General features: G+C 32.7%; 3 protein-coding genes across 3 annotated transcripts; 1 reads left to right on the top strand and 2 right to left on the bottom strand.

The window, feature by feature from the left end:
* Positions 1-4,376: 4,376 nt before the first annotated feature.
* On the bottom strand, positions 4,377-32,138 carry LOC124367606 (serine/threonine-protein kinase STK11). The gene is made up of 7 exons (XM_046824566.1): positions 31,667-32,138; positions 26,409-26,582; positions 22,598-22,730; positions 16,757-16,893; positions 15,880-16,065; positions 14,316-14,482; positions 4,377-10,132 (listed from the first exon to the last, which is right to left on the bottom strand). The coding sequence occupies exons 1-7, from the start codon at positions 32,014-32,016 to the stop codon at positions 9,987-9,989; spliced, it is 1,293 nt and encodes a 430-aa protein (XP_046680522.1). The 5' UTR covers positions 32,017-32,138; the 3' UTR covers positions 4,377-9,986.
* Positions 32,139-34,163: 2,025 nt separating this feature from the next.
* Positions 34,164-54,614, top strand: LOC124367605 (armadillo repeat-containing protein 5). Its single transcript, XM_046824565.1, is given in 10 exon segments — positions 34,164-34,855; positions 36,799-37,016; positions 39,053-39,218; positions 40,553-40,721; positions 42,278-42,456; positions 45,792-46,097; positions 46,294-46,484; positions 49,437-49,685; positions 51,941-52,004; positions 52,006-54,614. Coding segments are annotated over 10 exon segments (2,466 nt in total). The 5' UTR covers positions 34,164-34,594; the 3' UTR covers positions 52,669-54,614.
* A 14,077-nt stretch (positions 54,615-68,691) lies between these two features.
* On the bottom strand, positions 68,692-78,324 carry LOC124367604 (transcription elongation factor SPT4). Its single transcript, XM_046824563.1, has 4 exons — positions 78,045-78,324; positions 73,799-73,905; positions 70,110-70,165; positions 68,692-68,907 (listed from the first exon to the last, which is right to left on the bottom strand). Exons 1-4 carry the CDS (start codon positions 78,111-78,113, stop codon positions 68,789-68,791), a joined length of 351 nt encoding a protein of 116 aa, XP_046680519.1. The 5' UTR covers positions 78,114-78,324; the 3' UTR covers positions 68,692-68,788.
* Positions 78,325-121,896: the final 43,572 nt, after the last annotated feature.

Here is a 121,896-nt window from a genome sequence, read left to right as displayed (position 1 = left end):
CGCCCACGAAGCAGAATGAATGCATTTCTTACGATATGGTGCCTAAAAGAAGATAGTATGTTCTCTATATACTTCAGATATATTGGATTGGCATTGAATTAAGTTTTATAACAAAGTAATAAGCTCCTTTCTTATGATAACCGCTATGATGTAACGAGAATGACTGCTACAGTTATTGGGAAACTTACTAACATTTCCTCTAGGAAAAGTAAACAACCAAAAATTAAAATCCAATTAAAAAAATTTATTTATATGAATCTTTGGATTAGGTTAGATATTGGTCTTGTTTTTCTTATTCACATAGAACAAGACACTTAAGGATACTTAAGAAGTGATCGAATTTTCAGGATGAGTAAGGTCGGTGGAAGAGGTCGCCTCCTGTCGAAATTCCCATGAGAGGAGATAGCATTCTCTATATGTCAGTGATGTTACGTTGGAAGAATGGGAGACTAGCCTTGTTCCAGCCTCTTCTAGTTAAAAGAAAGGTTGGAGGGAGGTACGACATCATGTTTAGGCTAGCAACAGCCATTAACACTAAAGGGCTCCACCTAATCCAGCAGTCAACCTCCACAGTAGACTATGCCTGTAATCCACCCTCTTACCTCCAATATTTCAACATTTGCGCCTAATGACAGTACCTGGACATCCATAAGGTTGCCCATAATATATAAGTGGCATATCGGTTTTTGCTACACCCAGTGGTTTAATTTGAAGGTATAAGCCAGCCAGAAGTTACTTGGGGAATGTTGGCCTTACATAGACCTCCTTTAGTTAATCTGATTTTGATTCAACAGAATTTTCCATAAACCCACCCCATTTATCAACTGCAAAATATGCAAAGTCTTAGTAGACTCTTATATTATAATTATAAGTAGATAGCTGACGCTGAAATTACTTTGATAGCAAAACAGATGATTAATTTGCCACCCAAGTATGACCAATGTTCCTTCAATTTTAGATTTTGATCAATACCACACCCAAACTTTACCAATGACACTCTCTTACTGTTTTATCTTAGTCTATTGCAACATTAGGGCTTTGTACTATCGAGAAATGTATGACTTCATTTCATGTAATTAGAATGAGTTGGCTTCACCACATTATCACTGTTAATGATTGATCAGCTGTCATATTTATTTGTCATATAAATCTACATAAAATACATGTCAAATTATAAAGGTCTCTGGAATTGAAAGAGCTGATGCCCTGGCAAACTTGGGCTCAGCTCCAGCATAACAGGGCCTCAGCCGTTCTATGGTATTTCTAGATGTGAATCCTTTGGGGCTATCTCGAAATGGGTTCACGCTAAAAATGAGAAGGTAGAGACTGCATCCGGGTCTGAGGATCAGCAGATTGGTCCTAAGGTACCCTTTAGGCTTAATGAAAAGCAAAAGGCCGCCCCTAAAAAGAAGGTTACCAAAAAAGTACTCTTTTAAAAAACCTTACTGTTGTCACTTTTCAGCATATTTCCAATTTTTATAAATAGTTCAAATTTAGGATATTTTATACTTGTAAAACCTATCAATTACTTAAAAACTAAAATTTTTGTATTTAAAGTTTCGCTTTATCTTAGATGGTTGAGAAATGGTGCCAGAAATACTAATTTTCACAACGTTTTATTGCATTTAATATGCCTTTGTTCTCCTACCTTTGCATAAGAGTACTCAGGTGTTCTTGTGTATTATCCTTTCAAACCTTGCTGTGGTTGACAAAGTGCCCAGAAATAATGAAAAATCCTATTTATATTCAACTTTATTTTGTTGAAATAGAGGACTACGCTTCCTATTTGATATAGACAAGATTGTTGCTCTTAAATTCCCAAAACATTCCTCTGTGAGCCTTCATATTCCTTTATTTACTCAATATGACTGTTTTATTTCTAAAAGTTACCCATTAAAAAAGTACAAGAATTTCTTTTAAAAATCGTAATTACAACATAAATGAAACATTGTTACATGAACATCAGCCCTCCGCCACCCCTCAGTCTTGTTACTTACTTACTCGTTGACTTAGAATTTTAAAAGATCCAGCTTTACATAATATTTAAAAAATACTGGCAAAGTCCATGGTTTTTTTTACAGCACTGCGTAAGTGAGGTTGATTTTCTTACAACAAATTTCTTTACTACTGTTATCCATGGAGTCCGGAACCAGCAGAGTGTTGCACTGGAGAAAGATTTTCTCACTACAAATTTCTTCACTGCTGTTATCCATGGAGTCTGGAACCAGCAGAGTGTTATGCTAGAGAAAGATTCATTATCCTCCATCCTTCTACTGCACTCTCTAGCAAGGTACCACTCCATCACCTCTGGCTATCATGAACCAGAGGTGGCAAATTCTTCTTGGCCCTAAAATGTGGATATCTGTTCGACGTTCTATATCATCTCTGTAACTGATCATCATTCTTGTGGAAGGCAATTTAAAATAATTGGGGCACAGCTGGGGTTATGTATATCATCAAATCAGAGCTTAACATTGTAGCATGCAATTTTGAACTTTGAATAAAATTTTAATTTACTTAACCATGGAAACAATAAACAGTGTTTCATGATTGTTAGAATTCCGTTTACAAATTTTAATTTTTTCAAATTTACTAACTGACAGAACATTAACTAAAGAATTGAAATAATCAACAACAAACATATAAAAGTGTCATGTGTTTTAATTAATATATCGTACTTTATAAATACATGTAATCCTTTTATGTTAACACATTGGCTGCGGCAAAAAGCACAATTAGGGTTACTGGATGCTTGAAAAATTTTTTTGAAGAAAAAACTTTTGTTGTAAGGTAGAAAGGCAGGATTGAAGGTCTAAATGACGTTTCCGGCCAAGTTTCCTGGAACTGTGACATCACAATTTTCAGCCCCTACTGGGGCCGGCCGCATATTGTGCTGGTCCCGTACTGTCAAAAGTTGTTACGAGCGCTCTGCTGCTATCACTTACTTGTTTCATTGAAAGTCCATATACACTGAATAGCCTTGCCCCAAATAATCCTTCAAAAGGTGTAGGACAACCTTCTCCGTATGCCCTACACCACCTATGGTAGTATCTGATTTGCCCGTGTACATGAGGAATCTAAGAATAAATCCCTGATGCTCTGTCAAAGTGTACAATTTTGACACCAAACTTGTGCCTTTTGCCCTTGATGTACTGACAGAAGTGTAATCTTCCTCTCCACAGTGCCATAGCTTCATCGAGAGATAACTCTTTTTGAGGGTAGTAAACATTTCTCATTGAAGTAACTACAACGAACTGAATTTTTTCTATGGAGTTTGCAGTGCCGGGGTCAAGAGCATTGTCATTTGTTTTGCAAAAATGCAAACAACGCATAATGGACAAGAAAACCTGTTCCTCGACATAAAATTACTAAAACAATTGAAATTGAATAAATAATCTGTTTTCCAATAGTCTTGGATTCGATTCATTTGTATTTTGCCTGTGTGCAATAAAACGCCTAAAAATGTCTTCAGCTCGGGTACAGTGATGTCTTTCCACGCATTTATTCTTGATTTCAGTATCAAGGTGGTTTACTGTATACACAATTGAATGCATAAGAATTTTTAAATTTGCAAATATTTTCTAGGAAAACATTGTCAAGTAGGAGTGTGAAAAAATCTATTGGGGAACCAACCCCCGGGACTGATACTAACAAAGATTCGGTTCTGAAGAATTCAATAGGCCTCATACCTGTTGTTGTAATACTCCAAGTAGGAACCTCAATAACAGTAGCCTCGTCGTCACTTTCAGAACAAGCAGGTGAATTGTCTGAGGAAGAGTCGTCAACAACTCTTTGTATGATATCCACAGAACCATCTCTGTCGTAGTTTTGTTCATTGCTGGTGTGAAAGTTAGTCTTACCAGAGGTACCTGGCACTGTAGGATCCATTTTTATAAAAAAAAACACAAATAATGTAGAGAAAGAATTACACAGTTGATATACACAGAAACAACACACTCCACACTCAAAGATTACAACGGGCTCCTATTGAAAAAGAACCATAACGGGTAAAAGCGAACGAAACCGATCACCATAAAGCGTTGGACATAAACTAAAATGAAGCAAAGATTCAATAGTCTACAACGAAAGGCTGAATTACACTGAGGCTTTGTGTGTAGAGCAGCAAGGTGGCCCCTTCTGGGGACGTCCGTACTAACGCGCGCAGGTCCGCCGTCCCTATATGGGGCCGGCCGCAGTGAATGTGTTAAGCTATTAAAATTCATTAGAGTTCTACATTTAATGTTAAGGTGGACGGGAAGGAACTTTTAAACTCCTGAAACGTTTATACGACTATCTATATAATTATTATGCACATCTTTTCTCCCAATGGTGGGGAGCGGGGGGTGTTTGTTTGATAATGAAACACAGATATTTACAAACAAGACTATATTTAACAAATTTGTACAATTTAAAAGATTTTTACAAAACAATTCTTCTTGTTTAAAAAATATACTTTACAAGAAAAAAAAAACCAACGACAACGTTGTCTTATGTACAAGTCATTAATTGGTTTGTAAATGACTAAATTGAGGTAAATAAACACAGAACAAGGTTGTGTGCACCTTAACTTTGTTATGGCACATGGATTAAAATGACTAAGTAAATTAAGTAAGAAATACAATAGTGAGGTTAATGGCAGTAAAACATAACGGTTTAAGATAGAATTTATTTAAATTAAATATGTTTTTTACACTAAACATTAGAAATTTTCATGAGTGAAACATAGAATGTATAAACTACAGAATCTTATATATTTTATCTTATATAATAAAGTAATGAACACTTTTAAATAACAGGGAAAAACATTCACATAAACATAGTATTACTAAAAAGGGCTGTCTGTTCAAATGTTAATCAAGTATACTATAGAATCATTAATAAAACCATTAAGCATTCATGTTTTTAAATTTATTCAGTTTAATATTTTAATGTATTGTACTTCCAAGAATTTGCTGATTCAATTAAATATCAAGAAATAAACTTGCACAGCGCAATCAAAAGTAAACTTATTGCTTATTATTAAATAATAATTTTATTATTGAGTAATACAAGTTGTTTGTTCCTTTCAAATAAAGGTAGCATTTAAAACTATTTAACTCTAATCTTAGAATAACTGTTTAGCAGTCTAACTAAATCCAATCAAAGTTATTAAGTTGTTTTAAGAGATTTGACCAATGTACAGCACATGTTGTGGACAAACACTAAAGAAAAAGTTAAAATTATAAATTTAAATACAGTGCTGATCTACTGAACTTTATTATTGAAGGAATTTAGAAAAATCATCAACATTTCCTATGAAACATTAGGATACTTTATTCACTTGGATTACTTATAGGATAAATTTATTGCAATGTGATTGTCTTACTTTTCTGCACAGAATCCAAACTATCAGATTGCAAACTGTTAGTGATACAGTTTCACTGTTAAGTAGCCAAATTTATAATAAATACACAAACCGTAGGAAGTAATGGTTTATTTATACAAAATTTTCAACTATTTCTTTTTAGATTAAAGTTACTTGATTAATTACTCAAAAATAGAGATGTATATCATTTACTAAACCGAAATTCAACGTAATTTGTTTATATTAAAAATATGTAGTTTATACACTCCCATTTGTGCAATTAAAACAAATTAACTTGAACTGTGTTAAATTTTATAGTATAACGTTTACTTCAAACGACTATAAAAAAGATGAACTATTTAAACATTTTGTCTATTTAATAATACACTTTACTTACTAAAATTAAACCACAATTAAACAGTTTTTGTAGAGAAAATTAAACAGAAATACAACTAGTATTAGTGAAAACTTAAGTAACAACTAATGACATCTATGTACAACATATATCTAACTAACTACACATTAAATAAAACTGTAGATAAGCTTAACCCACGTAATTACACTGTCAGTAGAAGACGAATCACTACAAAATATGTTAGTCGTAAATATAAAGCATGGGGTATTTCTACCAATAATCTTCACAGTAGCATTACAATGGTACTAAAATATAAACGTTACATGGATTCATTGGAAAAGTGGTGTAAAAATAGGGGTGAGTATCAAATTTACGTTCGCAAGGCATTATGATGCTTAATATTACAGTACTCGATAAATACAGAAACTTATATGCAAAACAATTATTTGGCTAATAAATTTAATTAACTTTAATTTTAATAACTTTTTTAAAGATTTTCAATACATTCATTTACAACTAAAGGAATTGTTTTTATTCAAATTTTAGCACTGAATTGCAAATAGAGAGAAAATGACTGACTCATTTGTAAATAAACCTTTCTTCACAAAATCGCTAACACCCAAAATCTGATACATTCTTTGGTGGAAACTAAATAATAAATAAAACTGGCTTTATAGCATAGTATTTTTTCAGTCTAAATATTTCCATTCTAATTTACAGAATACTCGTATCTATTACGAACAAAAAATCAGTTTACTTAAAATAAACCAACTTAACAGAAGTTTTTATAGGTACTAATATATTTAGAAGTACTATGTCCATCAAGTCTTCATGTCATTTGTTTAGTGATCGGACAACTATGGTGGTCTTTGACCCTCTGACACAAAAATCAATGGAGCTCTTCCCTAGACCAAGAAGAACCTTCGTACTTTGTTTTAAGTGGCTGAGATTTTTCTCTTAGTATTTATCGTACAGACAACACAGTTTTAAGAAGAACCTGTCTGATCCTATATAATGTGTTAAACACTATATAGAATAATTTTAAAAACTATTTTTCGCTAATTAGCTAATATTATGATGCATTCCAGTGGTGTACACCAAAGCAGCCTGACTGTACAATGAAAGCTGCAGAAACTGTCCCAGAAAGTACAAAATGTTGTTATTATTGCAAAAAGTTTAAAAATTATTGGCAATAAGTAGTGATCTACATTAACTGCAAGTGTTGGTACTTGTCACAAACAAATTACTGGTTGAATCACTTTAAATTTTTTTAAATGAATAGTGAGAAAATGTCCAAATATTGAAGTGTCAAAATAAAACCAAAATTAGAAAGCAAATTTTTAAGTGCACTCATATATGCAAACAGAATGAGAAAACAGTTGTTCAGAACATTTCTATTTCAACTTTTTTTGTTGATTTTGATCCAAATATAAGTTCTAATCTCTAACTTCTGATAGAGAGATTGGAAATATCACACTTTTTGAGGTACGATTGTTCAGGGCTCATCAAACTTGTTGCTAGTTGACTGGTGTTGCTAACAGATTAAAATGACCAAGAATTGTAAACGAACAAAAAGTGAACATGGAACGCAGGAAGTGAGGTAATGATTAGAAGTTGAAAGGTGTGAGACCATTACTGTAGCAATAAATTATGCCTTTCTGATCCTCCCGCTTCAACTGAGATGACCCTATAACCACGACTTTAGGTGAGCGGTGAAAACTAAGAGCCAGGTGTAGTTACTAAATACCAACTGCCAAATAGGAGTTAATAATATAAACTTTCAGTTTAATTAAATTCCTTTTCACATAAATATCAACAAACGAACACCAGAAAAATCTTTGTAAGACATCAATCAGAAAAGATGCAGACGTTTTCAAACTCTATGTGTGACCAAGTAGATAATATTAATAAGATTCTAGCATCAACAGGACAGCAATCTCCTTCTTTTTTAAACTTAATAAATCCTCAAATAGCACAATTATAATAATTGTCTACACAACAGCAAATAAACTGATACTAGAACGCAAGGAAATTTGGGCATAGCAGTAGTTCGCAGCACTAACAAGCATTTACCAAAGAATTCCACAATTTTATTCAACCAATGAATTGGTAACATTGCATTTTTATCTTCATTTATCTCCATGTTTGATCCAGTGGAAAGAAAAGAACTCAGCAATTTATCGGTCCGTATCAGTTATGTCCATGGCACAGTACGATATTGTACTAAATCTGTCTGCCAATAGTATAAATTCTATCAAATATTTCAATCAAGTTTGTTTAACAGGGACTCTTTTACAATTTTATTTGTGGGAATATGATTTATATTCAATTTGTAATGCTTAGTTTTCAATAAAAACCAAAACCTCTTTTGTGTACTACAACAGTTATATTCAATTGTTTGTAATTTATTGGGATATTAAAAATATAATAAAATAATGTCACCCTTAGACAGCTCTAAAAGAAAATAACAAGCTATCGCTTACCCTACGTTAGTGATTCTGACAGCAGTGGTGTAAGCTACATTTGTATGCATTTTTACTCTTGTATTATCCATAGTTTAGGGTTATCCATGGCCAATTATGCCCTTTACTTACCCTGGTAATCAATATTGACTGTACTAGATTTGTACAGTCTTTTGAAATTTTTATTACTGCAGGATTGATTGATTAAGAATAAAGTTTGTCATGAATGAGTTTTTAGATCAGCCCTAATATGAATGAAAACTTTAAAATTTGCCTATGTAGTAGCCATTATATTTGAACCCACTTTTCACAAATCTTGAATTATTTTGAAAGTCCTTGCATTTTAAGGATGTCCAAATTTTTACCTTTTTAAAAGATTTCAGAGGACAAACCATTATATAACAACATTTTCAACAACATGTATAGTAGCACTTATTTATAGTCCAATAACATTTCACGGCTGTGACTGCATACAACATACATTCTTTCAAATGTACCAGAAATATCATTGAAATTTTTTTTTTACTTTGGCGATCACTGCACAAAAAACTAAAAAGAATCTGCCCGAATAAACCAACAACCTTCATTTGTGCTACATTCCTAAAAATTTACTTAAATAACTATCATTTTATTTTTTTTAACAACTCAACTTTTTTTGGGCAGTAATATTAGAATTTTTTTATAATCTAATACAACATCCTGAATTATAAAATCATTCTGTATTCTTTGCATTAAAACACATTCACTGAGAGAATGAAATATAATTCAAAGGTTATCAAAATCTAAAGGTTTTTAAAAACATATGTAAAGGTAAAAATTATTTTGATAAGTGATGATAATTTGTGATATTTACAATGCATAACTTTAACAAAAGAGGTAAGTGATATATAAAGATGAAAATCAAGAGGTTTTTGTATCACAACAATAAGTAGAACAGAAAATTTGTAAGTTGTATTTTAATACCAAATAAGTATATGACACTTTTGAAAAGGGTTCTGGGACAGAATTTACATAATAAATGACAATAAAATTAACATTTGTCATAACTTGATGAGGTTATTAACTGTACTGGTGTTCCATTTACATGAGTCAGCTAATCATTTATCTTCACTAAATACGTTTTAAGTAATTTTTGTTGTCTGAAGAATATTTTGCAACTGTTTTACATATTTATACTTACAAGGTAAGGTTTCAACTTCTTTGAAGATTGTACAGTTTTCAAGGCAATAATACGGTTACGACATGATTAACATGTATTATGTAAAACTTTAATAAGTAAAAAATAACAAATTAAGTAGCATAACGTTTTGACAAAGCTCTCTGCCTACTTTCTTAGAATATGACAGAGCTAGTTGTATAGCTATGGTAGTAAGTAATCCTTCTCAAATTATATACTTTTCTCAATGACAATCCTCAAAATCACAGTTTGACCATTATTTGTACAAATCCGACCCAAAATCCGAGAAAAACGTAAGTGTTATTGTGATCAAGTTTAAAACTTGAAGACTCAAATACATACTGTTTCTAGAAAATCAAAACTGACATACTCACAAATAACGCTTAGCGTAATGTATTTATTGAGCATAAACTCCAATTATCAATACATAAAAAAAAGTTCCATATTACATATAAACTAACGTACAACCAAATTCTGCCATGGAAAACATTAATGAAACTAAAGTCATGATTTTCTCCAAAAACCGCAGACAGCCAGGCTGAGTCTCAGTGAGCCAGACTCGTAGCAACCTTGCGGCAAGCGTCCGGGAGTGGTAACTCGGTGCGTTTAGACTTGTAGTGTTACGATTACCGGCCATCTCGTTGCGAGTCACGACGGGCGACAAGATGGCAGCTTCTTAACACTCAGACAAGATGTCGGCCGCCTCCAAGAGGGCTTATTTGATTTCCGCTCACTCTTTGCTCCGGCAGACTCCAGGTTTCCATTGCTGGCATAGTCAACGTACTTGTGGTTCTCTGAAAATTGTTTACTTATCAAGATTGATACTATTTTATAATTATTAGAAGAACAATATATCTAAATCTCTAATTAGTTTGCCTTTTTTGATACTTGTTCCTTTGGTAGGCTAAATGATGTAGATTTGATTTCAAAAATTCGTAGGCCCAAACAAAACGTTTAACCTAAAAATGATTAGTGGGCAACTTTTGAATTAAATAATATTTTTATTCAACATTATTATAGCATTTCATACAAAAGCAATCACGTAGGTTAAGATATGGTTGTGATAAACCTAAACTAGGAATTCTTCTACAAAGCCAGGTGTTAACAGTGATGCTATTCAACGCAGTGATATCTCTATGAGAGATGATAATTACTAAACATCATTAATTTTTTTATCATGGTTACATATATGGCAGAATGATAAAGTAAGATCATAAAATATATTTTCACTTATAAGCAACAACAAAGCTGAAATATATATATATATATATATATATATATATATATATATATATATATATATATATATATTATATATTTTGCTTCATGCAAGGAAATAGATGATTAGAGTCTCATATTTCCTATATTAGACAGGCAGGTTATTTTGCCTCGAATCCATCAAACTTACATTTTCTTAAACAAGATCAAATTTAGAATAATTTCTACATGTATACCAATTCTGCAAAAAAATAAAAACAAAAAACTAAGAAAACAGCTTTGTTACTTACTAGTAGCATCACATCTGTTGAACAACCCATTATTAAGTCATTTTTATTGAAGGAGAGTGTAGTTCTGCCGAAATTTTGTGTTGTCTTCATAGAGTTTACTGAATAAAAGCTTTCAAGAACCCAAGTATACGACTCGCACGAAAAGTTTTGCAATGATCGAGAATCAGTGGAAAGTGAGAGTCATGGATGCTGACCTCAGCATTTCTGCGGAAATGTTTTTTGTAAGCCTACAGCTCATTGATTTTGTTCATGAACAGAGTACACTTAACAATGCATACTACTGCCAATAGTTTGATGCCGTGAAAGTGACCTATCAGCAAAACACCCATACATGTCTCCAATTCAACTTCCTCTTAGTGCAGCATCAGAGATCTTAAGCTGTTACAAACTTGACTCCTGAAATCTGGAGTCATGTTCGTTTGAAGAGATCCATCCAAGAGATATTCTCATTGGCTCATCAATTGTATTTAATCAATGAGAATACCCCTTCAAATATATTAAACTATATCTTGTGGTCTAGGTGTCTCTGGAGTCAAAACAATGAAACAAGTTCATTTTGAGCTTTTTTTGGCACCAACCTCTTTTGGATCTCTTCAGACAAACATGACTCCAGATTTCAGCAGTCAAGACTGTAACAGCATCAGATCCCAGACTTGCACTAAGAGGAAGGTGAATTGGAGCTTAACTCAACATTCACATGGAATCAACCCTTCCCACCACAGCTACTTTATGTGATACATATTCCAGCTATCAGTCCCAATCTGTCACTGCTTGACTTACTCATGTTTGGACCACTTAAAGAAGAATTATGAAGTCACCATTTTTGACAATGATCAAGTGGAAATGTTTGTGTGCAATTGTTTACTGGTAGGTCCAGCATCATTCTTTAATAGAGGCATTAAAAAACTTCTAATTCAGTGAGAAAAATGTGTCAATAAAAGAGGCGATTATGTATAAAAAATAAGATGACTGACTGACCCAAACAAAAAGAAGACAGTTTAATGCAAGAACAGTGCAAGAATTGAAGCACAATCTGGAATCCCAAGACTGGACTAAAGTCACTCTCACCGAGAATGTGGAAACTGCTTATAAAGCATTTAGTGGAATTTTTCAAACTGCATTGAACATAGCATGTCCACTCAAGATAGTAAAGAAGAAAAGAAACCCCTACAAAAATATATGGGACAATGAAAGTCAGGCCCTAAAATTATCATACTTAGAAGCACTGAATAAACAAATCATTACTGGCCACCCTGATGACAAAAAAGAAACAGCTCGAAGGAAAAAATGTTATGATATAAAACTCAAAACTCTTCGTAAACAGTGCAACTCTTCATTCATAGAACAGTCGGACAACAAATCAAAAGCTGTGTGGAATGTAATAAATAATGAAAGAAAAGAAAAATCTTCAAAAAATCCACTAGAATGCCTAAAAAATAGAGGGAAGAAATCGTTGACTCTCCAATAACTATTGCCAATCATTTAAATTACTTCTTTGCTACAGTCGCTGACCGAACACTCCTTAGAAATGGAACAACGAACACCTGTAATAGCACCAAACAATAACAACCAAACACTTCAAACACCAAACCTAGCCTTCTTTGAAACCAACAAACAAGAAATTGGAAAAAATCATTGACTCTTTAAAAGCAAAAACATTCAGCAGGGGAGGATGAGATCTCATCAAAATTGATCAAACAGTGCAAACACGAAATAATCACCCCACTGACTCACATCATTAAATAAATCACTTTCACAAGGAATATTTCCAAAATGAACTAAATTCGCAAAAATCTATCCGAAATTCAAATGTGGAGCAACAAATGAAGCCACCAGCTACAGGCCAATTTCCCTAATCTCTACTTTTTCTAAAAATACTGGAGCGAGTAATACTAAATAGACTACTGAGCCACCTCAAGCAGCACGATCTTCTCACCCCTAGACAACACGGTTTTATAAAAGACAGATCAACTTCAAACCGCAATAGCTCAACTAATTGAAGAAATCATCGACAATCTGGAAAAAGGAAAAATTGCAACAAGCATATTTTTGGATTTTAGTAAAGCGTTTGACTGCCTTGACCATGAACTCATACTGAAAAAGTTACACTCTCTTGGAGTCATTGACAAGGAACTTGACTGGTTTAAAGAGCTACTTGAGCAACAGGGAACAAGTAGTAGAACTTACTTACTTGGAGAAAAACACTGTGACGAAAGTTAAAATCCAAGCCAATACCAGTAAGCAGAGGAGTACCTCAAGGCTCCGTGCTTGGACCCGTCTTGTACATTCCTCCTAACAAATGACTTCCCAAATTATCTCCAAAACCACTGTGAAATTGTAATGTATGCTGACGACACAGCTTTGATTTTAGCAAATAAGAACAAATCTCAGCTAGATATAGACTCTTTTTGTTGCATACAATGTGGCTAAGCAATACTGCCACCTCAATGATTTAGTCCTTAAATGACTCAAAGACCCAACAGCTAGTCTTTACACCTAACCCAAACCAATATGACGGGCTCCCAGAAATAACTACAATTAAATCAGGAAAGTACCTTGGTCTAACTGTTTGATCAAAACCTCTCATGGGAACCTCACATCAATCAACTCTGCCACAAACTTAATAGTAGCCTGTACGCAGTGAGAAGAATAAAACAAATCAGTAGCCCTCAAGTAGCTTTGACAGCATACCTTTCCCTATTTGAATGTCATCTCAGATATGGACTGATAGCCTGGGGAGGTACGACAATTGGAAATCTTAAAAGGGTGCTCGCTATACAAAAAAGGGCTGTCAGGACTCTAAGTGGATTAGGACCAATGGACTCATGCCGAGCAGCTTTCAGACATCTAGGAATACTGACGATCATAGGACTCTATATCCTAGAGACGATCTTATTTGCCACAAAAACAGGGCACGCAAGAACTGGCGACATCCACCCCTACAACACCAGACATAGAAACAACTTCCTCCTTGACCCTCATCATCTGACTCTGTTCGAGAAAAAACCATCGTATAAAGGAGTCCATGTTCTTTAAACAATCTACCTGACTACCTAAGAAAGCTTCCAGAGAAGAAACTTCAAGGCCTCCTTAAGAAGCTGGCTGCTGGAGCATCCATACTACAGTGTCCAGGGAGTACCCTTCAGTGGAGGACAAGCGCTTTGTAATTTACATACACTGACTCATACACTGATTGTGACATAAACACTGACCTTTGTTCTATTCTCTAAGAATATGTTCAATAAAGATATATTCTATTCTATTCTATTCTATTCTAAGATGTCCTCAAAATTATATTTACTCTACCAATAGACGTTTTAAAGAGTCCAATTAATATTTAACTCATCTTCACACATTCACTAAACTTGATATTTATAAATATTACAGACTAATGTCTATGTATGTCTCTTTCCACTTAAATCAACGATGACACATTCAACGTTCATCAAAATCAGTTTGAGCCACTCACCGTTGAGTTGCCGCTGGGTGATGTATTCCGCAGAGTACTGGCTGTCATCTTCTCCGTAGAAGTAGTTAATGAGATATGGTAGCACTGTCATGCGGTGCAGTTCATCCCCACGGAGAGGTGGCACGGGAACTTCCTCTAGCGTCCGACCTGGTTTACGGAGGAACCATCTGGGGAAATTGATTTTAATTAGTTTTAAAACATTGTTTTGACATACATTTCTGACATTTTCAAAGTTTACCATATGTGTGTTAACACTTTAAAGGTGGATAACGGATTGTCATCTTTTGTGCTCTAAGGGTCACAGCTTTAAATGATTATGTCTGTTTTCTAGACAGAACACAACAAATCTAGGCTACGTGGCAGAGCCAAATTAGTAATTATTACTCTCTCTACTTTACACGTGTCAAAAATATACAAATAAAATCCTAGTATCCTTTTATATAAATTTTAACAAAAAACAAAAAATTTCTTATATCATACAAAATATAATCACCTTTCACTGTAGTTAAACATATGCAAGTGAAAAATGGTTACAAAGAACTGTTTATCCTTCTGACATGTTCTGTACTTTTAGGACATAACTTGAAATGCACAAAATGTAAAACGTATGGTCAAGTGGTATAACAACTCAGTTTGTTTTATATATGCCAGTCAGATGTGAGTGATAAGAAACACATCAGTTTATTGTCAAAGGAGTATTGTAATGTTTTTTCTTCCTTCAAATAATAGGCCTATTTAGCTGACTCCCTCTAGTAAGTCATCATTTAGTGAAGCCAAACATATGTAAAAATAATGAACAAACTAATTATATTCAATTTCAAATTAATTCCTTTACTTTTTTTGTTTAGATCTGGCACTTGAAACTTACAGATTCTGAACCACCTGGCTCCTGACAGCCTCTAGAGTAAACAACCACTTATGGAACAACATAACCTCAGAAAATCCCACGGTCTATACGGGTTATCTTAATCACCAGATATTGCTAACTTATATACAAGAACCATCCAATGTTTAGGGATGCTTACGTATTGATTAACACGGTACGTTCCTGATCAGGAAATTCGGCCAGGTATACCAGTATTTGATCCACTGGACCTCTTGGGTCCTTTGCCTACAACATGGCATATCCTGCCTTGTGGGAGCTCGCAGAATCGGGGATTCTGACTTCTGAGATTCAAATTGTTGCATTACTCGCTAAACCAATCACTACCATCGGATTTATCGCATAGACTACAGAAAATGACCAATTGCCAAAATGGCCTTTCTCATATAGAAAATTGATGAAAATCAATTGTTTAAACAATTAGTGATGACCAATCATCACCAATATAGCTTCACATACCAAATTGCCAAGTAGTGACAATCGATAGGTACCATAACATTTCTCGCATAGAAAATCAATTCATGGACAAGTGGTGAGAGCCAATTGTTATAGTGGCATTCCTCGCATTGACAATTTGTAACAAAAGATCATTACTGTGGAAATTATCACATAAACAATTCATGACAAAACACTGTGACACAAGGGTTGGAAAGCAAAACTAAGAATGACAACAATACTGACGGGTGGTGCCGTATCTGGCTGAGTGTGAACCTCGGCCCGGGTTCCTTATGCAACATGCCACGCAGTAGACTGCTCAGGGGCTCCGTCACCTCCTCCGGTATCTCCACATCACCTCTACCGATGCTCTCGAACAGCCGATAGATGTTGTCGCCTTCAAACGGATATTTCCCCGTTGTTAGGTTGAACCTACAACAAATGATTAGCATTTTATGACTGAATAAACTATAAAAGCTCTTGTTTCTTTGTTTTAATAGCTTCTTTCATCTTAGAAATTGTTTTTTAAACTACGAGAAAATTGTAAAAATTTCTTTACAATTGGTATACCATATATTTGGTAACACTTATTCAGTAAGCACTTTTATATAACAATATTGTGTTATTAGATATCCCTGTCTGTTTCACTGTTACACTCAACTGTAATGCACATGCACTAACAGATGATTCTGTGTCTGCATACTTGTCACACCAGTTGTCACACACGTGTTTGTTATACCATCACACATACAGCACCATACTTCCTATCTGCTGTGATGACAAAACAGCTGAGTCTTTCTTATTTACCAACTTGTATATTTGGATTTATGATAGAGACAATGTGTACTCAAAGGCAGTAAAAGTTGTTATGGCTCCTTATGAACAAAACAATTAAATGTATTTTTTTTAATATAGTATAATTTTTAAAATGAAAAGTATTTTTGGAAGTATTTATAAAGTAGATGCTCAGATATTAGATGTGTTAGATATAAATGCTCACCAGACAATTATAAATTTCAGATAATATCCAAAAAAAATACTCCAAACAAGTTTTTTTACTACTTTAATTTTTGCCACAGTAAAATTAAAATTAAAAACTGCTAACATGGGTGGAAAAACTTACAAAGTGACTCCACTGCTCCATACGTCCACTTTAAAACCGGCAAACTTTTCCACGCCGTTGGCTATCTCGGGTGGTTGGAAAGCAGGGGAACCCTGACTGGTGAAGCATGTGTCATCGGGGGCAAACATGTCCAGTGCCTAGAACAAATATTACAGTTGTCAGAAAACCTTGAAACGTTAAATCCTTGATTTAAAAAGTTGGCATATATAATTTAAAATAAGATGGTATTTGATTGAACACTAATCTTAGATATGTTTAAAGTTTAGAATAACACTTTTTGCCCAATGAAGGTTTTTCCCAAATTGAGTCGGTCTCCCATATTCATTTTGATTACCAGCTACGCTATTTGATAAAATGGAACCAGAATTTTTATTTATTGCTAAATTTATTCATAGTCTTAAAAACTATATATAAAGTAAAATTATTATATTGTATGTCTTATACCAGGGGTCTCCAAACTTTTTTGTTGAAGGGCCAAAATGAATAATCTCTGGAGGCAGGCGGGCCAAGAAATTTCACATGTATATTATTTAAAGACAATGTGGTTATGGCATTTATACTACTATCAAGAACTGAAAGTTCTATTGCAACTAAGACTTTAAAAACAAAAAAACAGCAAAACAGCAAAAAAGATTAATCACGAATTCAATACAATTAATATTTTTTTACAGTTGATTAAAAACCATGTGTGTTACAATTTTCTAAGAACTGAAAGTTTTATTGCGACTAAAACTATAAAAACAAAAAACAGCAAAAAAGATTAATCTCGAATTTAATACAATTAATATTTTTTACAGTTGTTTAAAAAACGTCTATTACAATTTTCTATTCTCCATTCCTTCTCCATCAAGTGTATGTGAGAGATCTAAGCAGCTGTCTTTGGCCAACAATGTCAGTCTGTCTTTGCTTGAACTCTGACACTCATATTACAAAAACAGATTTTAGGTATTAATAAGAAACATTCCCTCTATAATTGGATTCCACAAAAGTCATTTTTGAGAAGTTGGTTCACATATATAATTATGTTAACCCAAGACATAAAAATATTCTACTTTAACCGTTAGCGCTTGCAGGGCATGGCCGGGCACGCTGATGTGTTGTTTTGCCGAGGCATTTTTTTTTTTCCTTCCTGCCGAGGCATTGCAATATGGGAATATTTCAGTGAAAACCGATTAGAAATTGATATAAACGTACTTTTTTTTTGAGGGAGAGGCAGGAAAAATGCAATCACGCACCCAGGTGGCCAGCCTGTAGTATGAGACTCCCCTAAAAACGGGTTTACCCACTAAAAAACCTCCTCTACTCTTTAGGATTCTAACCTGAGATTGTTTATCACATTACGTCAGGCTAGGCCTAAATTTGGCTTAAGCCCGTGGGGCTCGCTCCTTATCCAGCCGCTTGGTCAAGGGATCTGGGCCACTTCAGGTCCAGATCAGGTTTCTTTTCCAGGAGGATGCCCCAGACGAACTGTGACAAACAATCCCAGTTCCCCTCATCCTCCATAATCTTTTCGCAGATGAACATACACTTTGATACATCATACAATCAAAATAATTGACTTTTAGACAACTGGTTACATCCAAACATTTTGAAAAACGTAATTTTTGAGATCAGCTGTTGTGGTTTATTGCCGTGATCATCATGTGGATTGTAGTCTGATACGGGCCGGGTGTTTGTGTTTACTTCATTCAACACTTCCGTAACTGTGATGTATTTTCATTGTTTTTTTTGCAAACAGGCATTCCTTTGTTTCAATTAAGTGATATACTATTGTGTAAGTCATTTTCTTTACCATGCAACAGAATTATTTGGATTGCTACGTAATAGTTGTAGTCTTAGATGAATATTCAGATGACAATGTAAGTAGTTTTAGTGATTTTGATGGTGTTGAATATGATTTTTCTTCTTCTGAAATTTCATATTTCTTGTCAATTGCTTCAAAGGTTGTTTTCGGAATGAAATTCTGACTATCTTATGTTATGTTTCGGACATTTTCTAAGGTAGATTAGTACTTACATAAACGCTGAAATATAATACTGTGAAAATTTAGGGCTACTATTTAGACAATTTATTTACTATAAATGTAAAAAAACTGAAAATAATAAACAATGTTTACACAGAACAGTTAATTACATTTGACAGGCTCATTCAATTAATATTACACAACTTTAGAGACCAAGATGGGATTTTTCACTACTTTAACCCTCCATCAGGCGCTTAAAATTAGAAACACCATCAGGCGCTCACGGAGGTTTTCCTCCAGGTTAGCGAATAATGGATATCATAGTCGTTTAAACTGTTTTTATTTGTTTAAATATTCATACTGATTTAATTACAATGTAATATATTCATTTTTAGAAATTAAATAAAAATTACTCTCTTATGTAATGAATTTTCCAAATAAGAAATTCAAAATTAAAAAAAATGTTATTGCATAATAACAACGTGATTTTTTAAGGAATAATGCAATTTTATTAATTGTAAAAATGTTTAACCTACTGTAATAGTATATGGAAATTAACTTAGTTTTTAACTTCTTACAAAAACAACTTACTTCAATTCTTGAGATATTATAGAATTGTAAAGTCAATTATTACTCTAAAATCAAAATTTATTCTTTACTAAAAATTTTTTTAAACACTACACAAAGTTTCAAAACATTTTTTTTTCTGGTTCATATAACGACAATGTTCACTCCATAAACAGTACTGAAATGTTCACTAGCACACTGGTACTGTACTGACAAGTCTCTCGTCTTCATTCTTCATTTCACAAAATTCAAATAAAATATATTGTAAAACTTAAAAAGAAACCATCACAGGTCACACATTTAGGCGCACACGGACTATTACTCCATAAAAACTAAACACTATAAGGCGCTCACGGAGATTTCGTCCAACCACTACAAACACGACATCGGGCGCTCACGGAGGAATCGTCCAGTCTCGCACGGAAGTAGACCTCAAACTGACAGATTTTGACAAAGATAAGTGGGAGGCTATTGTTTCGCTTCCTCGAAAGATGCTCGTGAAGTACACTGCGGGAAACGACTGCCAACATCAGAAAAGTAGTACTATTTTTAATAATAAAAAATACACGGAGGAAAACTCCGTTTAGCGCCCGATGTAGGGTTAAAGACCAGTAGAGTATAACCTGGATGGATTTTCGAAATAAGAATAGGCCTATATATTTATTCCAGAAACCATAAGAATGCCCATGTAAAATTACAGTACAATTGGTTGAGTATTTTACATTTGAAAATAAAACAAACAAAGGCACTTTTGCATTTAATATATTATTAGGATAGTATACATAATCAATGTACTACTTCCTTTTCTTTTCTAAGGCTACGACTCCAATATCTCACCCTATCGCGGTGAACCAATGCTTGTTACAAAATAGTGAGAGAACCTAAGTTCCAAGGAAGCAAGGTTCGAGCATTTAGCCATTAGCCAATGTTTAAGTAAGATAAACTTTAATTGATTAATAATATAATAATGTATATAAGAAATTTTATTTAACGGATGAGCTCAAACTAATAGTTAAGTCAGCCTAGCTCGTGTGAATCCCTTACTAACAGTAATGAAATCCATCGTCACTTCGCTATTGACAAAAATTAACTTTTACTGATTGGCCACAGGCCGGATAAAATCCTCTCTGAACCGTAGTTTGGAGACCCATGCCTTATATTATATACCATTTGTAATATTCTTAAGTTTATATTCATAAAAACTATTAATCACTTTTTAAGTTTGTCTTATTGAAATAGGCAGTTTTCTATAGGTTCAAAAATCAATCTTAGATGTATCATTTTTGATGTCCAATATGTACAATAAGAGAAAAATATCTAGGATTGGGAAATACAGTTAACATTAAAACTCCTTAAAAAAAATGTATTACATAATTCTTACATATTTAATTAACTGGTAAACCACATTAAATTTTAGTATGGAAATAAATTGTTTTATACAAAATTCCTCATTTTTGTACATTTTCAAAAAATATTGTTTTTATAAGGAAAGCAACAGTTACAATAACCTAAAAATATTGATTACTTAAAATTTCATAAATCCATAAATCTAAATCACATAAAAATATGAGGGCTATCAAAAAGGTAGATTATTTTTCGCTTTGTCGTTAGGGGGGGCACTATCGTCTCTATTTTGATGTTAGGGCATTTCACCGTTCAGTGGCTATCCAGCCGTGCTAGTGAGAGATTACTGTCGCTCCTTGTTGTTTTACAATAGCAGTTTAAAATGTGTGACGCAATTGAAAATTTCGCGAGTTGTGAAGTGTGATTGGTAATAAGATTTTTTGTTGGCTAAGCACAATAAACAAATTGACATTTATCGCAAACTCTGAGAAGTTTATGGGAATTATGTGATTGATTACTGAAGATGGAGTGTGTCTGTGGTGCATTAGGTTTAAAAATGGCCTAACTAATGTGCATGATGACGAACAAAGTGGACGGCCAAGCATTGTGACCGAAGAAATTGTCTAAAGACTTACTGTTTTGTCAAAGAAAGTTTATAATAAGTTAAGTCACCTCATTAAAATGTACAATACTCAAATCTTTAAAAATAAGTTAGTAGTGTGGTTGTTGAAGAACCCATTTTATTCTTTGAACGAATTCTTTACATGTCAAAGTATATATTTTTAATTTTGTACAGTAGGGTATTTTTAACCTATACAATAAATTTTAATGTCAAATATTTTTAACTAGGCCTATTTGTTTATTTACAAATTTTATTTGTTATCTTGTTATCTATATAAAACTTTTATAAAACTTGTTAATTTCTCTAAATTATTTAATGAAACTTGTTATTTTTTATTGTTATTTAATTTTAATGTTGTGTGTTACATATATTGTTTTTAACGTAAACCTAAAAAAATGTAAAATTTTTTTGTTAGGCTATTTTATAATTATTGCTAAAATGTTTGAATTTTCAATTAGTTTGTAACCCAAACTAGAACTTATGCCAAGTTTGACTGCTACCAGTTTGTGATTGACAAAACCTGTTGGTAGATAATTTTGACGTTGTCAATGCATGTAACTGCCTTACGACAATAAAGAGAGATTTGATTTGATTAAAGTTGATGAGAAGATTAAAGAAGACTGCAGATTTACAATAACAGAACTCTCACTTAGTTTCCATTGAATTTCAAGGAGTTTGTAACATGAAATTGTTACGCAGAAGTTAGGTTTCTATAAATTTTGGTTTTGAACAACAACGCCCGACCACACATGGCAAATCGAACTCGAGAAGTCCTGTATGCTTTTAAATGCGAGTTGTTTCCACATCTGCCTTATAGTCCGGACCTTGCACCCAGTGACTACCGCCTGTTTCCAGCAATGAAGGCCTGGCTTGCGACACAGCTCTTTGATGACAACTTGGAACTGTAGGAAGGAGTTGGAGTTGGGGCAGCAGAATTTTATAAAGCTGGAATTTAAAAACTAGTTCACCGCTATGGTAAGTGTCTAAATTTGTATGGCAACTATATCGAAAAATAGTATTTTAGTGTCACTTTCACATGTCTCTTTCACATGTTTCAATTTCGTTCTTGTACTTCGTGTTTTGTTTATATCAGAAAGAACAGCCCTCGTAATTCCAAAACACATTTAACACATAAATTTAATTTTGTGTATGTTAAGCTGTCATGAATAAAAATATGAGAAACATGTAAAATGTATATGTCATATATGTACTATAAATGTATGATCTTGATGTTATTGTGAGTTTATTGAAATATACATAAATACTTTAGTACTAGGAAGGTATTAAGAGCCTCAATAAAAGTTGGCTTCTCCGTTAAATGTTAAACATTTGCTGATTGGCTCACCTCAGCCACTCCAAGGTCAGAGATCTTGAGGGTTCCGTTGAGCGTGAGCAGCAGATTGCTGGGTTTGATGTCTTTGTGTACGATGCCATGGCTGTGGAGGTACTCCAGTCCATCAACTAGTTGGCAGAAATACCTGCGGCATCGGAATTGATCAGCTGATGTACTTTAAGAAAGTTGACTAGTAAATTGTTCACAATAAATCAAATTCTAGATTGAACCTGAATCTCAAACTGAGTAGGCTACATTAAATTGTTCAAATCTAAGAGAGTGGTTCAATGGTTTAAACCTCTAGTGCTAGACACTATTCAACTGAGTATGTTCAATAAAATGATATGATGAATGATGATATTAGCCAATTCTAATGAGGTGAAAAAAACATGAAATCAAACACTGGCTTTGATGAAATAAAGTTGTACCTTAATCTACATCCAATGTGAGAATGAGACAACAATTATAACCTGAAATTAAAGCATTCAATCATAATTTCAACCAAATTAATAAAGTGTAATTTAGGATTGAGCAAGTTCATAACATTTAACTAGGTGAAGAGAAAGAGTAACATAACTCAGAGCCTCTAACAAAGGCAAAAGTAAGTGACTGCTGTTCTCTTTGTTCCATTTACAATTTCAGCAGAGTACGTTCATTCCATCGGAGAGTGAGATAAAGTCAACCGCCATTATTGATACTGTTAATACCAGTGTATTTGTAAGCTGGTATTAGCTGCAAGCAATGCTTCTGCTACTATGTTTTAGTTTTAGAAAACTTTCTGTTATTCTGGGTTTGTCAGTGTCAGATCCACACAGAGGGCCTTGAGAATTCTCTAAGTATTTTATCTAGACACAAATAAATCAACTGATGCAAACACATTTCCTTACACTTGAAACAATATTCTATTCACTAATTATTACTATACTGATTTCCAATGTTACACTGAGTGTGTCACCGCTAAAACTTGTGAAGTTTATATTATAATACAAATTTCTCCAGCTACACAACTTACCTACTTGGGTGCCATCGAGAATGATAAAGAAGAGTCAGCATCTTCTAGATTTTCAAATTGGAATTCTAACAAGAAATATAATATACACCAATTTACCTGATTAATTATAATTTATGCAAGTTAAATACCATCCAAAAATATTGAAAACAGATGAATAATAAAAAAAATTATGTTAATAAAGTATTTGTCATAAAATAATATGTATATTAGTTGAATAAATCCCAATAGTCACGAAGCGGGAACAAATTCACACTATATAAGGAAATAAAAGGGTTTTTCTTATAAATTATAGAAGAATTTTTCCCAAAAAAGAATTTAATCATGAACCGCACTAGTTTTGGTGGAGATCAAAATGGGTATCAAGAGGGTTAAAAATATAAAATGAAACTTTTTTCCTCAGATATTATTTTTCTTAGCTTGACATACTTAAAACCAGCCATCAGAAACTTAAATAAAGGGGACATCATCATCTGTTAACCATATAGAGACGCTTAAAGTGATGACATTCATATTCTATTTACTTGTCTGACGGTGATATAAGTATTATTTTTTGTCTGACAGTTGGTTTTGACCTCTGTGTATGTACCCTCCTATTTTGATCTCCACCATGATTAGTGTGACTGACAACCCATTTCCTTCTTTAAAAAACCAATATTCTTACACATACCAAACTGGCTGGCTCCTGGACAATTTAGAACTAAATGTATTTTTTAGATGAACTGGATACGTTTCAATGAAGCTGTTGTCTTGTTAAATAACTGTTTTACATATCTATATAGTATATGTTGTTCTATGTTAATGCAGTATATTCAAGTATTCAACAAGTTATTAAAAATGCAAACAATGGGTTTTCAAAGTTCAATGAAGACTTATCAGGCCTGCTGTCATATCAGAAAGGCAGTCATCACTTGTTATTGATAACGACCCGATTGCAGCTTGTCATTGATAATGTAAATTAACCGACTTCCACATTTACTTTTTAACAAGGACAACACAAGTATGGTGGTCTCCAAGTCAGAATTTAGAAGGCAACGCATTATGTAAATGTGATCTAACTAGCATATACAATACAGCATACAATATTATGAACTATGGTCTTGTATAAACAAAAAATTGTATTGGTGTTTTGTCACACCAAATTTATGAGATACTTATTCTTAGATGTAGTAGAAATGCTACTATTTATATAGATTTATAACCACTACAGTGTATAACAATGATTTGGTTCAAATTAAGTGCAGATTAGTATACCACCACAAAATTTGACAAAGTTTTCAAAAATAAAAAAGATTACCAGCAAGCTGTAAACTTGAGCCAAAACTTTCATATTATGAAAATTAAATCAATAAAAGTAAGAACTGCAAAAAAAGAAGTGCAAGGCAGATTTGAAAATAATTAACAACAATAATATAATTTATAATTTCAAACATAGTACATCTAGTATCAGTCCAGACATTTTCAGTCAGTATTTCATTGTCTCTATTACATAAGTAAAAGAGAATCAAGTCATCTAACAGCTTGAATAAGTTACTAAGGATAAATAAAGTTCAGCAATCATCCAGAACCTTTTGGTGGATTTAAATCATACCAGAAAGCATTCTTCATGCCTTAAAAAAATCTAAATTATACTGATAGTGTTATGACATCTATGACATATCTTAAAGTTTTATAAAAAGAATCCTCATATAAAATTGTCCCTCTTACTTACTATTATAATTTGCACCTAAAATATTGTTATTTCCGTAAGGAATTAAAAATCTTTTGTGTTTGCACTGTTTTCAAAAAAGGTTCAAGAAATAAACTAGAGAGTTATCGAACTATCTCCATTATTCCACTTTTTAGAAAATTATTAGAGGCTATGATCCATCAATAAATCTGTGCTTACCTTAAAACAAACAATCTTTTTAATTCCCTGTCATTTCACTTTCAGAGAAAGAAATTCAAGCCTTGGACACATTGTTGGTAAGGGAAATTTCTCAAGCTTTTGAGGAAAAGGCTTTTGTCCAGGCCACATTGCGTGACCTGAGCAGGGATTTTAATTGTGTGTGGATGTAGATGATCTCACTTTCAGATTATCTTTTTATGGTTTTGGCAATATATACATTTCATTTTTGAAATATTAGGAAACAAAAAGTATGCGTTGATGATATATGGCTGAGGAGGCTGCAGTGAAATATGGAGTACCTCAGGGGTCGATACTTGGCCCAGTACTGTTTCTCATATGTATTAATGACCTACACTTTTCAGTCTTAGGTACGACGATCATGTATGCTTATAACACAACTTTTTTAACTATAGGCAAAAATTTTAATGAGCTTAATTTAATTACACAATATATCATTTCAGAAGCCTCCAACTGGTTTAAGAACAATGGTTTTCTTTTAGATGAATAATACTCAAAATGTTCTATTCAGTTTAAGGTTGGCTGATGATATTTATGACTTTCACAGCTCTCTAACTGAAGGTCACGGTTCAATTCTCAGGAAGGCCAATAAATATTTGTAAACAGGTTTGGATTGTTTTTTTTTTTAAACAAATGTTGGTGCACTCAATTAAAAGATGTCATTAAAGTTGAAAACCCCCAACCCAATATAAAGAATTGTAAAGATGGGGAACACTCAAAAGTCTCACCATGTAAAGGCTATATAAGCTAATCTGATAATTCACAAGTAACTTATCATTAAACAGAGAAAGATACTGGAATCTCACCCATGTGCCTGCCACTCTATCATTAAACAGAGAAAGATACTGGAATCTCACCCTTGTGCCTGCCACCCTATCGTTAAACAGAGAAAGATATTGGAATCTCACCCGTGTGCCTGCCACTCTGGAAACTTCTTGTGAGGAGTGCTCTCCAGCATGTCTTGAAGGCCGCCCACGCAAAATTCCATCACTATGTACATCTTCTGCTTCTCGTCATTATACATTACGTCCACTAGTTGAATCACATTCTTGTGTTTTAACCTCTTCAACAGTTGAATTTCTCTATAAGTTAAAAAAAAATAGTCAATAACATTTTTTAAATGTTTACTATCTTAGTAAAAACGAGATAAAATGTGTGTATTTAGGCGATTATACTTAATTTTATAAAACAAAAACAAGAACTAGTAAAAATGTAGGGAAAGTTAGCTTAAACTATAATGTTACAGTACAGTAACCATAAATAACAAAGAAGTGTATATAAAGGAGTTAAGTTAGGACAAACATAAATACAACATCACAGTATAAGAGGTATGGCTATTAAATAACGGGACTGACACTGCAGTGGAACGAGTGCGCATGCGCCAACCAACAATGACCAACAGCTGTGTAGTTTGAGACTTCCTCTTCAGAATGCAGTTAGTCTCGTTTCTGTAAACAACATCGTTGTGTCATAACCTTCATTTATGTAAGTGTTGTTATTTTGTTTTGCCGGAAAAATGATTAGTGTAATAATAGAGCAACGAATTGTTATTAAATTTCACGTTAAACTTGGAAAAAACCGCTACCGAAACCTATAATTTACTAAAAAAACGTGTATGTCAGTGAATGTTTATCGCGGACTCGTGTTTTTGAATGGTTTAAGCGTTTTCAAGATGGTCGACAAGACGTGGAAGATGATTCGGGGCCAGGTCGTCCTTCAACATCAAAAACGGAAGACAATGTCGAAAAAGTTGCTAATTTGATTCGGTCTGACCGACGATTAAGCATTCGTGCAGTTGCTGAATCTGTAGGCATTGATAAAGAATGTGTACTGCAAATTTTACATGACAATTTGAACATGCGAAAAGTGTGTGCAAAAATGGTACCAAAAATTCTTACGATTGATCAACAAGCAGCTCATAAAAATGTTTGTACTGACACTTTGAATGCCATTGAAATAGACCCTAATTTATTGGAAAGAATAATAACATGTGATGAATCGTGGTTTTTTATTTATGATCCGGAAACGAAGCGCCAATCCATGCATTGAAAGACCTCAACTTCACCGAGAGCCAAAAAAGCAAGAATGAGCAAGTCAAAATTTAAAGCAATGATGATTGTTTTTTTCGACATTCGTGGGATTGTGTACCTTCACTGGGTTCCTGAAGGTCAAACAATTAATCAACATTACTATCTTGAGGTACTTAATAAACTACGTGAAAGAGTGAGAAAAAAACGACCCGATATGTGGAAGGACAAATCATGGATTTTGCACCAAGACAATGTGCCAGCTCATTCCGCGTTATCTGTCAAGCGGTTCCTGACCAAGTACAGCATCCCAGTGTTAGAACATCCACCTTACTCGCCAGACCTAGCACCATGCGACTTTTATCTTTTCCCTAAGGTGAAATCTGCATTGAAAGGTACGAGATTTGAATCCGTAGAAGCTGTTCAAGAAAAAGCGGCAAGACTCCTGAAAGAGTTGACAGAACATGACTTTCAGCATTGTTTCCAACAATGGAAAATTCGCATGGAGCGTTGCAGGGATAGAGAAGGGGTGTATATTGAAGGTGATAATAAGTAATTATGTTTAAAATGAAAATAAATTTTTTTACAATATCAGTCCCGTTATTTAATAGCCATACCTCGTAAATGAATCTTTAACACTTTGCCTTAGCTGTTACTATGCAGACTCCATAACATAATGTTAACTTACTTACATCTAGATTAATAACTACCATTCATATTTCAAAATTTTGGTTTAATAAATTCTATGGACAATTATAGATATTGTATTTTTACTTCCAGCAAGACTTCGTTTTTGTTGATTTTTAAACCATCTGCAAAGTGCATATATATTTTTTTCCTAAACTGTCACTCTTAGTCTTTTAAAACACAAACAATTACTGCACACTTATTAAGCAATAAAATAACACAACTGAGTATCAAAGGACCTGACAGAATGTAACAAGCATAGATAAGACTACCATTTTATTTTTAGGCCCCCAAAAAATATAGCTTTTACCTTGTATCAAGAGAAACCCATATACAACACGTCAACACATGTATACAAAACTATTTAGAAACATTTTACCAGTTATTGCACAGACAGATAGATGGGAGGACAAACAGACAGATGGTTTGCCCTTTGATATTATGACCTTAAAATCAATAGCGTTCTTCCTTGGACTAAGAAGAAGCTTAAGTTAGTGTCATGTAAAGAATGAATTGTGTGCTAAAACACCACACGCACACGCACCTGCGCACAAACTTGTACACTTGGCCACATTCAATAAAAGACACAAATACTTTGACATACCCGCATGCTTCAATTTCCATAATTATTGTTTTTATTTTACTTCCTGGTTTTATATTGCTATTTTTGATAATTTTTGTTATATTGTTTGTTTCAAAGTTATTGAAGTGACTACTACTTCTTTTGGCGGGCTATGGACGTATGATTTGCATGGGGAAAAAATTGTTTTTTCATGTCACGGATTTCATGCATCACGCATGCTCACTCTGTAGCCGCTAGGGGCGGGACTATCGTGGCCATTTTGATGTCAGTGAGTTTCTCCTTTCTGTTCACTGGCTGTCCAGCCGTGATATAAAAGGTTACTGTCATTTCTTGTTGAAGTAACTACTTTTTGCAGGCTCTGGACATATGTTTAGAAGATTAAAAATAAATTGATTAGATCTTTTCTAGCTAACAAAGCTGTGGTGTATTTTAATACTAGAAGAAAATAGGCTTTCTGCTGATTATAGTTATAACTTTTACTCAATTACATTGGGCTTATCTTACATTCACTTAAAAAATTAATTACGTTAAAACAGATTTTAAAACAAATTTTGCTGAAAAAACATCAAAACCATTATTGAATTTTTAAAAGATAAATTAAATTAAACAATGTTAAAAGTTAAAAACATAATAACAACGAGATATGGAACAAGAATAGATGCTGTGTTTACAAGATATTTAACAAAATGTTATTCCAGAATGTTTATTTCTTACTTCAGTTATCATAAACCCATACTTTTATTTTTTAAATATAATGATAATTAAAATGAAGTAATTTATTTTGAAAATACAAGATTGTAGTGAAAATGATATTGATAAAATTATAGAAACTAATATAAACAGTAACAGTAAAAAATGTATAAATATTTATTACTTTACTATTTAAAAGTCAGTGATTATTTTAATATATAACATATACAAAAATATTACAAAAATATGAATAAAATTAACAGAAAAAATAATATGTTTTTATGTTAAAGAATGCAGTGTCTCATATTATTTTAAAATATAAAAAATAACCATTTAATAACTAGGAAACCTTTTTTAAGATATATATTAACAGCCTGTTATAAGAAGAAGTCACTTCTGTCGATCAGTCCCACGACTGTCTTTCCATTTGTTAATGTTATTTGTAATTTCACATGTGTTAAAGTTTGTTAATTAATTATACTATTTGTGTCAATTATTGTAAAATTGCGTTTAAATATATTGTGGTTGATCAGTTTAGCCAAAAATACAACCTGATGATAGGTACTAATGATAGGTAGGAATGATACTAACTCTTGGCATAGTTGGTCCTAAAAGGAGTAATAGGCTATAACAAAATACATTTTGGTTAATTGAACCTTCGTGAATTAGCCTATACTATAATGTAAATAAATTGTAACCCTGCTACTAGCAAACGACCACCACCAAAATTGAATCAGGAAACCAAATTATTAATTCAAAATACCTAAACTATCGAAAACAAAATTCTAATCATAGATATTTATGGTTATAATTATTACAAACTCTTTTTTATGTATTGAATAACAATATTGTTCAATATTAATTCAAACAAAAAACCATTTGTACCTATATGGTAGGCTATATGAGTAATAGCCACGAGTACGATAACGATGAACATGCATTATTTGTGTCACAAATTGTCAAACATGTTTATTCTTTAGAAAAGTAAAAAGTACCTAAATGTTAAACTGTTTTGTTTGTTATTATACATAGCCTAGATAGTTTTTATTCATCTATACATTTTTACCTTTTTAGATATAGGTTTTTTATATCGAAGAATATAATCATCGATACCTAGTATTCGATACCTAATATTTGCATATCGAATCATAGACTATCAATCGATATAAAAGTAATAACAATCATATGTTTTAAATTAAAATGTGAATTTAATGATGTAACAAATAATAAATGAACATAACCAAAATCAGGGAAACTCATAACTTTAACTAAATGAAACAGAACGAAAACGTTTTTACTAAAGTTGTGTCCACCATTACCTTCTTTTTTGCATCTGAAGACGACCATGTTAGCTCCTCTGACAGTTACATTTGTTACCTTTCCACAAATATTACATAATGGATTCTTAGGGTACTAACCCAACATTCTGAAGCCATAAAAACATGTTTTATCGTCTTTTAAAGCAATTTTGTGAAGCTTCCTAAGATTGACAGCCATTTTTAATACACAATGTTACTTATGTGAAATTTAAAATATTACCTTAATTGTATTAAATTTGAAAGTGTTTACAGCTGTTCATATAGATTATTTGAGTTAATTGTTAAAAATAATTAATCAGTATCGATTGATTATATCGATGGTTATGATTAAGTAATATCGTTTGCCAATTTCGATATAAAAAATCGGGTCCGCTTATTGGACCCTACCCAGAGACTATACAGAAAAATGTTAAAACAGAAATAAGTATATAAGTTTATCAAATAGAGATTAAACATATTACTGTTTATATTTTATTTACACACTCATAATTTGTAATATACCTATAAAGTAATATGGTTCGACATTTTGGTTTTGGTAGTTTAGATAACCATAAATAAAGATGATTCAATTGTGATGGTGGCTGCTTATTATACTGCAGTCTGTATCGTAACAAGCAGCAAACAAACAACATTGAGCTACCCAAATGTTAATCCTAATCACAACGCTACCTCCAACTGATTTTAACCTAATAATTCTAGCTTATGCCTAATTCTGGGTGTAAAGGACTACCCAACCAACTCAGTATACTTAGTACGTGTAACAATTCCTCTGGATGTATAGGACTATCCAACTCCGTGTTGAATTCTAGCTTTTCAGTATATGCTACATAGTAGGCTGAACATTACAAACATCAAATTACCTTTTAACATTCTCTTCTCCATTTGGTATCCTCCTTAATTTCCTCTTCTTCAAAATTTTAACAGCACGTCTACATAAAGTTTCAGTGTCCAACATCTCTTTCACTTTAGCATAACTTCCCTCTCCTAACATATCGCCCATAACATATTTTCCTATCATTTTAAACCTCTTCTTTTTCGTTTGGTAAATAATTTGGTCAGAGTTAACTCTGTGGAAACCCAACTCAGTTTCATCATTGTCTTCATCATTAATCCAAGTTACTCCACTGACAGGTTTCAGATCACAAAATAACTCACTATTCAACTCGATTTCATCTGTTTCAAATTCATCAAATGTCATGTCACTGTCCATAACTAAGGATAACACATTTCAACTTAACCGATAGTTTCTTATCAATAATCTATTGTAGGGATTCCTTGCAGGATATCAAACTTAACCACTTAACCTCAAAATTTGATTTGTAAAAACACTACGCCCACTAGATCCACGGCTTTGTAAATAAGGAATGAACGAACAAATCTGATAAAAGCGGCAGTTCAATATTCAGTAAACTGAATTATATTTTATAATAAAATGGAACTGTGCAACAGTAATATTATTTTTAATCGATTGAAATAATCCGTCTTAATCAATTAATCCATAAATTGTTAAATTTGTATTTAACGAATAACTGCTTTGAAACTACTACTTCGTCATTATGACAGAAACAAACAGAATTACGATCGCTGTGATAGCGTCCTCCAATGGTACGAGAGTTTAACTAAAACTCTTGATAATATCAATGTTATAATAATAAGAAGTCCCAGAGTATTTGAATCTCCAATATTAAATTAGCTTATTTTCAAGGTTAATAGGGATGTTAAGGATTTGGTTTATGAATATTATTACGTCAGATTCGTATCACTTACGAATATTAGAAAACGATCGCTTCACATGGCATGGTTTGCATTTTACCGAATTAGGGGAGGGTAGGGTTATAGATGTGATAGTGGGTGGGATCATTTTTACTGAAGCTGTTAATTTCCCTCTTATATCAAAATATAAAAACTCCAAGTATAATTCGTCTAAATCTAATTTGCTCCAGGTCTTGTCTTTCTAAACAAATAATTCACCTACAGAACCTACATCAATCACAAAGTCTCATTTTTGTCTCGTATACTAGCTGGTCCACCGGTAGTTTATCCTGGAGTTTAGACAATTTCCTCACTAAAGCGAATTTTTTCAGAGGACGATTGAGCCAGATAACAAATGTATAACTGTGACTCCTTTTCTACAAGTACAGTTCTCAGTCCTTATAAAGATGATTCATTTACAGATTTTCATCAAATCATTCAAGGAATAAAAGCAAACTTTGGATTTAATCAGGGGCTTCTCGAAGGCGAAAATCCCCAATATGTGTATTTATCAGAAAAAAGTCTTATTACAGACCAGACGGAGTGTCTCTTTGAGCATGAATAAAAGGCTGTCTCTCTACGAATTGTCGTCAGAATAGACATGGAGAAGTGTGCATCTTAAAAATTTCGTTCATAGAATGTTGATTTTACACAGTTTTGCGTTGAGTGCGTCTGTCATAGAGTCAAGGACGTAGCCAGCGAGAGGATCGAAGTGGTCCGGATCCAGCCAAATTTTCAATTAATTTTGTATTAAACGATTATTATTATTTAAATAATTCAGTATCATCGACACGTTTGGGTGCGTTCCCAACGTTGGAAGGCATACAGCATGAAGATTACAGTACATTATGAAATAATGGTATACCCATTTTAACCTATGCAGTTGAAATGTGGGGTTGGAAATGTGTACAAACTAACTTCAAATTTAGACTCTAAAAAGAGCATTATCTACAGTTTTTAGTAAACTGCGTCTTTCTTCCTCCAAGCCACTTTCCCAACACCACAGTGTCTTAACCTTTTCATAAATACACGTCCTTTACCCAGTCAAATACGTCCGTAAAAATCTAAGTATATTGTGCCACAGAAAATTCATGGCTACTACATTCGTGAAAAAATAACATAACACTAACTTTTAGAACCACTTATCATATCTGTGTCAAGCTCTGCAATGAATGGAATGAACCGCCAGAGTGCATAAGCTTTAAATTAGTAATTTTTTTGAAGGAAATAAAAATGCATTTCTTTTAAGGTGGTACCATTACAGATTTTTTTGACACGTTCAGCAGATTGATAAATTACTATTCTCTTGTATAAAGTTGTATTAATATATACGTTTGTTTAATTAAATAAGTGGTCTCATTCGTTCTTGACTCTATTATGTGGTAAACCAATAAACATTTCCGATTTCAATTTTAATTTTACAAGAAGTATTTTCAATAAGATAAGTGATTCTGTTCTATGCATTCTGTTAATTTTAACCGTATGCCTTTTTAGAAGTCATTAATAATATAATTTAGGCCTGCTTTTTAATTACTATTTGTACCTTTTGTAATCTTATATTGGAAACTAAAGCTTTACACCAAAAACTGAAACCGGATATAGCATCAAGAAACCGGATATTGGATATATTTCGTTTCGTCTGCTGCTAATTTTAAGTACAAATTTCTACTTATTAATAAATTTCTACAGATACGGCAAATTAATGGTTTGAAAACTTTCAATAATTATAAATTTAGTTGCTATAAACTCATAATTACACGTCGTTCCCTAAATTTTGTTTCTTGTAAATCATAACCTCAAAACGCTTTGTTCACAAAAGTTCGTATATAGTGACATTTAAATATTTTTCTAACTTAATTTGTTAACGGCTATTATTTTAAATAATACAAATGTGTTTGTGTTTAGGGGGGGTTATAGCTTTCTTTGTGAAGATAATGTAGGCATTTGTTCATCAAGTGCAAGAAAATATTGGTTTCAAGGATAAGTAGGTTAGGCTATTCTTTTTCAGCAGTGAAAAGTGACATAGGTTAATTGAAATGTCAAAAACTGGACACTCAGTGGGTATAATAAAACTTATTAATCAATTAGAAAAATGTTCATCATCTCAGTCGATTTACAAGTTATTAGTCCAAATTAGAACAGATGTAATCAAAGAAGATGAAGGCATCAAGCTTTTACGAGACAAAGGAGGCTTGAAACGTATTGTTAAAATTCTAACCAAGCCAAATGAAAAAATACTTAATGTATCTTTAAGTATTTTAGCAAACTGTTGCTTGCAAGAAGAATGTCGAGAACAGGTAAGTTTAACTAGACCTACTGATCGCAAAATCTAGTTTTTAGTTTATCCTTCATAGTAACCAATATGCTAATGAAGTCAGCATAAGTATAATGCTTGTTTAATGATTTGCTTAATATCCTTTAACGAAAATTGATATGCAATGCATTTTACCCTGTAGCCTATATTTGTTAACGTAGCAATAGGCTCTAAAAACTGAATATAGAGAATAGCTTTACCATTATTTTTACAGAATCAACTAATTTATTTACACTACAAATTACAGAGATGTAACCTTGAAATTGGTTACATAACATAAAATTTAACCCTCCATCAACACTGGCCTGTACATTTAAATAAAACAGTTTTAATAGTTATACTGCATATGAATTTAATGTTGATATAAATAAATTTTTTATTTTAACCGTAAATAAAATACTGTAATGAATAGTAATCAAACAGGAGGAAATAGAATTCAGTGTGTTTGCTTTTTGTACAGTTGGAGGGTAGGGTCCTAATACTACTATTTCAACAAATAAACACTATCTGTGTGGTTGCGTTTACGTGCTAGCAGCTGAGATGAAGGCGCAACAATCTCTTTAAACTCACGATTTCGATTTGCAGAGTAGTATTGACAAATACGTTATTTTTAAAAACACGTTAAACAACACTATAACAACTGAAAAACAAGGGTAAGCCCTATTATTTGGTATTCTCTTATTATTTAATTCCACAAAAAATCAGTACTGTCACAAAACAGACTGATTGTAGTGAGTGTGATGAGTTATTTGGGTCAATACGATTCCTGAAAGGAGGGTTTTACCCATGAGTCATAGGAAATGTTTTCGGGACGCAGCGCATAATGCTACCCCGCCCCCTCCCGCCTATTACCACACACTCAAGGTCACGCGCGCAGCTAAAGTCTTCGAACTGTATCTACAGCTGTATTAAAAAAGAATAGTCAACATTTTGAAAATGTTCTTTAGTTTTTAGTAGAATTTAGATAAGAATAAATATAATGGTAAAAATATCATTCTCAGATTTGAATAAGCATAGGGTGGGTCGATTTGGAAGTTCCAAAAAATTAGTGTTCTTTTGTATTTAGGGGTACTAAAATACATAACTTGTTTATTTATTTATTTTTATTTAACATCTAGGGAGCACCATTTTACCATGGCCAATGAATACTAGTGATAAATATAAAACTACTATGATAAACCTGAAACAAATAAAGATAAAATTCATTAGTAAATAAATTAATTGTAGATGAATATTATAATAAGAGCCATATTTAAAATAGTCCATGTTGAAAGCAATAAACACACATAATATTTGTAATAATTATGTTTTAAACAGATTTTCATTTAAAATAGAAGATTACAGATAGCAGAATACAAATTAGAGTTTTGGCTTACTTAAACTTAGCAATGGAAATATCAATATCCTTTGTTTAAAGTTTATATTTGACAATGGAAGAATTTTGACAGAAACAGCATTATTTTAGAAATTTGACATTGTTCAAACAATATCAATGCACAAGAAATCAGTAACAATATGCTATGAGATCTACAATCTGGTTCTAATCACTGAATTCCTTTGTACCACTGAATGGTAGTAAAATTTCAGTAACTTTTTCAAATGTTCCCTCCATTTACAATGAACCAAAATAAAGAATCTAATCTGAAGAGGTTAAGTTAAAAACTTCTGTTTTTTAAAATGAGGATGTTTCATTCATACACAATAAATTAAACAAAATAAAGATAGACAAGAACGTGCACTAAAAGTCAATAAAAGTAAATAAACATGTTATTGAGGTAAAGTTGTTACTTTTTAGGATATCTTTTAGAATGTGCACTAACTTTCAAAAGCATAATGCACAAAAAAACAGTTGTTTTTATGTTTCATGTTACTATATAATAATTTTATACAAAAAAATAAAGTTTATAATACCAATTATGTTTTTAGGTTGTTGCTTATGGAGGGATTCCAATAATTATTGGAATTCTAAAAAACCTGAACCAGGAAAGTATCCAAAGTCGTGCATGCAGGCTGATTGGAAACTTAACGCAGAACTATAAAATAGCTGAAAAGTTCCATGAACATCACATTGTTCCAGTGTTGGTGTCCGTATTGAACAGTAGTTCTACCCCTAGCACCCAGCAGATGGCAATTCGAACTCTCAGGTAGTAGCACATTTTTTATTCGTAAGAATGGAATCATAGATTCATTTTCAGGTTAGGAAAAAATTATATAATTACTATTCCAATATCCAGGGGCTTGAAAACTTATCTAATGCTTATCTGCACATCAACACAAAACACAAAGATTGCTCTTTTTGCAGTTTGTGACTCATCTTCCAATAGACTCCACGAAGAATCTCTTGATAATCTAAAAAGGAACATATGTCAAATTTTATAGGTGACAATAATCTTATGAGACAAATATAAGGAAAAAATAAAATCTAAACAATAATAATAAGTGTGATTTTTGTACATCATATTTTAGTAGGTTTTATCATTTTATGAAATAAAGTTTATAAATATATTGTACTAAAATTAAAGTATATTAAAGAGATCTTTAATACACAGTTACAAGTTTGGAATCCCAGAAATATTTACAAGTTTTTCTTTCATAAACATCTCTTTAAAAAATGTGAGGTTTACAAGTTATTTGTTAAGAAATCTCATAAAAATACATAGTATTTGCTCTGTTTATTCTAAATTTGTTTTACAAGTCTTCCCTTAAATCCTGTATATAGAATTAAATCCATTTTTGTATTTAGGATTTATTTATTTATGGTTCTACAGTATTTTACACATTTATTACAAACAAGTAATACGACAAATCTGAGTAAAAAAAAAAAATACAAAGAAGTGTCCAAGATGATCCTGGCTTAAAAACTTCTTATATATATATATATATATATATATATATATATATATATATATATATATATATATAAATACTGTACATCATTGTACTTTATTTATATAACATAAAATGAATTATGAAACCCTAAAAACAATACTGCACTATCTACAAATAAACAAGCAAACAACAACAAATATTAAAAACTGTCAACAATGCAAGGCAACAAATAATATTATAAATTATGGTGACAAAAGACTAGACAACTGAAAATATCAACAAACTGAGTTACAAAACTTATTGAACAAGTAATAACTGTTGTGACCAATAAGTAAAAAATAGTTAACAACCATAAACTAAACAAACATAAGTAGAACAATGAAATCTACAATGTAACTGAATCACGAATAATTTAAATTATTTTTACAGTAATAAATAAAAAGAATATCAACTTGCAGAAAATAGACATATCTAAGGCTGTCTTCTTTAGCAGTAATTCAGACAAGGAGGAAATGTCTAGCAGAGTGTTACCAAGGGGGTGAATATGGGGAACATTGAAAAATTGAAGTGTCTGTTATTTTTTCGTGGTGATCAAATTTAGATAATTTTTTAAAACCATTTTTATACTTTTTAAACAGTTTTTTTTAATATAACGGCCAAGCCTTTAAGTATTCTGTCCTCTGGCATGTACAAGAATCTTATAAAGCAGAATAAGAGGGAGAGTCGATAAAGTATTAGGTAGATGGTACTGGTAAAAAGTTGAGTTTAGCTCCAGTTCACCTTCCTCTTACGTGCAGCATCTGAAATCCGATGCTGACACAGACTTGGCTCCTGGAATCTGGAGTCAATGTACATCTGAAGAGATCGAAAAAAGTCGGTGACAAATAAGTTTAAAACAAACTCTTTGCATCGTTTCGACATCAGAGACACCTAATCTATGAAATCAAGTGCAATGTAGACGAATAGGTATTGTTATAGTATCATCAGGTGCACAATTGAGTGCACTATCATGTTTTAGACATGAGCACGGTGGGACAACAGTTTTCTACACATAATGTAGCTATGGTGGGAAGATTTTATTGTTGAGTGAATGTTGAGGTCAGCTTCATTTTACCTTCCTTTTTAGTGCAGCGTCAGAAAGTTTTTGTTACTAACTTTTTTGGATCTCTTCAGACAGATGACTCCAAATTCCAGGAGCAGCCAAGTCTTGTGACAGCGTCAGATTTCCGACACTGACTAAGCAGACCAGGTGAAATGGAGTTGAACTCAATATTCGCACATCATAAACTTGAAACTTTAGACTATTCTCCTTGTTTTTGCAGTATGTCTAACATTTTTGTTAAACATTTAGGTTGCTCTGGGAGGTGCCAAAGTATCGGTTGGATATGCTGAAAGCAGAGGTAGTCAAAGCTGTCGCTGTCCACTTGTCTACAAATGATTGTGATGTAAAAAGCGCAGTTATAAAAGCTTTGGCCACCTTCACAAAATCATTGAAATCAAGTGGAATAGCTGTTCAGGTTGGTGTTTTAACATATTTTGATAGTAGTTTTATAATATGACTATAAGCTTTTAATTACCAACTAACAATAATGTTATTTCTGGCATAGCTCAAGGAGTTATCTCTTTTATAGTTTTATTTTGTTAATAAAGTAGAATTCTTTTAACGTGAATGTTACTAATCTGAAAATCTGATAGGTTCTCACATCATCAACGCAACAATACTGTTGGTTTAACATAAATTTAGGTTGAAGTTGAGGTTTTAACATCATCAATGCGACAATACTGTTGGTTTAACATACATTAAGGCTGAAGTTGATCAAATGTATTCAGAAAATTATTGAAATAAACTATTTGTTGCAGTCTATACGCTTATTAATTTATCTAAAAGAATGTTCCCGTGTGAACTGATAAAAAACTTAGTGGCCTCTTGCATAAAATAACACTTGAGCCATGTAATTTTGAAAATCCAAATCAATACTCTAAAGTTTGTTTCAACAAACTTCAAAATTCGCTCAACATTTGGAAGATTTTTAGTATTGAAAAACTAAACTTTTATTTTAGACTTAAAAATTATATGTAGTTAAGAATTGGTTATACAACCATAACAATAGGACAAGAAAACATAATTTTTTGACCCCACATTGTTTGCACCTTTTCCAATTAACAAGTTTGAATTCATAAATGTTCTGGAAGAATAAGAAGTTGCATTTATTTTTATTAGCTAATAATAACCCTGGATTCAGTGTTATTCTCATTCGTCAGATATACTAAACTCGAAATACGCACTTGAGATATGTCAACATCTCACAATAATTGTAATTTATAATTACTAAACATTGTTCTTTGTGCTGTAATATATCTATGTACAAAATGAACATGAAATTAATGTTTTAATGTCAAAGCAGTGGTTGAAATTATTTGTAACTAGAACTAAAAACTATTTTAAACATCATTGAAATAAACTATTTCATGGTTCAATCAACTGATTTTGACTACTGCATATGGAAGAATCGCATACCTGAGATTGTTAAAAAATAAAGACTGGTTTTTGTACAAGTAAGTTTACTATTTGATAGCCCTGTAACTGCAAATGAATGGCAATCTAATTATATGATCAAGTATTAATTAGCATGTAGATAGATTTGAATCTTGCCTTAAATCTCTCGCTGCTGGTACAAGAGGTGGGTGACCTCTGCTTATTCAGTCTCAGCTGCCTGGAAATCTTTTTTTCTACAGTTGATCAAGTATTAATCAGCATATAGATAGATTTGAATCTTGCCTTAGGTTTTCAAAAGTCCTAAAAGGTGAACCACAAATTTAGGTTCCTTATAATGTTTGTTGTTCTACCAAGGCTCAAGGAGGCCGAGCAGATCTCTCGCTGCTGGTACAAGAGGTGGGTGACCCCACTGCTAACCTCTGTCTATACAATCTCAGCTGCTTGGAAATCTCTCGTCTGCAGTTGGTCAAGGATGGGCTGGTGGAGCTTGTGGTGGCCAAACTCAACAATGGAGTTGATCACTGTAAGTGTGCATAGAACATGTGGCTTTTATAAAAGTGTTTGGCTTGAATATTTTGTTATCATTTCTCAGGAAAGTAACTGAGTTGCAGCGGCCACTTAATTGCCAATATTAAATTGGTAATTTTGATGTGTTGATTTTATTTTTAAACATCCTCAGTACCACCGTGTATAAATTAATCATTTTAATTTACCTTCATAAACCAATATTTATCTCAGTCCTTTTAACTGGCATATGTTTTCCCCATGCCATATAACCTCTATAATACAAAGTATGAAAGAATTAATGTTATATCATTTAAAATGTCCCAACCAGAGAACAAGAAGCTAAAACTTTAAAAATCAAAAGCTTTAATCCTGTAACTGCTCATCAACTCATATGTACAGTAATGAAACTGATTGTACGTCATTGGTACTGTTCGCTCTCATAGTTATTCTTGTAGACCTTGTTTCTATTAAGTTTTTAACAATCAAGCAAAATTTAAATGGCAATAAATATGTTATCTACGTATTCCTAATGAATAAATCTACTAAGTGAAATTCAAATAAATGATTGTGTTGACATAAGCAAAGTGTAAGTGTAATTGTGTGGTTTATGCAAGCCTTTCGTGTAATTAGGACTTTACTTTGTGATTGGGGGGTTATCTGGTTGAAGAGACATCACACTGGGAGGTGTAGAATAAATTTGAATAAAATTTAAATGAATTCGATAGACTTAATTCAAAGTAAAATATTTAACTGCTGTATCTCAAGCAAGTTTGATTGCTCCTCTTAGTTATGCTACTGATGCAAGTCATTGAGTAAGTTTGTAATACAACAATGTCAAGATTGCAGATAAACAACAACAAAGAAATGTAAAGCTTGGTGTACTCTATAAAAATAAATTGTAAGGTTTATAATGAAACTTAGAAATGGTATTTTAATACCCACATTTCTGCATACCATCAGAAACTTCCAGTATTTCTTTTTCAAACATTTGTTCATTTTAAAAGAATTTCAATTTGTAAAATAATTGTAGAATTTTTCAGTGCAAAGAAGTTGTTTTTCACATTTACCTTTCATAACATTATTTAAACAACTTTACTAATCCATTATGTATAACTGCTTAATTTTCATACTTCCATTCAATTTTAATGTATGGCCTCATATTATGGAGGAATTATAGAAGAATAAAATACATTTTAACTGAATAAAACAGTTATAAGAGTTATTTTAGAGTCAAAACCTCCTAGACCATTACAAGCCCTTTTTGTAGCTGCATATTTCTAAACCACAAAGTATCTACTCACAGTCAGTTAATAGTTTATAGTCTACTAGTAGTTACCAGTGGCTTCACACTGAATTATGTAGGCTTTGCACATGTATGAGCACTTCAAGTTTAAGTGAATTATATTTCCGGTGCCATTTTGAGTTTGCCTTATTGTCACCTACAAAAAGAAACCTTTATCAAGAACACATGTCAAAAAGAATGTATGGCCTCATATTATGGAGGAATTGTAGAAGAATAAATTACATTTTAACTTAATAAAACAGTGATAAGAACCGCTTCATGATTTGCAGGGCTTGCGATGATATTCTTCCTCCTGTGTCAAGATTCCATTGGTAGAGCCCATATCCGCAACTGCGAAAGAGGCTTAGAACTTCTAGTTCAACTTTTACAGATTACCAAGAGCAAGGTCATCAGGTCTAAGGCGTTTCAGGCCCTGACCTACTTCCTGTATGACAAGTCCAGTTTAGAGGTTAGTAAAGTTGCACTATAGAATGTTCCAGAATTGATGTTGCGGAATTCTACATGGTTATACTAAACTTTTATCTTGTATGAACCAGAAATGCAACCTTTGGGAGCTACAACAACCTATTAAAGTCAGGCTAAAAGTACAAATTTTTCCTCTAAAGGTGGTGTACTTATTACCACAAAGTTGATTTAAGTACGAGGCGTATTCAGAAAGTAAGTACAGTTTCATTCTACTGCCGCCGTAGTGCTGCAATTGGTGTACCGCGCATGCGCACTAGTCGTCCTTGTTCACTGGCTATCGACTCAAGCCATTTTAGTTGTTCTACGTTGTGTTTTCAGTTTTCTCTGAACGTTCAAAATGTTTTAAGACAATTAGTGATCCCGCCGATTATGAGATTCATTCTGTAACAATATTTTTGAATGCAAGGAATGTGAAACAGGCTGAAATTTATCGTCAACTTGGAGATGTTTACAGGGAAGACGTGATGAGTGAAGGAATGGTGAGGGTTAGAATGTTTAATGGCGGTCGAACAAATGTGCATGATGAGAATCGAAGCAATCGGCCTTCTCTCGTTACTGATGATCTGGTAAGGGAAGTTGACAAAAAAATCCAAGAGAACAGACGTTTCACTATGACAACGCTATCTGATAATTCAAACCAGTTTCACATACTGTTTTGTACGAAACTGTTACGTACCGCTTAGGTTATCGCAAACTGTGTTTCGGATAAGTTCCAAAAATGCTCACAGACGTGCACAAAACCAAGAGACTCGGAAGTGCTTTGACTTTTTCAAACAAAATTGTGACAGGTGGTGAAACTTGGGTTCTGCATGTCACACCAGAATCCAAACAGCAGTCAATGGAGTGGCGACACATGCAATCCCCGAAGAAACAAAAATTGAAGACGACAATGTCTGCGCAAAAAGTTTGTCTTTTGGGATCAGAAAGGTGTTTTGCTGATTGATTTCCTCCTGAGAGGTGAAACCATTAATGCGACAAGGTATTGTGAAACCTTAAGAAAACTAAGACGGGTAATTAAAAACAAACGGAGAGGAATGTTCAGTAACGGAATTGTGTTGCTCCATGACAATGCTCGGCCCCATACCGTTGGTGACACCCAAACATTGGTTCGACAATTTCTTTGGGAGTAGTTCAATCGCCCGCCCTACAGCCCGGATTTTGCACCGTCTGACTACCACTTACTTGTTCCAGTTGTTTTCAACTGACTCTTGCAAAATTTTCCTGTCACAAGGTTCTTAAAATGAATTTGAAATTTTATGTGTTCTACAGTGGACCAACAAGCAGTGGTAGTTGATGGTTGCTCATGGAGAGTTCTACATATGTACCCACCTTCACTTTAAGTAATTGTTTGTCTTATTTCTTTATCTTGAAATGGTTTAAATTCATTTTTCTATTCTGGAATAAAAATCAGAAAATCCTCAAAACCAACCAAACTTAATAACTTTTTTTTACTAATTTCTTACCTTACCTAACAAAATCCTGAATGACAAAATGTTGTCATTGTAAATGGATGATTTTGGACACTGTGGAAAAAATAACATTCTCTTCCTAACTTTGAGATACTGTTTTTTTTTCTTCTTTTTTTTCTAAAGTCAAAAGTCAAAAGATTCTTTATTCATAAAATGTACAAATAATACAGAGAATAGTGTCATGCGCATCATTTGCGTACAGCATACTATAAAATACAAATATAAAATATGTTCACATACACAAATATCTATCTAAACATTTTTTGTTTTTAAGAAATTAACAAATTCTTTGACATTGTATACACAATATCACATAAAATAGATCTAATTTCATTTTTTAAATGTTTTACATTGAGCGATTTAACATTGTATGGTAGCATATTATAAAGCCTCAGACCAAATTCACAAAAACTGTTTATAGTTGTTTGAAAATTGCACTGATTTACTCTAAGGAAATTGTTTTGTCTGGTAAAATGACTATGAATAGAATTATTTGTAGGAATTGTATCTAAATTAGTTTTGATATATAATAAACAGTCTAAAATGTATAGAGAAATAATAGTTAAAATACCAAGTTGCTTAAACAATGGCTTACAGTGCGTCCTACTACTAACATTAAACATTACTCTATCTGCTCTCTTCTGTAATAAAAATAGTCTTCTTACATTACCAAAATGCCCCCACACAATAATTCCGTAAGATAAATGACTTTGAATATGGGCAAAGTAAACAGCTTTCAACACATCTACGCTTACAAAAGATTTAAGTTTTCTAAGCATAAAAATACCTTTAGAAACCTTTTTACATAGAGTTTCAACATGAATGTTTCACTTAACATTAGATTGCACGAACAGGCCTAAAAACTTAACACTGTCCTCATTTCTTGTTTTAAAGCTGAATTCAATACTCTGAGTTTTGTTTTTTTTTTTCTCAGAGGATACATTTCTGAACACATGAATGAACTCAAAAAGTCTTATTTTGACCATAAGGATCTATCTTATTAAAAAATTTAACTTTATCTTGGCTTATTCCTATCAGTGCCAATTTCCAGTTTTCCAAATGTTTAAAACTTACACATCAACTGACAGCATTTGGTTTTATGGACATTTTCAAAAAATACAATTTATTAAAAGTACATGAGGAGGTATGTAAAGTGAGTGTCATATTTAGTTTTAAGCACTTTATTTGTAGATTTTGTTTTATAGAAAAGCACTAATAGAGTAAAAAGTGCAACCCACTTCACAGCTGCTAAATGTCTGGAAATCCGTTTGTAAAAATGTAAATAATCTTTAAATATACTACAATTTTAAGTGTTCTGATTAATTTTTACTGTTTTTGTACATTCCTATATCAATATGCCCGCAAAAATAATATTTATAATTTTTTTTATATTGGTTCCCTTGCTTGATCTCAAAATGTTGTAAGGGTCAAATAAAATCCAAGATAAGTTAAACTTATGATTAAACTGATGAAATGGAGTCCTTTGATTTATCTTTACAATATTACAGAAGCATTTATATTTTTAAGAATTGAAACTGCTTAACTGCACAGTACACAGTGCACAGTGTCTGATTCCAAGCAAGAATATTAATCTCTTCATATTTCTTAATGAGTGAGCGAACAGACTACTCACTGCCTCACATAACTTACTTCATATATGGAATGCATCTGTAGTTGATCTGGTATGAAGCTATACATGACTGCAAATGGAACCTACAACTGAGATCATCTGATTTTTTTGGGATTGCAATCAAATTTTAAAAATCTAAAGCTTTTACTGGGTCTTGCATTTCTTAAATTAAAATTAATTTTTTTTATGGTGTGTTTGTTAATTTATTCTATCTTTCAGATTCTTCTGGTAAACGGGCTAGTACCAGCTCTAATCAAGAGTTTGGCAGAGTACGTAATAAGGCATGGTCGAGCCCACGATAAGTGTTTGGCACTACCTGAGCCTCAGGCGGGCAGCGTATCCCCCTGCTACTCCGGGCTAAGTCCTCCTGGACGGGGGGCGGGGCAGTGGTCCCCCCTCTCCGACTGTTCACCCCCTGCCTCCCCCGCCAGTGTCTACTCGCCCCTGTGTCTCAGTGAAGACGAGCTCGAGTGTACACCCACTCAGCCAGACGACGATGTCAGTATGACTCAGGAGGAGATGAAGGTAATTTCCAATTCTTCAGATCCTTTCTTTGTTTTGAAATTTCTTGATCTCTGAGTGCTTTTAATTTCTCTACTGAAATAAAACATCTAATTTTGCGTGTTAGAGAATGACAGATTAAAGTTTAACATTTTTACTGTTGATATTGTATTTTGACAAGCATAATTTCAACAAGGAACAATAAAATAATATGTTGTAGATGGAGGAAGAGGTGAGTGATGTGAAGGAGGAAGAGATGATCCTCATATTCCTGCACCATATTACCTACTATGTTCACATCCCGATCACTGACCTGGTGGCCAAACTGACGATCTCTACACTGATCGACTACATCAGCCTTGTCAGAGAAGCTAACCCGAAAGCCGGCCTTCTGCTGTGTGCCATAGCAGGGTAAGTGTACAGTCTTCAACCTTTTTTTTGTTCTCTTAGATCAAGAGGCCTATAAATTGCACTTAGTGGGGAGGCCAGCTCTGAGCCAACCTCACCAGTCAAAGTAGTCGGGTGGCACACCCTTGTTGAGGTTAGCAAGAACCTCTGAGGTTAGAGAACAAACCCCACCAACTCCAACAGTCATCTCCCGCAGTAGAGTAGACCTATCGAATTGTCCTTAAACGCCATAATCTTGACAATTCTGCTGCTGACTCAACACTCAGATGATTGTCTTAGGACTTCCATACGTATAGCTGCAGATTATTTATATATAAACTAAAAAATAAATTGGTAAAATCTATTACAATGGAACTTTTAAAACATATTGGAATATAGATCCAAAAAGGCAGCCTCTACTAGTATCATCGCTAGAATTAGGTTAGGTTATTGCTACAGTTCTATAGTTATATAGTTACGGTTGCGGTCAGTAATTTAAGTTGTTGCAGTCGTTGCTCTGTTGGCTTCTGTATATTATAGTACAGTATAGTATGTTGAGTCACTGCACAGTGGTCTAATTCCGTGTAAAATGTAGAAAAATGTTTAAAAATTATATAAAAAACCTTTTTTACAATATTTTTATTTTATTTTCATACATTAATACAGGTATTCACTAATTACTTAATAATTTTATAGCGAGTGTCAGTCCATAGTAATTCTATTTACAAACATTAATTTGCTTAATCTAGATTTGGAATTGATAACTTCAATACTGGACAATAGAAGCTTCTAACTATTAATAGACTTTACTATGCTAGCAAACAAAAATTCAATAAGTATTATAAAATAACAAATATAAAATTGCAAAATGAATAACATAATATAAATAAGCTAAAGACTAAAGCAAGCAGCTACAATCTTTTTACATGACTGTTGCAGAAGTCCAGGAATTTGGCCTTAAAAGCCTGGAGTTGTTTTAAAGTGTCCATTAAGAATGCGCTCTGGACATAATATCCACAAATATGGGTCTATAAAACTATTGAAGGAGGCTTCCACTGTGATTAAGTATTAATGTGGTCCATAGTTCAATACCAATACCAGAATGGCAGTGGTCTCTGGACCAAATCTGATAAGATATTTTATCCTTGACAGGTACTGGTACTAGCTCCATTATTTTTTCCCTGTACAAAACATGGCTGTAATCTGACCATGCCTCCAGTTTTTAAGGTGGCTGGTGGCTTACTTGCTATGAACAAAGGTTTATTTTCTTTCAGGAAACCTGACTTGGTTGAAATTGGAATATTAAGAGGCAAGGATTTGTGCAATTCAGAAGTCTAAGTCAAAGTCAAATTATTTATTACGAAAACATGTTAACATGTATAGCAAATGTCTAGAAATTTAAATTAAAATAATTTTGCCATTTATACCACAATATCCATTCTTACATACAGTTTTTGCATTCTTTCAGTCTCATTCATACGCCAATTCTATCCACTTCCAACGTCGGGGTCAGTCTTGTAAATGATCGGTCTCCCAGTTGTGTGCCATAAATTCGCTGACATTATAAAATACCTTTGACACTAAAAGCATTTGAGGCAAATATTTAACCCTTTGGGCGTTGGGGCGCTTTGGATAGAATCTGGCAATCTGTTGATTAAATGAACACCAGCCTTTGAGGGCAAGTGCTCATAAGCAACCATTCTGTGTCTTTCAGTTCGGTAGCTGTCTCTGCCTTTGGTCTCATACTCATGTATGTCTCGGCCCCTTATCAGGGCACATCTTAACTTACAGAACAGAATTGTTTGCAAAATGTAGAGACTTGGCAGAGTCAACAGCTGCAATATTGTTTGAAAGCTTGTTTGCAGGATTCCCTGAAATTTATTTTTGTGATTATTCTAATTGCTTTCTTTTGCTACTTGAATGCTCTTAAAAATTGATTGTTTGCGCACATCCCCCACAAAATCAATCCGTAAGAAAGGTGTGGATAAATCAGGCCATAATACGCCATCAGTACTTGAGACGTATGTAGTATTTGGCTAGGGACCTCAAAACAGAAATGCCTGAAAACAATCTTACGCAAACCGAATCAATGTGTGTATTCCATATCAACCCTCGATCTAGGTATATACCGAGGAACTTCGAGGCATAGACTTCTTCTAGCATGAAATCTGCTAGCATGATGCCCGGGCCGTTTTCTGATTCTACAATTGCCTCTCCCATCAGCTTGTCGTAATGTCCTAAACACTTACACCTTGAAACTATGTAGAGGTAAATAGAATTCATAAAATATAATATTTTGATGATGGGTGACTTTAATGTTCTGAGTTATGACTGCTTCTTTGCTCCTGGGTGTAAATTTTATGGCAAGGCTAGTATAAGCTTTCTCAAGAGTCTTAGATTATTTAAATCTGTCTGACCTCCATCGAGGTCAAAATGTCCTGGATCTAATCCTTACAAGTCACGATTAAGTTGACTTGTCTTGATGTGTTGCATTGATCTAAGAAGATGGGGATCATCATTCTCTTGTGATCTGCATCCATGGCGTCACTTGGCATAACTGGATTGATATGCTTTTGCCTACATCAATTTATAATGCAGCTGATGCTTTTAACTAAGGGACTGTTGCATTTATAAGGGATAATTCACAAATGAAAAAACAGGAAATTTATCAGTTACCCTAAGTGGTTTTTAGCCAACTTGATCATTTTGCTTAAGTGAAAGTACTCTGTTCATAGAAAGTTTAGGTGTTCTGAAGTCACAGATGACTGCACAGGGTGTTCAATTCTGAGGAGAGTAGTAAAAATAGAGCTGGATCAAGACAGAAGATACAAAATATTTGAAAGGTAGAATGTGGTCTTCCTTATATTCAGTCTAGTTCTTAGAGAACTAGACTGAATAAAGAAATTTCAATGGTTTCCTGCATATTGTATTCCATTGCATATAGAATTTTTAGTGAAGCTTGATCTATGCTGACAGGAACAAGAACTACTACCGTCAGCTGTTGGATGACCAGTTTGTGCTGACAGTGCACTGTCGCTTGTGCCGGCCGAACCACGAGTGTTGTGCGGAGTGCGAACGTTTGCTGGACGAGGGAACACGAGTCCTATGCCGTGTGGCGGAGATATCACAAACCGGGCTCGGAGAGGGCGAGATGACGTACAGGTTGCTTAAGGCTGAGGATCCTGTCAAACTATCAGTATCACTGACAATACCTCACGTCATCAGGTGGGTCAACAGCTGTTTCAATTGGATTCTTACAAAGTAAAGTACATCTTTTCATTGGAAGATTTTTATACAGTTGTGATTTTTACAATTTGTAACCATTTAAAGGCTATGAGTAGTTTAACACGTTCACGGCGATGGCTTATTTCCAGACTTTTTTATTTGCCGTCGAATTTTTCAATTATAATAGCAAAAAACCGTAATGGTTTTTTTTACTTTCAGTCTAAGCATAACAAGAAGTGTATATAGGATTTGCAATTTTTCACAAAAAAATTATTTCAATATATTTTTTCTATGTACCTCAAGAGGCACCTAAAACATTAATTTACCTTAAAAATTAAACAATCATGTGCCCGATGGGGTTCACAGCACGCTTTATCAAAGTCCAATGTGTACCCAATCTTAAATTAGTTTTTTAACTCTCAAAGACATCACAACACCAACCTTTATGAGTGACATGTGTTAACAAAACATAACATTCTTCCATATTTACACAACTGATTTATTTTTTTCAAATTGTCGATCCTCTTAACTCCTGTCATTCCGTACAATCTAATTTTCTGTCGTTTTCAACTATCTTCCATTTGAATCCTAATTCTTTAAATTGATTTAATACCTATTACACTACCTTTGAAATTTAAATCTTGTTATTTAAAAATTTATTTTGTAGTAATTTATGGAAGGAAGTGTATGCTCGGTTTAATAAACATTGTAAATTGTTCTTCTTATGGCACATTTATCAAAAACTTCAATATGAAAATGTTATTTCTTTCAGTCTTTTTGGTGTATAGAATGTGTATATTGCTTCATCCAAGATGTCTAGATCTTTCTTTTCTTTACAAACTTTTGCTGCCGCTGTTTTTGCTATACTTATTTTTGTGGTTTAGAGTTTAGGTCAATAGCTTCATTAAGCTTAAACTTTCTCACTAGAGAGAAAGAAAAAATAATTTCTTTTGCTGGCTGTGAACTTTTTCCCTGGAGTTAACACAAGTGTTTCCATTATTCCATCTTTTGACTATGCCACTTAGGTGTATTTATGACTTTGTCAATGCATTTTGTACAATGACAATAAACATTATTCTATTCTATTCTTATACAGAAAACCACACTAACCAACAAATACGTACAGTAAATGAATAATTAAAATAAAAACAAAAATGATACAGTAGGCCTACTAAGTGACAAGCAATTTTCATGAAGCTGCAAAACAGCAGGGAACGACCAGCTATGTCTTGGCAGGTGACCTGGCTGACAGACAACAATAGACAATATAGCTCTGTGTAGCTGTGTAGCAATATAGCTCACAGTCAAAGACTTGTCCAGGTGTCCTCCTCTAACGAAAATTCACTCGCGCACTGAAATTTGCTTTGATGTGGAAACTTATTTTTTTACATGTTTTTTTTTTCATGTTTGGGCTTTGGAACTGTCATAGGCACTAGAATCTTTGAGATTTCTCTGGTAAGGCTGGTATTATTGTAAATTTCAGCTATACACAATTATCAATGGCTGTGTAGAACAGAATCAGAATGGGGCAAGATTGGGTAGGTATGTGGAGGGGGATCATTTTGAAGTTAAGAGGATGAAAGAGAAAAAGTTAGTAGAGACCTATTTGTTTCTGTGTTTGCTGTTTTATCTTAATATTTGTCATTAAAGTAGAAATGTATGTTGTAACAGATTAGATTTTGACCTATGTTGGGCTGTGATAACATGGACATTTTACTATGTATTTTAAATATTTAAGTGGTTTGAAACTTAATATTTGGTAAATAATAACATGATTCATTTCAATTAACCTGATCAGATAGCCTTCTAAAGTAAATATCATCCCTTCATCATGTAGATTTGGCAGTCATTGGTTTGCTTATTTGGATATTACCATAAGACTGTCAAAGCCATGCATTGCTTCATTCTCTTGATTTACATGTACATTTATGTGTCAGAGCATTACAAAATGTGTTCTAAATCAAAATCAAAATATGAAAACTAATCAAATTTATTATTACAATGTTAATAGTGTATTCTCTTTATCATTAAATCTTAAAAATATTCGCACAATGTTTTCTTTAAAGTAATTTTCCAAACTTGATCGGATTACATAGAGATGGAAAAATCACATTCTGATGTATTACCTGAATCTATATTATTATAATTGGAGAGTTTATTAGTTGTAGAATCTCACATAAATTATAGAATGATTTTTAAGGTATTGTATGAAATAAACATTTGTTACTAAATAACGTGGTGATTTTTGGTTGCAGTCAACGGGAACTGTTGTTAAGGTTGCTTTTCAAACAGAAAGCGATCAACTATTTAATGGATGCGTTTGGAAACAACAATAATGACGCCAGTGGCGAGTCTACACGCACTCTTCAAGACATTGGAAGTGGCTAACCCACAAAAAACCATGGAGATCTGCTCCCACTGCAATGTTGGGAGTTTGCGGAAAGAGGGAACAATCACATTTGTGCTTGATGACGGCTCAACAGTATCTGCAAACAAATCAACCCTCTGCAACAACTCACCAATGTTCGAGGCGATGTTTCGTGGTGGTTTTAAAGAATCAGAACAAACTGAGGTGAGGTTGACTGATATCTCTGCAGATTGCGTCACTTACTTTTCTCGAATCATTGATACCTACTGTGAGTGTATCTTGCCGAAGGACATAAGGACGTTACTGGAACTTATCGTGGCGTGTGATCGTTTCCTAGTGCCAGAACTGACCTCCAAGATCCTCTCTGTCGTGATGAACCACAGCCTGAACTATAAAACGTGTTGTGTCGTGTACGACTGGGCGCTGGATGTCGGATACAAATACCCAATCATCGGAAGTATCACTACGGACGTTGTAAAGTTTGTGCTTGTATCACAAATGACCCCTAAACAAAGGGTGGAAGCCGTCACACTTATGATGAGTGGTGGGCATAAGAAGGAACTTTTAGAAGATATACTGGACATAATTAAAAGTGAGTTGTTGTTTTGGAATTAGTATTCCAGGTAGGTTGGTCAGCAGTTGTATTCTGATAAAATGGTTACACTCTAAATAATTCTATTCAATCTGAAATGTTATTTAATTTTTAGGTTATGATCTTAGTCTAGATTTTACCATTTTTATCAAATTGGATAAAATGCAGTTGGATTAAAACCGTGTTTATTTGTTATGCAGTGCAATTTTAAAATTTATATAATTTGTTTTAGTGCGAGCTCACAAATCAGAAGCTATACGTTGGACTTATAGGTTAAAATTCTTGCTAGTTAGTTTTTGGTGGAAACCGAAAGAAAAAAATGGCTATTTAGTTAACCAGCTAGCTTATGAATTTGCATTAGTGAATATACTAACTTCAAAATAAGCAGTTTTATAACTTCGAATTTGAGAATCAGTTTTCCTTTATCATCTTGACATAAAGATGTCAGGGTGGTGACGTGATGCGTTTTTGGCATAAGAAATTGGACTTCAGCCTACTAATAAAACCAAGACTCGAACTACCATGATTACATCTAAAAGATTCTGTTCTAAACGGTTATTGGAACATTAATTACACCTGTCATAAACAGTAGATCTTAAATAGTAACATCACTGTACCTTATTCATATATTAATACTCTTATTTATTTAATATTCATCACGTAATACTTGGATGATTATATAATTACACTCCATCCCCATTGGTAGAAGAATTATAAAAAGCAATAAGAGAATTATAAAAAATATGTTGGCTTTTAATTACACACTTATTAATTTGGTGCCCTCTTAAGCATTGGGCATTACGTAGATACAATTGGTTTTAGGTCATCTCCGACTTGTCCAGTTCCTTCTATGTTGTATAAACTTGCTGTAGTGGTCATACTGAGCCACAGTTCATCTACCACTTGCACGTGGAACACTCCTCCTCCATTCCACAGCCATGATTTCCTTCGCAGAATAATCCTCACAAATACTTCAATGAAGGGAGTTTTTGTACCCCTCTGTCTCAATAACAGTATCCGGTCTTAAAAGAACATAAATCTATATGTTTAGAATTTAAACATAACATTCCATTACAATGTGCATTTTTCTGCAACCAAATTAATTTATATAATTCTCAATATCGTTACAAATACTGTTCGCAAACTTAGAGCTGTTCTTTACTAATTGGTAGTTTTGTTAGAGAATAGTAAAATTGATACAGTCTCTTTGAAAAAACCCTATTCAAACAAATACATTTAATATTGTGAACAAGTATAATTTGCTAAGGTCATGTTGAGAACATTAAAAAACCTCAACATTTTTGCATCACGCAGACTTAACATTCAGTACCAAAAATGTACAACAGAACCATTGTATGAATATGACCACTATGTGGATGATCAAAACGACTGTTTTTTCTTAATTATTTCCAAACAGTTGCTGATAACAAATTCAACTTCAGGAATATTGTTTTCCTAGTTAAATAAAAATCTACATCTTTCTACATCTAGTAAAGTATTGAAGGTCCATTAATATATAATATAATGTTTCAAAGAGCAAAACTAAGGGCATGGAAAACATTTTATTTCCTTAAAATTAGTTTTTGTGATCATGAAAATCAAAGGTGGAACTAAGGTCATGTAATACCTATCTAAGTAAAACATGGAAGAAAATGCTTCCCCAAGATGAGTACAATTAATGTACAAAATGCTCAGGTCTGCAAATATTTTAAATTAAACTTTTAAAGAGCTTCCAGAAGATTTTTTGTCAATTTTTAATGCATTGCAAACAGAATGTAATGTTACATGTTTTAACATCTTGTTAAAATTGTTAATGGTGGTTTGCTATGTATTCTTTATTTTTAAAAATGCTTTAAACATCTTCTGTTTATGATGCAATTTAAGTTCTTTTCTTTCCTTCAAACAATGTAAAAATTATTTTTATTACACCAAATAATAGTTTTTATTAAACTTCTTGTATAATATTTAATTTATTGTTTTCTCTCTTTAACACTGGAACTGATATGAATAGAATATCACTCACTCACACTCATCAGTGTGTATTACATCTAATAAATTCGTAATTTTCAATATATGATTTTTTAATAGTATTACTCAGCTACACCTCAATGTATTTCGTTCAGCATGTATCAGCTAATTCTTTAGGTTACTGTGCAAAAGGACTGTAATAACTAAATACATGAATTACAGTAGGGACCACTAGAGAGTGCAATTGACGAAGGAGCCTTTTTGGCATGTGCCCTTGGAACCCAGTCATCGATGACTGATCTAATCAATTAACTACCTTAGTTTGAGCTTTGTACAGTACAATACTGTAACTATGGTCTGTGTCATGCCGTGCCAGGTGCCAGTTGATGTGTTGTACCAACTGTACTCTTTTGTGGCCCCTACTGTAGTGTTGTAGCTACTGTATATCACCACTAGCCAGTTAATTGTTACAATTAAAAAAGTACATTTCACGTGTTGCACAGCTGTTTTAGTGTGGTTTTTAGTATTATTGTTACTTAATATGGCTGATCCGTGTCATTAAAGTTTAGTTAGAGATATTTTGCAGGAAGAAAGTTATTGTTCTGAAAATGATAAGTAATTTATCCAGTGACAAAATGCCACACAGTATTTTTCTGGCAAATTAAAAATATTCAAATATGAAGTGCTATTGATATCATTATGAACTGATAATGATTCAGATTTATTAAAAACTTTTTCCTTTAAATAGATTATCACATCTCAAATATGAACCAAATTGAATCAGGGAAAAAAGTTTATTGCAAGAAATACATCTAAATAAGTATGCATAGTTTTTATTTCAATGGTTTCAATGTAACCTTTTTATTATCTGAGTGTTAGCAAAGTCTATTACTCTAAGGTATTGCTATCTTGTTTGCACAATATCTTGAAAACGAAGTGACCTGTAAACTTTAAATTTTGATAGGCAAACAATCAAGTTCACTGATTGTACAAGTCACTTCGTGGAATTTGGCTCAGCGTTAGAAAACATTTTCGCGTTGATCTAATAGGATAACTGTGACGGCTATGAGAATATCGCAGAGTAAAAATATTTTTAAGCAGACTGAGTACAATCATATGACATTTTAACATGGGCCATAGGCGGTACATGTCACATTATAGACTTGAAAGTTTAGTGAAGCCCAAGTAAGTAATGCATAGTGTGACATACTCCTACTTTGTCTTTGCTGGCACATTTGAATTTCAAGCATTTTCTTCATAAAGAAACAGTAAATATTATTATATTTGCAATTTGTATTATCTTTTGTTCCATTGAAGAGAATAAAAACTTTATTTGAAAACTAAAATTTTGTTTATGAGGCGTTTTCAGAAAGTAAGGTTTCATTCTACTGCCTCTGTAGCGCTGCAATCGGTGTTGCGTGCATGCACACTAGTTGTCCTTGTTCATTGGCTATCGACTCATGTTATTTAATTTATTCTACGTTGTGTTTTCAGTTTTTTTTTTTTATGTTTAAGACAATTAATGGTCCTGCCGATTGCGAGATTTGGTCTGTAATAAGATTTTTGAATGCAAGTAGTGTGAAACCTGCTGAAATTTATCGTCAACTTTGAAATGTTTGCAGGGAAAACATGATGAGTAAAGGAATGGTGAGAAATTGGGTTAGAATGTTCAATGGCGGTCGAACAAATGTGCATAATGAGAATCGGAGCGGTTATCCTTCTCTCGTCACCGATGATCTGGTAAGGGCAGTTGACGAAAAATTCAAAGAGAACAGATGTTTCACTATGACAATGCTATCTGACGATTTCCAACAAATTTCACACATTTCATTGTACGGAATTGTTACGGATCGCTTAGGTTATCGCAAGATGTGTTCCTGATAGGTTCCAAAAATGCTCACTGACGTGCACAAAACCGAGACTCGGGAGTGCTTTGACTTTTCTAACATGGTACAGTGATGATGGTGAGGAATTTTTAAAAAAAATTGCGACAAGTGATTAAACTTGGGTCCATCATGTCACACCGGAATCCAAACAGCAGTCAATGGAGTTGTAACACACGCAATCTCTGAAGAAACAAAGATTTAAGACAACAATGTCTGCACACAAAAAAATCATCTGCACTGTCTTTTGGGATTGGAAAGGTGTTTTGCTGATTGGCTTTCTCCCAATAGGTGAAACAATTAATGAGGCAAGGTATTGCGAAACCCTACGAAAACTAAGGCGACAATTTGACAATTTTGTTGAGAGTAGTTCTATCACCCGTCCTACAGCTCGGACTCGGCACCGTCTGTCTACCACTTGTTCCTGCACATGAAGTGTGAGCTAGGCGGCCAATGTTTTGAAACCGATGATGAAATGAAAACTGCCGTGGTCGTGGCTACATTCATTGGCGGGAACCTTCTACGAAGAGGATACAAATAAATTGATCACCCGCCACGACAAGTGTTTGAACATCGGTGGAAACTATGTTAAATAGTTTAAGGTTGGGGCTTTCATGTAGAAATAAAATGTTAAGTTTGCAGAAACACGGAGTAAGTTCATTGTTATCTATTCCAGTAGCTAGTGTAAAGTGACGCTCTTTGCATCTGTTATTTGTTTGTGTTTGTTTTTAAAATGTTTACATCCTTCAGTTGTGCTGGAAACATAATAAAAATACTGCTATAATAATTGAAGAATTTAGTGGTAAATATCCAGGTGTCGCGATACCCACTCAACAGTATATGCAGAAGTTAAATAAGAAATTTGTAAACACAGGAATCTTTATAAATGCCCTGAAGTGGTTGTCCACGATCAATTTACAACAAAGAAAACCTGCAGTTGTCCACGACCAATTTACAACGAAGAAAACCTGCAGTTGTCCACGATCAACAGATACAGATACAGATACAGATATACTTTATTCATGATCATTAAGAACAGAATATGTGTCAAATCAAATGTACAGAGAATAAACATATAAAATACAAGTCAAGCATCGGTATTTTTGTCTTCTTGCAGCTTCAAAGTACTCCTTGAGGTTGTAGAAAGGATTTTGTTCAAGCCACTGTTGAAGCTGGTGTTTCAGGGTCCTTCCTCTAAGACCTTCGAATTGTCTTGGTAGGGAGTTGAATAGTTGACGTCCAATGTAAGATGGTTTTTTTTTGTATAGAATGTGGTGCGGTGGGTTGGCAGATAGTAGTTTCTTGCTTGTCGAGTACTGTAGCTATGGATGGCATCACATCTAGGTAGATCAAGGTTGTCAACATGAAGAGTAACAGCTTCAATGTATAATGCCACCACTGTCCCGTATTTTGAGAGAGCTTTAAATGCTTCACGGCAGCTCTCCCTTGGTTGTAGATTAGCCAGGATTCGTATGGCTCTTTTTTGTAATACTAAAACCCTTTTGAGGTTTCCTTCAGATGTGCCTCCCCATAGGACTAGACCATATCGAATGTGGGCTTCAACTAGTGCTTAGTAGGCTGTTCTAGCGATGTTCAGGGCCTCCCAACATTTGCATACGTCTGACTACGTATATCCCTGTCCCAATCTGGCTACAAAGTTTGTTGATGTGACTTGTCCAAGCTAGATCAGAGTCTATTGTCATTCCTAATAGTCGTGCTTCCTGTTCCAATTTTATGTTGGGTACATGTGGTACAGGTTCTGTCCTACGGCTAAAATTTAATTGTATGGACTTTTTAGGATTTATTTTTAGGTCATTTTTGTCAGCATATTCAATTGCTTTGTTAAGGGTTGTGTTTATGTCATCAGAAAGGTCTTGAGATAGTTTATTTTTCACTATTACAGTAGTATCGTCAGCATACATGACACATTTGTTCTCAGTGCTGTCATTTATGAATTTAGGAAAGTCATTAGTTAAAAGGATGAACAAGACTGGACCAAGAATTGATCCTTGAGGTACACCCCTTTTGACTGGCAGTGGCTTTGATGTAACTGAGCTTTTTATGTTGTTTTGAATTTGCTGTACTTCCACTCTTTGAGTCCGGCCTATTAAATAGGTCTTAAACCAATCCAATTCTCTGTGTGCCACTCCAAGAGATTCGAGCTTCTGTAGTATTAACTCATGTCCAAGGCAGTCAAATGCTTTCGAATAGTCGAGGAGAATTGCTGATACATAATTTGAGTCTTCTAGCTGGTCAATAATATATTCAGTTATATCTGTTAAGGCAGTGATTGTAGACCTACCCTCAAGGAAACCGTGCTGATTGTTGGTAATGAGACTGTGGTTTTTAAGATGAGACATCAGCTGAGAAAGTACTATTTTTTCAAATATTTTTGCAAAAGTTGAGATGTTTGATATTGGTCTGAAGTTGGCAATATCTGTCTTGGATCCTGATTTATGCTTAGGAAAGATTCTTGATTGTTTTAGGGATGAAGGGAATTTTCCCTGTACTAAAGATTTATTTATTAGGTAGGTCAGCGGCACAACAAGTTCCAGGGCACAGTGTTTTTTACAAATTTAGCTGGAATTTCATCTATTCCACAGGATAGTGATGGTTTCAAGGAATGTATTACATCTATAACTGTTGTAGGTGTGATTTCGGTAAAATGAAACATACAAGTATGTTGACTAGGAGGAGTTTTTAGGTGATATGAGGTTTTTTAGAGCTTTGAGGTTTTTGTAAGGTTTTGTCTGCTATTTCAGAAAAGAAGGTGTTGAAGTAGGATGCTAGTTTATCAGGTTGGTTTTCTGGTTTTCCGTTAATATCTATAGTCATCAATTTCCATATCTGTTGTCTTCTTATTTTTCCTTTCTGAATTGATAACTTCCCACAGAGCTCGGGACTTGTTATGTGCAGAGTCAATGTATTCTGTAGTAGAATTTTGTCTAAGTTTCCTTAAATGTAAGTCATAATTTTGCTTTCTTTGAATCATGTCAAGTTTGTCTTCTGGTTTCCCTGAAATCCTAAACTTGTTTAATGCTTCTAGGTAGCTCTGTTTTAGTCGGTTTGCTAACTGATCGAATATAGTTTTGGGCTTGTGATTTGCTTTTGATCTTGATTTTTTCTTTGGGCATATTTCTTCAAGAGTACCTCTGATTATTCTTTGGAAGTTGTTATAAGAAATGTCAATATCAGCACTGCTGTATACAGTAATCCAATCTTCTTGTTGAAGGATTCGCTTTAGGGAGTTTAAGTTGTCCTGAGAGTAATTTCTCTTATATATTGAGGGCAGAGTTATCTTGTTTTCTGATATGTAAGTTAAGGTAAGTGTTTTGCGCAGTATGGTCAGAGAGTCCTGTTTCAGAAACCGAGAATTGGATTAGCTGGTCATCTATATTAGTACAAATACAATCTATTGAAGTAGAAGTCATGGCCGTAATTCTAGTTGCAGGTAAGGGGAGTCTTCTTATATTATGGGTCAGTAATTCCTCTTCAAGTCTTCTGGTGTCCGCATGGTCTTCATCCAGTCTATCAATATTTATGTCCCCCATAACAATTACTGATTTTGATTGTGTTTGCGCATAGTCAAGAATATTAGATATTGATTCTATTGATGACTCTGCTGGACCTCCTGGTGATCTATAAATTCCTAGTAGGTAAAACAGGTGGTTACCACAATTTACAGAGATCATGGCTGCTTCACATACAAATTGTCTGCAGAGACTCGAAACATCTATCAATTTACAACGAAGAAAACCTGCAGGTAGATGCTTAAGCTTTTGTAGTCAGTCCCGGTAAATCGACTCGTAAGGCATCTGCTGAACTATAAATATTAAGAAGCATGCAAAGAATGTTAAAGCAATTGAAATTTAAGCATACCGTCCATCTTTATTCCAAGCGCTTCACAAGGATGATTCCGATAGGCGATTGAAATTCTGTGAGACAATTACTATCCGCTCACAGAGGCTGATCCAAATTTCTTGTGATCAATTTTGTGGTGTCATGAGGCATGTTTCAAACTAAATGGACGCGTTAATCTGCATAACTCCATGTACTGGTCGGATGTAATCCAAGTAGAACTCAATGTGCCTGGTGTTATGGTATGGGGAAGTATTTCGAGTACTGCACTGATTGGTCCTTATTATCTTCAAGGAAATGTTAACTCAGAAAGTTACTTACGGTTGCTGCCAGAAATAGTAGTTCCCGAGCTCAGAAACAATTCTGTTTTCAATATTCATTCGCTCATCTGGCAACTAGATAGTGCCCCAGCACATTTCGGTATCCGAGTTCAAGATTTTTTAAATAACACGTTTAATTAATGGATTGATCGCTGTGGTACAATCGATTGGCCTGCATGCTCGCCAGACCTGACCCCATGTGATTTTTCACTGTGAGGTAATAAAGGAGACTTTGTATGCTTCAAAACTGCAAAATCTTGAAGAACTCAGAAACCTAATTAGAAATGCATGTGAACTTGTTAATGACAATAAACCTTTATTGCTAAAAATTTGTGATTCTGTTCTCAGTCATTGTATGAAGTGTATACAAAATCAAGTTGGACATTTCGAACAAGTGCTATGGCATTGTATGATAATATGTAAGTAATTTCATATAATGAATTTGTTTTCTTGCCTAAAAGTGTTTTATACAATTATCTTATAATGCCTTTCAATTTCTCTTTTGGGGAAACATATGCGCCACCCTGTATACTACACGTTTTGTGTGCTTCATATATTTTTTAAGAATGTTTATGAACAAAACTGTAAAATCACTGTATTATTCTGAAAACTTAACCACATCAGTTCCAGAGTTAATGACCACCTTCAATCTTAATTCTCTGAACTCTTTAGATGATAATGCTTGCTGGAAATAGTGAAAGCATTCTAGCGACTCCTCTGGGGCTGGTATTTAAAATTGAGCTTTTATGCATTTTAGAATGATTTTTTTTCCTGCATAGTGAACTTCTTTTCACAATAAAGAGAACTCTCAAACATGTTTTTGTACATTAAAATTATTTTATAGTTTTCTAAGCAATGGGCTTTATTGTAGGTATTAAATGGCATTTAAATGGTTTTAAAAATTTTGTTCTGTAATTATGCAGTAATGAACTATTATTTATAGATGATTTTTGATAATTAGACTGTTTGGGTTTTCCTTATGGTGTACTATTCAATATTCTTGTATTGTATTGTGATAATTATACTTCCAAATTGCTTTTGTAAACATATAACTGCCCAATAATGTTCCATGGTGTGATGAAATTGTTTCTTAAGTTTAAAATTTTTCAGTTGAAGTTGTACATTTTGCTAGTAAACTTACCATAATTTTAGTATATCCTTATAAGTCTGTTTTGTGCTGCCTTATGTTTTAAACTGTAGTATTATTAATAAGTGTGTATAAGTGAGAAAAAATTAGTATTTTGAGTTATGTTAGTGAATGTTTAGAATATGTAGTAACAAGTTTAGTCCATATTTTTCTGTGTTCATTAACCGAGCATTTAGTTCGGCAACATTTGAGCAACAAATATGAGAGGTATAAGGAGGGTTTGCTGAAGGGAAAATTATGTATGTGTTCCTGTAGTTGGCAGCATTGCTGAAAAAGTGTTGAGCTATCTGAACTTTCTTCCAACATTGTTATCAAAAGCTACAGGTTGTTTCTGATAAATGCATGTACTTATTCATTGAATTTTGAGGGGCTGCCTTTTGGAAAGCATGACAATACCAAATTTTGCGTGTAGTTGTTTCACGGGGAACACTGAAATACTAAGGAAAACAGCGTAGAGTTGGCAGAAGTGTTTACACGAAAGTCATTCAGAATATACAAATAATCTTGATAAAGTATGATACAATCTAAACTTTTACCAGTGTAATTCTGCTCGCATAACTTTTGCACCTGGACAGTCAAAGCTTGAAATTAAATTTTATGTGAGAATATTCAAAGTATTCTTGATGACAATTTTATGGTACACTAGTATTTTTTATTCCAAAAATATCATCTTCTTGAAAATAAAAACAATTAGGAGTAAACATTTTCATTTTAATTACTGATGTGAGTGATGAAAATGCCAACTTCAAAAATATTGTGCCAATTTTTCTCTTTTCAGCTCTTAGGCAAAACATAGTCATTTATAAGATAACCAAACGGAACTGCAGCTTCTAAAAGTAATAATGAAAAGAGTGCCAAATAGATGGCTTAGCACTTTAACATGCAATAAGAGACATTTCCTCATCAATAAACCCCTCCATGAATATAGGTAACAATTTTGGGAACTTTTTTGAGTTTTGAAACTCAACCTCATGGTAAATTAAGTACAAATAATAAAGGAAATTCTTCATTACACAGGTTTGGATTGTGTTGAAGATAAAATGTGAATGATCAACAAAAAATGTCCTTTGAATTAAATATGAGACACAGTAAAAATGTGATAAAGGTCAAATTTAGGTACCAGAATTGGTAACAAAAGCTACATTTCCACCTCTCATCCATTTAATTATCTTATTGGTTTTAAATTTTTGTAACACCAATTTGTTGAAGGTGAGACTTGATTGTATCTAACGTCACTTTTCATTGGCAAGTCAAAAGAGTTTTTACATTAATTTGTTCCATTATCACTTTGTTCTGAGTTTGAGTAACGTTTGTTCGTTTTTAACACATTCCTTATGTTGAGCATTACTTCGGAACAAATCAGGTATTAAGATTGTTTAAATGAGCATACTACACTAAATCTCATTGTGAGTAATAACATTTATATTATTATAATAAAAATGTAAGTTCTTTGTTTAAAGCATTTTTGACTGAGGATGTTTTGAAAGGATAACAAGATTACGGTCATTAGCCATTGTTAATGTTACAAAACGCATTTTTATGAGAACTTGTATATGCTTTCTTCAGTTCATATCCAACAAGATAAGGTTAAGCATGAAAAAATGTAATGCTCCAGAAAAATTGTGGTAAAAACACCATAGTCAACAGTTGAAAACAAAAACACAAACATGCACCTGAAACCAGCATTTAAGACATGAGACAAAAACAACATGTTGCTGGAACACGTTATACGCATACCACAGCAAGTAAATTGAGTACGGAATTCCTTTACAGCGTCATCATGATTGCACGTAGTGCGTCATCGTGACAAAATGTATCGTATCATCATCACATCATGTACGTCATCATGACGGCCCAGTAAGTTGCTCTGAAAACCTGGCAAGTAGCATTGGCAAATTTCGTAATCCTGTCAACTTTTCTAATTTTAGGTGTTTTTATAGTTACGTTGTTTATAATTTGTGCAGCTCACTTCCTTGTTTCTGAGAGAAACAAATTTGTACAAAAACATTATGTTAATTCAAAACAGTAGTGGCGATGTATTTGATTAACAACACCTTCACAGCAGAACAACTCATGTACCAGTTTTAGGACAGTGGGAGTCAATGTGTTAATAATTAAACAATCATCAACATTTCAAGCCCAAGGTTATGTACATGGCAAAAGGCTTATAATAACATAATACTGTACAATAATTATTTCACAAATTATAAAAATATAATCTCTTACAAATTTCTCAAAGTGTGTTCAAGAGAAATTGAAATAATGTTATGAAGTTGTATTAATTTTAGCACACTGTGTTGTAATAATTATTATCCTTATCAGTATAAGTTTTGTTACATAAAGTTTGCCTTTTATTTGTATTTTTGTCCTAATTGATTACAAAAATATCATTTCAATAAAATGGTATTGCTTAGCCAGCGCTATAACAAGTCAGTTTTATTTATAATTCTAGCTAAAAGTTTTGTTTTAATAGCAGTGATTTGTGGTAATGTGCATGTTTCACATAATCGATCAACCATGGTTTTTTACCGTACCTCATGAAAATGGTAATAAATTAACTGTAGAACCCCAAAAAGTTTAAGGGGATTGTTCATAAAATCCTTAAGTTTAGTACAATAGTGGCGAATGTAAAACACAAAATAAGAGATACAATAAATAAATCGAGAAAAACCAAGAAAATCTGAACTATTACAAGTATAGTGAAAAAATGTTCAGCAATATTTTATTAAGCGTAAAGTTTATGTTAAAAATAATTAGAGTGCTAATGTTTCACATAATCTAAGTAGAACTATAGTTTTCCAAAAAGATTTTTTTAGCTTACAATGTTTAATTTTTAAGTTTAAAAAATCTGAAATTTTTACAGTTACATAGAACATTTTAAAATACCTGTTTGTTACCTATTTACTGTATATGTCAAAATAATTTTATGTACATTTTTTTATTATTTGTGTATAAATATCTGTGTGTAAAATATTTCTGGGTTTCTTTCTATCACTTTGGAAAAAATGTATAATTAATCAATAATTATATCACATGTTTTATAGATTTTAAAAAATCATGCAAGTTGAATTTTTCTCAATTTGCATACTATAATAAAATACGGCTGTGAGTTTATTTTAATATTTGAGATTATATTTGTTTGCTTGGTTGATATTTTCTTTTTTATATAATAATAGTGCATGTTGATTTTTAAATTGAAAATCATTTATAAATAAATTAATTTATTGTATCTTATGAAGAATTATAGTTTTTCTCCCTCATCCTTGTATGCAATTGATGTTTAGACTATAGAAAATAAACAAACACATCGTTAATTGACTTCATTTTACTTTTACTGCAAGAGATCTCTTTTTTGAGCAAACAACACTTTAGTTTGACTCATAAATGTTTCATCTGTATTTTAAAGATGTAGGAAACAACTATAAACACAACATTCTAGCACCAGTAAAACATGTTCACAATTGGCAGAAACATACAGATGAAGGTCAAGATAAATTTTTAATTATTTCAGTGCGTGTTTTGTACATAATTACCAAACACCCTTCTGACCTGATAATGGTACCATGTAAGCTGAAATTAAATTTATTGACTCAAAGAAGTGGTCACTTGCAGTAAAGATAAAACAGCCAACTTATTGTATGTGTGATTCAGAGGTTGTAATGAAAATTATGTATTTTTTAGTTAGTAAAAAGTGTTAAATACTATAATAATCAGCTTCAGAAATTTATCCTGGTTCCAATTATAAATTAATGTTCTACTTAATATTATTCATATGGAAGTTAGAAAGAATGGAATTGTTAGGACATTTGATATTAGTGTTTTTGTTGTGAAAAGCTACTGATCCAATAGAATTAAATTTTGTATCAGATTAGTTATACACAGAGACTTTGAAAAATGATGCCTGGATTTTGAATGGCTGTTACTTAGAAGCTATTCAAGATAATTAAACAATTTAAACGTCAAATTGAAGTTGAAAAAATTAAGTTTTGTTTTCCGTGTAGCAAGGGAGGAGACGTTGATCTCGGTATGCGCTGAACAGCTGTGCGATGGTAACCGCTATTATAACTGACACGCTTGGCGCCAGTAGTGTGTACGGCGTAAATGAAGACACAGTATGTTCTATGATACAAAGAATTGATTGTTAGTGTGCAACGTCAATTTCAAGTAACGTAACGAAGTCAAAATTTGCCAGATGTTAAAGCAATTCGTCGCTGGTTTAATAAAAAAAATGATAACAAAATTGAAGAAATCCAACAATATTGCATCGGAAGTATGAAAACATTGATTGTCCGACCAAGTCTTCAGTTAAACATACCCAACACGACAGTCCACCGATGTTATTCAGTGAGACTTAATGTCTATAAAGTTCAGATTAGACACAGTTGAAACCTGCTGATCGCCTAAAGCTTACAGACTGGCAGTCTTATGCTCAATGAAATTGATGACAATTCCAATTTTACTAAAATTGATCTAATTACAGACCCATTATACTTGCATCAGTAACTGATAAGCTAAATCAATGGGTATGTTATAAAACAGTGTCAAAATCTGTATATCTACTCTAATAAATTTTGTATTGATAGGCAATTTGGTTTCAGAACAGATAAAAATATAAACAACACGTTGTTTCATACCATGACTCATTGGGTCACAACAAAAAGTGCCTATTAGTATTCCACAAATTTAGCCAAAGCCTTTGATATTGTGGATAGATGTGGACTTAAAGTCTGTACACTTACTTCAAAAGAACTTTGTACCTTCCTTATTAATTCTCTCCTATATCTAGGATGACAAAATGGGGGGTTACCACTCCCGGAAAATCTGGAAATTTTCCACACCTCCCAGTGAAGCTAAGGCCTGGGATCAATCATCAAGAATATGTTTCAATGCTAATATTACAAATTTCAAGTTTGACAGCCTTGTTAGATCATAATATTCTTATATAATGCACCACAAAAACGGTTATAACTTAAGTCAAAATTTAACTTAGAGAGTACAAATAGAAAATCACTTTATTTTCAGATACATACGTATTGAAATGGTGTCAGGTAATTTAAACAAAAACAAAATTATTCAAGTAGTGGTTCATCGTCTTCTTTCATGGAACTCAGCTACTGAGTAGAATGGATTGCTGATTAACCAATCCATAAGGGCATTCTTCAATCTTCCTACAGAGAGACGTCTTATTTCCTCTGGTAGTAGGTTATGCACCTTCATGCCAATGTGAGCTGGGAGGTGGTATCTTGTGCTATATCGGATGTTGTCATGAAGATCTCTACCTTGTGTCAAAGATTGTCCAACAGCATACATTAGAACTTCTTTTATGTAGAAATTTACTTCAGTCATGATCTTCAGACTTATAAATGCATCTCTACAACTTTCCCTGAAGCCTAGCCCTGATAATGCTCTTATATCCCTCTTTTGCAACCTGAGGTTCCTCCCCACACCACTAGTCCATATCTAATGTGTGTTTTAAACAGAGACCACCCAATAACTCGTAAAATTAAAAAAGACACTATTTTAAAGGGATTCAAAGAGGCTCTGCATAATGGCTGTATCTTAAGAACTAGAAGTCAAATTCCTTACCTTTGTCCTTGAATCCATAAATAATAAAAATAGGCTTCCAGTATATATGCCTTTTACTTTAAGAATGGGCATGTATTTGTACAACTTAACCCTTAGCACGCTGTAGATGGAATAATCCGCCGATCGATAAAAATATATTTTATTACTGTTTTTGAAGTTTATAAGCTCAATATATAAGCCACAATATTAAGTAATGTACTGGCTTGACCAAATAATCCAGTTGCAGCTGTCAGCTGGCCGCAGTAGCTAAACAATAAATTGTTTTGTTGCTGGCAGCTGTTCTCCCACTCCTGTCTGTATGCCGATGACGATACTATCCTCTATTACCGACTGTCAGAGGAGCACGCATTGTGCCTTTGGAAAGTGTTCTTGCGTTGTCATTCCTTATACAAACAGTTGTAAAAAGTTATTGTTACCATGTTTTCTGTGTTATAATCAAGTTTTTATTGTTTCTTTTCTGTTGTGTAATAATTATGGCTCATCACCCAGACGATTCTGATTATGACGATTTTGTTGCTAAAGTTTTGAATGCTACATTTTCTAGTGCTTATAATGATGTGGATGAAGATGATATTCTTTTAAACAATTATACTGACAGTGACGATAATGATGATGTTTTCATATTTTTCATCACATGTATGATTACTCTGTAACCTGAATTTGATTTTTATTGATATATTCCATTGTTATGAAAAAATATAATTATTTTAATGCAAGTATTACATTATTGTAAAATTTATTTTTTGTGTCTGTTATTAGTCATTAGGAATGAATAAAAAAATTAGCTTTAAGGAATTTTCATTTGAATTTTTTCACCTTAAATGAGGGTAATCTAAAAAAATTCTAAATTTATATCGGCGTTCAAAGGGTTAAATAATTATGTATTGTACATTTAAATTTGTTTTATACCAAATTATGCCACCTATGATAAAAAACATTGGCATATAAACTGACATATAAAATAGAGCGGCAGGGGTCATCAATATCAATTTCAAAGAAAAAGTGAAGACCACCAGTTTAAGGTTAGTGTGTAACCAGAGGTCATTCATAGCAAAATCAGATGATAAACCCACATGTTCTGTAGTTTTACTGATTGTATAAAAGAACAAAATGCCAAGTTCAAATAAATATTTCATAGTTAGAATTCCCTTCCCACCACCTGAATAAAATATTTATTTTTAAAGCTTGTTATAAGTGTTTCCTACGTGTTTGTCTATGTGTATATATTTGTTTTTATTTCAAGTTGATAAGTAAAGATGGGTGAGAAAAACTCTGAACACAATGTTTACAAACAAACATATATTTAAGTAAATATTAAATCCCAATCATAAATATAACTCACGTAGCCTATACATCAGTAAAAGTTTGAACTGTTTAAAAGTTATCGAAGACTGGTGTCCCTGGGCTTGTAGATGATTCCACGGCTTTTCAGATCCCGAATAACTCCGTTAGGCAACTTCCCAGCCACCGAAATGGCATAGATCCCTTTTGTAAACCTGTCTGGAAAATTAAGCAAAATAAATTATTTTAGAACCTTAGAAAAGGCATAATGGTTAATGTATGGCCACTAGTAGAACAGAAGGAGGAAGAGGAAATAACCTTATAAGGAACTTGATCATATACAAGTGGCTTGTGATGATGCTCTTAATAATATGTATATATGCGTTCTGTGGTAAGTTTCAGTGATTACTGGACAGATTGTATTGAATGACAACAAAAGTAGGAGCAACTTATCAATACAATCTCTTTGTTCCAAATTCATCTCTGCAGAACTGATTGGAATGACCTATTGTCTACATGGTCATGTTCTTTTTATTTGTGCTGGAGATTGAATACTATACCGTTTATTTGTTTTACAACAAATTATAATTTCTATAAAAATGTAATTTTTTTTATTTTTATAAAATGTAATTAGATTTTTAGTTCAGAATGAAACAAAATTGGCAGATGATAACTTTTTTTACCTTTTGAAAATACACACATGTATGTTATGATCTGCTTAATTAATAGATATTGTAGTTGAACCATAAAATGTACAATATTAAGCAGAATAATAATTGTAATTACTTAAATTAAGTATTCTAGTACAAATTGGGATACAAATGTGAGCAAATGTACCAAGGCTATAATTAGTAGAGGAGATTGCTCTACATTTGTATAATAAGGACTACGAAAGTAAAGTATTGCCCAGACAAAAGAGATGGACTTCGGACTCTTGTTCATAACTTTGAATGATAACACACAACTGATAAAATTTGATTCAGGACTCTCAAAGCCCACATTCTTTTGAAGTGCGTTCAGTTGAAGACAGTGTGATAGAGGATTATTTTATTCAAGATGTTTCATAAAATTTGGAGCAATTGAAACCTATTAAGAAAATGCTCTTCTGTGTTGGCTGATAATAATGGAGACTACAGTAAAAATCAAATTAATACTATAACCTAAAAGCTTACAAATATCCTGTTTAATAGCTTTTTATGTCTAAAATAAATAAATAAAATTATGTCAAGACAACTAAAATGTTACTTTTAACATCTTTACTGTGGCTATATATGCATAAGATATAGACCGAGGAAAAATCAAACCTAATATGAGAATTTGTACTCATGGTTACAAAGCAGCAAATACAAGCACTGATACAATAATCAAAATTTGGTTCCAAATATGTCTTGCCAACAGTAAAACACAAAACATGAACTTACTGATTCGTTGCCACTTGGCCACCCAGCTGTCTTCTGGACTCATGAGTGCAATCATTCTGTAACAAACAGATGCAAGGTAAAGTACATTCACTATCTAAAATAGAATAAAATAGCTGGTTGCTGCACAGTCTAAGGCGTCAGACTTTGGATTTGAGATAGCGTAGTTTAAAATACAGCCTGAACCAGTGCTCTTATTTTCAGTAATGCTCACCTCATACTACACAGATACTCCTCATTCTACGAGGGCTGTTCGGAAAGTTGATTACGTTTTGCGCTGTGGCCGCCAGGGGCGGGACTATCGCGGCCATCTTGGTGTCAGGACGTCCCACCACTCAGTGGCTATCCAGCCGTGCTAGCGGGAAGTTCGTGTTGTAACGCGTCTAGTCACAGTGCCTTTTTGAAATGTCTGCCGCAATTAAAAATCCCGCCAACTGTGAGGTGCGCGCAGTAATTAGGTCTTTGACTGCCAAAAACTGTAAGCCTATAGAAATCTATCGGCAGTTGTGTGAAGTTTATGGGAACAACATTATCACTGAAGGTGGAGTGCGACAATGGGTCATTAAGTTTAAAAATGGTCGAACAAATTGTTCATGACGAAGAGCGAAGTGGAAGACCCAGCATAGTGACTGACGAACTTGTTGAGAAAGTTGACGCAAAGGTCCGAGAAAATCGACGGTTAACCATAACGGAACTCTCGCTTAGTTTCCCTCAAATTTCACGAACTTTGTTATACAAAATCGTCACTGATACGCTTGGCTTCCAAAGTTTTGTGTAAGATGGGTACCGAAAATCCTGACCGACGTCCACAAAAACCAGCGCATGGCTGCAGCGTTAACAATTTTGGATGCTTACGACAAAGAGGGTGAATCACTACTCGATCGCATCGTAACTGGCGATGAAACATGGGTGAAACATGTTAACTGCGAGACCAAATTGCAGTCAATGGAGTGGGGACACACAAGTTCACCTCACAAACCAAGAAAATGTTTGCAAACGATGTCGGCAAGAAAGGTTATGGCGACGGTTTTTTGGGACAAGAAAGGTGTAATTCTTGTTGATTTCCTGGAACGAGGCACTACAATCAACTCAGAAAGGTATTGCCAAACGTTAAACAACCTCAGAAGAGCGATCCAAAACAAGCGTAGGGGAAAGTTGAGCTCGAAAATTCTGTTGATTCACGATAACGCTCGACCTCACACGGCAAATCGCACACGTGAAGTTCTCGAATCATTCCAGTGGGAGTTGTTTCCTCATCCACCATACAGCCCGGATCTTGCACCAAGTGACTACCACTTGTTCCCAACAATGAAGAAGTGGCTGGCAACGCAGCGCTTTGACGACGACGCAGAGCTGCAGCAAGAAGTGACAAACTGGTTGAAGACACAGGCGGCAGAATTTTATGAGGAAGGCATTGTCAAGCTCATCCATCGATATGATAAGTGCCTAAATTTGAATGGCGACTATGTTGAAAAGTAGTATTTAAGTGTGGCTTTCATATGTATATAATAAAAATTGTTTCCTATACTTTGTTAATTTTTAATTCCAAAACGTAATCTACTTTCCGAATAGCCCTCGTATTTGATCATAGCCGTAGGATGTAATAGCCCAAGAGGACAAACAGAATAAGGCTACAAATGGACCTACAAATTATAAAGGAATCTTACTGGCAGCTATACTTATAACTATAACCCTGTCGCTTTTGCTCTTAACTTTCTACAGTTGTAAGTGCCAACAATAGTTAATGTTTTTATAACAATGTATCGTAAACTGCGAGACCTTGTTGACGATTTACCAAAATAACATAACATTTTTTGTGCTTTTACCATACAGTACAAATTTTACAGTTATACTGATAGATAGAAAATAAGGTGGGGAATAAAAACTTCAATCTTGACGAATGTTATAAAATTGTGCCATTATACATGTTCAATGCTGAAAAATACAATCTCCTATGGTTAAAAATATCCTATGTCAATGCAGTTTACTTCCTCTAAAGCCGATATTTGTTTGTAAGCTTCACTTGGCAGCATTGGTAACACCAACTAAAAGCAGTGCAAACAATCAACGTGTCAAAATGGCCAATGTTATAAAACAGAAATTAAAAAAGAGATTATTTTTTTTTAACTATCATTAATGTAAACAATTTAAATTCAATTGGTTTAACAAATGCTATTATACGTTTTAACTCTTGTAGAACTGAAGGTCATTTTTTAGTGTGTTGTACCGGTACTTTAAAGATTTTATAAAAACTACATTTTTATTATATACTTAAGTGTAGCCTAATACATTATTTTACCAGGAGAATGTGGAAATAATCATGATATAAAAACGGTACACATTAACCATAAAAAAGACTACACTAAAAAAAATGGTTTTTTTAAGTGGTAGACTGCACCTGGTAAAGTATGATAATATAATAAATATTACAATCTGAGGTAGGCAATTTAATATTCATTTTATCTACAGTAGTTTCGGAAAATATATATAATGATATCCAAGTTCTCTTGAAGAAAAATTAAATATTTTAAAAACTAAAAATAGTAAACGATAGGCTAAATTTCTTGCTATGGGTATGATTAGGCTACTTTAGAAAAATCTATAAACAATATAATTTGTACACTAAATGTTTCCAAAATATACCAAAATTTAAAGAATTATATACACTACAAAACAATAAATTAATTAATAATCATTACCTGATATCCTACAAAATGAAGATTAGAAGGTGTAAAAGTGATAAGAGCAACAGGTTTTCGAAAAATGAAAAGTTTCTTACGTAAATTTTTATATAGCAATATTTACTATATTAATTTTCGAGTAATAAATACTAATATTGAACTTTTGCTGAAATATTGGCTTAGTTTGTGATTCCAGAAAGCATAGAGGGAAATCTAGGTGTCACTGTCAGAGCCTAGGTTGTTTGAGTTTCACAAATTAACAAAGTTCCTTGTAACACAACCTATCAGTAAAGTTTTAGGACATGATTGGAATGAGAGCCTAAGCTAAGCTATAAAAACATAATAAACCATACCCATGATATATCACTAACTTCACCAAAAGCGCTCTGTGTTGACCTACACTATCAGACACCAAATTCCACAAGCTTCATAAGTCACCGTTGGCTAATACCACACAGATATAATACATCTTCATGAGTCACACTTGACCTCAAATTGCAATATGAGAAAGGTTACCAAGGAAGTGAACAAGTAAATTCACTCCAACGTCATGGCTTGAGAGCCAGCTGTAATGAAAAGAGTTTTACCTCATAAGAACAATGGGGGGGAGCTCAAATAGTTTTAAGCTCTTCATTTTAGTTTAGAATAATTGGTGTCTCACTTTAAAGATACGATTAATACATATTAAAAAGTGTTTTTCTTTTTGTAAAGTGTATACTTTTGTATTTCAATAATAAAGTACAAAAGTTTTTTTACAATAAAAATATTGAAGGTATATTCAACCTTACCAGAATTTCAAGAAAATCTTGTTTTATATGGTTGAACTGAAATCCCGGTGAAATCTATCCTAGCCGTAACGCTGACAAAGCATTTCCGTACCCAAGCGTACATAATATTTTCATTATTTTTACATGTAGAATAAGCTTCCACAGTTTCTGCATATCTTTGTGAATACCCTGTATTATTACAGAGCACTAATATTATTCCCTTGTAAGTCACAAACATACTTACCCATCAAAATTAGAGCTGGTACACTCATAAACATTGTCTCGGTTGTTTTTCATCCTCAAAAACGAATCGCAGTTGTCACATCCATCAAACTCGAATTGGTCGAATGTCTGCAAAAATTATTTAAAATGACCATAAGACTCAAGTTATGATCTCTTCTATGATCAGGTAAGCTTAGATTAACACAACTAAACACAAAATCACACTAATTAAACACATCATTTCACACAAAGGGTTTGATGTTCATTAAAGGGTTCCATTAAATAAAAAAAAAACCTTATGATTTAAAAAACATTGGAAATTTGAAAAAAGCAGCTGAATAAAATAATTTTTTATTTATTTCTTTACATTAATTCTGACAGTGACTGAAAACTATTGATGATCATTCGTGCAAATGCAACTAGTATATTGTTGTCGACAGCACTTGGTCTTGTTTTTGTAATTGGTTTGAGGTAAATTGGACATATAGGTTTGTAATTGGTCATATTGTGTTTATTGATTTATCTTTTTATATTTATATTATTATTGTTATTTTTACACATGACATAGGGAAGGGTTTATTTAGTAGCTCCACTTCACTTTCCATTTAGTGCAGCATCTGAATCTGACACTGTCAGACTTGAATCCTAAAATCCACATACATCAGAAGAAATCCAAAAAAAACTGTGACAAAGACGTTTAAAATAAACTCTTTGCATCATTTCAACATCAGAGATACTTTGACTACAAAAAAGCTCTACATGGCTCACTCAGCAGCCATCTAGATGAAGTTCTCATTGTCTCATCTGTGCACTTTTTTGTCTGGTTTGCAATTTATCTCTAATTCACTAACAGGGAAAAGCAATCTATATTCTTTTTGATGTTATGCAATATAGACGAAAATTGTTCCAAAACCAACTAATTTCTTCTGAGAGTTTTAATGCTAGAATCATTCTATAATCGTTCCTAATTTTATATATAGTTAGGCTCTATGTTTCAGAACAACTTTTATTTTGTGAATAAAAACAAATTATATCAGAACATTCAGAAATTGTTTCCATCTTTCTTATATAGTCCATACATTATTGACTTGGCACAGTATTATTACTGTAACATAGACCCATTTTAGGACCAAATATCTAATAATAGCCTATATCTGTGTTGTGTTTTAAGTTAAAAAAGTCATTAATATACCTTTTATTCAGGTAATGTTTGACCCCAGTCCTACTGATAGTTTTTATATATTTAAATGTCTTAGAAAATAGTAATGATTAATTCACCAGTATAAGATAGAAGTTACTATGCAGTGGGCATTGCTCACTTTCATGACATCTGGTAATGCTCGCTAACAATCAGTTTTAGTGAATGATCATGTAGTGATTAACATCAACATTGTGAGGAAACAGACACATTCACTTTTGTATTTGCAATGGTATACACCCAAAATCATGTTAAGTTTCTTTGCGTATTGTTTAATGTGTATACTTTGAATTATTCTGTTTCAAAATTATTAAAAGCCATTTGAAAATTAAGATAAAAAAGTTTTCCAATGCCCAGTACTTTATTTATTCACAATTTCAGATTTTTACTGTTATAGACAATAGACAAATATTTATTGTACAATACGTTTTCTGGTATCACAATGTAATAAAATCTGGTACATAGTCAATGATTAAAAACTACATAACTAAACTTATTCTAAAAACATTACTTTCATACTTATAAAAAATAACTTTTGACACATTGATCTATAAAACATAAAAAAAACATTGATTAAATCCAAAGCTAAACCCATTGTAGATATTTTTAAATATATATTTTTACTATTCGTTATCATCATAAACTATCTTCAAAGAATTCATTTATACTATAATATGTTTTTTGACAAAGTACTTCTTTTAATTTTTTTGTAAATGTAGATAAGGGAAGTTTTTTATATGCCTGTGGAATATTATTATATAATTTCAAACCTAGATAAAGAGGACTAGTTCCAAATTTTTTTAGTTTATGTGCCGGATATTGAAACAAATTACAATTTCTTGTGTGATATCTAAGATTAAATTTGTATTTTTCAAATTGATCAGGATTCTTATGTACTAATTTAAGCATTTCAAAAATGTATAAACATGGCAAAGTAAGGATTTATTTTAAATTTTTTAAATAGTGGTTTACATGTTGTTCTTGAGTTGCAATGACCTATTGTTCTAATAATTGACTTTTGACTAATAAAGAGTTTTTGCACATCTGAGCAGTTACCCCACAAAGTAATTCTATAACTCAACATCGAGTATACATGGGCATAATACACAGCTAAACCAACTTCCAAAGATGTTATTCGAACTAGTATACTCAAAGCATATCTGGTTGAATTAAGTTTCTTATTTAACATATTGATATGGTCGGAAAAATTTAATTTAGTGTCTAAATGTATGCCTAAAAATTTTACTACGTGTGTATTATTACTAAACCCTTTACAAAAATTATCATTTCTTAATTTAAAGCGTAATGTATTAGTCTTGTCTCGATTTAACAACAGACCGTGAGTAAGGAAAATGTTGTGAAGTTTGTCAATGACATCTTTAGTGTCAAGTTCTAAGTCACTTAACATTTTCCGTCTAATTAGAGCAGTTGTATCATCTGCATATAAAAAGAGGCTACAAACTTCTTTAGGGAGGTAATTTGGCAGATCATTGACATAGATAATGAATAACAATGGGCCTAATATTGACCCTTGGGGTACACCATGTTTTACATCTGCCCAATTAGAATAATATTTTCCTGATTTATTAGTAATAATTGTCCTCTGTTTACGGTTAAATAATTATTATTACACTAAATTTCTGTAAAAGCTGTTCGATAACTAAATTCCCAATAATAACCTGAAATATGTAAGCTATACAGTTGGACTAAAACACTTCATAAATATTTTCCAAATAAGCTATGTGAAAACAATAAATTATTATTTAAAAAACAAAAAAAAATACTTTTTGAGTCAGTAAAAATAGTTTCTCCTGTGCGAAGTGCAATATTTATTTTTTTAACTATACCCTTGTTTATGCAAGTAAAAATGTTTAGAAAAATCAATTGAATACCTATATTAGTGTTGATTTACAGTTTTTTTCACAGACTATTAAAGTTTGCTAAAAAATGGCAGGTCTTTGTGGCATGAAAATCTGAATTCATGGTCCTAAAATTACTGATAGAGCCTAAGCCTAAGCCTAAGAGACAATGGTGTACTAAAGAGTTATTTTAATAAGTAAATTCTTTATTGAAACACTTAAAAACTAGGATACAAATTTCTGTAGGCTAATATTTATATTTTATTTTGAATTAATTTTCGGTAAATGTTTACAAGTCCCACACCGCGTGATCTGTTGATTTTTTTTAGTGGAAACTGCTACAAACTGTTGAGCATAGCAGTATTAGAGAAAAGTGATGAAAGACCTAATAAGAAAGATTCCTACATGATTATACTGAAAACTATGTACTATTTTGGTTGACATCAAATAAAGTATGATGTTTAAAATTAATAAATGTAGTTTTGACCGTATCAGTGCTTGCAGAAATACAATTTCAGATTAATTAGAGTAATTATTACGCTACTAAAACATAATTGAAATAAAGTTTAGTTATTTTATACAGTCTGAAACAAATACATTTCTTTTACATAAAAAAGTAGCCTACAGCTTCACTATAATACGATTTTAAAAGCCTACAAGGTAATTCAGCTCTGAAAGTGTTTAGAAATAAATCCAAAATTAAAATCTTATGTTTCATTATTGACTAACGGCGGCAAGAACAGTGATGAGTCTTTCTTTGTTTCACAAGCAGTCACGTTTATTCTTAAAAATTAATAAAGTAAGTAAATGTTAATGTTTTGTTGTAATTATATTTACATGTTAATTTGTAAATTATATTAATATTTATACATTAATTACTAACATTTAAAACTAGCTGTAACAAAGGCTATTGTTTTTTAAAATATCTTTAAGTTATTTAGTCCAACATTTTACTTTCAGTCCTTTGGATAGTCATCAGATAAATGTCGTTAGATAATCATCAACCGATTGTGTTGGTTGCCGTTTATTATTCTGCAGCCCTTAATATTGCTAACCTATTTACTTTTTAAAGCACTTTCCATTTTGAAAATCAAAACATACAAGTTGAACTTATAATCAATAATCACTCATAAACTTTTAGGCATAGTGATTTTGTTGCAGTAATTACATAAAATTTAAGCTTTTCTTGCTAAACTTAAAAATACACTTACCTTAATAAGGGAACAAAACAAACAAGCCCTAGCTGTCCTTAAATCCTTAGGTACCATTTCCATCGTCATTTTGATTGTTTAAATAAAGTCCTATTAATAAAATAGTAAGTCTGCTCGTTGGTAATATACAATAAATCTCTTAGGCTACTAATACTTGAAATAATTTGAACACAATGAGATACAGATCACGAGTAAACACCAAAACAAGGTTAAAGATCCAAAGGACTACTGGCCAACACTGACAATGAACGCCTGGAAACTAGACTCAGACTGACTGACGTGACAAAGCCCGACCTGGCGGGACCCTGCTTTGTTGCTTTTCAGGCCAGTCACGACACTAGCGCTGAAAGCGGCCAGCTAGCACACCGCCTTTAAATTGTATTATTCTATTACTATATCAAATGGAGTTACCATGAATAATGGCACATATTTCGTAATGAGATTTTTTTCATGTCTAAAAAAAATTAAATATGATCCTCCATTGTTTGAGTTTTCGTATGCCAGCCTTTTTTAACAATACAATATTAGTAACTCTAAAACTGTTATAGGCCATAAGCAGACATTTTCTCTGAAAATTCTGTATTCATATTAAATTAAAGAAGAAACCATTATCAAATTTCGTCAGCCCATAAAAAGTAGCAGGCATTTAATATGTTTTTAAAAAAAAAGTTAAAAAAATACCTTGGATTTGGAATAAAAATGTCATTTCAATGAGTCTGCATGTCTCTTCTGTAATATTAGCTTTTATTCCAGACAGGACGTTTCGAAATATTTAGCATTGGTCTCGTAATTTAGCTCTTTAAATTATTAATTTGGTGTGTAATTTTGTTAACCACTGTTTAAAACATTTAATTTTAATACAATTTTAATTGAACAAGTTTAGTTAATTTACCGCGGCTGGCGCATGCCCATTTGAATGAGCAATCCGCTAGACTGCCGAGGAAAACTAATAATAATGATTAAAACTCATATAATAATGATAAGATGGAACTCATGTATTTTTATTGTTGTGATAAGAAGCACAAAATTAAGAAACCTTAACATATTGAATGACGTTTTTACCAAACCAGTTGGCCTCTAACAATCCAAACATGTCACTGTAAGTTTTCCTCGTATATTTTAGTTTTATCTATATACTCGCACATAAAAGCCAAAAACAACTGACTGGCTCATCACAGAATAGTATAGATGTGAACACACGTTCATCTCACCTCTTAAATACTCGCTAAGAAACAAATCAGCGATATTTTTAATGAGAATTTTAATTTCATTTATTTGCTTAAAACGGTAAAAATTTCCGTTTGGGCCTACATGATTTCTATTCCTTAAGAGAGTGTTTTTATGTTTGCATGGCAGAACTAATGAAACACTTGATAGTAGTCTATATAATATTGGGTGCTTGAAATTTGAAGAGTAGTTTAATACTTCCTCACTAGGAAAGTATTCAAAACGTTTCGTAAAATGATGGTGAAATTTGCAATAAACCGCGATATCATTAAGAGCAAAATTTCTATCACATTGAGATTTGTCAAAATATAAAATGGAATGAGAATTCCACTTGCATTCTAAATTATATTAGCGACGATTTTTGCCATGCCTTCATGATTAATCGCGAAAACTCGCGAAAAATTTCAATATATCCTATATTATATTATCCATTACAACATGAAATATCAGCCACTACTGTTGTTATTGTTGTATGTTTTGATCAGTTACAAAAATATCATATTTATGAGTATCAAATAGCTAATATATAATACAAACAAATAATTAATAATAATAATTATTATTATTTATTTTTATTGTAATTATGTTTATAATTTAATATTTTCTTTATAATCAACTAATATAATCGTGAAAACATAATATCCATATTTGAACTCTCGCCAGGTTCGGGCTTGGTGCAGTGGGGATAGTTGGATAGAGTTCGAAAGCGGAAACTTGTTCTAATAACATCACAGATTTTAGCGATATTTAGGAGACAGATTTATACCAATATGGTCACCAACTTTTCAATTCTACAGTTGGAATCGCAACGGACGAATCCTTAATGTGCATGATAATTTTACATATCAGATCGCATTCTAAATGTTAAATCATATTTAACAAGATTGATATGATTGGATTAAAAGCATACGAAGCAAAAAAGCGCAAGATTTCCACCATCCCGTTACTTATTATTATTATTATTACCAATTCTTATAGTATACCATACTGTATTTATTAAATTACTGTAATTTCCTGCTCTGCTATGTCAAATATTCCACAATCATTAGGCCTATAAACCAGAATAAACTACGTCAATTTGTTTAGAACTACACAACGTATGTATAAAATAGCTATTTACTTTAGTGGTTAAATCAAAATAAACCTACAAAAACGCTCATATTATAAAAAAATGTATTCAGAACCGTTAACTAGATGCAAGAGTCGATATGTTAACCGGCAAGCAGCATTGTCACGTAATTTTCCAAATTAGGACAGTCCCATACCACTATCAACTTTGTAGTCAATAAATTGATAACGAATCATGGTAGAAAATAAAGGGGCATTATATACATAACCAATGCCAGGTTATTTCTTTAACAGACTTTAAAACAAATTACACGTAAAGAATATTTTATAGTTTCTCTAGCGTTTGGGGAGGGTGTCTGAACCCCTTGTCTACGTCAATGGACAGGAAGTAAAGTAAAATATTATACTAGATATGCAAGGATCTCGTTTACTAACAAGTTGTTAATATTGTTTAACAATTTGTAGAACTGGTTCTACTGTATGCGGTGATGTTGTTATTATGCATGGATTTAGAATTGTACAGTTGGCAATTGGTGTTCTGGATAGTCATTTCTTTTGTATCGTAGGTTCTAGTTAGTGGTATATAGACTGAAGGCTCAAATCATAAATGTGTCAAAAAATCTTTTCTCCTACTTTTACGGAGTCAGACAGGAATTCACGGCTTGGTAAGGTACTGACAGGCAGTAAAACTTCGGTTTTACCTCCAGCTATTCCACGAAATTGTACAAACGTTCCCCAACCCTAAATAATACGGTTGAATGGGTCCATAGTCAAAGAAATTCCTAGCGGATTACCGCAGACCTTTGTAGGTCCTCGGTCGAGTGAGTCCCCTCGTTAATAGCCTAAGTAGGTAACTCATCCATTTAACATTCTGCACTTTGTTTTTATTTTGATATATTTTCAGTTCAAAATAATATTGAAATTATATTATAAAATCTTTATCTTTCACTTAAATTTACATTGAATTGTATTCTGATATGATGAGAAATTACCCTGAATGATACACTCATTAATAAGTGAATTAGAAATATATCAATGAAAAATAATAATAATAATATAAGCCTGTTTTTGTCTTGAATTATAAAAATGTGACTTTTTTCTATCTTTTTTCTGATACCTTAATTGCCTTTGCAGTTTGAGGGTTATGAAGATACGTAGGTATAGAGACGCCGGGCGTCTTAAAAGTCCCCCCCCCCTCATTAACTTTCTTATGAATAGGAATGAAGTGATTTACTTATTGGCATGTTTATATGACCAGCTGAAGAGTTTTTTATATACATTTTTCTGAAGGGTGGTTTATAACACTTTACTGAGAAAGTGAGATCAAAAGGATGCCGTTGTCCTGCACCAAGTACCTCCGCGCCGCGCCTTATGCTTTGAGCGCCGAAGTAATAAATCTGACCTGTCGGGCAAAGTGACAGGGTTATCCTGCGGCACAGTTTTCAACAGGTACTGGGTTCAAGAAAATATACCAAATATATTCCTTTTATTTTCTACATGAATAAATACCTAATAATTATTTAAACACAATGTTATTTACATTTGCAAGCAGCAGATTACAGTATAGTATAGTTTGTTGTTGCGACCCCCTCAATTTAGCACCCATCTTGCACTTCCTTCCAATCCACTATAATTAGCACTATATATTGTAAACTCAACATGAAACTTATATAACAAGAGAAAACATGTTGTATTATTAATTATTAAATAAGATTACAAATGAAAACTATAATATTGACAACCTACCTAGCGAATATAAACTTACCTTGGCAATTTTTCAGTTTAATATTTTTGTGTCTATACAACTGATGTGATTTTCAATCCCATATGAACAGCAATGATTCATAAGTTATGTTTTATTGGTATGTTGCCGTGCTTTCTTCGATTCTGGAAAATTTAAAGATTTGAACATTTTTGTATTATAAATATTTAAAAATTACTGTATACAAATCTTCCTGGGAAAATTTTTAAGCTGATTTTAAATACCTTGATACAAAATGTCGTTTTCTGACTCTCTTGAAAGCAAATTCACGAATAATTCCTTCTAAATATAGTTTTGATGGGGGGGGGGGGTGGGGGGGGGGGGGGGTGGGGGGGGGGGGGGGTGGGGGGGGGGGGGGGTGGGGGGGGGGGGGGGTGGGGGGGGGGGGGGGTGGGGGGATGTGTGGGGGTTTTTGGGCTGAAAGGGGCCCCCGCCCATTTGAAGGCGTTTGGCCCCTTTCCGGGAGGAGTGGCAAAGACTCCGAGCCGTGGTGTACAAGTTAGGAGTAGCTCCAGTTTAAAATTTTGTTTTAAATTAAGTGTTTTTGTTAGTTTTGTGAGCTGTTCTCCTTCTGACATGTGCGGCTAAGTTTACGGCCCCTCACGATGAGGTCCAAGAGATGAATTGTTTTCCTCCTGTCAATCTCTCCATTCATGCGTGTTCGCAGAGAACCTTCGCTTTTGCCGTCTGCTGAAGGAGGGCCACGCCATTGATGGAACATTTATTTATAGTCAACACCTGCTTTCTAGTCGTCTGTGGATACCATGCTTATATTCTTTATTTTTATTTGGTATTGTTATTGTTGCCATTTATTAGTTTATATTTTGTTATTTTAATTTTAAGTTAGTTTTAGATATATTTAAGTTATTTTCTTGGATTTCATTAGGAGCCCGCCATAGCCCGAAGGATACCGGGGTGAAATTTGGGCATTTCTTGTTTTCAAATTATGGCGTTTCTAATTTTTGTATGCAGGTGACCCTGACAAAGGTTTGTTTGGAGGTAATCTACTACTAGCTAGGCACTTTTTTATTTTTTTTATTTTTATAGTATTTATAAAAAATACATATATTATTTTCTATTGACTGGATAGGACTTTGTTTTGTCTTAGTGAATGAACCTGTAGTATACTGGACCACGGTGTTCTTATTTTACCTAGTTAGTTTTGATCCGGCTTTCCTCCGTTCGCCGCCATGGGCGCGCGCTTCCCCCTGATGTATTGCTGTGGGTGTGGCGAGCCGGCGACGTTGTAAACGGTTTCATATGGTGAGCAGAGCTCGGTGGTTAGGCTGCTCTTCTACAGCTGGTCTCCTCAGTTCTGGTTTTGTTTGTTGGGTGTAGGTTCAGTGTTAGGTAGGGGGGAGGTTAGAGTACAACAACTTTTTTTCATTAGGAGCTCGCCCTAGCCACAGGATACCGGGTGGATATTGGTTTTAGTGTCTTGCTTCCCTGCAGACTTACCCTTTGCAGGGGAGCCAAGGGAGACTTCTAAATTTGCTTTTAAAACCGCTAAATTTTATCTAACTGTACTCTACTTCTCTCCCGCTATCAATGTGTTGTTTTTGTTATATTTATTGCTTCTGTGTTTGTAGGTTGTGGTTTAGTGGTAGTATTTGCAGGGTATCCTTCTATTGGGTAGCAGGATGTTGAGTTCTTTCACTTGGACCTCGTCAGTGTATAGCCCTTTTGTGAGTTGATTGAGTCCACTTAGGTTACTAAAGTAATTGTTGCGTACTGCTTTGTTGTTTTATTGTTGTATTTATTTGTTCCTTTAATTGTTTGGTATGGGCGTTTTCCCTGCAGGTGCCTGAACATCTACGCAAGCCCGAGTTTTGGTTTTTGAGGTCCTGGCGAGGAGGAAACAGAAGTCCGCGAGGGAAGATGTGAGGGCATTTAAGAGCATCAATACGACGGGCTTGTATAGCGTTGGAACCGCAGACTGAATGCAGAAGTTCCAAATTAACACATGAATTTGAAGTTTTGTAAAACCCGAATGGAGGGGAATTAGAAGACGACTATTAAATTTTGGAGTCACTTCCCATGTCCGGTGGTCAGCAAAGGCTAGATTGGCATCTCAGCTTTTATATATTGGCCGTCGACAGAATAGGTTTTTTTACTTATCTAGTCAGCTCCTAGTTTAAACTCTACTGATATTAAAAGTTGGGCTTTTTCGGCCAGTAACAAATTAAAAACAATGCACTTAAGACTGGTTTGGAGTGAGGTGGCGCCTCGGTGAAAGGAAGAAGGGGGTAACTATTTAACCGCTGTCACCTCCAACGGAGGTTCCCACTACCATTTACCTATTTGCTAACCCATCCACCGGCTCTTTCTTTCGAGCCTCCCAGAGTTACTAATGTCTCCGATGGGTAAGTGGCCCTCCTGGAAGCCGGCTGGTGTGGTGAGGCAGTCATCTATAGTTGTTGCCTTCCTTTTCTAGGCTTTGGCAAAAACTGCCTCATCCTTTGGGGGAGTGGTTTTACAACACTTCCGCCAGAGTTGATGGACTTGACACTAATTTACTTATCCATTTCCTTCTGGTAAGTTTTTAAGCTAATAGAAAATTTGCCTGGTATGACCAGATGCCATGCTTAGTGCAGATTATTTAGGAATCGCACAGTTTTCCTTAAGGCCGCTTTTTGATAGCCTTCCTAGACTGAGCCTTAAGAGAGGTGCCACCTTTGACCGAGTTCCACGCCCGAGATCTTTTGGAGTTCTTTGTACCTGCTCGGGTTAGGGAGCGCTTGCGGTGGAACGCGTTTTACCGTCCTCAGGCACCTGACCGAGACGTTTGAGCCATTTTGTCGGGGAGATACGGGATTGTAGCCCTGGAGTGTGTGCGCTTTGAGCTTGAGCGAAACGGAGTTGGTGAGCCTTATTTTGGAGGGCATTAAACCTGAAGAACGCTCCCGTTTGATTTTTTGTAGCCGTCCCGCATCTTTTGCGGATTTGGACCGCCTCTCCATCATCTCTAGAGGGGTTCAGGATGCGGATGATCAAAGGGAGGCCATGTCGAGACATCTTCCTCACTTGCCTCCGGGGCCGGTCCATGCTCCGGTGCAGTCTGAGCCAGCAGCTGCTCCTTCCCGTAGGCAGCCTCCTACCTGTTATGGCTGCAAGCAAGTGGGACATATTAGACCGTTTTGTCCACTTAATAAAAAAAAAACTAGTAAGCTTGCGGACGAGTAAGCCCGACTCGTGCCGTAAAGGTAATTTTGAGGGCAAATATGTACCTAATTTTGATGGTAAAAGGGTAGCTGGTTTAATACAGAACAGAAAGAAAACAGAAAGAAATAGACTTGGGGACAGTTATCGTCGTTGGCCGAGAGGGGAGGTTAGCTGCTCTGGCTGCGCAGGGAGTAAGGGCTGCCCGCTCAACCTGCCCACAAACTGGATGTGCTTGTGGGGAATGTGGTGCAGAAGGCTCTGGTTGATTCTGGGTCAGCACCAGTCTGGTTTCTTTGTCGTTTTTTGAAGATCTAAAATCCTCTGGGCTAATTACGGCAGGTTGAGCCTAGTTCACTTATCTGCTGGACTGCTTCACGCACACCTTTACCTATTATCTGTAGTGCCCAGATTCACATTAAAATTAATTATTTCTCTTGGGATTGGAGCTTTTGGTGGCTAAGGACCTGACTTTTCCTTTCATCTTGGGAGCAGATTTTATCGGAAAAACTGGCATGATTTTGGATTTGGCCTCCAGTCATGTTTTCTTTGCTTTCGCCAGGCGTCTTACAGACACCCGTCCTGTACGTTCCCATCCATATAAACTTGCTCCGCCCAAGATGAAATTCTGAGAAATATGATTGATGATTTACTTAAGAGTGGGGTAATCGAGCCGTCTTGCTCAAATTTTTCCAGTCCAGCGTTTCTAGTGCCGAAACCTAATGGGAAGTCCAGATTGGTCCTGGATTATCGAAAGCTCAATGCTCAGATAGAAATTGACCTCCGTGCCTCTCCCCGATTTGCATTCTGCTTTCGACTGGTTTGGTAAGGCCAAAGTATTTCTCCATTTTTTGATCTTAATCAGGCATACCATCAGATTCCTCTAAAACACGAGTTCTCGACCTCTCACTGCCTTTTTGTGTGCCTTGGAATTTGTACCAGTTCACCGAGTGCCAATGGGCTTGGCTGTGGGGCCCAAACACTCACCAGACTCCTGGATTCTATCTTTCATGATGTCAAATTTAAGTTCGTGTTCAACTATCTGGATGACCTGCTTGTGTACAGTGAGAGTTATGAGGAGCACTTGACTCATCTAGAGGAAGTTCTAACTAGGCTGCGAGATCTGGCCTTACCGTCAATCCTGAAAAGGTGAGTTTTGCTCAGCCTGAAATATCGTTTCTGTGTCATCTTGTCTCTTCTCGAGGTTTTGTATTGATCCAGAGAGGAACCCAGGCAATCAGGGAGTTTCCTCCTCCAAAGGATGCCAAGGGGATTGCCCGTTTTGTGGAATGATAAATTTTTATCGTCGTTTCATCCCCAATGTTGCTGAAGTGGCGGCCCTCTGAACTCTAGGAACTCTGAACTAGGAAAAAGGGTGCCAAGTTTGAGTGGGGTGAAGCGCAACAGACTGCTTTTGAGCAGCTGAAAGAGGCAGTGATGCAGCCTCCAGTCTTGGCTATGCCTGATTTCAGTCGTAAGTTCGTCTTGCAAACTGATGCTTCCTCCTTAGCCGTTGCTGCTGTTTTATCGCAAGAAGTAGATGGTATCCGGCAGCCCATAGCTTATGCTTCACGCACGTTAACCCCTTGTGAGAAGAAGAGTTGTTCTGTTTATGAGCTGAGTGTTTGGCTGTCGTGTTTGGAATTAACAAGTTCAGGCGTTACCTAGAACATAAAGAATTTTTTGTTGGAAACCGACAACCAGGCTCTTTACTCTTACTTTAACAACTCATTCTATATTAATGCCACTCACCTCCGCCAACTTTCTAATTGAGCGTTGCCGCCTAATCAAGTTGTTGGGACGCATGGTCTTCGCTGTTAAAACTCGTACGACAAGCACAGTATCACTCCTCAAGAGAGACTGACCAAGTTCGGCGTGGTCATCTGAGGTCTCGCTGCCGTATGGTGGTGGTAAGAGGAGTGGGCGGGGCAATTACGTAGTGGGGAGCCTGGAGTGGAGGTTAACGTTACTATATTATCAGGAAATACAGAGCAGTAGAATAAGATTAGTAATTAGATTTGCCTAAAAATAAATATTATAAATCCTAGGACAATACCCAAATTTTTAAGTTCTTAGCGTAAAAAATTTAATTGGGTCAATAAACATATAAATAAAGGTATTTGCGATTTAATTTGTGCCTGTTATAATACGAACATTACATCATTAATTTATTCTTTTGGATTAAATTCATATTCGAGTGTTTAACACATTATTTATTTAATACTTGCAAATATTGCATTACTTTTTTCTACGAATTCAAGCAATCAATTTAAGTCAAGAAAGCTACATATTGTTTTGAATGATACATAAATCTGTTTAATATTTACGATGGCTAGAAACGTGTACATTAAGAAAATAGTACGTAACTAGCAATAATTTTTCCCATTAATTAAGCAACCTTTAAAATTATATAGGCTTCATTTATAATTAATATTATAATACATATAACTTGACACACTAAATTGGTATTACTGTGCTGAGGAAAAATTTACTATAAAGTTTCCAATGTCGGAGAGAGTCAGCTGTATGAGAGGTGGGTTGAAAATGATTAACTAAGATTATTGTAATATGTTAAAATCCTGTCTATAGGCAACTACAAAACTTAGGAAAGTTATTTTGGAAGATAACATTAGTTTACATTTCTCTATCTATATTTCTGCCTTATTATGAGGGTTTGCGCAATTACGATAGTTAGGTAATCATTAGATACGACATCTTTAACACATTGGTCTGATTGTACTGGTACTCATAAGGAACACTATAAAAGTTGCCCAGCTGCCTCTAAAGCATTTTTATAATTTCAATCTTACTATATATCATTGTAAAAGTTATTAAAGTTACCTTTTAACAGTTTAAACTTCTATATTGTGTAGTTGTAAGTAATAGGTATCTATTTTCCGGTTATTTACATTAGATTTGATAGAGAATTTATGATAATTTTAATTAGAATGATTCTCAAATGTCTTTAAATATATTTTCTATTGTATGGTTTTTTTGTTTTGTATTCAGTAAATAGTTCAAATTATTGAAATAGCTTCAATTATTATTTTCTGTTAGAGGAGACTATTTAAAAGCCATTTGAACCTTAAAAAGAATTATATTGACTCTAGGTACTACTAAACGAAAACATTATTTATCTATATATAAAAATGTTTTATGTACAAATTGTTTTATTTTTAAATAAACATTGATTAGCAAAAACATTACTTGATCCACTGTTATTGAACCCATACTCTCACTTTATGTATATTTTTAAATTTATATTTTTAAACCAAACTACTATGTAACTCTTTTGTCCTATGTATAATATGAACAATACTGAAAATCCTAAAACAAATGTATGTATTTCATATTTAAATGTATACGAAAATGTAGCTTAACAAATCTTTTGAAAATTCTTAACTTCCATTAACGCAAGGTTTTAAATACATAATATAATGAAACCAAATGATTTGAAAACACACAAATAACTAGAATTTACTTTTTTGACATTAAAAAAAAAATGTTCTTCCATCGTTTCCTCTCTTTATGTTCTCTTTAACATCCGTTTTAGTGTTTTAAAACATAGCAAAAACTAATTTGTGGATAATCGCGACTAAATGTAGGCAACAAATACAGTGAATTGTTTTATGATTTGTTGATTATAATAGAGAGCAAACACGCGAAATGTCTCGACATTCCTGTGTTGTATTTTCTAAATACAGTAATCATTGACAGTTTTATTTTTAAGATACGTTAAAATATTTAGTTATTTTGTGTTTGGACTCGGTTTTGCAAGAAAATAAAATGCAGATTTCATAGTTTTAAGAAATATTAACCAACATAACATAACAAATATAACAATATCAATGTTGCAGAGTAAGGCCAACTACTATGTGAGTCATCTCAGTCAGGGTAGGGTAGGGTGGGCTGCCCCTAATCACGGTGCGCGCGCATTTCGGGTGTAAAGGATCGCCTTGTAATCCTCTGGGGATAGCGGGCAAACTATACTTCCAAGAAGGTCGCCCGGTACCTGGCATGACCATGGTGTTACTGACCTCTTTAGGTTGGAAAAAATTCCAGAACCGAAAGTCTACTAACCCTTGCCGACATCATAAATTATAACTTTTGCGGTCTGTAAGAATGGCAGACTCTCCTTTTTATAATTCTTAGAAATAGTAATAGAACCGGGCACTCAACAAGTCTGTCAAACTGTTCACGTTGCAGACATTAAGTTACCAAATATGTGTCATACCCCTACCCAGGGAAAAGAAATGCTGATTTCAGAATCACTTAAAAGTTTCGGAGTAATTTACATATATAGTGAAAATTTATGATTCATCGATTTACGTTGTATTTGCAAATCCCGGTAATATCAAACCTATATTTACATATATCTCTTTATACGTGTTTTTATAACTCAGATATGAAGGTTTTTATGTTGTTTTATTAACATTTTCCAATTTTCTAGTGCAATGTACTATATCCAACAACTATTTATAAATTTCACGGGCCGCCTGTATTTGTAACTATTTATTGATGTGATTTTGTTAGGTTATATATTGTGTCTAACTAAAAATGTTACGGGTAAAACGTGTTGCGTAATTTGACAGTTAAAATTAGTTGTACAATTGTTCCTCCAACTGAATTTGTAATTATGGTTTAAACTTAATAAGACGTTACTCTCTTTACTAGTCTTCTTGGCTAGCCACAAAACGGAGGCACATTTATAAACTTAAATATGCTGTATTGGTGATTTATAACGTACATACATTAGGTGATTATACTTCCAATGAAAAGTATGTTTTTAAAGCAATCTATAGTATCCCATAACAAGCATTTTAGAATGCAGTGTTTGTTTACTTTGTTTTAAATTACGAAATGGAAATAAAGTTATTTAAAAATAGAAGATTGAATGTAAGAATGCCGTTAAGGATTTTTATATATGAAACCCCTCGATTTCCTCTGACTTGTTTTGTTTCTTGTACAATATGAGAGCTCTAGTGTAAATTTCAGAGACTAATTCATGAAGGTGCAAATTATAGATTATATTGCTTTGCAAAAACTGCACTGTACTGTCTTTTTAAATAAGTAGTTTAAAAAATTTAACACAATTCAGTCAATTTTTAAATTTCATTCATATAGCATACATTGCTTTAATTAAGTTGTTGTAGGTCAGATTTCGTTATATGCCCCCAATGCTTAAATTTTTTCAATGAAACTTAGAACGTTATAAAACGATTGTAGTTGAGTAACAGAACTAACACTATGCCCCCAACGCTAATGTTTTCATTTACGGATGATTATAATGAATTACAATTGGTTAACTAAAATAAATGGGCTCTTTAGGTCTGATTAAAAATGTAACTTAACCTCTGATCACACAATACACATTGAAATTTATTTGATATATATATTTCTAAATCCCTTTGAAAAATACCATACGGTCCCACCTAATATAGACCTTCATCATAAACACTATCATTAAGAAGAAAGCATTGTTAAAAAGTTAAATGTTAAAAAGAAATATCAATTTGAAATATTCCTTTATAAGGTAATAAAACATATGAACAGGCACAGTGTCTTTTCTCTAAGGAATATTGAGAATCAGACAACAAGTAAAGCGTGGTCTTTAAAGCGCAGGAAAATATTTTTATATAATTTTATTTTATTAAAACTTTATGGATGAAAAAACTCTTATTGATGTAAAAAACAATGAACTTAGAACGTTATAAAACGATGTAGTTGAGTGACAGAACACTATGCCCCCAACGCTAATGTGTCATTCACGGATGATTATAATGAATTACAATTGGTTACTAGCTAAGAAATTTCTCCAAACCCAAAAATTCAACAAAAACAAACATTACCAAACAAAAACAAAACTCTTTATTGAAAAAAAAACACACGACACTTGTTTTTTTATTCTTGATCACACTCCGCCACCCAAAATGCGAGTGCCTCCGGCCATCAGCGCGGGCAGCACCGAAGGTTGATTGAAAAATTAAATATTTAAATATGACTCTAGACTCTATAAGGCGAGTATATTAATATAATCAAATTAAATTCATTATTTGATATCTCTGTACTAGGAAAGAGATATCTGGTGTTTTATTCCAAATAATTTAATACATTTTAAATCTATAGACCATAATTCTCTACTAAACTGTTTTGAATCAGTTTTCAACTATTACTTATAGTTTAGTATGAATTATATATAAGCGTACAATTATTTCAACTTATTCCTATCTTACTGCAAATTGTCTAAACATTTTCTGTAAGACATAATTTAGAATATAGTTTCTCTTAATTGTTATAGTTTTTTTATCACATATGCATGAACATATCCAAGTGTAACTGATGTGTCAAATACCTGAGACTTTATAAATCTATTCTTTCTGTGCGCTTTTGGTTTAAGAGAACAATTAAAACAGACCCCTTTCATGTATTTTTCCAAAAGAGTACAAATGAATTGTTGTATTATGATAATCTCCATAAACAATCATTAAATTTAGAAAAATACAACATTAATATAAAAATATATGAATTATAAAAAAAAATAATACTGATTTCCAAGTACTGACTGTAAATTATATGCCCTCAGTATAAACTATGACTGAGAACAATTCTTAACTTTTCCACAACCCACAAAAGAGCTCTCAGGAGTAAGGTTTAGTAACTAACTGAAATGAGTACAAATATTATAGACTATCATTTTCTTGAAAAGCGTGTTCATGTACTGCATATAAAATTGATTATTTTTTAACAGTTATAACAAGAATTAGTAAGGCTATTGCTAATTTATTTAGTTAGCATTATCACTAATTTTCAATTACTTACAAAATATTTTAGCCTAATATAATCCCGCTAGAAAAGTTATTCAGACTTTTTTTGTTTTTTTCAGTTAAAGTTTGGAACAAATGCTTCTCGTAAACAGCATTTCATATGTTTTATCAACTAAGTAAAGGACAATTAACAAAAGTAAATTTGTTTTGTCTTTTTTATATGTGGTTTTTCTTATTTCCGAATATCATTAGGCCACCCGGACTCTCTCGCACGCTTTCGGTGTTTTTTTTTTTTTTTTTTATTAACAGAGAGGGTTTACACATTTTACATTGAATAATGTTCAAATTTCACATATTACATAAAATATTTACAAATTTTCACATTTTACACTGAAAAATTTCAAATTTTACATTTACATTGAAAATGTCAAATTTTCACATTTTCACATTGAAATTTGTCAAATTTCACCGTAAAAATTTTTCCCCCAAATTTTTTAAAATTTGTAATTTTTATTTCCATAAAAACAGAGCACCACAATCCGAAATAAATACAATCCAGCACGATATCTTAGAAATAAATAAAAATTACAAAAATAAATTAGAAAATTACAAATAAAATTTATATAACAAGAAAATATAATAAATCTTACGTGAAATGAATTTTGTTCCAAACATGTTACTAGAGCTGATGAAAACGGTTGTCAAAAGCCAAGGAATTAATCAAGTAAACATATAAATATCTAGGCCAAGTACACGTGCATATACGGGTTAAGAAACCTCTATAAGTAGCAACGAAAAAAACGTAACTTATTATGCTAGAAGATGGGGCATGATTCCTTCTATTTTAACCAAAAACTCGGTATTATGAAATCTAGAACTAATTAAAATGAACACAACTTTTTGCTGTTCACAGCCTTTTATCCTTTCGTGGGTACCTAGGACGCGCGAAAGATCACAAGTAACCACTAAGAGGAACCCAATTCCACTCAGCCAGTTGGGACCTGGGCAGCCTCCTAATTGAAATGTTTTAAACAAATGTTTTGACAACGCCCTCACATTATGAATAAATATTACTAATACACCTTCACACAATAATTAACTCCATTATATACCAAATGGTTGTTTTGTTTTTTTTTCTTTTACAATATTTTTTCTCGACAATATCCTGTTCGATGGTTTCATTTCGCTTGTTAACGGAACCAACTCCTTCCCACTCTCGCCCAATTGTTTGGATTACAAACAACACACAAGTATCGTAAGTTTGCCCACGACCTTCTGCTATCTTCGACCTTTATTTGTGTTTCGGGCAACTAATAAATACTCTTTATTTAGGGTTCTCCCATTTTTGGGCCGAAAGTGTAAAAGTTGACAAATAATTGGAGTTAATTAATGGGAAAACAAAAACCCCACTTCTTGGAAACTTGATGGCACTAGAATGAAAAAGGTAATATAAAAATAATTTTTTAAAACATAACCAAACGATTTCTAGCTAAGTTTGTCAGAATAGGTAGAAAAGGTTTTTGGGCAATTACTTTAAAAGTTAAATATTTTTACCATTTTATTAGAGAGCCTTTTAAACAAGGCCTTCAAAGTTATAAAATGAATATAAATAAGGAATATAGAAATATGTTCCGCCAACCGAAAATACGCGCACTTAAATTAGTTTGTTCCTAAGAAGTATAATAATAGGAGACGAGTATATGCCAAAACCCTGTTTTCACATGGTAGCCCTACGTCAAGGGTAGCAGATGTTATTTTGCTACGATGTTCGGGAGTACCGCATACTTTCATTCACTCTCGTCCCCTGCAATGTTTGCGCGAGGGTCACGACTTCCCATCGGCTTTTCTCATGAGGGCTTGGGACCTCCAACGGCAGCCTTAAAAATAGTGTTTTGGCGTATCCTTCTCAATGAAGGAGCCGGTCCATAGCCATTAACCTAAAAAAACATTAGTTTACATATTAAAAGCATAAAAAACAAATAACAAATAATAATAAACAAAATTAAACTATCTAATATAACATGCAAGATAAATAATCATAATTATATAAAAGTGTATATTATTAACCATCACCATAATAAACTATAACTAATGTATAACTTATTATAGACTATAACCTAAGTATGTATATAGACATGGTATTTGTATTACTGTATAATAAAGCTTCTATTTATCAATATAGATTTATTTAAAATTAAGAAGTAAACTACGTTTTAATAAACACGTCCAAAATTATTCACTACTGCACTACCTAATCATTCTAAACGTCACCAGGTCAAGAATATGGAAATAGGTTCAATTATCCCTAGTCCTAATAAATAATTAATAACTGTCTGAGGCAAGTCCAGCTCTTCTATCATTTCAAAGGGTCGTCCATCTCGATCAGTCTGCATGATGGACTTCTTTGCAAATCTCCATCAAGGAGCGGGGTTCCGCTGAAACACCAAACACGTTTCGATAGATATGTAATAACGCATAGAAATTGAAATTCACCTCAGCCAAATATCTCTCAGAAACCTCATGCACATTCCATATATTTTACTGTCTATTGTGGAAACATGAAAATAAATTACAACAGAAATGAAAGTTTTACTCACAGTCCCAGCCGCCGTTGTAAGTGATGGTGACCTGGCAGGGCCCTGAGCTGGTGCTAATGAAGGGAAATAGCACCTTCCCAAGACCGCATCCCAGATGGAAGCAGCACCAAGGTAACATCTTCGGTCCGCCAACTCGGATGGAGGAAAAACCCAGTGATCCCTTTATACATGTCCATGTACAACTAAAACCTACAGAAACTTATTAGAATGTGCTTGAAATATGAAATATTACGGACAAAAGTACCCATGAAATATACATGTTTATACTTTGGTTAAATTAAAAGCAATTTAGAAGTTTTAACCACCAAATACTGTCCGGGCACTTCCAAAATCATCGAATGGTGCTATAACAGAATATCGGCACTGTCCATGCTGCAGTCGTGACGTAGTCTCAGAGTGCTCAGGTTCCTTCCCCAGGACTGTAGGTCACTCCCCAACGATAGACTGAAACAAACAATGAGGTTTTATTCAACATTCAAAGGACATGAAAGCGTTGTAAAAAATTCTTATAAAAAACCTAGGAATTATGCACTGACAATATTTTGATTTAATTTTTTACCTTTGGAAAAATGTGAAAGGAAAAATAAGCAAAGGTGATATAATATTAGTTTATGCAATGAAACAACTTAAGGGGGGTGAACTATTTTGAAAAAGAAAATTTATCCACATAAATCTGTGTTGTAGACATTAGAAACAAAAAATTAACATTGGATTCCGTTGTGCCGTGGTAGATCAGCGGCTTTTGTACCCACACCCACCAAAGGGGTGCAAGCCACGGAGCTCAGCAGGCCAGTGATAGCCCACATGTGGATTCCCCCTGGCTGAAATCCAACTCTTCCCTCTCCCTCTTTCCCCTCCGGCATTCGGCTGCCCCTGTGGACGTTGACACGAAGCAATTAAGCGGGAAACTCCTCCTACAAATAAGGAGTACGATAATTAAAAATAAATGTTTCTATATTGTTAGTATGTCATAACTTTATTTCTTCTAAGTAAACATAATTATCTGTAAAGTAGCAATTTGCATTAAATAAAAATTAATTGTAAAAGAATTTAAATGAAAGGCGTAAAATAATCTGAAGTAGTTAAAAATTGTATATTAAAATCCTTACAGCACCAAACAGTTTCAAAATAAATATAGTTGAAGGTATTAATTATTCATACATAAACAATGCTATCATATAAAGATTGTCAAAAACAATTGTTTTATAATGAGTTTAGATTCCCATGCTATGTTTACAGTAAGATGTTTGATACAATTTGTATTATAGGTGGTATAATTACTAAATGATATAAAGCGAATATCAAAACCATATCTAGACGATTTATTACTCTGTTTAATATCAGAATTATTATTAAAATATCCAAGCCGACTATAGTTAACGATAATTATTTATCAAATATAACCATGCTTTATTTTCAAAGTGTAGTATATATCAGGCAATTATAATTTTTTTTTAAGAATCAAAACGTAGTTTTTAAAAAACTGGTATATTTAAATTGTTCGTTCAAAGTTGTTGAAAAGCTTGTATGAGAGTTAGGGTGTAGCATTGTTTTTTACCTACCCTTGAAATGGATGTTCCTTGAACAATCTTGCGGGGTTCCAGGCGTCTTTCTCCAGCTCTTGGAAGAACGAAAGGCTACTTTTCAGTCTCCACCAGCATCCTGTGACACGCTCTGGAGGTAGGAATACTTCCAATCCAGTCTGCAGCGGCAGCGGCTGCTCCAACATCTTCGTCCTCGGCCCCTGTATGCAATAAGTAACGTCACTAATAAATATTACTTAATTTTGCTAACATGTATAATAAAAATACATGTTTACATTTATCTCAAGCATGAATTAAAAAGATATTCCTGATATTCCATTTGTGACGATATGTATTTGATTAATTGTAACTTATATGATATATCTCAACATACGGCATGATGTTATACAGTAGAGAATAATAGTTATTTTTATATAAAGTATCAAAAAATAATAATAACAATTATATTAATTAACTATTACTTCTTACCCAAGTCGTAGTGTTCGTCGGGTAATGATATCATCAAGGTAACGTTCTGCACATAAGCCAACAGATGGGGAAAATTCCCTGGTTCATAGGCGAACCTGCCTTCTCATTTCCCCCCACAGCTCACCGCCAATCTTCTACTCCTGGACAGAAGAGCTGATCCTTTCAACGGGAGAATACACGAGTTTAAACATGCTTATCAACTCATTTAGGATCTAAAGTTAAAAAATGACTCCAATATATGTTGTTATTGTTTAAAAACTTTAAATACTACTTATTTTATCCATAACTGGAATTTTTTTATTTTCCGGACTTTTGGGACACTGTTTCTATTATCAATAATAATGTTTGTTTATAATAATATTTCTACACTAATTATTTATGTGACCCATTTATTTACCTCAGTATTTGAAATAGTACAAAATTAACACTTAAGCTTTATTTTTAAGGCGCTAATTTAAAATACAAAGCGTATATTAAATTATTACTTCATATCTGAAATATTATTATTTATACTTCAAACACTAAAACACACAGGTTTTTTAATTTATTCATGTCACAGACAATTTTCGTTCATAATATATTTAGTTTATTATTCTTTTTATTGTTTACATGTGAACGTCCAAGTTTTCAAAACAAAAAAATATTTTAAAAACATCTGTTGATTAAAATTTTTTATTCTGTAATTACATCAAGTCTGTTTTCAAACTTTCTCGCACATTTAACTATTTAACTGTATTACTATGAAATCAAGTAAAGTGCTAATTATATATTTAAAAAATAAAATTAATTTTCATTAAAATAACTTGTATAAATAACTTCAAATCTTTATTTTATATAAGAATTAAAATAATATATACATATGTCGGTTGCTTAAAGAGGTAACATCTAACAGTGAAAACAACTAAAATATTAGTATAACCGTTATTTTTTAACGCAGTAAAATGTTCGATATCATACTTTTTTAACTAGGGGTTTTACATAGAACAAACTAATAACAATAAACAGAAATCAGATAGAAAATTTGATATAACATACCAACCGTAAGTTTATTATTTTATAACAAGACAAGGAAAGTACAATAAAGCGTATTATTAACTTACTAGTTAATACTTTTCGGAACATTCAAGAACAATATTTTACAGCGATATAAAAAACTTATATTTTCCATACGCGAGTTTAATTATTTCACTTTTTATTTTTGTTAGGTATTACTTGATTTAATCATTTACGATTCACTAATCAGTAATAAAAAAGTTTAATTTACCACGCATTTATGAATAATATGAAATTTATAAACTTACTGTAAAAACTCATTCTATATTAATAAAAATACTCACCTCCGCCACTTTCTAATTGAGCGTTGCCGGCTTAATCAAGTTGTTGGGACGCATGGTCTATCGCTGTTAAAAACTCGTACGACAAGCACAGTATCACTCCTCAAGAGAGACCTGACCAAGTTCGGCGTGGTCTCCTGAGGTCTCGCTGCCGATGTTGGGTGTAAGAGGAGTGGGCGGGGCAATTATGTAGTGGGGAGCCTGGGAGTGGAGGTTAAACGTTACTATATTAAATCAGAAATACAGAGTCAGTAGAATAAGATTAGTAATTAGATTTGCCTAAAATAAATATAATAAATCCTAGGACAATACCCAGAAATTTTAAGTTCTTAGCTTAAAAAATTTAATTGGGACAATAAACATATAAATAAAAGGTATTTGCGATTTAATTTGTGCCTGTTATAATACGAACATTACATCATTAATTTATTCTTTTGGATTAAATTCATATTCGCAGCCGTTTAACACATATATTAATTATTTAATACTTGCAAATATGCATTACTTTTTTTCTAACGAATTCATAGCAATCATTATTAAGAAAGCTACATATTGTTTTGAAATGATCACATAAATCTGGTTTAATATTATACGATGGCAAGAAACGGGTACAATTAATAAATTAGTACGTACTAGCAATAATTTCCCATTAATTAGCAACCTTTAAAAATTATATTGGCTTCATTTATATATTAATATATATAATACATATAACTTGACACACTAAATTGGTATTACTGTGCTGAGGAAAGATTTACTATAATGTTTTCCAATGTCGGAGATAGAGTCAGCTGTAATGAGAGGTGGGTTGAAAATGATTAACTAAGATTATTGTAATATGTTTAAAAATCCTGTCTATAGGCAACTACAAAACTTAGGAAAGTTATTTTGGAAGATAACATTAGTTTAACATTTCTCTATCGATATTTCTGCCTTATTATTGAGGTTTGCGCAATTACGATAGGTTAGGTAATCATTAGATACGACCCATTCGTTACCACATTGGTCTGAATGTACTGGTACTCATAAGGAACACTATAAAAGTTCCCAGCTGCCTCTAAAGCATTTTATAAATTTCAATCTTACTATAATATCATGTAAAAGTTTTATATAAAGGTTACTTTGTTTACAGTTTAAACTTCTATATTGTGTAGTTGTAAGTATTCAGTTAATCTATCCGGGAGATATAGGTATTGAACCGGCTCAATCCTTCAATGTTACTAGCATCATTTTAATATTCTTAGAGGATCTCAAGATTCATGAGTTAAAGAATCTTGAAGAGTCATTACAGGAAATGATTAAAATCTGGAAAGTCATATTGTGATTTTGAATTGTTTTCAACCCCCCTCCACCACAAATTTAATACTAGGTATTGCAGTTGTATTTATAATAGTTTACAAAAAATTTTTAAGTTTATTTATAGTTTTGTTACTTATAGCATTCTATGTCTTCAGATTTAAATTTGTTCAATTTCTTTATAACCATAATATTGTAAATAAGGTATCGGTGCCACTACAAAAACACATTAGGATTAATATTTATAGGGATTTATCAGCTTAATAACAACTATTACACGTAGAAACTACTTACTGACACAGCTGGCGGGAATTTCTCTCGTGGCTGAGACAACCTAATTTATCGAATGCAAATCAGTTGTATTAACATAGAAAGCATCCCTTGCTGTAGGTAGTTTAGATTTTACAATCGGCTATGTTTTTAAAATTTCAAACTATGGATGAATTATTAGGGTACACGGTTAATTTTAATTTTTACAAATACAGTGCGATGAGGCTGCCTCCATCATCTTTTAGTTTTAAATAGAAATATCTATTTAAGCATGCACATGTATTTGTTTTAAAACACAAATTTTATTAATTTTCATTTTTATGTAAATTCTAAAACTTTCGTACAGCATATTGGATTGTTAAGAATAGCCCGAGCATTCTAATCTAGTTTTTGTTTTTGCTCTACGAAACATAATAACTGTGAGATAACATCAACCAAAAAACACAGGTTTTTTTGATTGTTTTGGTGTCTAAAACTTGACACACCAACCTTATTGAAATCTGTTAAAGATATAAAACATTTACAAATAAAGTTCTTAATACTTTATTTACTATTTTAAAGAAACGTGTATTTTTCTGATTAAACATAGGATCTCCACTATAACTAGTTTAACTAATTAAAGGATAATTACTAATTACAGTTTACTGCTAAGCTGCACTGATTTTTAGCGGCATCTAACTATTGAAGTGTATCCTTAATATATCTGGCATCGAGACAAATATTTTATGTGTAATAAAATTTATAAAAATATGTTTCATATTTTAAATATTGTTCTTCATGTCATTATTTGTTATTAATGTGTGTATAATTCTTAATTGTTTAATGTTATGTTTTCTTAGTTACATTCATCTTACCGAATTGTTAACTGGTGCTATATAAATATAAACACAGTGCGTTTTATAAAATTTTGAATAATTTTAAACAATCATACCTAAAACCAAGTAAAAAAAAATACCAAGGAAATACTACTTGTAAAAAATAAACTGTATTTTACTAGAATAATCATTTTGAAATTTCTGTATTAGTTGTTAAAAATCCCATTGTATATGACAAGTTTTTATTTCTAGATTATTTACAATATTTACATAATACCTAGTAAAATGTTTTTAACAACCACAATAAGTTTATAAATACTCTAAACACATTCATACTATAGCACCCCCCCCCCCCCCATATTTTCATACACTTTTCTGTACTTGTGAGTACATCCGGGGTTTGTTTATCTCAAGGACTTTTTAATTTGTGTATCACAAATTTTAAGACGTATCAATTTTTCTAATACTGCAAAACAGGGTTTGCTTCTTCAACGGCTTAATTAAAGTTCCCAACAATATTGTTGCCTCCCTGTGAGCTGTAACAAAAATCAGTAACAGGAGTCATAATTGGAATTGTAGTTCATTGTTAAAATGTTTCACTTTCTAGGAAATGGTTACATTTCATAATAAAACTACTTGAGAAATATGAAAAAAAACATTCTTCATTTTCTCTCAAATTTAATTCAGAACAGTACGGTTAACCTCTAAAATGTGTTCCTTTATATTGTGGCTTATAACATTTTGTGGTAATGTTTTGGGGTATCTGTACAGTTGTATATAACACAGTAGGCAACAAAGGTTCTTAATATATATTATACTTCAATTTCAAGAAGCCCAAGTTTATGCATACTTTAAATGTATGGCGTGTAACTATCTCAATCCCATCTCGTTTTGATGTATGTACATGTCATCCGTGGTTGTATCATTGATGGTCACGGCTGTCTCAGACGCACAGCTGGTTACTCTTCATGACTGAATGTGCACCTGTCACTCTCCCGCCTCAGACTGTTATTAGCCGAGTTCCCCGACGTGGGATGTCTCGACAGTTGTTCCGGAGCTGATGATTTTAATAAAGTATTACTGTACTACTTGGACCTTGCATGTCGTTTTATAAAAATATCTCAAAAAATTAAAAATTAAACGGATTAGTTGGATCACACCCGGAATAGTTTGTAGGTCTAAATTAAAAAACATATTATCAGATTTTAAAAATATATATTTTATGGTTTTTATTGTTTGTTGCTTCTTGTAATAACTATTCTTATGATTTCGCGTCTTAAGTTACAAAATAACAGCGAATTAATGTTTGATCTGCCTTAAAATAACTTTAAGTGTAAATTAAAACAATTCAAACTTAAAATGGGCACCAAACAGAGTAACATTAGGAGACCTGAATTTTTTGCCATAGTTCTTCTGTTTGTAATATCTTTAAAATGGGTTTATCACTTATTAGGAATTTCTATTTTAAAATTTTAACTTTTCCAAAAGTACCCATTTTAAGGAGCGAGAGTCAACCATCATCACCATGTTAATACATCAATAAACGTCTCTCAAAGTAAACCACTGCATTTTAATTTGTAAGATAGTTAAAAGGGGGGTGAAACTTTTAAGACTCCTGGTATAATACCCTACCTGGTTAGTTACAGACTGTACCTGTAAAAAGTCTTTTTAAAATTAAGTTAAAGAACTTTTCATTAGCAAAATATTTCTATTCACTGACTAGGTTATTAAGCACCAATCAGTTTATAGCAGTTTTATTTTAAATAAATGAAACTAGTTATAATTTTAATGTTAAATAATTTCAAGGTAATAATTTTAATCAAGATATGAAACCTTCCACCCTACCTTAAAGAAATAATTGACATATCAAATGAAGTTTAATTTTAAAATTGGCTCATTAAATAAATGGAGAGTAGTTTTAACTATTATAATCAATTGTTTTATTTAAATTTACTTTTTCACTATCTAAATATTTATACATACTGTATAAAACATCGTTACACAACGTTCTCAGACGTTGATAATCCATTATATATCTAATAAACACCATCTTAAAATTTAAAAGAAATAAAAGCACATTAAACGTGTGAGTAATAATAAAATATATTAAATAAATGTAAGTTCGATGTTTTACTTTAGTATTCAAAAGTTATTTACATCTGCTGTGGAGTTATTCTGTGTGGTTGTCTGAGCCTTAATCGGTTGAATGGATTCTGTTAATATACAATTACAGCTAATAGGACATGATGAATACAAATTTTAATTTCATTATCTTTATTGACCATCTGAAATTTATATCATATTTTTTATTGTCACCAAATATGATATTTATGGTTTTTCATATTGGTTCTGATGTTTCTATATCGTAAAACATCAAATATTGCTAGAAAATAATGAGACAAAAAAACCGAATAAAATATTTAATCTAGTAAGTTTTATATGTTGATTATAAAGTGTTTGTTATACCGAGGGAGTTTTAATTTGTATTTAAGAATCAAATATTTAATCTAGTCAGTTTTATATGTTGGGTTATAAAGAGTTTGTTATACCGAGGGAGTTTTAAATTGTATTTAAGAATCAAATATTTAATCTAGTCAGTTTTATATGTTGGTTATAAAGAGTTTGTTATACCGAGGGAGTTTTAAATTGTATTTAAGAATCAAATATTTAATCTAGTCAGTTTTATATGTTGGTTATAAAGAGTTTGTTATACCGATGGAGTTTTTAAATTGTATTTAAGAATCAAATATTTAATCTAGTCAGTTTTATATGTTGGTTATAAAGAGTTTGTTATACCGAGGGAGTTTTAAATTGTATTTAAGAATCAAATAATTTAATCTAGTCAGTTTTATATGTTGGTTATAAAGAGTTTGTTATACCGATGGAGTTTTAAATTGTATTTAAGAATCAAATATTTAATCTAGTCAGTTTAATATGTTGGTTATAAAGAGTTTGTTTATTACCGAGGGAGTTTTAAATTGTATTTAAGAATCAAATATTTAATCTAGTCAGTTTTATATGTTGGTTATAAAGAGTTTGTATATACCGAGGGAGTTTTAAATTGTATTTAAGAATCAAATATTTAATCTAGTCAGTTTTATATGTTGGTTATAAAGAGTTTGTTATACCGAGGGAGTTTTAAATTGTATTTAAGAATCAAATATTTAATCTAGTCAGTTTTATATGTTGGTTATAAAGAGTTTGTTATACCGAGGGAGTTTTAAATTGTATTTAAGAATCAAATATTTAATCTAGTCAGTTTTATATGTTGGTTATAAAGAGTTTGTTTATACCGAGGGAGTTTTAAATTGTATTTAAGAATCAAATATTTAATCTAGTAAGTTTTATATGTTAGTTATAAAGAGTTTGTTATACCGAGGGAGATTTTAAATTGTATTTAAGAATCAAAATATTTAATCTAGTCAGTTTTATATGTTGGTTATAAAGAGTTTGTTATACCGAGGGAGTTTTAAATTGTATTTAAGAATCAAATATTTAATCTAGTCAGTTTTATATGTTGGTTATAAAGAGTTTGTTATACCGATGGAGTTTTAAATTGTATTTAAGAATAAAATATTTAATCTAGTCAGTTTTATATGTTGGTTATAAAGAGTTTGTTATACCGAGGGAGTTTTAAATTGTATTTAAGAATCAAATATTTAATCTAGTCAGTTTTATATGTTGGTTATAAAGAGTTTGTTATACCGAGGGAGTTTTAAATTGTATTCAAGAATAAAATATTTAATCTAGTCAGTTTTATATGTTAATTATAAAGAGTTTGTTATACCGAGGGAGTTTTAAATTGTATTTAAGAATCAAATATTTAATCTAGTCAGTTTTATATGTTGATTATAAAGAGTTTGTTATACCGAGGGAGTTTTAAATTGTATTTAAGAATCAAATATTTAATCTAGTCAGTTTATATGTTGATTATAAAGAGTTTGTTATACCGAGGGAGTTTTAAATTGTATTTAAGAATCAAATATTTAATCTAGTAAGTTTTTATATGTTGGTTATAAAGAGTTTGTTATACCGAGGGAGTTTTAAATTGTATTTAAGAATCAAATATTTAATCTAGTCAGTTTTATATGTTAATTATAAAGAGTTTGTTATACCGAGGGAGTTTTAAATTGTATTTAAGAATCAAATATTTAATCTAGTCAGTTTTATATGTTGATTATAAAGAGTTTGTTATACCGAGGGAGTTTTAAATTGTATTTAAGAATCAAATATTTAATCTAGTCAGTTTTATATGTTGATTATAAAGAGTTTGTTATACCGAGGGAGTTTTTAAATTGTATTTAAGAATCAAATATTTAATCTAGTAAGTTTTATATGTTGGTTATAAAGAGTTTGTTATACCGAGGGAGTTTTTCAATTGTATTTAAGAATCAAATATTTAATCTAGTCAGTTTTATATGTTGGTTATAAAGAGTTTGTTATACCGAGGGAGTTTTAAATTGTATTTAAGAATCAAATATTTAATCTAGTCAGTTTTATATGTTGATTATAAAGAGTTTGTTATACCGAGGGAGTTTTAAATTGTATTTAAGAATCAAATATTTAATCTAGTAAGTTTTATATGTTGATTATAAAGAGTTTGTTATACCGAGGGAGTTTTAAATTGTATTTAAGAATCAAATATTTAATCTAGTCAGTTTTATATGTTGGTTATAAAGAGTTTGTTATACCGAGGGAGTTTTAAATTGTATTTAAGAATCAAATATTTAATCTAGTCAGTTTTATATGTTGGTTATAAAGAGTTTGTTATACCGAGGGAGTTTTAAATTGTATTTAAGAATCAAATATTTAATCTAGTCAGTTTTATATGTTGGTTATAAAGAGTTTGTTATACCGAGGGAGATTTAAATTGTATTTAAGAATCAAATATTTAATCTAGTCAGTTTTATATGTTGGTTATAAAGAGTTTGTTATACCGAGGGAGTTTTAAATTGTATTCAAGAATAAAATATTTAATCTAGTCAGTTTTATATGTTAATTATAAAGAGTTTGTTATACCGAGGGAGTTTTAAATTGTATTTAAGAATCAAATATTTAATCTAGTCAGTTTTATATGTTGATTATAAAGAGTTTGTTTATACCGAGGGAGTTTTAAATTGTATTTAAGAATCAAATATTTAATCTAGTCAGTTTTATATGTTGATTATAAAGAGTTTGTTATACCGAGGGAGTTTTAAATTGTATTTAAGAATCAAATATTTAATCTAGTAAGTTTTATATGTTGGTTATAAAGAGTTTGTTATACCGAGGGAGTTTTAAATTGTATTTAAGAATCAAATATTTAATCTAGTCAGTTTTATATGTTAATTATAAAGAGTTTGTTATACCGAGGGAGTTTTAAATTGTATTTAAGAATCAAATATTTAATCTAGTCAGTTTTATATGTTGATTATAAAGAGTTTGTTATACCGAGGGAGTTTTAAATTGTATTTAAGAATCAAATATTTAATCTAGTCAGTTTTATATGTTGATTATAAAGAGTTTGTTATACCGAGGGAGTTTTAAATTGTATTTAAGAATCAAATATTTAATCTAGTAAGTTTTATATGTTGGTTATAAAGAGTTTGTTATACCGAGGGAGTTTTAAATTGTATTTAAGAATCAAATATTTAATCTAGTCAGTTTTATATGTTGGTTATAAAGAGTTTGTTATACCGAGGGAGTTTTAAATTGTATTTAAGAATCAAATATTTAATCTAGTCAGTTTTATATGTTGATTATAAAGAGTTTGTTATACCGAGGGAGTTTTAAATTGTATTTAAGAATCAAATATTTAATCTAGTAAGTTTTATATGTTGATTATAAAGAGTTTGTTATACCGAGGGAGTTTTAAATTGTATTTAAGAATCAAATATTTAATTCTAGTCAGTTTTATATGTTGGTTATAAAGAGTTTGTTATACCGAGGGAGTTTTAAATTGTATTTAAGAATCAAATATTTAATCTAGTAAGTTTTATATGTTGGTTATAAAGAGTTTGTTATACCGAGGGAGTTTTAAATTGTATTTAAGAATCAAATATTTAATCTAGTAAGTTTTATATGTTGATTATAAAGAGTTTGTTATACCGAGGGAGTTTTAAATTGTATTTAAGAATCAAATATTTAATCTAGTCAGTTTTATATGTTGGTTATAAAGAGTTTGTTATACCGAGGGAGTTTTAAATTGTATTTAAGAATCAAATATTTAATCTAGTCAGTTTTATATGTTGATTATAAAGAGTTTGTTATACCGAGGGAGTTTTTAAATTGTATTTAAGAATCAAATATTTAATCTAGTAAGTTTTATATGTTGGTTATAAAGAGTTTGTTTATACCGAGGGAGTTTTAAATTGTATTTAAGAATCAAATTACCCTCATGTTTGTATAAACATGTATAAAACATTGCTAAGGGCCAAACTACATATCATTATCTTTGATTCGAAACATTTATTTTGTCATAAGTCAAGTTCTTGGAAAATGTTAATGGCAAAAATAAAACTCTAGAATTGAGAATTCCAGTAATTTTAAAACTTTATTTCACCACAGGGCACTATTAAACCTGAACAGGACAGTTAGTTTGTACTTGTTATAATACAGCACAGTGTTTATAGGATGCACACATTCAATTAGTTAAAAGGTTGTGCTGCACTAGACGTTACTCTGACATCATAAAATAGATCACGATTTATTTTTACAAAACTAAACGAAACTATTTTATGGAGATGATTCTATAGTTGACCACTGAGAGGGCTGTAATGTAACCATTCTCTGGTATGTTATACGGTCTGTATTGTACGATCTCAGCCAACATTTTTGCCAATAAATATCTTTAGCAAAGATTCCACGTAAAATTATGGATCAATTTTTATCTATCAGTGTCATAAATGCAGTTACGTGTTATTCGTTATTCACTCTTTTTCATTATGACTGTAATATCGGGCAACCTTTATTAATGTGTACAGTATTAGAATATTCTTATGTAAAAATAGTCTAATTTCATTTTAATTAATTTTTTACAATAAGTCCCTGGAACTCCAACTTGTATCTCCTACTTGTCGAACAAGCGTGCTGCCACAACTCCCCAGGAGGGTTAACTTCTGACTGGTATATTGTATACTTATATTGGGTACAGTTAAAATCAATGTGTCACATAAATTTGGAAAAAATAGGTCTACAGGAGCTGCAAATCACTGACCGCCATTGTCAAGATAATGTTGTAAATGGGCTGGTCTACAGGTCTAGTTGACTGCGGAAGATGACTGTTTGAGATTCCCTTAAAGCTAAGTGTTTAAAATCTAATCAAGAGTCCCTTCACTTAATTACTGGAAGAGGCCGATACAGAAGTCATCTCTTTATCCACATGACTGAGATATAGAGCTATCCATCTCTATACCAGGAAAAAAACCTCCTCATGGGATCTCAATCCCATCATGAGTAAGTCCCTATCCCCATCCTTACCTACCCTGATTATCATGTTACTCCATAAGAAGCGAAGGTCTTTTTAGGATAAAGTGTAATGAGTGGTTGTCTTAATTTTCTTAGTGAAAAAAAATATTTTACCACAATACTATTGAGCCTTAATGTTTTTGATCGGATCGTTTTGTATTCGGCATTTCTTTCACATATTTGTTTAACCCTTTCGATCCCAGCCATTTTTTTAAAAATATCTACCAAAAATCCCACTATTCACTGTAAGGGATCTACTAAAAATCCTCAGCACTATTTTGCCCGTTTTGCAGAACTTTGCAAAAAAATTATTTTTAAACTTATTTTTCAACCGATTATAATGATTTCTTTTTCTTTTTATTCAGCATGAAATATACTACATTATAGTGAGTGTAAAAAAAACATGCATTCATGCAATAAATTATATATTATAGAACAAATTAGCTTACCTGAAAAAAAAATTCCGAGAAAACTTTGGACTTTGTTGTCAAAAGAGGTACACACACAAATTTTTTAGCACGTATATTGTCATTGCACATTAAAGTACACATAAACATAAACATACACAACAATTTTGTCAATTTATTCCAACAAATAAAAAAAATACAGTTTTTTTTTATTATTATTATCACGTTTTTCAGAAATTGTACTTTTTCTCAGTATTACAAGAAAAGGCTTAACTAAATGTATAGGCCTAACATTAAATAATAAAAAAATGGACTGAGATAAAATAAATTCAATGTAAAGAATTGATTTACAGATATATAGTTATTGGAGAAAAACATTCTAAATATATTACAAAAAACAAAAAAACATTACTTATTTAGCATTTGTGGCGCGGATAGCATTTTGGGATGCAAGCCTTTCTTGCAATTTCGACAAATAAAAGTGGATATTCCTTCTTTTCCCCCCCCTTACTAGTGCTTGCTGCACTACACTCACAGCAGTTCTTTTTCTTTTCTATTTGGTAATTTTATAAAAAATTCATTTAACAGGTTGAGGAGCATCACCAGCACCACATTCTCTGTCCGAGTTGCTTCATTCCCAGGTCTACTCTCCTTCACATCAAACCACTCACTGCTCAGCTGATTAATTAGAGACACAGTAAAATGTAATCTAGACATAGGGTTGGTTGTATTCTCTTTATACAGGATGTATGCATTCAACACCATACGCCCAACCAATTATATTAAAGTAATTTTTTTTCCAAAATTTTATAAAGTTTTTCTGTCACTGAGGTACTGGTGGAGCAATCTGATCATTGCTGTCAACCCCCTCCCATATAGTCATTATAGGCCCTCTATAATTGTCTGGTTTTATTTTGTAATGTAAACCTTGTTTCCCCTTTTTTTAGATCTTTGTCCATTAGATGCCTTTGAATTGGTTGACAGCAAGAGCACAGGTTTCTTGTTGCTTTTTCTTTGCCTGTAGCCTAACATCAGCATGTAGTTCTTTTCTTTTGTACTTTCTCTCACCCAACATTGTACTTACTCAATATGTTGGGAGGGATGCCCTTTCTATTTCTACGAAGGGTTCCTGTTAAAAATGTCAAATTTTGAATACAAATCTTTAGCCAAAATTCAAGGAAGTAAAAAAGTTGTCCACAAATAAAATGGTAGCCTTTGTTCAAATAACCTGGTTCTAAAAGTTTCATGACCACTGTGTAGCCTAGACCTGTTGTTCTGTTCCTTTTGCCCTTCAGGACCTTTGGCACCTTGATATACAAAGAAGGCAATAATGACTCAGAGCATCGCATAACACCCAGAGCTTAACGCCAAACCTATGGTGTTTCTTTGGCATGTATTGCATTAAAGGATTGTGGCATTTTGTTGCGATTATGCTTTCGTCAATAGACAGGTTTTCCCCTGGAGTGTAGTAAAATTTAGAAATGTTGTTCATGTGGTCAATGAGTGGTTGGGACTCGGGCACATGGGTCGTACCCGGTTCCTTGGGTTTTGGGCAAGTTTGTTGTATCTACCACAAATGAAAGAAAGATAATATTTCCTGGAATCGGTTTCTGGTAAACATTCTACTTATACCATGAGCAGTGCTGAGCTTCAATTTCCACCAAATAGCTAGGAATTGATGGCTTCTTATTTAGTCCCATGTTTAGAAGTACGGTTACGAAGGCTTTCATTTCTGCAACTGTAACACGCTGCCATATACGATGGCTTGTCATCTGGTCCTTTTAGTAGGTTTAGAGCCGATATAGTCTTCTCAGCATACATGTTTGTGTACTTGACAAGTCTTTCCCACAAAACTTATAGTAAAGAAAAGCCTAAAGTAAAGCTACAGCAGGAGAGTTGCAAGGTGGACAATGTTTTACACCTGGCGATTCCTGAAATGAAAACCTATGTGGATATTCCAAATCATTGTCTTCATTGACATCAACCCAGTCTTCCTCATCATCCCAATATCAGTATCACTTCCACTATTAGGTACAGGTGGTCTAGGTACAGGAGGCCTAGGTACATGTCTAACCCCAGATGGCCTGTTTGTTGGATTGGTTACAGATGAGTTTTCATTATCATTCTGTATCACTAGATGACAAAAGCTGTCCTACATTAGCCCTACTTGTGGATGGTGTATTTACATCAAGTACCGGTTCATAAGTAGGGTCGGGTCGTCATCTGTGTCATCAATATATGAACTGCTCTCACTACCTGAAATCAGCTTCTGATGAATCCTCACCAAAACTGTCCTCTTCTACAATACGCCGAACTGTATTGTCACTAAGTGGCGACCTTGCACGCTTCATTTTACAAACATAATGCAAAAATAAAACCAACTACTATTATGCATATAAAGTCGAACAACAACGCCAAACTCCACTCCACAACAAACTGCGACAATAAACTGCGTAGTCATTCACAGCTGGCCGGCACAGAGAAATGAGGTTGCAACGCCACGTTGATTATACGTCGTATAGTGCTAGTAATGTACTGTATATAAAGTTCAGTTCACAACTTTATTGGAAAGATTGATTCTTTATGATCATTTTGATATATTCGTAAGTGAAAGTTTAGTTACGTTTTGTATTTTATAACAAATATTCTGTAAACGTCCGTATAAGCGGACGCTGGGATTTTATGCAGATACCGCGGACGTCCGTATAATCGGACGCTGGGACTTTATGCAGATACTTTTGACGTCCGTATATACGGACGTTGGGATCAAAAGGGTTTTAAAGAAACGCTCACAATCTTTGTCCGTATAAAATATTCAAATAATGTTTAGTAATGTTATATCATAAAGGGTTTTCGTTGTTATGAAATAGATAATTTCAAAACTCTTAAATTTTAAACGGACTATTCAAATCCCTTTCTTTGTCGTTGAGTGTGAGAATAGAATCTTGTAGAGATTTTTGAAGTAAAGGAAAAGAAGGTGCTACTTTTTCTAGAAAATCCTCCGAACACTTCAAAAACATCTTCAAAATTAGAATATTTACTTTAAGATGCAAATGTGTACTTAGTCGTATACTTTATTTGAAAGGATACTTCACTTAAAGGTTTAAATGTAATTACTGTACTTTTATTGCAAGTGATCCGAAACCGTTTTTGTTTACAGTTGTGTATGTGAATATATTGACGCCAGATACTCTAATTCGCAAATTGCTCAGAACGGAAAGTTGACCATGTGATATAGTATCTAGGGTTGGGGAATCTATTGAAACATCGATTTTACTCTGTTTTTAAAAGAGATCCAGTATAAGAGTATTTTCTCTACAGTTTCAGATTACATGACCTAAGTCTTCCTTGAATGTATGTCTACATGTCCTTTGACGCCATTAGTGCCTTAAATTTCCAAAATAATTATATAAATTTGAAAGAAGTAAAAAACTAGGCAAAGTATCATTATTAACTTACCCAGCAGGGACCACTTCTGGCTTGTTTATACATTCCAGTTGAACCCACACTGAACAAACACCGATCTGTCACTTAAATCTGAGAAACCTTATGGATGACCAGCATTGGCACATCGCTAACCGCAAATGTCGAGATTCTGGGGTGTAAGAGTAATTCGATAGGTATAGTCTACTGCGGTAGATGCCCATTGGAGTTTGTGGGGTTCGTTCCCTAAGTGTCAGAGGTTCTTGCTAGCCTCAACACCTAGCAAGAACCTCCCCCCCAGAATCAGGGGGGCGTGTACCACCCCCTACCTGATTTGACTGGAGAGGCTGTTTCAAAGCTGGCCTCTCCTTCTTTCAATGGGACGTGACTTGAGATTAGTGCCCTAAATTCTTCGTCATGAATCTCGATATTTGGCGGCTCCTACCCAAACCTTATTTATCCAAAATATCCTGTCACTTCGGAAGGAGCGTAAAGGTCCTTATAGGACTATGTGCAATTTATAAGCTTCTTGTCCTAAGAGAGCAAAAAGCTAACTACTAACTCGATGAAGTGAAGTTGTGCAAACTGAAAATATTATACTGTCATACTTTTTACAATTCTATAGTTATATCCTCATTAAATTTACTCCATTGTTATGAAACCCTTGAGGAATATAAACATCCAATACAATGTGTTATAATGTGTTATTGATGAGGAGGGCTACCCCACCTCCTGACCTATCTACCCTATAGTACCATACATCGTCGTGTTTATTAAAATAATTGTTTTTAAATGGATCGAGTCTGTTTTATGATAATGCCGCTATGTTTAAAATGCGATTTATCATTATAAATTACATTTTTAATGTATAAGGTACACTGGATTTGCTGTTCCGCTTAAAAATATTTAAGCTCCTGTTTTCGTATTACTGCCGAGAAAAATAATAATTATATAGATCCATATTAGAGATAAAATTAATTTTAATTTTTTAAAGATTTATTAATAATCTTTTCTTTATTTTCATTAGAACATAGAACAGCAGATAAATCAGTTTTCGTTATGGACTTAACTCAATAAAACTATTTACTTGCTTCATCACCCTTCAAAGAATAATAATAATTTAAATAGATTATAAACCATTATCATAAGCTGATTTAGAATTCTGAGATATCAGACCAATATTTTTTATTTATACACGTGTCTTCCAAACCAATTCCCTATTCTGGAATTTTTTATAATAATTATGAGCGAATTTAGGATAAAAGTTTTTAACGATCATGGTTTATGTGTAATAGTTCTTTCATTCACTTTGCCAGGTTCACTTTGGTCACTTGTGATTTTGATGGTTAAACAGATATAATATTAATATTTCCTTAGTTTATTCTCATTTTTATTTGGAAGTATAGTATATAGTATATATTTGGAAATATATTAATTATGGTCCAGAAATAGCATTGTCTTGGCTTCGCTTATAATACATTTCTGTAGGCAATTGCCTCCTTGACTTATATTTGAGCATTACATTCAGAAGTAAACTTATCGACCATGTGCTAGACACAAAATGAGCACATTCTAGTGTTAAGTATATTTCAGATCAAAAATTTGTTATTTGGAAACGACTAGGGCATCTTTTAGAACTTTTGCAATTTGAGGTATACCAAAACAATTATAAATCATAAAACCAGATTAGAAACCATATCACATTTATTATGAAATAAGGTACGAAATACAAGCAACGATTCCCTTCAAATTTCACCATAATCAAGAACAAATTATGTATGTAATTTTTGGAAATATTATTTTTGACATATTTTCACCTGCAGGATGGATTTTCCTCCTCGGTTATACACATGGGCCTACGTTAGGAATTGTTCACGTTCTTTCTGGTTGATAGATCGGTACATATACTTTCAAGTCATCAGTAGTAAAAAAAAATAGGATTGACAAACTTGTTAGAGGAAGTTGCAGATTTGAAAGTTCAAACTGCTTCATCTTTTTTAGAATGTTTCACATCTATTAGATCATCTATATGGGAGCCATATAATTTCTTACCTATATTTCGAGGGTTAAGATTAGGCTTATCAAACTTTAATGAAATATCTGAACTCTCTATACAAACAGTCAAAGTTAAACATCATGGTTATCATAAACGGAACTAAAGTATGGTTTATTGTTCATTAGATTAGAAGGAGTTGTACTACAATTAGAGTAAGCATGATCAGAATCTATAACTGAACTTTTAGTGGTATCTTAAATGTAGTTTTGTTTAGTGTAGTAACTTTTGAAATTCCCTATGTATCCATTCGGCTCTCAATACAATCTTGAGTAAACATTGAAGTATTTTCTGATATGGAAAACAATTTGCTTACTTACGTGATTCATAAGGCTATCATTAGTGTCCACGTGTTTTAGTGACTTTTGTCCAACTATTGCCTTCAGAAGCCGGAGCTGTGAGTACATACAACAGCACGTACACAATCACCTAAGGCTTTAAAATAAAAATGTTCACGAAATAACAATAACCAGAGATTATAATTACAATTAAATATATATATATATATATATATATATATATATATATATATATGAATACACTAATTTATAGTTAATTCTAAATAGTATTAGCACCAAAGTAATTACCGTCAAAAGTCTACAAATCCAGCTAGAGTTCGTTAGTGTATATTACAGCCAATCAGCTGATAGTTAGTGTATTAAGAATAAGTGCCTAAACATCACATTTATGGATTATAAATCATCTGTTTTAAACTAGACAACAGTATTCTAATTGGACTAACGTTAAAACTTTGGAGGCCCATAGGGTATACATTTATCGTAAATTGAATTCCAAAATCTACAGTTTTAAGGCATTCGATTGATACCAAATATTTATATAAAATAATCATTGCACAAACATAAAAACAGCTTTATAACAATCTAGAAATTCTTCTATACTCCGTTATATTCTTAATATATTCTAAAAATTTAATTAATATTAATGAATAATAATATTTCATGTAAATATAAATTTGTGCAAGTAATAATTCGATTATTAAAGATTATTCTTTATTAAAAAACGTGTATCTAAGTTGCGATGAATGCAAAATATTTCACAATTTGATAAATTATCATTATGATAATGCAAAATTACTATTTTCATATGGCCACAATGTGATTATTTATATTTTTTTAGTGCGATACTAAATTTAAAATATTTTCTATAAGGTACAGCTAATTCCTGTTATTGATTCTGGAATTGTATTTGATTATTATTAAATGATGAGGACGAGAGCTCGTTCCACAGAACGACTGTGACAATAACTCTGGGTTTTCAGTCCAGTTTGTACAGTCAGGAACAATACTCGCTATAAATCCCAGGAGATCCACGCTCCAGCGAGCACTTGTTAGGCGTTTAATTCCGCTACTTCTTCTTTTCTTCGTCTTCAACACAGTCTCCGTGGAATAATGCAATCCAATTAGTGAATTCCTTATCAATTATGCTTGATTTCAAAGGTATTTATTAAGTTATTAAGAATACGATAATGAAGCCTAAGTCTGAAATATATTTAATAAAATATAGTTAAAGATTTTCAGCTAATTTATAACATAAAATTTTACCTGAACGCATACCAAACTGTTCTGTATTAATAATAACCATATACATATTACAACATGCATAATCGTGTATATGGCTTTACAGGCCAATTATATTTATTTATTTATTTCAACGGCAATCGCCAATTTTATACAAAAGTAACAAAAAAATAATTATAGACAAGATGTACTAATTTTTTCTTAGGAGCTAATAAGACAGAGAGTAACATACAACAAGAAGGCATGACCAGCAAACAAACACAGGTAACAACTGTACAAGACTGGAAAATTGTAAGGCTAGTAAACACTGTTTAACAATAGGACATATATATATTTAAATAGAGCCTAATGAGAGCTATTTAAATAAGAAATAACAACAATTTATTAAATACTACATAGGAAAAACAGTAAATAAACTATATAAAAAGGACTAACATCAGTAAAGTATCTAAGATAACAGTAGGATAAACTAGAGTGGGATTGAGTTAAAAGTGTATAGGGCTGCAATCTTTATAATAACTAAGAAATAAACTATGTATATATACTAAAAACAATAGAAATATCAGGTAACAATAACAAGAATAGAGATTAGGTAAACAGTGAATAGAGCTACTATTTCAATTGATATAACTAACAGAAAGACTATAAATACCATAACAAATAAATATACAATAAACAATAACGAAAAGAACTTCAAAAAGAAACTGAAGAGGAGGCACTGGCACTATAATGAGGGGAGCCGACGGCCCCAGCATTAGGTAGAAATTGTTATATTACGTACAAATGTGTGTACAGAATGTTTAAATAAACATTACATACTTATAGAGGTGCAAAACATTATACTGTCACAACGATTTATAACTATAGGCCTTTATATCAGTTATATCTAAATAGTTTTACGTTTGAGATGATTAGATGTTCAAAATAGCGTGATAGGTAAAATACGAAAATATTGAAGTCTTTTAAGTCTACTTAATAAGCAAAGGAGAAACGCAATTATACTTTTATGGCTTTTAAATCCAATATTCCTATCTAACACAAGTTTACACCAAGTTTTCTTATTCCAAACATAAATTCAAGCACATAAAATATAAATTCTTTGTGAAGAAAAATGTGTTGATAATTTTTTACATACAATATTAACCGATACAATTAATAATGACCATACGTAAAGAAAAAATAAAAGTGTGCACTTACATACGGGTTGCCTTATGATATTATGACACCAACACCAATATATATACATTTCTTCCTTGGACCAACAAAAACCAACAGATTTCAGGCCCTGCCATTGGAGGAAGGTGAATTTGAGCTAAACTCTACATTCGCATTGATTAAACCCTTTCCCTATATAAATTCTTTATATCTATAAAACTCAGTTGCTTCACTATGCTCAGATATCGTGTCTAAAACAGCGTAGCGCACTCAATTGTGCACCTAATAAAACAATGATAATACTTCTTCACCAAAATTACTCTATATTTTGTAGTCTGTATGTCTCTTTTGAACTTCTCCGTCGGTACATTTTTCAATATCTTGAGACGAACACGCCTCTACATTCCAGGAGTAAAGGCTTTGACAGCATCATATTTCGGATGTAGGCATTAGGAGGGAGGTAAACTTAGCATTCGCATTGAATCAGCCCTTCCTACCCTAGCTACGTTATGTCAGCAAAATAGTTGTGATTTCTGACTTGAGCATCCGACAACGCTTTGGTTTGATTTGCTTATTTTACCTATATTGTTGTTACTTGCTAGGTTAGTTGCCTGAGAAGGAGATCAGATTGCAAATCTTGACACATGCTATTACTGACATGTTGTATCACTGAAAGATGACAAATTACCGGGAAAGTCCCTTACTAAAGTTAGTTTGTAATCTACGTCTAATAAACAAGACGGTTTGTGCTACAAAAAAACTTGTCCAATGTATGTAAAATTCCAAGGCCATTTATGATATCATTCTCGAGATATCCTGCTGGTAATTAAACTTCTCTCGCGCTCAGCCAACTCCCACGGAAGAACATGGTCACATTCGTTTTCACACAACATCTCCGTTATAGCTACGTTATATACTGGGAAATATTTCAAAATATGTGTCACAATATTTATATTACATACAACGTTTTATATATTTGTATAAAACACAACGCATATATTTTTCCTAAAGCTTTAAACCCCTATCTCACCACTTAGTTTTGAACACAATGGCAGATAAGTATCATGGATTTACGGGTATACTTGCGATATAAATATTATGGTGTCTCTAGCGTTGTTATCTAGACATTAGAGTTTGAACACATCGCAATGTAGGTACGATATAAATAACTGCGCAAATTGAACTTCATTGCATTATAATAAGAGGTTTCCTTCATAAAGTTTTTGTTTATATTACATTAGTAATATATATCTTCCACTAGGTATATATTACTAAATTAATATAAACCTTTATTCTGAGGCATTCACTAGTATCAGGGTATCTGCAACCACGATTTCAGCGAATCTCGTTTTTAAGTGTTAGCATTGCCTAAGCAAATCTGATTTGCTCTTATGGTGGAACACCGTCTTAGGCGAATTATTGCAGTTCATTTAGGACAAGGCCTCTAATTTACGAGACATTAATGTGAGCTTAAGTATGGAGAGTATCGAATACTGAAGTTTCTGTCTCTTTGTTTCACATAAAGTATTGTCATTCGCACATTGAGTCAATTCTAACATATGTACTTTCCCAAGTTTTATCCTGACTTTTTGATTATAAATATTTAAATTAAATCGTATGGTGTCTTTGAAAGTGGATTTTAACAAAACCATTGCACAAGCAAATTTGGTTCCTCTGTTCAGCAAGGATTCGTCTGACAGTAAGGCTGGGCTAACTACGGAGAAAAATAGTAACCACGCCAATAACCTCTTAGAGTTGGGACGTACTTAAGATAAATAATTTTGTTATCGACAACAGAATACGTAAAATAAAATTCTACATTTTTTAGAACGTCTTTATATAGTATTTTTTTATTCACTAGGATTTTTTGAGTGAAATTTAAATAAGAAAATAATATTATATTTTTACAAGTAAAATTTATGGTTTGAAGTATTTTTATTAACTTTACTTAAATAATAACGCAGTAAATTTAATTATTCAAGTGTTCAAAATTCTAAATACAAAAATGTACCCTTTGGTTGCGATGGTAACAGAAAATAATAAACCATATAGATGTGTAATTTTCATCAATTACTTCTTAGGGCTTTGTGTTCCAAAATACAAGAGAAAAGTATTATAACCAAGGCACGTCTGCAATCAGACTGATGACACAATGATAATCAGATATCGGTCGGGAATTCTTTATTGGTCCTTGCTACCTGGCTAGAATGTTATTGTAAATGTAATGAGATTGTTAAATATACCGTCATTGATGAGGTGAGGGAAATAAAAAATTTACTAAAATAGTGTACTCTGTAGAACATATTTACAATTATATTATGGACATAATGCTTACAAATTTGTGTCCACTCAACACACCATGTTTATGTAACAACATTTAAATTATTTCGCAGTATCTAATACATTTGTTTTTACATAGTGTAAGGTGATCCTCAGAGTAAAATATCTAACTCTGGCGGGCAGGCTTCAGTGGTCAACCGATCATTTTGTGTTTTTCTGATGAGCTACTTTCTCTGCAGAATCTCACAAAGGTTTCATTGAATTAACATCATCTATAAATCGTTCTGATTCACATCGGTACTAAATAAAACTTTTCACACATCATCACTACTTCAGTACTCAAAGCAGAATTACAAGATCACGTGAACACAATCTATATCAGGTTGGTTAAGTTGGTAGCACTGATCGTGTTGAATAAAAAGTCCCATCTAACTCGATGCATATATAAACCACTAGCACTCGCTACCACGTCACGATGGTACTTGTAAAACCACTCTCTTATGCTTAACATGTATTATGAACATGTATTATGAACTTCAAGGAATTCAGAAAATCACATAGATCGATGCAGTATATGACTGTGAAAAAAGAGGCGAATGGAGCGATTGAGTAGGTCTACTCTCATATTCTACGTGACAGACCTAACATTATCAAGCACGTGACAGCTTTTCTTTGCAGATTTCTAAAACATCACAAGTAACAGTAACATTGATTAATTATATCAAACTGAATATCTCGTTAATTTCCCCTCTTATGTTCATTAATCATAAATATTTAAACCTAACTTACCTGAATGATAGAAGCTAGAATCAACTCTCTTGGTTGGGTATCATTCTCCAAATGGCGTGTTTTTGGTCCTTTTATTTAATTTTCTCTTTATTTGCAACTTATAAGGAGAGATCCAACTTACGAAGGATTGCCTCCCTGAGAAATGATAAAAACTGTAAGGTAATAGAATAAAGCTTAATGAACTGAATTGAGGAACTCGGTAAAAAGTAAAAAAAAGTAGCGCAGACCGAAAAAGTGAATAGACCTCTTTCTTGGGCAAAGAGGAAATCGTGTACCGAATTTCAAGTCTCTAGGACCTTTCTATCAAGAGTTATCCCAAAGACACAATTTTACGAATTCTATATGACTCCCTCGGATCCCTATTTTTTTATATAAAAACAAGTCTTGGGAATAATTGTTAAGGATGTACTTAAATTAATATTATCTTGTTTAACTGATGAACTGTATGTTACAATCAGTATGTTAGGTGTACTTCTAATAATTTCAGGCTTACCATCTAAAAGTATAATTATGGTACTATATCTCAATTTATAAAATGCAACATCCAAAAATGTAGTATGATTGAGTTACATTTGCAGCATTTTACATTAATTTTCGTAAAATCAAATCTATTAGAAACTAATCACAAACTTTATCCTGCAAACTCAGCTTGCCAAAAATTCCCGCAAAATCAAACCTATTGGAAACTAATCACAAACTTTATCACTCGAAGTTGCCGTGACACCGAGATGTAATCCTGTTACACAACAGAATCTGTCACTAACTTCGGTGTACAAACAAAAGTTCAATATCAGTTAGTGTCTTGATTCATAGGAGAGTCAGACTTGTTAACTTGTAACCCAGCCCAACTTCTAATATATGTCGTTAACAAAGTTTTAAACCACTTTTCACCTTGTTAGTTCTAGCTCAATAACATGTACACAAGAGATAAACTTGCTTTTATATCCCTCACAGATGTAACCCACCTGTTGTTAGGTTTACTCCAGATAATAATGATACTTACGTAGTTAAATTATGTATGTTTTTGAAGAACGCGTTCATAAAAATGAGATGTTTTTGCTTGAAATAAATTACAAAATGTTCCTCATTCCCAATTAAAACTTCTTATTAGTTTGTGAAGAAATTAACAATAATCAATTCATCCCACCGTTCAGAGACACTGACTTGATTTTTGAGAATTATAAACATATTTGCAACAATTTTTTACCTTCTGTTTCCATTATGTTGCAGTAAAACGAAGGAGTCATAGAAGACCATTTGTAATTCGCAATTCAGGTATTTTTTTAAAAAGTGATGGGCTTTAGAAGGTATTTCCCCATCCAGTAACAATTTCGGAATTTCAGCTTAAACGCCAATGCGATAGAGGCCTGGCGTCAGAAATTAAAATAGTTTCTTAGCAGTTAACTACAGAGTAACATATATGTCTCTTCATTTTGTGATAGATTTTCTTTGTCGGTTAGCTCCTTTAATCCTAGTAGTTGATTCAAGGTTGGATTATGACATTTTCTAGTTAAAGTAGACATTAAAATCCAGTATGGATGAACCCTTAAGTCTGTAAACATTGCCGTTTCTTAGTGTGTATCTCTAAGAAGAGACGAGTGTGTTATCTGATGAGATTTGAGAAGAGTCTAAAATATAATCTCTTAATGTGGACCCTGGAAACACCTAGGACTTTATTTCGTTTGATAAAAATATACTTATTATAACTGCCATTTTATATACTTCTGTAGTTTCTGAAATTTCAGGAACTAGACGTACTGGAAAACTTGAACTTTGAATTCGTTGATCACGCCGGCCGTGGCATCGATAATCAGATACTAACAGCGATGTCAATACAACTATTCCTAAAAACAAAAACAAAATGAAATAGATAAATATAGCAATAACATATCCATGTCAATTTCTAGCCTCAACAAATTTCACTCTGGTGAACTTTCATTATTTACTTGATTTGATTTTTACGTTGTGCCAATGTTTTTGCACAAGAGGTGTAATACAAGGGTTTAGGCGTACAATTGAAATATAATTCAATTAAATAGCTAGAAACTAGGATACTAAAATTTGTAACGTATTTTCGTGTAAAACCAGAAACGTTATTGAGGTGTACTCATTTAAATCACTAGTAATAATATACTTTAATGATATTTTATAATCATATATTTCAATGATTTTTCTATTGGTAAACCGTATTTTATATTAGTTCATAGAGTACATAGGAGTATATCCTAGTCTGAATAAACCACCAGCCCACTTAAAACTTTGTGGCTAACACGATTTAGTGGCAATTAGTGAATAACCAATTAGCCGTTATCTAGACACGCAGCTGCCCGACTACGGCAGAGTTTTCTAACTAGTTGGTACGTTTATAACATACAAAATCAATGTTTCCAACAAAATTTGGTAACAAAATATTTATATTTATTATTTTAAAAAGTTATCCTACCATATTAAGTTATT

This window comes from Homalodisca vitripennis, chromosome 8, assembly GCF_021130785.1.
Source record: "Homalodisca vitripennis isolate AUS2020 chromosome 8, UT_GWSS_2.1, whole genome shotgun sequence".
Classification (NCBI taxonomy): Eukaryota; Metazoa; Arthropoda; class Insecta; order Hemiptera; family Cicadellidae; genus Homalodisca; species Homalodisca vitripennis.
This window is presented reverse-complemented; position numbering and strand designations above follow the sequence as displayed.

What these genes read in the sequence shown, in the direction of transcription:
- LOC124367606 (XM_046824566.1), bottom strand. Translation starts at nt 32,016, where the DNA reads ATGGACAGTGACATGACATTTGATGAATTTGAAACAGATGAAATCGAG. An exon ending in TGGAGCAGTGGAGTCACTTT is followed by an intron (nt 16,066 to 16,756) that starts GTAAGTTTTTCC and finishes CATTTGTTGTAG; the next exon opens with GTTCAACCTAACAACGGGGA. An exon ending in CACCCAGCGGCAACTCAACG is followed by an intron (nt 10,133 to 14,315) that starts GTGAGTGGCTCA and finishes AACAATTTTCAG; the next exon opens with AGAACCACAAGTACGTTGAC.
- LOC124367604 (XM_046824563.1), bottom strand. Translation starts at nt 78,113, where the DNA reads ATGACGATGGAAATGGTACCTAAGGATTTAAGGACAGCTAGGGCTTGT. An exon ending in TGTTTTGTTCCCTTATTAAG is followed by an intron (nt 73,906 to 78,044) that starts GTAAGTGTATTT and finishes TAATTTTTGCAG; the next exon opens with ACATTCGACCAATTCGAGTT. An exon ending in GGCCAAGTGGCAACGAATCA is followed by an intron (nt 68,908 to 70,109) that starts GTAAGTTCATGT and finishes TTAATTTTCCAG; the next exon opens with ACAGGTTTACAAAAGGGATC.